A 144,179-nucleotide genomic window follows, 5' to 3' on the forward strand; every position below is an offset into this window, starting at 1 on the left:
CTGTGGGGGTCTGGCTCCCTGCTGTGGGGTCTGGCTCCCTGCTGTGGGGGTCTGGCTCCCTGCTGTGGGGGTCTGGCTCCCTGCTGTGGGGGCCTGGGCTCCCTGCTGTGGGTCCTGGGCTCCCTGCTGTGGGGCCTGGGCTCCCTGCTGTGGGGGTCTGGCTCCCTGCTGTGGGGGTCTGGCTCCCTGCTGTGGGGCCTGGGCTCCCTGCTGTGGGTCCTGGGCTCCCTGCTGTGGGGGTCTGGCTCCCTGCTGTGGGGGTCTGGCTCCCTGCTGTGGGTCCTGGGCTCCCTGCTGTGGGGCCTGGGCTCCCTGCTGTGGGGGTCTGGCTCCCTGCTCTGGGTCCTGGGCTCCCTGCTGTGGGGCCTGGGCTCCCTGCTGTGGGGGTCTGGCTCCCTGCTGTGGGGTCTGGCTCCCTGCTGTGGGGGTCTGGCTCCCTGCTGTGGGGGTCTGGCTCCCTGCTGTGGGTCCTGGGCTCCCTGCTGTGGGTCCTGGGCTCCCTGCTGTGGGGCCTGGGCTCCCTGCTGTGGGGTCTGGCTCCCTGCTGTGGGGGTCTGGCTCCCTGCTGTGGGGGTCTGGCTCCCTGCTGTGGGGCCTGGGCTCCCTGCTGTGGGTCCTGGGCTCCCTGCTGTGGGGGTCTGGCTCCCTGCTGTGGGGGTCTGGCTCCCTGCTGTGGGTCCTGGGCTCCCTGCTGTGGGGCCTGGGCTCCCTGCTGTGGGGGTCTGGCTCCCTGCTGTGGGGCCTGGGCTCCCTGCTGTGGGGGTCTGGCTCCCTGCTGTGGGGCCTGGGCTCCCTGCTGTGGGGGTCTGGCTCCCTGCTGTGGGGGTCTGGCTCCCTGCTGTGGGTCCTGGGCTCCCTGCTGTGGGGCCTGGGCTCCCTGCTGTGGGGGTCTGGCTCCCTGCTGTGGGGCCTGGGCTCCCTGCTGTGGGGTCTGGCTCCCTGCTGTGGGGGTCTGGCTCCCTGCTGTGGGGGTCTGGCTCCCTGCTGTGGGGCCTGGGCTCCCTGCTGTGGGTCCTGGGCTCCCTGCTGTGGGGGTCTGGCTCCCTGCTGTGGGGGTCTGGCTCCCTGCTGTGGGTCCTGGGCTCCCTGCTGTGGGGCCTGGGCTCCCTGCTGTGGGGGTCTGGCTCCCTGCTCTGGGTCCTGGGCTCCCTGCTGTGGGGCCTGGGCTCCCTGCTGTGGGGGTCTGGCTCCCTGCTGTGGGGTCTGGCTCCCTGCTGTGGGGGTCTGGCTCCCTGCTGTGGGGGTCTGGCTCCCTGCTGTGGGGGCCTGGGCTCCCTGCTGTGGGTCCTGGGCTCCCTGCTGTGGGGCCTGGGCTCCCTGCTGTGGGGGTCTGGCTCCCTGCTGTGGGGGTCTGGCTCCCTGCTGTGGGGCCTGGGCTCCCTGCTGTGGGTCCTGGGCTCCCTGCTGTGGGGGTCTGGCTCCCTGCTGTGGGGGTCTGGCTCCCTGCTGTGGGTCCTGGGCTCCCTGCTGTGGGGCCTGGGCTCCCTGCTGTGGGGGTCTGGCTCCCTGCTCTGGGTCCTGGGCTCCCTGCTGTGGGGCCTGGGCTCCCTGCTGTGGGTCCTGGGCTCCCTGCTGTGGGGGTCTGGCTCCCTGCTGTGGGGGTCTGGCTCCCTGCTGTGGGGCCTGGGCTCCCTGCTGTGGGGGTCTGGCTCCCTGCTGTGGGGTCTGGCTCCCTGCTGTGGGGGTCTGGCTCCCTGCTGTGGGGCCTGGGCTCCCTGCTGTGGGGGTCTGGCTCCCTGCTGTGGGGGCCTGGGCTCCCTGCTGTGGGTCGTGTTAAGCTTTGTAAGGTCTTTGTGTAACGCCCGGCCTGAACTATGAGCGCGGGGAGACGAGGCTGTTCGTTGACAACTGCGCATGCGCTGGGGACAGACACTGCAAAGAGGCCATGGATTAACTGCGCATGCGCTGGAGATAGACACTGCTTTCTATAGCGTGGATTAAAGAGGCCTTGGATTAACTGCGCGTGCGCCGAGGACAGACGCCGCTGTTGGGGCAATCCAACTCCAGAAGTCGTTGCAAGAGAGATTCACAGCACGGAGCGCAGCACAGGCCCCGACAGCACGGAGCGCAGGGAAGGGCCACACCTCTGAGCCAGCACCGGTGGGACGGGGTCCTCGCAGGGACACAAAGAAGCCCAACAATGACGGTGTCCGCGCGGGGATACAACGAGTGAGAAGCAACAGCTGCCCCCCGCCGCGGAGCACGAGGCGCCTCGCGCCACAGCACAGGGTGAGAGGTATGTCAGGGCAGAGCTTCTCTTTGGAGCGGGTGTGTCTTTGCTCTGCGCATGCGCACTGAGGCTGGGCGTCCCCTATCTAGGACAGGTCATAGGCTGCACTCCGTGCAAGGCATAGCTGCCAAGGTTTCAGATTGCTATGTGTGACATTTTAATATTTTAAGAGTAATTATGAGTGACATTTCAATGACTATGAGTGACACTGTCTCGTGAGCCAAGTTAAGCAATGAAGAGGAGGAGGGAAACAATAATTCAGAAATTGCACACATTTGAGGAACGAGAAACTAAGTTAACTGCTGCAAAAAGTAAGAAATATAAACGACTTCCATTGATCAGACTAGCTAAAATTGCAGAAATTAGATAAAGCAGCTTGGAAGTGGTTCAAAATGTAATTATAATCAGCTTAATGACTTGCAGGCTTCACTCAACAGCCACCAGTAACCTGAGCTGTAATGCAACTGAAAACCAAAGCAGAGACATACTGTGTGAGTGACAGGGGCACAGGCAAACTCAGAATAAGTCTAAAATGGAGTGGTAGGCACCTGATTGAGATGATCCACACTTTACACACAGAACTGGGTAAGCTGTCAGGTATGTTTGCACTGTCTGTGTTCATGAGTTTAAATGGTTAAAGTTCTCTGCAGTTTAAGATGCCCCAATAAATCGAAAGTAATCAGTGGCATTTACTTGGACGTCGTGAATAAGCACGGCACAGTGTATTCTACTTCATAAGAAGCTCTAATAAATATTGGTTCGGTAAAGGAGTGGGGTATGCTTTGCTGTGCTAGCTGCCCTGACCCGGGCAGACTGAGTTTCTGAATATGTGAAAGATCCGCTGTGGCCTTCATGTGCTGCCTCTTATCTCTTTTCCTCTACTAGTGAGGAAGAGAGTGACGCTTTGAACAAACGAGGAGGCCCAATGAGGGGGTCGGTGGGGGGGCTCCTTTACCAAGCAGTAAAAAAAAACCTTTCCAGTCGCTTTAGAGCCCTGCGGCCTCTCCCAAAGCTTCACCAAGGAGAGATAACCGAGATACGGCGGAAGAGCTGCACGTGTGGGTGGGGGCTCAAGTCAGTATCTTAACTTAGCGCACACAGGCTCTCTCTCCCACTGTCCACGAGTCGACCATTCGAACATGAGGTGATAGCAAAGTTTCACTGACCTGACAGAGGAAGGGCCCTCCACCTCCAGTCTGTCCAGGCGGCCCCAGTGTCACCGACTTCTTTCAGTCGGCTGCAGTAAAATATTGCATGATTCAATGGGGGGCGGAAATAACAATTTGCACATTGTGCTCGAGCCGATGCAAGCTGGCGGACGGTACCGCAATTATAATTAGTGCTCCCTTTAACCATAAACATCATTCCGTTCAGCCCACAAACTATCAAGCCGCATCGAGCGCCCAAAATAAACTGTGCGCGCTTCCACAGTGAGTCAGTGACGTCCCCGCACGATGACATCAGCCAGTAACACCCGAGGAGCGGCAGTGATTCAACCAAGATACAGCCTGCTGGAGCAGCGCGCATAAGCCACGGGATGCGCGCTGCCACAGCCTCTCAGTTTAAATCAGGCTTGACAGTCCCTCAGGCTAGTGACATCCTCAAATACTGGTAATTCACTCAGCTTTTAAATACGCTGATTTGCGTGACAATCCTTTCACATGCGGTAATGCGGTAATGAAACTTAAAATGCGTTAGTGTCACACCGGATGTGTGACACTTGGCAGGGCTGGCAAGGTCCTCACTCGGTGATGGGAAGTAGGGTCTTCGCCCCGCACGTGCGCAGCTGTAACGCGCGGTTCTGCGCGTGCGCAGCCGTGAGACGCCATGTTTTGTTCTCGCGCGCGATGGTGGCTCGTGCAGCGGCGTGAGCGCGCGCGTCACTCTTGGGGGAATAACACACCGGACCCCACTCCTCACAGGCGGCCGGTGCCCCCGGGGAGCCCCCGCAGCTCCCACTGACCGGAGCACGAGCAGAGGGGAGGGAGGCCTCTGACCCCGCAGGTCCACACGTTTAATGAAGAGCAGGAGGGACTGGGATCTGAGGGGTTCTGTTTTATGAGACAGAATATCTGGTATTTAGCTTACAAAGCTGCTCGATTTTGCTTTTATATTTATTTATTTATTTATACCTAATAGTCAACCTTGTTAAGAAACTCTCAGGGTTTTTTATCTCGATCGCTAAGAAACAATGACTGTTAGAAAGTACAAAGAGACCTGGTTCTAGAATGATCCAGGGGTCTGGAAAGAGAGATGGACACTTGGACACTTTATGTTTAATGATCTCTCTTCTGCATTTTCTATTTTAAGAGCAAAGCTCTGCCTTTCCTGTTCACATAGATCACTATATGTGACAAGACATATTTGCCACAAAAAGCACCTGAGCCTAGCGCGAGTGATCCTAATGTTGAAGGCCTTGGTGAAAGTGGAAGCTACACACACAAAGGATAGACAAGAAGATAACTATGGAGATAAACACACAATACTTCACTTTCTTAATATTTGTATCTAAGAGTCCATACACATTACTATCGGTCCACAGGTGATGACCTTTTATCAATATATTCTCCGAAATATATATTGACCGAAAAGCATGGTGTACTCAATATTGATATCTAGGAGCCTATACTCATTACCTGTGTCCGCTTAAAAATCAGTCCCTTATCGGAGATGCTTCTTCCTGTATACGCTTGACAGTCAGTCCACAGGTGATGACCTTTTATTCCTATATTCTCTGTCTGCGGTACACTGCACATTACAAAGGTAAATCAAGGGGTAACTATGTGGTTGACCGAAAAGCATGGTTTACTCAATATTGATATGTCTGAGCCTATACTCATTACCTGTGTCCGCTTAAAAATCAGTCCCTTATCAGAGATGCTTCTACAGTCGATGGATGGCTGTTGTCCCTTGTTCTGATATCATGGACCACTACAATATAAACAAAATGCGAGACCACTCTTTACGTATCCTCAGCATCCAACTGATTGATACAAAGTGACGCACTGATCTATGACTACCCAAAGATATCACACTGTAGTCGATGTTAATAAACTATGTTTTTGGGTTTCTTAGTTTGGCCTGAGTATATCATACAGTCATTACCAATACCGAGAAAACAATCGAAGTGTCCCTATCAACGCTGAACTAGAGGGAAAAAGGAACTGAGAGCCTCTATATCTATATGTTATTTTGCGGCTGAATTAAATTCAACCCTCGGTCAAATATCGCTTAGTAGACATACTAGAAATTAGTATAGGCAATTGTTAATGCCCGAAATGCTACGGTTTGGCCCAAGTGGCCAAGGGACCAATGTGGGTGAGAAAAGACTGAATACAGTCTTTACCAAACACAAAGGTTACCGGCTGCCACTCTAAACACATTTATATTGTCGCTTGGATATAGTATCTTCAAACCTTAACTCTCATTACAGTAAAATCATACCATTGAAATAAATAAAACAGGTCTCCCTATCGTGATGCTGAGTTTTAAACTTACCCGCGCAAGCGACGTCTACACGTGTCTCCAACCTGATATGCCGCACGTTATGGATTGGCCCGAGTGGGCAAGGGACCAATGTGGGTCAGAAAAGACCGTATACAGTCTTTGTAAAAAACACAAAAGCTGCCGGCTGCCAACCTAGATATAGGTATCTACGGATGTTAAGGGCAAGGGTATGACAACACCCTCCCTACCCACAGAGTAGAAGGGGGCCCTTGGGTCCCAGCCCTGAAAGTGCCACTGTAGCAAATGTATACATGTGGGATGGTGTCTGCTGTGTCGAATGTATGCATGCGGGATGGTGTCTGCTGGGTCGTATGTATGCATGTGGGATGGTGTCTGCTGTGTCAAATGTCAGTGTGCAGTAATGTCACAGAGAGGGACATTGCAAGGTTATTATACCTCTCTTTAATGGTAATGAACCGCCATTCACGTAATATAAGCACACACATGAGCAGCGTATACCCTCATGTACATGAATAAAGAAGTCTTAAATGTATTTTGGTACAACAATGTGGGAGAGTTTTAATGAAACGTGGGGGAACATGTTAACATTGACTTTTATTGGGCAGAGCAAGTTTCCAGTGGAAGAAAGCTAAAATATTGTAATGCATGACATAGAATGAATATAGTCCTCTCTGAATCTGACTTGCATATCTATGTACTTTTTTTACTGCATTGCACAGATATTCTATGCAGTAGTCTATTATTATTTTCCTTTTGCATGATAGCTGTGCATTACAGTTAGCTTATAGATGCCACTTCTTCAGCTATTCACTAATGGTGAGCATTTTTATTTTGGTGCCCGTAAATATTCTCTATCTCAGTGCGACCCTGATAGTTGGCAGCCCACTAGCGATTCATTTGATGTTTACTAAAAACCAGGCAGTTGGGGTATACCTGCTACTTGCTACCAAATGGGTGTTAGGACACAAAACAAACTGGAACAAGCATTTGCAATGAAATTGGTCTCACATTTACGCAAGTTTGAGCTATTGGCATTGTAAATGACAATGCCTTTTATTTATGTTTTGGGTTTCAAAACATAAATAAAATGCTTTGTCATTTACAATCCCAATAGCTTAAACTTGTGTAAATGCGCTACCTGTTACATTGCAAATGCTTGTTATCTTCAGTCCCATGGTCTTTTTAGTAACATTAGAAAACTTAAATTTGAAGCTTTTGTGTGGGCCCTTATGGCCTACGGCGCTGTACACACAACCATACATTTCTAATTCGTTGTCAACAAAGTTTGAATATGAATGATTCTGCCCAGGATTAACCAAAAGCTGTCAGTTACTGAAACATTTTGCATAGTGTATTTTCCTGTCAACAAATAAACAGGTGTGTGCATAAATGCCTCAGTGGCCGCTTACTTCCTTGAAGTATTATTGTCCTTATTGTAACGTCTCCAATTCAATTATATTCAAATGGCATTAGATTTATGGAATTCCCCCTACCCACCCCACAACAGAAGCAATCCTATTGATGACCTAGATACCTGTGTGTGTGGTTTGATTGCCACAGTTGTCGTTGAGGACTCTGGTTCTGGTGTGCATTACTGGGTCAATAGTGAAGATGGACATATACTGTTTGTCCCATGATCCACTGGCATCCCACGGATTTTTCATGGAAGATTAAATCTACCCCTGTAAGTGTATCCCGCCCCTGGGAAGCCCGTGGGATCTATTCAAAGCCAATGGCCTGTTACATTAAACCACGCGAGCTACCGGGGCAGTACCCACAGATGGCCGCCGCGGTGCGTGCATCTGCAGCGCGGCGGCCGTGCTCTCAGGGCTTCTACGCGCTTGGTTTCTTGGCCGCCAGGTGTAATATTACTGTAGCACAAAGGCCGCAGGCCACGGCTCTCATTCAGTCCATTTTTTTCGTAAATGTATTGTTTGGGTGAGGGGTTAAGTTTCTCTTAATTTCCAACAGGAAGAGGACTTTTCTGCATATGCGCCACTGAAAAATCTGTTAACGTTATTCATTGCATAGGAAATTAAGGTGGTGGACATGGTGGTGGTGGATGTGGTGGTGGTGGTGGACGTGGTGGTGGATGTGGTGGTGGTAGACTTGGTTGTGGTGGACGTGGTGGTGGTGGATATGCTGGTGGTGGTGAACATTGTGGTGGACATGGTGGATGTAGACTTGTTGGTGGTGGACGTGGTGGTGATTGACGAGGTGGTGATGGACGCGGTGGTGTTGGACACAGTGGTGGTGGACGCGGTGGTGGACGTGGTGGTGGTGGACATGGTGGTGGTAGATGTGGGTGTGGACGTGATGGTGGATGTGTTGGTGGACATGGTGGTGGTGGTGGTGGGCGTGGTGGTGGTGGACGTGGTGGTGGTAGACTTGGTGGTGGCCTCGTGGTGAACGTGGTGGTGGTGGTGGATGTGGTGGTGGTGGATGTTGTGGTGGTGGACATGATGGTGGTGGACGTGGTGGTGAACGTGGTGTTGTGTGTTAGTGGTTGGGGTGGACGTGGTGGTGGTGGACATGGTGGTGGACATTGTGGTGGTGGATGTGGTGGACATGGTGATGGTGGACATGGTGGTGGCAGATGTGGTGGTGGTGGACGCGGTGGTGGTGGACGCGGTGGTGGTGGACGCGGTGGTGGTGGACGTGGTGGTGGTGGACGTGGTGGTGGTGGACGTGGTGGTGGTGGACGTGGTGGTGGTGGACGTGATGGTAATGGACGTGGTGGTGGTGGACGTGGTGGTGGTGGACGTGGTAGTAGTGGACGTGGTGGTGGATGTGGTAGTGGTGTACGTGGTGGTGGTAGTGGATGTGGTGGTACTGGATGAGATGGTGGTGGATGTGGCGGTGGTAGTAGTGGTGGTGGATGTGGTGGTGTTGGGTTTGGTGCTGGTGGACGGGGTGTTGGTGCAGGTGAGTGTCGTGGTGGTGATGGTGGACATGGTGGTGGTGAACGTGATGGATATGGTGGTGGTGCACGAGGTAGTGGTGGTGGTGGTGGACATGGTGGTGGATGTGGTGGTGGTGATGGACATGTTGGTGGATGCGGTGGTGGTGGTGGACATGGTGGTGGTGGTGGACGGGGTGGTGGATGTGGTGTTGGTGGATGTGGTGGACATGTTGGTGGATGTGGTGATGGTGGTGGACGTGGTGGTGGTGGACGTGGTGATGGTGGTGGACATGGTGGTGGTGGACGTGGTGGACATGGTGGTGGTAGACGTGGTGGTGGTGGTGGTAGATGTGGTGGACATGGTGGTAGTGGTGGAGGTGGACGTGGTGTTGGTGGTGCACGTGGTGGTGGTGGAAGTAGTGGTGGTGGTGGTCGATGTGGTGATGGACGTGGTGGTGGGTGTTGTGGTGGACGTGGACATGGTGGTTTTGGACATGGTGGTGATGGACGTGGTGGAGATGGATGTGGTGGTGGTGGATGTGGTGGTGGATGTGGTGGTGGTAGGTGTGGTGATGGTGGATGTGGTGATGGTGATGGACGTAGTGGTGGTGGACATGATGGTAGTGGACGTGGTGGTGGTGGACGTGGTGGAGGTGGTGGTGGATGTGGTGGTGTTGGTGGTGGACATGGTAGTGGTGGATGTGGTGGTGGAGGACATGGATGGGGTGGTGGTGGTGGTAGATGTGGTCTACGTGGTAGACATGGTGGTGGTGGACGTGGTTGTGGACGTGGTGGTGGTGGGGGTGGTGGATGTGGACATGGTGGTTTTGGACATGGTGGTGATGGACATGTTGGTGATGGATGTGGTGGTGGTGGACATGGTGGTGGCGGATGTGGTGATGGTGGTAGTGGTGCTGGACGTGGTGGTGGTGGGTGTGGTGATGGTGGACGTGGTGGTGATGGTGGTGGGTGTGGTGGCGTACGTGGTGGTGGTGGACATGGTGGTGGACGTAGTGGTGGTGGACATGATGGTGGTGGACGTAGTGGTGGTGGACGTGTTGGTGGTGGTGGATGTGGTGGACATGGTGGTGGATGTGGTGGTGGACTTGGTGGTGGTGATGGACATGGTGGTGGTGGATGTGGATGTGGTGGTGGTAGACGTGGTGGTGGCCTCGTGGTGGATGTGGTGGTGGCCGTGGGGGTGGTGATGGACATGGTGGTGGTGGTGGACATTGTGGTGGTGGACGTGGTGGTGGTGGTGGACGTGGATGTGGTGGTGGTCTCGTGGTGGATGTGGTGGTGGCTGTGTTGGTGGTGGTGGACGTGGTGGTGGACGTGGTGGACCTGGTAGTGGTGGACATAGTGGTGGTGGACATGGTGGTGGTGGAGGAGGTGGTGGAGGTGGTGGTTGTGGACGTGGTGGTGGTGGTGGAGGTGTTGGTGGATGTGGCAGTGGTGGATGTGGCGTGGTGGACGTGGTGGTGTTGGACGCGGTGGTGGTGGATGTGGGGGTGGTGGATGTGGGGGTAGACGTGGTGGAGGAGGAGGACATGGATGTGGTGGTGGTGGATGTGGTGGTGGATGTGGTGGTGGTAGGTGTGGTGATGGTGGATGTGGTGATGGTGATGGACGTAGTGGTGGTGGACATGATGGTAGTGGACGTGGTGGTAGTGGACGTGGTGGTGATGGAAGTTGGTGTGGTGGTGGACGTGGCGGTGGTGGTGGACATGGATGTGGCGGTGGTGGTGGACATGGTAGTGGTGGACGTGGTGGACATGGTGTTGGTGGTAGTGGTGGTGGTGGTGGGTGTGGTGGTGGTGGTGGAGGTGGTGGTGGTGGTGGACATGGGGGTGGACGTGGTGATGGATGTGGTGGTGATGGACATGGTGGTGGTTGTGGACGTGGTGGTTGTGGTGGATGTGGTGGTGGTGGATGTGGTGGTGATGGACGCGGTGGTGGTGGACGCGGTGGTGGATGTGGGGGTGGTGGTGGTGGATGTTGTGGTGGTAGACGTGGTGGTGGCTTCGTGGTGGACGTGGTGGTGGTGATGGACATGGTGGTGGTGGACGTGGTGGTGGTAGACGTGGTGGTGGCCTCGTGGTGGATGTGGGGGTGGTGATGGACATGGTGGTGGTGGACATGGTGGTGGTGGTGGATGTAGTGATGGTGGATGTGGTGGTGGACGTGGTGTTGGTGGTGGACGTGGATGTGGTGGTGGTCTCGTGGTGGATGTGGTGGTGGTGGATGTGGTGGACCTGGTGGTGGTGGATGTAGTGGTGGTGGACATGGTGGTGGTGGGGGAGGTGGTGGTTGTGGACGTGGTGGTGGTGGTGGAGGTGTTGGTGGATGTGGCAGTGGTGGATGTGGCGTGGTGGACATGGTGGTGTTGGACGCGCTGGTGGTGGATGTGGGGGTGGTGGATGTGGGGTGTGGACGTGGATGTGGTGGGGGTGGACTCATGGTGGCTGTGGTGGTGGTGGTGGTGTGATGGACATGGTGATGGTGGACACAGTGGTGGATGTTGTGGACATGGTGGTGGTGGACGTAGTGGTGGTGGTGGAGGTGGTTGTGGACGTGGTGGAGGTGGTGGATGTGGTGGTGGTGAAGGAGGTGGTGGTGGTGGATGTAGTGGTGGATGTGGTGGACGTGGTGGTGGAGGTGATGTTGTTAGTGGATGTGGTTGTGGTGGACGTGGTGGTGGTCACGTTGTGGTGGTGATGAACGTGGTGGTGGTGGACATGGTGGTTGTGTACGTGGTGGTTGTGTACATGGTGGTGATGGACGTGGTGGTGATGGACGTGGTGGTGGTAGACCTGATGGTGGTGGACATGGTGGTGGTGGACGTGGTGGTGGTGTATGTGGTGGACATGGTGGTAGTAGATGTGGTGGTGGTGGTGGTGGAGGAGGTGGAGGTGGGTTTGGTGGTGGATGTGGTGGTGGTGGACGATGTGGTGGTGGTGGACATGGTGGTGGTAAACGTAGTGGTGGTGGACATGGTTGTGGTGGACGTAGTGGTGGTGGATGTGGTGTTGATGGGCGTAGTGGTGGTGGTGGACGTGGTGGTGGTAGACATGGTGGTGGTGGATGTGGTGGTGGTAGTGGATGTGGTGGTGGTAGTGGATGTGGTGGTGTTGGCCATGGTAGTGGTTGATGTGGACCTGGTGGTGGACGTGGTGATGGTGGTGGACATGGTGGTGGTGGACATGGTGGTGGTGGGCGTGGTTGTGGTAGATGTGGTGGTGGACGTGGTGGGGGTGGACGTGGTGGACATGGTGGTGGTGGACATGTGGCACAGAATTCCCAGGAGCTATAAATACACGCTGAAGTCAAAATCCTTGCTTTATATCGATTTTACCCGTGGACGATCACGTCCCACGCGTTGCAAACTCCGTGCGCAGCCAGTATTTTGTTTGGGACAGGCCGTTCAGTGTTACTTGCATCTCGGAGTGTGCCAGATGTTTACTACCAGATTTAAGTTTTATGGACATCACGAATATTGGCCTTTTCATAGATCAGGTTTTTCCCAAATGTACAACTTGAACACAGCAATCCGCCACAAATAAACAATATTTCCTCGAAAAAGAGCTACTTTCTCGCAAGTTCCCTTTAAAAATGCTTTCCTTCCCATTATCAAAGCCGGTGCGGGTTAATGATCTTTTCATATCGGAACAAATTAAAAGGTGCAGCATTTAAAATGTTAACATAATAACCCACAAGCAGATATCTTCGCGAGCTAGGGTCCTTAACCGCATCGATGCTAGGAGATTTACAGCCGTGTGCTGGGCGTTTACAAAAACCCATTATTCATGACGAGCTGGGCTCGTCATGAGCGTGTGAGCAGGCTACTGCATGACCAGCCCAGCTCGTCATGAGCGTCGAAGGGGTTAAGCGCAGTATTGGCGAAAATTACAGAAAATCTGTGAGGGAACACAGACATTGACATTTTACTCTAGGTCAATCCCCACACACGCACGTAAGCACGCACACATGCACCATTCTCTGTTCTTGATCACAGAGCTGTCTTTGGGACATGTCAAATTAAAGTGGTATTCATCATGTGCGGCCTGCTGTGTTTTTCTGAGTGATTACACCCCTGTGCGTGTGGATTACCCATACCTTAGAATACTCATGAGCGGCAGGAGTAAACAGCTGCGGAATAACTGCCCCCTGCTTACTCATGGCATGCAATCCTACTCGGACCCTCGTATACCACACATGTAATAATACAGAACAGAACACCCTTTCGAGTGGATGACAGTGTAGGCCACATAACTTTCAAGCCAGTAACCCCCCCATGCATGCACTCATCCTGCACACACTTTCCTTAAAGCGACTTCCCAGCTGGTGACCCACATGCATGCACTCACCCTGCAAACACTTTCCTTAAAGCGACTTCCTAGCTGGTGACCCCCATGCATGCCTTCACCCTGCACACACTTTTGTCGCAATAACTTCCTAACCAGTGACCCCCCCTGCACGTACTTACCTTGCACACACTTTCCTTGCTGTGACTTCCTAGCTGGTATTCACCATGCATTCACTCACCCTGCACGCACTCTCCCTGCAGTGGCTAGTGGCTACCTAGCTGGTGACCCCCTTTGCACACACTTTTCTTGCATTGACTTCCTAATCGGCTGTGGTGACTTCCTAGCTGGTGACCCCCATACACGCACTCCCCCTGCACACACTTTGTTGTAGTGACTTTCTGCAAGAAGCCTCTCTATGCACAATCTCACTGACACACTCCCTCTGATATAACGTCTGCACAATGGTTCCCGGTGCACACATTTCTCTGAAGACACGCACCTTACACGCACTTTCCATGAGGGGTGTCACAGCGATATATGTACCGCCAGTGCGTTTTCAGGGCATCGGTGACGTATCACGCACTGCTGGCAGACAGTTGTTCTCAGACACTACCTGCACTCACAGTCCCCTCACAATCACGCTGCACACACCTTCAACGAGCAGCCCTTTATCGCTGCACACAGCCCTCCAGCAGACAGTCATTACACACTGGTTCACCCTCTCCTTGCTTCCTCACCACCTGCACGGATACAAACCTTCACACGGTGATTCCATACACTCACTATCACCCGTGCACACTTCCACTCTCCCCACAGTGACTTCTTGCAGTGTGCGCCCTATTCACACCTCAACCACACGCGTGCACACACAGTCCCGGTAGACAGGGACTCCCCACCCCCCCATACAAACTCACTCCTTTCAAGCTCTCACTGTGACGGCTCACTACCAGACGCGCACCTCTGATCACCCCCGAGTTACACCTTCAACCAGTGATGCGCTGCCCGGCCTCCCTCCGTGGGGCATCCAATCTCACACCAGAGGAGCGCCTGTTTACACACTTATCACACTATCTGCTCCATCCTTTTGTTGTTGTTAGCCACTGCCATGGCACTCCTTACTGTGGTAGTGCCCCCAGCCTCCCCTCTTCAATGCCCTCCATGAAGTCTGCAGCGACCCCCTCTCGTGCACAGCTCCCAGGTACACGTCAGTGCCCTTCTCCCACCAGCAATGTCCCCTCTCCCCCCTTGCAGGGCATCCCTTGCATTCTGCAGCCCCCGTCCCCGAACCCTGTGTTACCCTTCGATCCCCCGAATTACTGCTTGTCTACTACAGTGCCCTTTCGCTCCCTCTTCAGCACATCTGTTACCCCCACCAGGCCCTCTCTCGCTCAAGCAGTGCAGCTTTCACACCACCTGGAGTTCTTTCTCACTTCTAGCAGAGCCCCTCTCACCCTTAGTAGCGACACTCTCATCCCCAGTGGGCTGGGTATGCTCAGACGTGAGTCCCAGGCTCTCCACACCACTGGAGTCAAGCTATCCAGGCTGAATGAAGGCTGATAGCCAGAAACCGGTCCTTGGATGCTTGATTCCGTTCTGGGAAAGACATGGCTTGGTAGTTCGGACTGGACTTTTCCCATGAGGCAAGGGGTCAGAGCTGATTTGCATATAGCCAGTGTCTAACCCAGGGTGTTGTGGAGTGCAAAAAAACGATGGATTTAGGCCCAGATCCTTGTACTGGGGTGAATGTATGACATTGTTCTACATTCTGTCCATCAACTGTGTTTTTTGTAATTTTCACCCCGAGTGGGCTGGGTATGCTCAGACGTGAGTCCCAGGCTCTTCACACCACTGGAGTCAAGCTATCCAGGCTGAATGAAGGCTGATAGCCAGAAACCGGTCCTTGGATGCTTGATTCCGTTCTGGGAAAGACATGGCTTGGTAGTTCGGACTGGACTTTTCCCATGTGGCAAAGGGTCAGAGCTGATTTGCATATAGCCAGTGTCTAACCCAGGGTGTTGTGGAGTGCAAAAAAACGATGGATTTAGGCCCAGATCCTTGTACTGGGGTGAATGTATGACATTGTTCTACATTCTGTCCATCAACTGTGTTTTTGTAATTTTCACCCCGAGTGGGCTGGGTATGCTCAGACGTGAGTCCCAGGCTCTCCACACCACTGGAGTCAAGCTATCCAGGCTGATGAAGGCTGATAGCCAGAAACCGGTCCTTGGATGCTTGATTCCGTTCTGGGAAAGACATGGCTTGGTAGTTCGGACTGGACTTTTCCCATGAGGCAAAGGGTCAGAGCTGATTTGCATATAGCCAGTGTCTAACCCAGGGTGTTGTGGAGTGCAAAAAAACGATGGATTTAGGCCCAGATCCTTGTACTGGGGTGAATGTATGACATTGTTCTACATTCTGTCCATCAACTGTGTTTTTTGTAACTCTCATCCCCAGCAGCACCCCTCACAGCGTCCTCTCACCACCCCACAGCGCCTCTCACATCCTCACAGCACCCATTACACCCGCAGCGCCCATCACACCCTTGCAGCGCCCATCAAACACTCGCAGCGCCCATCACACCCTTGCAGCGCCCATCACACCCTTGCAGCGCCCATCACACCCTTGCAGCGCCCATCACACCCTTGCAGCGCCCATCACACCCTTGCAGCGCCCATCACACCCTTGCAGCGCCCATCACACCCTTGCAGCGCCCATCACACCCTTGCAGTGCCCATCACACCCTTGCAGCGCCCATCACACCCTCGCAGCTCCCATCACACCCTCGCAGCGCCCATCACACCCTCGCAGCGCCCATCACACCCTCGCAGCACCCATCACACCCTCGCAGCACCCATCACAACCTCGCAGCACCCATCACACCCTCGCAGCACCCATTACACCCTTGCAGCGCTTTGAAGCCATCGCTGTTGCGTATTTATCTTATGCAACTAACAACCATTGACAAAGCCAATAGTCCTGGTTTGTAATAGATGTAATGTTACTTGTTGTATATGGATGGAATGGCGAACCAGCAAAATACCAGAGGGGGGGGCGCACTATGCAGAGCATGGATTTTCAGTTTGGGTTTTTAAGCCACGCCCTTCATTACATTGACCACGTCCCTCTGGGAGCCATCACAAGGTTTTTCATTCCACTTAAAGCCCTTCCTCCGGTATAGTGACTTCCTGCTGAACTGGGAGAACAAGTTCACTCAGACTTGGCAGTCAGCTCCAGAGAGACTAATCCATGCCCGGGCCCCTCATCCATTGGCACCTTGTGATTCTTACAGCGTTACAGTTCATATCTCATTCCCCTTATTGGATTTTGTCATTTTGTTCAATACATTTTACTTTTTTTTCTATTTTTTATTTTTTTATTTTATTGTTTTGCATTTTGACTTTTACTGTTTTTGGTTTCTGCATAAATATTTGACATATTACCTCAAGTTAAGCCTGCCTGTTCCGTGCTTAGATACCAGGGGGTTGATCCTAGGTTAATTGAATGGCTTTGAAAGTTCATTCTGACAACGGTTGTATGGCAATAGAACCTCTAAAAAAATTCAGCTTGGGGATGAACCAAGAATCACGCTTGAATGTCACAACTTTTTAAAACAAGGTAGTCAGGAAAGTGTGAGGAATATATTGCAGCTCTTTGCATTTTGACAGCCCCAATCAAATTTGAGAACAGAGTGGATGTATGTAGCAGAGACAAGTCTGTTCACCCAATGTGAGTGGTGAGATCCGCTTTGCTGGTCTGCCTGAAGTTATGATGCTGCTGACAGTGGCCTGTCTGCTAATAGCGATGGCGTGACTGGTGGATCTATGAAGCCAAATAAGAGAAAGTTATCTTCCGACACCACAGTCTTCGTGACTGAGACCAGTAATACTGAAGACTCTGAGACTCACAGCAGGAATTTCTCTTTTCAGAGCGTTATTGCTGCAGATGGAGTGAAGCCCAGAAGTAAGCACATTACTAAGGTACCAACAAAGTTGAATATTGTTCATTTGTATTATCAGTTTCTCTTTTGCAGCTTTTGGAAATGCATTTTCTAGTTTTGTTGCTTTTTGGTTATTTTTTTATTGTAGGCTGTTATCTTCGGTTTAAAGGGAAAGATATTGTAGTGTGTGACTGTGGCGTGGGATCAAGAAGAGACCTAAGACCAGTTCGGGGCAGGTAAGGTTTTATTTTGGAAAACGTATTTTTTTAAATATTCAAATCTATTTTTATTTCACCCCCGAAACAGGGAGTACCCATAGAAGTGACATATACACAGCGATAAGCCCACAACCCTAGAAGGGCCGGCCGCGTCAGAGAAAATGCACTACTATAATATTGAGAGTGTACTTAAGTCATAGCATTATACACAGCGTTCTGCCTACAACCCAATAGGGCCGGCCTCGTCTGAAAAAACCCAGGGTATACCGGGAAGTGACTGCCAATAATAGCCTAGCCCCTAGGGCCGAATGGAATCCAGGAACTAGAACTGATGGAACTACCGGACCAGAGTGGTCCGAACTGTAACAGGGTGCCTAAAAGAGAGGCATCAGAACAGAAAGGGCAGCAGAAGAGAGTAAGGAGAAAGAATTAGAAAAGAGGAGAGAAAGGGCCTAGAGTACAGTGGAGGAGACAGGGGGAAGATTGCCGCTCCAAACCTTGGAGAGAACGGGAGCGCTCGCCAAGCTCTATACCTCGGGCACAAGGACTGTTATAGCAAAGGCCTGTTCGATGTAGGGGGAAGCACAGCATCATCCACTAAACGCAGCGCCCTAAGCTTAGGGGGCATGTTTCGCACATGGTCTACTTTGCACAAATATTTCACCAGGGGTTGCCACACCGCCTTAAAGCGCATGTTGCGAGACTGCAATCTAGCTGAAAGTAGCTCCATGGTGATGACATGCCAGAGTCTCACAAACCGCACAGCAATGGGAGGCGCCTCCTTCTTCTTCCAGTACAGGGCGATGAGTTGTCTGGCAGCACCCAGCATTTGTAGCGCTAGTATCCAATCACTCCGGGTCAGCGCCAGCAGATTCGCAGGTTTGACACCCAGCAACACTGTACTAGCGGCATCAGGCAGAGGAAACCCCAGGACCCCCCTAATATGACTCAGGACCTCCTTCCAGAAGACGGTTATCAAGGGGCAGGTCCACCAGACATGCAGAGAGTCCCCAGGCGCAGATCGACACCTCCAGCATTCAGGAGAAGAGGTTGGAAACATTTTGTGCAATCGCTGCGGTGTGTAGTACCACTGGGTCATCATTTTATATGCGTTTTCTTGTTGCGGTATGCTACGATACACTCTAGGTATATCCCGCCACAGACGGAGCCACTGCGCTGATATGACGTCAGCACCCAAAATAGAGTGCCATCGTTGTTGATAGGCTTGGGAAGGCGGCACTTGAGGGTGTTGCAGAATCTGATATATTTTGGAGATCAAGCCCTTCGTTTCCGTACAAGAACGCGCTAGCCGCCTGAACGGGGTAAAAGCACGGGTAGCCGCCTGGTACGTCGCATCCGCCAGCACCCAGTGCCGCAGCTGGATATATTGCATCTCAGCCTCAGGCGGGAGTCGAAATTCCTCCCTGCAGTGGGTGAAAGTCTTAAGGGCGCCCCCGTCAAAAAGGTCTGTAAGCACCCTACAATCACCCTGAGACCACCTATGGAAGGCTCTAGTCCGGTGAGCCGGCGGAAACCACGGGTTCCCCTCAATTGGGGTGTGCGGAGAAGGAAAAGTCGTGAGGCCCCTACGTACCGCTATCCTGTCCCATATCTCCAACACCGTTTTCATGGGCACCGCCAAGTAGGCGCTCGGAGAACGCCCTGCCTTATGTTTCCACGCCAAGTCCCAGATGGTATGTCCAGTCACAGCTCTATCCATATGGAGCCACCCCTTTTCACTCTCTGTGGTGCCCCACTCAATCATGAAGCGGAGATGGGCAGCCCAATAGTAGTCCACCAAATTAGGACATGCCAGCCCTCCATGATCCCGCGGCGCCATAAGTAGTGCCTGGGAGAATCGTGGCCTCTTCCCCCCCAGATAAAGTTGGTTAAGTCTCTCTGCAAACCCCTTATATTATGAAGCGGGATTGGGGTAGGTAGGCACTGGAATAAGTAAAGAAGTTTGGGTAGGATGGACATCTTTATCGCGTTGAGTCTACCCAGCCACAACGGTACCAGCAGTTTCCATCTCCGCAAATCCTCAAGGACCGATCTGCGGCATTCCCTCCAGTTAACATGCGTCCAGCCGTCCAACGAGGGGTTTAGCTGCAAGCCGGGATAGCGGATATGGTGTTCCGTCCAGTGGTAAGGGCATATCTGCTCTAGGGGGGGGGGGATTTCCGTTTTGGGGACCGTAAGGTTGAGCGCCCAGGACTTGCTGTGATTAATTTTCAGGCCTGATACACGCTCAAAGAGGCAGAGCGTAGAATGCACCGCTGGTAAGGACTCCCGGGGCTTACTGAGGGTAAGGATGAGATCATCTGCGAAGAGCGCCACTTTATGGTCCTGGCCACCTAAGGGGATGCCATGAATGTCCGGAGCTCGACGAATCATGTCCGCCAATGGCTCAATCGCCAGGGCGAATAGTAAAGGCGAGAGCGGGCAGCCCTGCCTGGTTCCTCTCCCTATACTAAACGGCTCCGTGAGCTGTCCGTTCACGCGAATCCTGGCCCGCGGTGCAACGTAAGGCGCCATTATTCTAGTGACCATCTTCGGGCCAATCCCAATCTTGTGGAGGACCGTCCGGAGGAAAGACCAGTCCACCCGGTCAAGCGCCTTTTCAGCGTCTAGCGAGAGGAGGCAGGCCGGGGTCTGCCAGTGATGGGCCTTCCCCACCAGATGTGCCACCCTACGTACGTTGTCAGCCCCTTGTCGGCCGCGTATGAAACCTACCTGATCAGGGTCTATCAGGCCAGGCATATGGGGGTCCAGCCGCCTCGCCAGCAACTTGGTGTATATTTTAAAGTCGGTGTTCAATAGAGCTATCGGGCGGTATTACGAGCACAGTGTGGGGTCTTTCCCAGGCTTCAAGACTAAAGCAATTTCAGCCAATCCCATATCTGGGAAAGGTCCCTGTTAATCAGTGAAAGAGTTATAGAGCCGGAGAAGGTAGGGCCCCAGTTGAGCCTGGAACATGCGATAGAAGGAGAGCGGGAGCCCGTTGGGCCCTGGTGTTTTCCCCAGGTGGAGCTCTCGGAGAGCCGAGGTTACCTCCTCTTGTGTAATCGACTCCTCCAGGAGCTCCGCAAAATAGGGGTGTAATGTTGCCCCACCATACTGCCCTAACACTTCCTCCACCAGCTCAGGAGGCGGTTTCTCCGCAGAGTAAAGTGAGGTATAGTAATCCCGGAAAGCCTGGCATTTATCCTTAGCCACCGTGACCCTGGACCCATTCGGTAGTTGAACGTTCGCTATGTGAGTCTTAGCAGCTCTGGCCCTCAGTCTCCTCGCTAAAAGTCTCCCCACCTTGTCCCCTCCTTCAAAATGTTTCTGCGTTAATGCCAAAAGGGATCTTTCTGCCCTATTCGTGCGCAACATCCGAAGCTGGCCTCGAAGATTTGCCAGGTGGCGCCTCGACCGCTGAGTAGAGCCGCCCTGGTCTTGCGCCTCCGCTTTCTTTAGGTCATCCGCTAGTCTATCCTCTACCGCTCGCGCCTCACGCGTCCTCGCGATCGCAAGGGATGTAATATGCCCCCGTATCGTGGCCTTAAAAGCATCCCAGACCACTGAAAAAGGAGTCTCAGGCAAGTCATTGCTCTCAAAGTAGGAGGTAATGGCCTCACGTATGTCCTCAACATCCGCTGCATCCCGGAGGATACTTGGCGGCAAGCACCATTTCCACTCCCGGGGAGGACAAGCGTCCGGATCTTGAAAACGTATTTTTATGGCGGGTTGTCAAGGTGTCTCTCTGAAAAGCTCTGGGGTCCGTGATGGCATCTGGTTATGGTCTTGTTTCCAGATGGTTAAGAAGCAGACTTCAGGGGATGTTCCGTTCTTCCTAACTCCTCGTTGGACTCCGCCAGGGAAAAGAAACCGGTACAGATCATCAGGATATGTACTCTATCTGGACTCCCCAACAGGGAACCGGGCAAGTGCAGGGGACACCCGTGCTAAGGTGCTAAACACTTTATTAAACGTGCGAGGGTGCAGAGGCGTGATTACTGGTGAGGAGGGGTATATTTACACAGTGACGACAAAGAAAGGTTGGGCAGATATTCTGGCACACACTCGGCTACGGTTTAGAAGAACCCCGTCTTCCTACCCAGCCCGCCAAATGCTGCCGTACCTGTTGAAGCCGCACTCCTCCCTCGGGAGTGTGGCACGGCGATTCACGGATCCGGTGGCCTCCTGCCTTACTCCTGTCATCCTCGGGTTCGCCTCCAAAAGCTCCGTTCTCTGCTCCTCCCGGCTGCTCTCCCACTCTCGATCCTTGGTCGGTGATGTCACAAGCCAGGACATCTTCTTCCGAGTTTTTACCCACTAGGAATCCTGCGTCGTCATCAGGGGGTGGAGCTGCGTACTCGTGTGTCTTCCAGTTAAATGGGCCGTCATCCAATTCGTCGGCTAGTTCCCAGGAACAGGATTCTCCCCTGTTCCAGTCATGCTGATAATGAGGCAGAGAGGGGGAGGACGTCAGTTCACTACGCCACCACTCAACATTATCCGGTTCTTTTCCTCCCGTCCCCTGCCCAGTGTTACATTCCTCCCCCCCTTTTTGTTGCCGATTGGGAAGACGAATTGTCTGGATAGGAAATCAGCGTTTCCATTCTCAGTGCCCTTTCGATGTTGTATTGAAAAAGAAAAAGGTTGTAGAAAAAGGAACCACCTGAGTACTCTAGGGTTATGGGCTTTGGTCCTATTCATCCATTGTAGCGGGGCGTGATCTGTATAAAGTACAAAAGGCTTGCCTTCTAGGTAGTACTTTAATTTCTCCACCGCCCACCTTATCGCCAGGCATTCTCTTTCGATCGTGGGATATTTGCACCCCCAAGGATGTAGTTTCCGGCTAATGTAGAGGATCGGATGTTCTAATCCGTCCTCTCCTATTTGGGACAATACAGCTCCTAAGCCCATGTCCGAAGCATCCATGGCTAAAGAGAAAGGTTTACTGAAGTTGGGAGGTATCAAAATTGGGCTTGTAGTGATGGCCACTTTAAGGGTCTTAAAGGCTTGTTTAGCCTCCTCCGAAGGATTTAGGATGGAGGAGGGTTTAATATCCTTTCTTAAAAGGTCTGTGAGCGGAGCTGCTGTCACTGCGAAGTTGTCTATAAATCTCCTGTAATATCCTATAGGGCCTAGAAAGGCTCGTATCTCTCTCTTTGTTTGGGGGAAGGGAGTATTCATGATGGCTTTTACTTTTTCCTCTTGAGGGGCTATAACACCTTCCCCCAACATATACCCCAGGTATTTAACCTTGGAGTATGCCGCTCTAGATTTTTTTGAGTTAATGTGTAACCCTGCCTTGTGTAGGGCTTCCAGAATAGCTGTTAAGTGTGTTAAGTGGCCTGACCAGGTATTGCTGAAAATTACAATGTCGTCAAGATAGACGGAACAGAAGGAGGAAAAGGGGTGTAGGATGGTATTCATCAACCTCTGGAAGGCCACAGGCGCCCCATGCAGCCCAACGGGCAAGACGTTGAACTCATATTATTATTATTATTATTAAGTGAAATTTGTAAATAGCGCGACTAAACCCGTAGGCATCAAGGCGCTGAAGATGGAAAAGAAGAGGCTCAGAAATCACCCAAGGAGGAGTTATGGATAGGCATCTTGAAAATATAGGCCTATAGGCCCTCCTCTGTTGCAAAGGCAGTCTTTCGTTTATTTTCTTCCCTAAGGGGTACCTGCCAGTACCCCTTAGTGAGGCTAGCGTGGGTGGTAATAAACTTGGCTTCACCTATCCTTTCTATTAAATCATCCACCCGGGGAATGGGATAGGCATCAAAGGAGGAGATGTTATTTACAGCTCTAAAGTCCATACAGAACCGGGTCATCCCGTCCGGTTTAGGAATCATTACAATAGGGGACGACCAGTTACTTCTAGATGGACGGATAACCCCCAACTTGAACATGTCCTGTACTTCCCTTTTTATATCCTGTCGTCGTGCTGCCGGCACCCTGTAGGGTTTTTCTTTAACACATTTCCCTGGTTCGGTATCTATTTTGTGCTCTATCGTATGTGGTCGTCCTGGCAGGTCCGAAAACATTGGAGAGAAGGGATGTAAGGTGTTTTGGAGCTCAGCTTTCTGGGCGTATGTAAGTTCTTCATTAACAGGCAGTTGTTCTAAGGTGCTCTGCTCTGACCCAGTAGGGATTCCGAATTGAGCTACCTTGGCTATCAGACCTATCCATTTTTTTAATAGATTGATGTGAAAGGCATGCCTCCTCGAAGGGGAGATCTGGATCCTGTAAGTGGTTCTCCCTATGGTGTCTACTATGGGATAGGGACCCAGCCATTCACTCCTGAATTTATTAGTGGAGGAGGGTAACAACACTAAAACCCAGTCTCCCTTTTCTAGGGTTCTCCATTTCTTGCCTTTGTCATAATATTTCTTTTGCCTGTTCTGGCTATTTTCTAAGGAAGAGTATGCCAAATCTCTTAGTTTTCTGAGCTTGGACTTCAGCTGTTGAGTATACTCTACTAGGGTTTTCTGTTCGTGGTGTTTCTCTTGTTCCCAAGTGTCCTTCGTTATTTCCAAGAGGGACCGAGGTTGTCGGACCGTACAGCAGTTCAAAGGCAGAGCAACCTAAACTACTTTGTACCTGGGCCCTCAGTACATATAGTGCTAACAGTAGGACTTGGTCCCAGTCTTTGTGTTCAATAGAGAGCATTTTTTAGGGTTGTTTTCAAGGTCCTGTTGTACCTTTCTACCAACCCATCCGTTTGGGGGTGGTAGGCTGAGGTTTTTATGTGAGACAAATCTAGAAATTTACAGACTTCCTTCATCAGTTTGGAGACGAACGGGGTCCCCATGTCTGTTAAGATTTCCTTTGGAAATCCCACCCTCGAGAATAATTCTATCAATTTCTCGGCTATGTTCTTAGCATTGGGGATTCTTAAGGGAAAGGCCTCCGGAAACCTAGTTGTGTAGTCCACTAGGACCAAGGCATAGGAATGTCCTTTTGCAGTGCGAGGAACGGGCCCGATAATGTTCATGCCTACCCTTTCGAATGGAGTCCCCAATATAGGGAGAGGTTGTAAGGGAACAGCAGGGGGTTTATACATATTTCTTTTCCTGCAAATGTCACACTGTTTACAATACTCCTCTGCCTCTTTATAAATCCCTGACCAATAAAAAAGTTTCAGTAGGTGTTGTGTCTTTTTTTCGGCACCTGAATGACCATCTGTTAGGTGAGTGTGGGCATAAAACAGGACTTGTTTTCTGAATTCTTTTGATACTAACAATTGAAGGGAATCCATGGGTTTACCTAACCTATATAACAGGTCATCTTTTATCAAGAATTTAGGGAAGCTTTGACTAGGTTGGGCTTGATCCACATGGGCCTTTTCCCAAGCGGTGGCATTGTTAATTTGGGCGAAGTGGAAACTACGATCCAGTACCCAAGGTTCAGTAGACAAGAGGGCCGGGCATGCATTTGGATTTTCAGATTTAGGTTCTTTAAGTTCCCTCTGAAACAGGTCCAAAAAATCTAGGTTGTCTACCACTATTATGAGGTCTTCAGAAAGGGAATCTTCCACTCCTACTCTCACTGACCCAGGACTTCTCCCTAAGGGGGTAATCGTAATGTGCGCCAATGGATAGGGTTTAAGTCCCCATGTACACATCTACTATGGACTAGGGACTTGGGAATGAGCTGTTGGGGTAGCACTAGTTTCTTTTGGATCACGGACTGCCTGCATCCTGAATCCAACAGTGCCCTTATTTGTAGTTGATTGACCGTTACCCTTACATAGAACGATGGTCCCATCTCAGCGGTGTAAATCCCGGCCTTAGGTATGTACCCCACCTCCATTGGTTCTTCAGGGGCCGCACTCGAAGCACTGGGGGCCTTTGAAATCTGGTTCCATACTTATGGGTTTCACTTTTGGCTGCTCTGGGCTGACTTTGAACTTCCTCTCGGGTTTTGGTACTGCGGACATCTTTGTAGTTTTTTCTTGGTCCCAAGGGAGAGACCTAGGCTGCGCTCGGGAATATTTGGTGGCCGTCTCTACTGCTTGTGGGCAGTAAGGCCAGAATGTTGCCTAAGCCAACGTTGGGTTCCGTATGGTAACGCTTCCAGAAACTGTTCCAAGTATATACTAGTCATTATCTCTTCTTTGGGCCTGCTCTCGGGTTTCAGCCACTTATCGGCTGCCATTTTTAACCGGAGATATAGAGTCTTGGGGTTTTCACCAGGAATTCCTTTTTCTTTCCTGAACCTTACACGATAGGCCTCTGAATCTAATCCTAAGTGGTCCAGTATTATTTCTTTGATCTCTTGATATGGCGTATTCCCTGTGGCATTGGCCACCTGGTATGCAGCCTGAGCTTTCCCGGTTAACAATGGGGCCAGAAAGAAGGGCCATTTTTCTTCTGCCCAACCACAGGCCCGGGCTGCTCTTTCAAAGTTAGTCAGAAAGGCATCTGGATCTTCCCCTGTGTTGTATTTTTGTAATGATACTCCCGAGGGATGCGTCGGGGTGGCTCTTCGTTCCCCAACGGGTAAAGCACTGGGTTCTTGGACCGCCTTTTTAAGCCTTCGATTTGGACCGTAATGGTGTGCTTGAAAACTTCCCTCTCTGCTTGAGCCGACGTCATTTGTCTTTCTACCGCCCATTCTAACTTTTCTTGTCCCTTTATAAGGTGTTGTATGATTTGGTCCACCTTCTGTTGCAGGATGGAAGGGGGATATCCCACTTCTGACACCAGTTGTGGTGTGGGATCAAGAAGAGACCTAAGACCAGTTCGGGGTAGGTAAGGTTTTATTTTGGAAAACGTCTTTTTATGGCGGGTTGTTGGACCCGGCCTCATGGCGTGGTCCTACCCCTCCCGCATGGCGGGCCCAGAACGACATCGGCCCTCCGCCGAGCCTCAGGCGGCCCCTTTTGCCCGACCCTGCACGCCCCAATACTGCCGGTCCGGTTACCACCCCGGACCACCACTACCGGCCTGACTCCATCTTGGGCCCATCACATCACGAACCACGTCCTGAGCACGTGGCCTCGGCCCCGACCAAGGCCCCAGCGAAGCCCCAACATCGAGGCACCAAGATCCACCCAGGTGGTCGAGTGGCCACTCAACAGATCCAAGAAGAGGGAAGTTTTGATGGATCTCCAGCCGTCCCCGGACGCCTGGTATCGATCGCCCTCCAGCCTCCCTGGGCGCTGGCTCCACCCCCCTGCTGGGTGTCTGGACACCATCAACCCGGCCCCTCTGACCCCTAAGGCGCGAGGGTACGGACATCAAAGGACTCCATTCCTATATCTGGGCCAGCCCCGGAGTAGGACGCCAGTTGTATCCTGGACTGGAGAGCCCTGCTGACGCTGTCGCGGCCGACACCAGAAGAACTCATTACCCTGTAACCTGAAGCTACCCTGGGAACCTGCCGGCGCTGCCGCGGCCCATCTTCGCTGAACCATCTTGAGAGCCTGCTGGCGCTGCCGCGGCCCATCTTCGCTGAACCATCTTGAGAGCCTGCTGGCGCTGCCGCGGCCCATCTTCGCTGAACCATCTTGAGAGCCTGCTGGCGCTGCCGCGGCCCATCTTTGCCGAACCCACCTTGAGGCCTGCTGGCGCTGCCGCGGCCCCCTCTCCGTTAAAGACCATCTGTCGAGTCCTGCTGGCGCTGCCGCAGCTCGACCTCTCAGAACCCCCCGGCTCGAGGATTGAGAGCTGTGCGCAGGGTATCCCTTCCTGCAAGCGTACCGAGACTGTCCCGCTACCCTGTCCCTCATTTACGAGACTTTACAGATCCATCGATCTGCCTGTACATATCGCTAAGAACCAGCAACCCTTATTTATTTATTTATTATTTATTTATTTAAAACACTTGTAAAGCGCAGCTGTCACCTAACAGGTATCCTGGCGCTGATGAGCTTACTCCTAAGGTAGATAGAGACGGGAGGCTAAAAAGGAATTAGAAGTGAGCGGACTTGGGGAAGAGCCAAGTTTTAATTCGTTTTCTGAATGGCAGGAGTTGTGGAGTTTGGCGAATGTCGACCGGCAGACTGTTCCATAGTTTGGCGGCGGCCACTCTGAAGGATCTTCCCCCGGTCCTACCCTTGTTAAATCTGGGTACCAACACAAGGCATGCTGAGGTGGATCGGAGAGTTCTAGTGGGGGTGTACCAAGAGAACATTTTTTGTAGGGATCTGGGACCCATTCCGTGTAGTGCCTTGAATACAAGGCAGAGTGCTTTAAAAGCTATTCGCTGCTTCAAAGGTAGCCAGTGTAGTTCGGCTAGGGCTGCTGTGGCCGAAGATGATCTGGTCCAACCAAGGGCCAGTTTGGCAGCGGCCGACTGGACTCTTTGGAGTTTGTCCAGAAGAATGGCTGGGGACTCGAGTAAAAGAGCATTACAGTAGTCAAGGCGACTGAGGATAGTACACCTGACTATTAGTGCTCGGGCCTGGGTGGGGAGTAGTGGCATGATTTTACGTAGAGAACGCAATAGGGCCGAGCAGGTAGAGACTGTTTTGGTTACCTGCATTTGCATGCTAAGGTTGTTGTTTAGCATGACCCCCAGATTGCGGACATTAGTGACCGGCAGTGGTTTTTCTAGATTTTCGGGGGGCCAGAATTCAGTAGGAAACAGACGAGGAATCCGGCTCCCAGAGCAGAATAGAACCTCGGTTTTGGAGGAATTGAATTGCAGAGAATTCGAGTGCAGCCAGCCGGCTGTGTCTCTTAAACAGTCATGGAACGATTCAATAGGGATTGAGTCTTCCCCCTCCCAGGATAGGATGAGCTGGGTGTCATCCGCGTAGTTTACAGTTTTCAATTTGTGGGATTTGATTAAGGTGACCAGTGGTTTTAGGTAAACGTTGAAAAGGATTGGGCTGATGGACGAGCCCTGGGGTACACCGTGAAGCACTGGAGAGAAGGCGGATTGAAAAGGGGGGAGGGACACAGCCTGTTTCCTATCCCTCAGGTATGAATGGAACCAAAGCAAGGCGGTGCCGTCGACCCCTGCCTCTCTGAGCCTTTTCAGCAGAATCCCATGGTTAACCGTATCGAATGCGGCAGACAGGTCCAGTAAGATCAATGCCACTGCGTGGCCCCTGTCTGCACGCATCCGAAGTTCTTCCATGGCTGTAAGCACAGCCGTTTCGGTACCATGGGCTGGGCGAAAACCAAATTGGAAGTCATCCAGGATCTGATTCTGCTCAAGATGTGTCGAGAGACAGGAGCTAACCCAGCATTCCACCACTTTCACTGGAAAGGGTAGAAGCGATATAGGTCGAAAGTTGGAAAGGCACTCGGGGTTCAAGGAGGGTTTTTTCAGCAGCGGGGTGATAAGTGCTTGCTTCCAGGGGGTGGGGACAAATCCACAGCACAGAGATTGGTTACAGATCCTACGGAGGGTGTGGAATAGTTCAATTCCGCACGCTTTCCAGGTTTTAGGGGGCAGTGGGTCAAGGGGGGACCCAGAAGTGATTCCATGTGCCAGTCTCACGAAGTCTACTTCGGGGATAGGGGGGATAGCATGTAAGCATCCCCTTGGTAGGTGTCCTGGGCTTAGTGGATCCAGGTTATTAGTGGCGGCTCCGGGGGAATTGGAATTATCCTTTAATGGAGGGGTTGAAAGGTTCTGAATGATTGTCTCAATTTTGTTCGTGAAGAACTGTGCGAGATTGTTGCAAAGGGTCTGTGAGGGGGGGATGATTTTCTTGGTACAGTCAGGGTGGATAAGGTTGTCAAGGATCTGGAAGATGCTTTTGGAACTGTTTGCGGCGTTGACTATGGTGGAGCAGTAATAGGTGGATTTGCTCTCCGTGATGGCAGATTTGTATTCTAGGAGCTTGTTTTTCCAGATAATTTTGTTAGAGTCATGGTAACCTTGTCTCCACTTCCTCTCGGCCTGTTTACAGACTAATTTGAGAGTTTTCAGGGAGTCGTTGTACCATGGGGCTGGTGCTCTACCTTTAGGCTTACATCTTTTTAGTGGAGCAATAGAGTCCGTAGAGGATACTATCCTCTTACAGAAGGCTCTATAGTTGTCTTCAACCGGGTTGAATGGGGAGAAGCTATCTTCTACGTTGAAGACGGAAGTAGTGGAGCTCAGTTTTTACAGAGCTTTCCAGTCTCTATAGTAAAATTCTGATGGGGCGCTATTGTTCGGCTTTGAAGTTTTTTTGCTGGTAATGTGGAATTTGATAAGAGCGTGATCTGTCCAGCTCATGGGCAGGATGTCGTCCACATGTATTAAACCGTGACTGGAGAAGATGAGGTCAAGTCGGTGGCCTCCTGAGTGGGTAGGTTGCTTAACCAGCTGGCAGAGTCCCACGCTTTCGCAGGAGAGCAGGAGGTTTTCTAGACCAGTGTCTAAACTCCCGTTAGGCCAGAGGTTGAAATCCCCTAAAATGATTAATTTGTTGTGGGAGGTTGCCATATTCGTAAAGGTGGTGAGTAGCGCTTGCTGCTGTGAGGGGGAGAAGGACCCTGGAGGTCGGTAGCAGATAATTGCAGTGAAGATACCTCCGGAGTGGCAGTTTATGGAAAGGCCGAGGAGCTCAGTCCCCGCAACCGTGTCCATGTCTATGGCGTTGATGTGCCAGGAGGCTCTGTATATAATGCCTACTCCGCCACCACGGCCTTTAGGTCTGGGAAGGTGCAGTATTTTGAAGTCTTGAGGGCACGCCCATGCTAATTCAATGTCGCAGTTTGTGTGAGTCCATGTTTCCGTTAGGAAGAGGACGTCCAGGTGGTGGGATTCTATAAGGAGATGAATTTCGTTAGCATGCTTAGGCAGTGATCTGACGTTCAGAAGGCCTCCCAGGAGCAGATCTTTTTGTGTGAAGTCAAGCAGTGGAGAAGCCGTGTCATCAAAGGTGAGCTTACCTTCATGAGCGTATTCTCGCAAGTTGATCAGGGTTTCTCGAGTATAGCGAGGGGGCAACGAGCAAATTTGAGCAGAGATGTCGGCGCTGGTCGCGTCCTCGTCGCGGACGAGCGCAGACGAGCTTGCCTTAAGCGCGCCTCCGGCGCGCAAACGGCGCTCTCGCTGCGCTCGTCCGCTGCGCTTCCTGGGAACGCACATGATTTAAAGCTGGAGAGGGGAGGGCCAGGGGAAGTGGGCGTGGCCTAAAAAGGGGCGTGGCCTGCGGGCGAGGCAAAGCGCTCGTGGAAGCGTCCTGCGCCTTAGGCTATCAGCGATAAATCCGCTGTAGAGTGCAAGCTGGTACTGGTGAGTAAAGTATTTTTAAGAACACAGAGTAACACAGAATAACACAATTTTAAAAATGTCTCCCGGCTATTTTGCCTCAGGAGTGCTGCATCGTAAATTCTTGATAAAGCCTACGAACTTAACTTCCTGTGTGGTGTCCGTTTGTAGTGTTGTGGTTACTCTGCTGTACGACCCTAGGAGAGGACTCTCACCCAGGAGGCCTCTCGATAGCGCTCGGCTGCTTCTCCACGGAGGGGTGGACCTAGGGGAGGTCAGTCAGACATCTTCTGCCTCCCCCGGGATCGCCTTTCCAACATTGGTGGCAAGCGACGGGATCCGAGCCGACGCAGATCGTGCAGAGAGTGATTCAACCACTACCGAGAAAAACACACTACCACCATGACTACGCAAGAAACCAGACCGACTACGGAATTCCAGAAAGAAAAAATGGAAGATTACAGTCATAAGGAATTAAAACAATTCTGCAAAGACCTGAGCATCGCTACCACTGGCCTAAGCACCAAGGAGGACTTTAAATCGGCCCTACAAGCCTGGGTGGAAGCCGGTGACACGCCACCCCAGAACGAAGATTACCCGGGCCCGAACGGATGCCCGGAGACCGACGCGCCCCCAGCGGGAGACAGACCCACAAACCCAGACATGGGCCTCTCCCACGAAGATGCTCGGGAACGAGAGAGAATCCGGCTCCATGAATTGGAGCTCGCTCGACTCCGGCTAGACGGAGAACTACAGCTAGCGGAAAGAAAGATAGCCCTTGAGCATCTATGGCTAGAAGGAGACCTGGAGGAGAAACGAAGACAAAGAGACCTCGAGGAAAAGAGACTCATGCTCGAGCATGAGCGTGGCTTAAAGGAACTAGAAATCAAGGCCAAAGCGAACGATGCCAACGCATCCGGGGGCAAGACCGCGGCCCCTCCTGTGGACACGAAGGTGCACATACCCAAGGATGTCGTCAAAGAATACTACAAGAATGACGACATCCAACAGTGGTTCAAAGCCTACGAAGTAGCCATGACCGCCCATAGGGTACCCCTCAAGGACTCGGGCGCCGGCCTGTGGGGGAAGTTCGTCAACGAGGGGAGAGACGCCCTGCTAGAGCTCCCCGATACCGAGATGACCTCGTATGAGCACATGAAAACCGCTCTCCTCACTCGCTACGGACTCACCCCCGAAATGTACCGGCAGTGATTCCGAGACTGTAAAAAAATCCCCGGTACCACATGGGTGGAGTACGTGAACTTCTTCAGCAGAGCCTTCGAGGGGTGGATCAAAGGCAGCCAGGTCACCACCTACCAGCAGTTGGTCGACCTCATTATATGGGTACACCTTTCCAACAACTGCTTCATCGAACTCCGGCAACATCTCCTCGACAGCAAATTGACAGAGCCGCGAAAATTCGCTGTCGAGGCTGATAGATGGGTGAGCACCCGAGTCCCCCGGAGCCCGATCGGAGACTACGGCCGGGGACCCCCCGGAAACCACCGACCACGAGGCGGAGGAGGAGGCCAGAGCCGGGGCCGAGATCCCCCCACTGGGTTGTCCCCTACCTCCACTTCTCCATCCCTGGGCCGAAGGGGGGCCCCTCCCGCACGACCGCGGCCCCGCCCGAACGTTACTTGCCACAGATGCCAGCGACAGGGTCATTATGCGAATGACCCCCTCTGCCCGATGAACCAGCGACCCGGCACCACTGGTCCTCCGAACAGCCAGATCGCGGCTGCCGCCCTGGGTACCGAAGGAGGCGAGGAAGAGGACAACGACCCCGAGCAGGCCGAGTGGGAGCCCGACGCTATGATCTTGGCGTGCCTGGGTGAACGAGACATGATCCCCGAGACCCGATCCCAGCCAACACACAGAAATACCGCCAATGGGTCACCATCAATGGACGCCGGGCCGAAGCCCTCCGTGACACTGGAGCCAGAGTGACGGCGGTCCGCTGCCACTTGGTGACCCCAGAACAAATTCTACCCAATGTCCTGTGCCCGGTGCGGTCGGCGGACAACTCCGAGAGCTTGTGCCAGATGGCACGCATTCCCTTCGAGTGGGGAGGGGTGTCGGGCCTGCTGAAAGTGACTGTCCGGGACGATGCCCCTGTGGACTGCCTCCTCGAGAACGACCTGAAAAGTTCCCCCTGGGCCCATGTCGAGCGGAGAGAGCATCTGGGGATGCTCGGCCTTCCCGAGTGGGTCTGTGCAACCACTCGTTCCATGACCGCCCGGACCTCCGCCCCGAACGAAGACACCCCGCCTGAAGAACCGGAGTGGCCCGCACCTCCACCGCCCGTCGTCCCCGAGGACGCCGACCCCGAACCCGGCCCCCAGGGGCCCAGCCATGAAGACCTCACCGAGCTCGGCCACCTTCCAGAACTAGCTCAATGGCGCCAAGAAGGTGGCCCCACCCGCGAACAATTCCGGCAGGAACAGAAAACCTGTCCCTCCCTTGAGGGAATCCGACAACAAGCCGCCACTCAAGCCGCTGGAGACCCCTCGGGGTCCCACTGGATCTATTGGGACCACGACCTTCTCTACAGCGAGCAGAAGATTGCGGAACTAGGGGCCAGCCGGGTGCTGGTCGTTCCCCTCCGATTCAGAGACTTCCTTTTGAACTTGGCACATGACGTGCCCCTCGCCGGGCACCTGGGGCAGGACAAAACTTACAGCCGCCTGGTGACCCATTTCTACTGGCCGAAAATGCGCAACGATGTGAGTAATCACTGCCGATCCTGTCCGACCTGTCAAGCCAGCGGGAAGAGCGGGGGAAGAGTCAAAGCTCCACTCCAGCCTTTCCCCGTGGTCACCTCCCCCTTCGAGCGAGTAGGGATCGACATAGTGGACCCCTTGGACCCCCGCACCTCTCAGGGGCACCGCTTCATCCTCGTTCTGGTGGACCACGCCACCCGCTATCCTGAAGCCATCCCCCCCGAACCATCACGGCCCCAGTAGTAGGCCGAGCCCTAATGGGGATCTTCTCCAGAGTCGGCTTCCCCCGAGAAGTCGTGAGTGATCGGGGCACAAACTTTATATCTAAATATGTGCGGTCCCTGTGGCAACCGTGCGGGGTCACATATAAGTTCACCACCCCGTATCACCCCCAAGGAAATGGACTTGTAGAGCGGTTTAACCGAACACTGAAGGGGATGATCAAGGGCCTAGAAGAGCCGCTACGACGCAAATGGGATGTCCTGCTGCCCTGCCTCCTGTTTGCCTATCGCGAGGTACCCCAGAAGTCCCTGGGGTTCAGCCCCTTCGAACTATTGTATGGGCACCCGGTCCGAGGCCCCCTCAGCCTGGTCAAAGAAGGCTGGGAAATGGCTGTCCGAGGTGCTCCACCAGATGTCTTCCAGTACCTCCTGACCCTCCGCAACCAGACTTGGAAGTTCCGGGAACTTGCCGAGGCCAACCTGGAGGCCCGTCAGGAGGAGATGAAACGCTGGTATGACCAGAACGCCTCGTCCATCGAATTCGAGCCGGGCCAGCAGGTCTGGGTCATGTCCCCGGTTGAACCTTGTGCCCTCCAGGACAAATGGACGGGGCCCTTCAAAGTGGTGGAGCGCAAGGGCCCCGTCACCTATCTGGTAGACATGGAGTCCCCCAGAAACCCCCTCCGGGTTCTACACGCTAACCGGCTCAAGCCGCACTTTGCACGCACTGAACTAAGTCTGCTGCTAGCGACCGATGACGGAGCTGAAGATGACTCCGAACCTCTACCCGATCTCCTGAGCACCACCGAGAAAGACGGCTCCGTCGAAGGGGTCACGCTCTCCTCTACCCTGACGCCTGAACAGCACCAAGACTGCCGGAAGCTGCTGGGGCAATTTGCAGATCTATTTTCCCTCACTCCTGAGGTCACCCGGTGGTGTGTCCACGATGTAGACACCGGAGACAGCCCGCCGGTAAGACACTGAGCTTTCCGAGTGCCCGACCGAGTTCGGGCCTGCATTCAATCCGAAGTGGCCAAGATGCTAGCTCTGGGGGTAGTCGAACCCTCCGACAGTCCCTGGGCCAGTCCTGTTGTCCTGGTCCCTAAGGCCACCGCCCTCGGAGCTCCGGTTCTGTGTTGACTACCGGGGGCTGAATACAGTCACCAGGACCGACGCCCATCCCATCCCCCGGGCGGATGAACTGATCGATCGCCTGGGGGCCGCCAAGTATCTCAGCACCTTCGACCTCACGGCCGGATACTGGCGGATCGGCCTCACCCCTGGAGCACAATAGCGATCGGCCTTCTCGAACCCTGATGGCCACTACCATTTCAAAGTGATGCCCTTCGGCATGAAAAACGCCCCGGCCACCTTCCAGAGACTCGTGAACAGGGTGCTGGCCGGGCTGGAAGAGTTCAGTGCCGCCTACCTGGACGACATTGCAGTGTACAGCCTCCACTGGGATGAGCACCTGACCCACCTCTGGGAGGTCCTGACGGCCCTCCGACGGGCCGGACTGACAATAAAAGCCAGCAAGTGCCAGATAGGCCAAGGGTCCGTGACCTATCTGGGACACCAAGTAGGGAGCGGCCAGGTGGCTCCCCTCCAGCCAAAGATTGACGCCATCCGGGCCTGGGAGCCCCCGGTCACCCAAACAGCAGTCCGAGCCTTCCTGGGGCTCAGCGGATATTATCGGCGCTTCATAAAAGACTATGGAAGCATTGTGGGGCCCCTCACAGAACTGACCTCCAAGAGACTACCACAGGATAGGCTGCCATTATACTGCTCGACCTCAGCGCCGCATTCGACACGGTCAACCATGCCATATTATTACACCGTCTGAATGGCTTGGGCATGTCGGGTGCGGTCCTGGAATGGCTTGCCTCCTTCCTGGACGGCAGGTTCTTTCAGGTGTGCGAGGGTGAGATAGTCTCCCCTAAACACCCACTTAGCTGTGGGGTGCCTCAGGGTTCTTCCCCGAGTCCCACCCTTTTTAATGCCAACATGGAACCCCTAGAAGGGATAGCCCATCCCTTTGGTTTGCGTATTGTGACCTACGCAGACGACACCCAACTGGTGGTCTCCCTCGACCACCCCGAAGGGTCGTCTTCCACCTTAGGCCCCTGCTTAGAGGCTATTGCCAGGTGGATGCAATCTTCCTGTCTTAAATTAAACGGGAAGAAAACAGACATTATGCTGCTGGGCAATTCTTCTCCATCTGCCCTTGCATCCACCTGGCCTCCATGTCTAGGCCTGCCCCCCCCCCCTCCCAAATCCCAGATTAAGAGCCTGGGGATTTGGCTAGATAAGGCGCTGGATTTCTCAGTCCAAGCTACAAAAACTGCTTCTACTTGCATTGGACTGTTGAAAATGCTCCGCAAAGTGCTCCCCTTACTCCCATTCCAGGCCAGGAGAATCATGGTCCAGGCCCTGATTCTCTCCCGCTTGGACTATGGGAACGCACTTTATTTAGGAGCCCCGGCAGCAGTCACCCGTAGGCTCCAGGTTATTCAAAACTGTGCCGCACAACTCTTATATAACATCCCCCGCCGGCAGTCAGCAAAGAAAGCTCTTAAAGAGCTTCACTGGCTCCCGGTAGCGGCTAGAGTACAGTTTAAGGCCATGTGCATAGTCCACAAATCATTTCATCGCACTGGCCCGGCAATTCTGCATCCTGTGGTTACACCCTATGCTCCACCTAGAGCTTTACGAATACCAGCATTCTCCTTAGAAGGCGTGCATGGCTTAGGATCTCCGCTCCGGAGATCAATTCCAGCATTCTCCTCCGAAGGCGTGCATGGCTTAGGATCTCAGCTAGGAAGATCAATTCCAGCATTCTCCTTAGAAGGCGTGCATGGCTTAGGGTCTCAGCTAGGGAGATCAATACCAGCATTCTCCTTAGAAGGCGTGCATGGCTTAGGGTCTCAGCTTGGGAGATCAATACCAGCATTCTCCTCCGAAGGCGTGCATGGCTTAGGATCTCAGCTCGGGAGATCAATACCAGCATTCTCCTTAGGAGGCGTGCATGGCTTAGGATCTCCGCTCAGGAGATCAATACCAGCATTCTCCTCAGAAGGCGTGCATGGCTTAGGATCTCAGCCAGGGAGATCAATACCCGCATTCTCCTTAGAAGGCATGCATGGCTTAGGGTCTCAGGGTTTAAGCCTGAGGTTCAACAGTCCATTTTGAACACTCCCTTTGACAAAGAACACCTGTTTGGTCTTGTAGTTGACCAAGCCTTACAAAAGAAGAAAAAGGACACTGAAGTAGCAAAATCCATTGGAGCACTCCAGTCCCCATCTAATAGGGGCTCCTTTCACCGCTCGTTTTACATAGCTGGGTCCAAAACAACATCCTCAGGCTCAAAGGCTTCCTCCTACAAAGGTAACATCCAATCCTTTTCCTCTAGATGTTTCTACAGAGGAGGATATAGAGGAAACAATTCCAAAGGCAGACCCCTGCTCAAGAATCCCTCCGCGCCCCCACCGACCTCAAGAACTACCGACCCAACTCCCATCTCCTCTTAGTGACCAAAGTCACAGAGAAGATCGTCCATGCCCAGCTAACAAAATTCATCGAAGAAAACTCCATCTCGACCCCTCCCAATCCAGATTCCGCAGCAACCAGAGCACCGAGACCGCTCTCCTCGCTGCCATAGAGAACATCCACACCCTGCTCGACCAAGGGCACACTGCAGCTCGCTGCCATAGACAACATCCACACCCTGCTCGACCAAGGGCACACTGCAGCTCTGATCCTACTCGATCTCTCTGCGGCATTCAACACCGTCTCCCAATGCACACTCAACGGCAGACTCCACGACGCCGGCATACAGGGAACCACCCTTGACTGGATCCACTGCTTCCTCACCGGCAGAACCCAAAGAATCAGACTGCCACCCTTCCTCTCCAAACCCACAGAAATCAACTGCGGAGTACCACAAGGATCGTCGCTCTGCCACAAGCTCTTCAACATCTACATGGCCCTCCTCATCACTATCGTCAAACAGCACGGACTCAGTATAGTATCCTACGCCCACGACACCCAGATCATCCTCTCTCTCACCAAGGACACTACACAATCAGACAATAGTACATCTACTTCACCAGTTGGTTTTTACAATAATTGCACAAAAATCTCACCTGTGTCCGGCACAAGTGCAATCTTATCTGGGAGCTTCCATCAACACTCTCAATGCTCTAGCCACTCCCAATACAGCCAGGATTCACAATATCCAGGCCACACTATTACAATTTCAACTCAACCAATCATTACCAGCCAAAGTCTTCATGCATCTGCTGGGAATGATGGCATTCTGCGTTGCAATCGTACCTCATGCAAGGCTTCACATGTGTCCTCTGAAACAATGTCTAGCGAGTCAGTGGAATCAATCACAGGGGGCCAGATGTACGATGGGATTTTGCATGCGCAAACGGGTTTGCAAACCCGTTTGCACATGCAAAATCACTGAAGCCCTCCGTGACACTGGAGCCAGAGTGACGGCGGTCCGCTGCCACTTGGTGACCCCAGAACAAATTCTACCCAATGTCCTGTGCCCGGTGCGGTCGGCGGACAACTCCGAGAGCTTGTGCCAGATGGCACGCATTCCCTTCGAGTGGGGAGGGGTGTCAGGCCTGCTGAAAGTGACTGTCCGGGACGATGCCCCTGTGGACTGCCTCCTCGAGAACGACCTGGAAAGTTCCCCCTGGGCCCATGTCGAGCGGAGAGAGCATCTGGGGATGCTCGGCCTTCCCGAGTGGGTCTGTGCAACCACTCGTTCCATGACCGCCCGGGCCTCCGCCCCGAACGAAGACACCCCGCCTGAAGAACCGGAGTGGCCCGCACCTCCACCGCCCGTCATCCCCGAGGACGCCGACCCCGAACCCGGCCCCCAGGGGCCCAGCCATGAAGACCTCACCGAGCTCGGCCACCTTCCAGAACTAGCTCAATGGCGCCAAGAAGGTGGCCCCACCCGCGAACAATTCCGGCAGGAACAGAAAACCTGTCCCTCCCTTGAGGGAATCCGACAACAAGCCGCCACTCAAGCCGCTGGAGACCCCTCGGGGTCCCACTGGATCTATTGGGACCACGACCTTCTCTACAGCGAGCAGAAGATTGCGGAACTAGGGGCCAGCCGGGTGCTGGTCGTTCCCCTCCGATTCAGAGACTTCCTTTTGAACTTGGCACATGACGTGCCCCTCGCCGGGCACCTGGGGCAGGACAAAACTTACAGCCGCCTGGTGACCCATTTCTACTGGCCGAAAATGCGCAACGATGTGAGTAATCACTGCCGATCCTGTCCGACCTGTCAAGCCAGCGGGAAGAGCGGGGGAAGAGTCAAAGCTCCACTCCAGCCTTTCCCCGTGGTCACCTCCCCCTTCGAGCGAGTAGGGATCGACATAGTGGACCCCTTGGACCCCCGCACCTCTCAGGGGCACCGCTTCATCCTCGTTCTGGTGGAACACGCCACCCGCTATCCTGAAGCCATCCCCCCCCGAACCATCACGGCCCCAGTAGTAGGCCGAGCCCTAATGGTGATCTTCTCCAGAGTCAGCTTCCCCCGAGAAGTCGTGAGTGATCGGGGCACAAACTTTATATCTAAATATGTGCGGTCCCTGTGGCAACCGTGCGGGGTCACATATAAGTTCACCACCCCGTATCACCCCCAAGGAAATTGACTTGTAGAGCGGTTTAACCGAACACTGAAGGGGATGATCAAGGGCCTAGAAGAGCCGCTACGACGCAAATGGGATGTCCTGCTGCCCTGCCTCCTGTTTGCCTATCGCGAGGTACCCCAGAAGTCCCTGGGGTTCAGCCCCTTCAAACTATTGTATGGGCACCCGGTCCGAGGCCCCCTCAGCCTGGTCAAAGAAGGCTGGGAGACGGCTGTCCGAGGTGCTCCACCAGATGTCTTCCAGTACCTCCTGACCCTCCGCAACCAGACTTGGAAGTTCCGGGAACTTGCCGAGGCCAACCTGGAGGCCCGTCAGGAGGAGATGAAACGCTGGTATGACCAGAACGCCTCGTCCATCGAATTCGAGCCGGGCCAGCAGGTCTGGGTCATGTCCCCGGTTGAACCTTGTGCCCTCCAGGACAAATGGACGGGGCCCTTCAAAGTGGTGGAGCGCAAGGGCCCCGTCACCTATCTGGTAGACATGGAGTCCCCCAGAAACCCCCTCCGGGTTCTACACGCTAACCGGCTCAAGCCGCACTTTGCACGCACTGAACTAAGTCTGCTGCTAGCGACCGATGACGGAGCTGAAGATGACTCCGAACCTCTACCCGATCTCCTGAGCACCACCGAGAAAGACGGCTCCGTCGAAGGGGTCACGCTCTCCTCTACCCTGACGCCTGAACAGCACCAAGACTGCCGGAAGCTGCTGGGGCAATTTGCAGATCTATTTTCCCTCACTCCTGAGGTCACCCAGTGGTGTGTCCACGATGTAGACACCGGAGACAGCCCGCCGGTAAGACACTGAGCTTTCCGAGTGCCCGACCGAGTTCGGGCCTGCATTCAATCCGAAGTGGCCAAGATGCTAGCTCTGGGGGTAGTCGAACCCTCCGACAGTCCCTGGGCCAGTCCTATTGTCCTGGTCCCTAAGGCCACCGCCCTCGGCACGCCCCCGGAGCTCCGGTTCTGTGTTGACTACCGGGGGCTGAATACAGTCACCAGGACCGACGCCCATCCCATCCCCCGGGCGGATGAACTGATCGATCGCCTGGGGGCCGCCAAGTATCTCAGCACCTTCGACCTCACGGCCGGGTACTGGCAGATCGGCCTCACCCCTGGAGCACAATAGCGATCGGCCTTCTCGAACCCTGATGGCCACTACCATTTCAAAGTGATGCCCTTCGGCATGAAAAACGCCCCGGCCACCTTCCAGAGACTCGTGAACAGGAAGAGTTCAGTGCCGCCTACCTGGACGACATTGCAGTGTACAGCCTCCACTGGGATGAGCACCTGACCCACCTCTGGGAGGTCCTGACGGCCCTCCGACGGGCCGGACTGACAATAAAAGCCAGCAAGTGCCAGATAGGCCAAGGGTCCGTGACCTATCTGGGACACCAAGTAGGGAGCGGCCAGGTGGCTCCCCTCCAGCCAAAGATTGACGCCATCCGGGCCTGGGAGCCCCCGGTCACCCAAACAGCAGTCCTAGCCTTCCTGGGGCTCAGCGGATATTATCGGCGCTTCATAAAAGACTATGGAAGCATTGTGGGGCCCCTCACAGAACTGACCTCCAAGAGACTACCACAGGAAAGGCTGCCATTATACTGCTCGACCTCAGCGCCGCATTCGACACGGTCAACCATGCCATATTATTACACCGTCTGAATGGCTTGGGCATGTCGGGTGCGGTCCTGGAATGGCTTGCCTCCTTCCTGGACGGCAGGTTCTTTCAGGTGTGCGAGGGTGAGATAGTCTCCCCTAAACACCCACTTAGCTGTGGGGTGCCTCAGGGTTCTTCCCCGAGTCCCACCCTTTTTAATGCCTACATGGAACCCCTAGAAGGGATAGCCCATCCCTTTGGTTTGCGTATTGTGACCTACGCAGACGACACCCAACTGGTGGTCTCCCTCGACCACCCCGAAGAGTCGTCTTCCACCTTAGGCCCCTGCTTAGAGGCTATTGCCAGGTGGATGCAATCTTCCTGTCTTAAATTAAACGGGAAGAAAACAGACATTATGCTGCTGGGCAATTCTTCTCCATCTGCCCTTGCATCCACCTGGCCTCCATGTCTAGGCCTGCCCCCCCCCCTCCCAAATCCCAGATTAAGAGCCTGGGGATTTGGCTAGATAAGGCGCTGGATTTCTCAGTCCAAGCTACAAAAACTGCTTCTACTTGCATTGGACTGTTGAAAATGCTCCGCAAAGTGCTCCCCTTACTCCCATTCCAGGCCAGGAGAATCATGGTCCAGGCCCTGATTCTCTCCCGCCTGGACTATGGGAACGCACTTTATTTAGGAGCCCCGGCAGCAGTCACCCGTAGGCTCCAGGTTATTCAAAACTGTGCCGCACGACTCTTATATAACATCCCCCGCCGGCAGCCAGCGAAGAAAGCTCTTAAAGAGCTTCACTGGCTCCCGGTAGCGGCTAGAGTACAGTTTAAGGCCATGTGCATAGTCCACAAATCATTTCATCGCACTGGCCCGGCAATTCTGCATCCTGTGGTTACACCCTATGCTCCACCTAGAGCTTTACGAATACCAGCATTCTCCTTAGAAGGCGTGCATGGCTTAGGATCTCAGCTCCGGAGATCAATTCCAGCATTTTCCTCCGAAGGCGTGCATGGCTTAGGATCTCAGCTAGGAAGATCAATTCCAGCATTCTCCTTAGAAGGCGTGCATGGCTTAGGGTCTCAGCTAGGGAGATCAATACCAGCATTCTCCTTAGAAGGCGTGCATGGCTTAGGGTCTCAGCTTGGGAGATCAATACCAGCATTCTCCTCCGAAGGCGTGCATGGCTTAGGATCTCAGCTCGGGAGATCAATACCAGCATTCTCCTTAGGAGGCGTGCATGGCTTAGGATCTCCGCTCAGGAGATCAATACCAGCATTCTCCTCAGAAGGCGTGCATGGCTTAGGATCTCAGCCAGGGAGATCAATACCCGCATTCTCCTTAGAAGGCATGCATGGCTTAGGGTCTCAGGGTTTAAGCCTGAGGTTCAACAGTCCATTTTGAACACTCCCTTTGACAAAGAACACCTGTTTGGTCTTGTAGTTGACCAAGCCTTAGAAAAGAAGAAAAAGGACACTGAAGTAGCAAAATCCATTGGAGCACTCCAGTCCCCATCTAATAGGGGCTCCTTTCACCGCTCGTTTTACATAGCTGGGTCCAAAACAACATCCTCAGGCTCAAAGGCTTCCTCCTACAAAGGTAACATCCAATCCTTTTCCTCTAGATGTTTCTACAGAGGAGGATATAGAGGAAACAATTCCAAAGGCAGACCCCTGCTCAAGAATCCCTCCGCGCCCCCACCGACCTCAAGAACTACCGACCCAACTCCCATCTCCTCTTAGTGACCAAAGTCACAGAGAAGATCGTCCATGCCCAGCTAACAAAATTCATCGAAGAAAACTCCATCTCGACCCCTCCCAATCCAGATTCCGCAGCAACCAGAGCACCGAGACAGCTCTCCTCGCTGCCATAGAGAACATCCACACCCTGCTCGACCAAGGGCACACTGCAGCTCGCTGCCATAGACAACATCCACACCCTGCTCGACCAAGGGCACACTGCAGCTCTGATCCTACTCGATCTCTCTGCGGCATTCAACACCGTCTCCCAATGCACACTCAACGGCAGACTCCACGACGCCGGCATACAGTGAACCACCCTTGACTGGATCCACTCCTTCCTCACCGGCAGAACCCAAAGAATCAGACTGCCACCCTTCCTCTCCAAACCCACAGAAATCAACTGCGGAGTACCACAAGGATCGTCGCTCTGCCACAAGCTCTTCAACATCTACATGGCCCTCCTTATCACCATCGTCAAACAGCACGGACTCAGTATAGTATCCTACGCCCACGACACCCAGATCATCCTCTCTCTCACCAAGGACACTACACAATCAGACAATAGTACATCTACTTCACCAGTTGGTTTTTACAATAATTGCACAAAAATCTCACCTGTGTCCGGCACAAGTGCAATCTTATCTGGGAGCTTCCATCAACACTCTCAATGCTCTAGCCACTCCCAATATAGCCAGGATTCACAATATCCAGGCCACACTATTACAATTTCAACTCAACCAATCATTACCAGCCAAAGTCTTCATGCATCTGCTGGGAATGATGGCATTCTGCGTTGCAATCGTACCTCATGCAAGGCTTCACATGTGTCCTCTGAAACAATGTCTAGCGAGTCAGTGGAATCAATCACAGGGGGCCAGATGTACGACGGGATTTTGCATGCGCAAACGGGTTTGCAAACCCGTTTGCACATGCAAAATCACTGTTGGCCGTGTACAATTCCAAAATAGCGAGTTGCAGTTTATTTGCGACTCTCTATTTAAGAATTGCAAGTCGCAATTAGGAAGGGGCACTCCCTTCCTAATTGCGTCCGCAATGCTATGTGTGAATGTTTTGAGACCACAATTGCGGTCGCAAAACGCTTGCAAATGACCACCCTCTTCAAGAGGGTGGTAATGCAGTCGCAATTTTGAAGGGGTCCCCAGGGTACCCCTTCCACTTTGTGACTGTGTCTAAAAGGTTCCATGTTTAAATATCGATAACAAAAATATAGTTAACAAAAATATAGATGTAAAAATATCGACTACAAAAATATCGAATCCCTATACTTAAACAGGTAAGTACAACAATATCGACTCAAAAATATAGATGTAAAAAATATAGATGTAAAAAAAATATCGACTTTAAAAAATAATATAACTTAAATTAAATTATTAAATAATATGAATATTAACAAAATAAATTAAATTACATTTATATTTAAACTAATTATAACAAATAAACTTAATTTAATGAATATAAACACAATAAATGTGTACATTTACATATATTTTCTTAATTAATTTTTTTATCTTCATTTAATTTATGAACTTTAATAATTATATAAAAATAAAATAAACACATATATAAATCATTTTGAATAAAAAATAATATTCTATATTTAATTAACACATTAAAGTATTAAAAAATAATAATACATACATTTAATAACAAAATACAAACATTAGTAGTGAAAACATTTGATAGCGAAGGGGTAAAAATTACTATTCCCACTCCAGAGAGTGCAACAGTAGGGAAAAATTGGATTGCGTATGGGTAAAAATTACTATTCCCACTCCAGTGAGTGCAACAGTAGGGAAAGCGTTGGATAGCGTAGGAGTAACTATTACTATTCCCACTCCAGAGAGTGCAACAGTAGGGAAAACGCTGGATAGCGTAGGGGTAAAAATTACTATTCCCACTCCAGAGGGTGCAACAGTAGGGAAAGCGTTGGATAGCGTAGGGGTAAAAATTAATATTCCCCTTCCAAAGGGTGCAACAGTAGGGAAAGTGCTGGATAGCGTAGGGGTAAAAATTACTATTCCCACTCCAGAGGGTGCAACAGTAGGGAAAGCGTTGGATAGCGTAGGGGTAAAAATTACTATTCCCCTTCCAAAGGGTGCAACAGTAGGGAAAGTGCTGGATAGCGTAGGGGTAAAAATTACTATTCCCACTCCAGAGGGCAACAGTAGGGAAAGCGTTGGATAGCGTAGGGGTAAAATTACTATTCCCACTCCAGAGGGTGCAACAGTAGGGAAAGCGTTGGATAGCGTAGGGGTAAAAATTACTATTCCCCTTCCAAAGGGTGCAACAGTAGGGAAAGTGCTGGATAGCGTAGGGGTACAAATTACTATTCCCACTCCAGACAGTGCAACAGTAGGGAAAGCGCTGGATAGCGTAGGGGTAAAAATTACTATTCCCACTCCAAAGGGTGCAACAGTAGGGAAAGCGTTGGATAGCGTAGGGGTAAAAATTACTATTCCCACTCCAGTGAGTGCAACAGTAGGGAAAGCGCTGGATAGCATAGGGGTAAAAATTACTATTCCCACTCCAGAGGGTGCAACAGTAGAGAAAGCGTTTGATAGCGTAGGGGTAAAATTACTATTCCCCCTCCAGTGAGTGCAACAGTAGGGAAAGCGCTGGATAGCGTAGGAGTAAAAATTACTATTCCCACTCCAGAGGGTGCAACAGTAGGTAAAGCATTGGATAGCGTAGGGGTAAAAAATACTATGCCCACTCCACAGGGTGCAACAGTAGGGAAAGCGCTGGATAGCGTAGGGGTAAAAATTACTATTCCCACTCCAGACAGTGCAACAGTGGGAAAAGTGTTAGATAGCGTAGGGGTAAAAATTACTATTCCCACTCCAGAGGGTGCAACAGTAGGGAAAGCGTTGGATAGCGTAGGGGTAAAAATTACTATTCCCACTCCAAAGGGTGCAACAGTAGGGAAAGCACTGGATAGCGTAGGGGTAAAAATGACTATTCCCACTCCAGACAGTGCAACAGTAGGAAAAGCATTGGATAGCATAGGATTAAAAATTACTATTCCCACTCCAGAGAGTGCAACAGTAGGGAAAACGTTGGATAGCGTAGGGGTAAAAATTACTATTCCCACTCCAGAGAGTGCAACAGTAGGGAAAGCGTTGGATAGCGTACGGGTAAAAATTACTATTCCCACTCCAGAGAGTGCAACAGTAGGGAAAGCGTTGGATAGCGTAGGGGTGAAAATTACTATTCCCACTCCAGAGAGTGCAACAGTAGGGAAAGCGTTGGATAGCGTAGGGGTGAAAATTACTATTCCCACTCCAGAGAGTGCAACAGTAGGGAAAGTGTTGGATAGCGTAGGGGTAAAAATGACTATTCCCACTCCAGTGAGTACAATAGTAAGGAAAGCGCTGGAACACAAAACAATAAAAAATAAACTATCCATTTTTTTTTAAATTTAATTTCCAATATAAACATAATTAATATATACATTTAAATATATTATTAGTAACAAAGATAATACAAATTAATTAATTACACATTATTTAAAACTATAATATCCACCACACACACCTAATATTAATTACACAATTACATTTAATATTTACTAATTAATTAATGAAAATTAATGTATTTTTTTAAATAATTAATTAATTACCAGCTTTCACACCATATACACTTAAAAAGACCACAACACACACCAAAAATTAATTACACATTTACAATGAATAATTACTAATTAATTAATGGTAATTAATTTTAAAATTATTAATAAATTAATCAATAATAAATTAATTAATTACCACCCCTCACACCATTTACACGTATGAACTCCCCAACACACACCTAAAATTAATTAAACAATTAACATAATTAATTATTAATTGACAGATTGAAATTAATTAACAACTAATTATTAAACTATTATTAATTAATTAACACATTAATAATCAATTAATTTTATATAATTAAATTACTAACCACCCTATTCCCCTATCAACCCACAACCCGCTATGGAAGTAATGACACAAAATTAAACATAAAAAACATTAATAACTAATACAATTCCAAAACATATAATAAAATAACAAACAATTCTCATTTAAAACACTAAAATACATAACATTATTAATAAATCGATATTTTTGTAAACTATATTTTTGTAAACTATATTTATTACAACTATATTATTGTTATCGATATTACTTATTTGTTAGTCGATATTCTGGTCAAACTATATTTTTGTTGTCGATATTTGTTCCACTCGATATTTCTGCGGAGATTTTCATGTCAGACGATATTTCTACTTCGATATTCCTACTCTGCACCGTCTAAAAATATTTTTTAAGGGCCGGCAGTGGTCCCAGGGACCACTGCCTGTCCTTAAAGAAGGAAACGAAAACGTTTCATTTTTTTTTTTAAATGCATCCCGTTTTCCTTTAAGAAAAACGGACTGCATTTAAAAAAAGAAAGGAAAAAAAAAAGCTGCTTTATTAAAAAGCAGTCCCAGACATGGTGGTCTGCTGAGCGCAGCAGGCCACCATCCCTGGTAGGGCTGGCATTCCCAATGGGCTCGCAAATTGTGCAATGCTCATTAATATTAATGAGCCTCGCAATTTGCGACCCAGACCTAGTGTTGGTAGACAGCGGCAACCATTGCTCGCTGCAGTGGTGGAATCCTCAAAACTTAGCAAAAGGGCGGCCTTTCATAGACCCGATTCCACAGTAACCGGTTGGGGTGCCCATCTTCAACATTACAAAGTCCAGGGGCTGTGGTCAGACAAACACAAACGTCTCCACATCAACTACCTAGAGCTTCTAGCAGTGTTCATAGCACTCAGCATTTCTCACACAACTTGCAGGCAAGACTGTTTTAGTTTGCACGGACAACAAGCAATGTACTACTTACAGAAATAGGGAGGGACTCACTCCCGCCAGCTGTCGCACCTTGCACAAAGCATTTGGGATTGGGCGATTCACCAGAAAAACTATCTCCTACCAGAACACCTCCCAGGAGTAGACCATCAGATTTCAGACCTGCTCAGCAGACACAGGCAGCAAGTACACGAGTGGGAACTTCATCCCCAAGTTCTTCTTCCCTACATTCAAAACTGAGGTTTTCCACAGATAGATCTGTTTGCCACAGTGCACAACGCAAAAAGCCCAAACTCTGCATCCAGGTTCCCACACCCAGCATCCAAAGGCAATGCCCTATGGATGATTTGGTCAGGGACATTTGCTTACGCTTTTCCGCCTCTCCTGCTAATTCCATTACTAGTTCGGAAGCTCAGACAAATGTCCCTCACTGAACTTAATAGCCCCCACATGTTCTCGTCAACCTTGGTACTCTCATCCTTAAAACTCTCAGTGGTTCCACATCAAAAGCTACATCTCACATCTTGTCTCCTCACTCGGAGCCATGGAGAAATCAGACATCCAATTCCCAGAGAACTCAACCTAGCGATTTGGCTCCTGAAGTCATAGAGTTTGGTTATTTACAACTACCACCAGACTGTATGAATATTCTCAAGGAAGCTAGTAAGCCTACTATTAGAGCATGTTATGCAGCAAATGGAAACTTTTTGTTGCTTATTGTAAGAACAACAATATCAATCATCTTGATGCGTTTGTGCAGAATCATTTGTTAACTGTTGCATTTACAGTAATGTGGATTAACTTACACATCCATTTGTTTACACCTGGGAGTCATAGCTGTATACTTGCAAAATAGACAACACCTATCTCTCTTCAGAGTACCAGTGATTAAAGCCTTCATGTAAGGATTAAAAAGGGTTATACCGCCAAGTATTCCCCCTGCTCCAGAGTGGAACTTAAACATAGTTCTTACAAGGCTAATGGGCCCGCCTTTTGAACCAATGCACAAATGTCAGTTACAATTCCTATCATGGAAAGTTGCTTTCCTCATAACGATAAACTCATTAAGGAGAGTTGATGAACTTCAGGCATTAACTATACAAGAGCCTTTCTTTCAACTTCACAAAGATTGAGTGGTTCTACGTACCAATCCTAAATTTCTCCTTAAAGTAGTTTCTGCTTAGGGGTAATTCGTGTACGATATCAAATTAAAATAACATAACATTAGCATTTTCATTATTAATTTAACCATCGTAATTCTTGTATAGAATTTATGTGCTGCAATGATAATAGAGCAAACGACACACAATTGATGGATGGAATGCAGAACAAATCAAAACATTCACCCCCAGTCAAGAGATCTAGGTAAATCCATCATTATTTCGCTCACCATGTCACCCCAGTTCAGACATGGCCATATGCAAATCAGTCTTGACCCTGTGCCTAATTGGAACAGTCCAGCCCGAACTGCAATGATAATAGAAGCAGATAAAAGTAATTAGCAAAATAGGCACATTGAACAGAATAAATAGTTCCACCATCTTTCTAAAACAATGTACATATGCAAGCATATGAAAACTATATATAGCATTTTCCTAGTATCCTATCCTGTGTGTGTGTGTCTGTGTGTGTCTGATGGTCTCTGTGTTTCTGTCTCCCATTCCCTGTAGGGAAAGTATGTAGCTCCCCATTGTAGAAGAGTCGGTCAAGAAGGAGCACACTGCTTTGAATAATTTCTTGTTATGCACTTTTTATTAGTATTACAGGAAATCACAATGACTGATTGTCTCTGTTATATTCTTCTTTCCCACAGGGTCTTCCACTTCAGTCCCTTAGGTGTGCCTCGGCCTCCGTCGTCCCTCGGACAGAAGGAAAAGTCTCAGGTAAGTGTTTTTGCTTTATGGTTTAATCAAGGGAGGATGTGAGGGATAAATAATAGCTATGCATAAATGTGCAGGGAGGGGGTAGAGGTTGGAGCAACCAAAAGAAAAAGAGTAGCCGATGATTTCTGCTCTTGTCTTTGTTTCCGTCTCACTTATTTCCTTTTCCCTGGGTCCCTTTCACCCCTCAGCCTCCCCTCCCGTCCCTCTCTGACTCAGCCCCTTTCCAAAAGCCCCGTAGATGCCCACGCACCTGGAAGAGCCACGTCCCTTCGGGGCCATGACGTGGTGACTCCGCGTCCTTCAGTGAGGTCTGGTCTTCTGCTTTGGCTTTCCCTCCTCCGCCAGGTTCGGGTGTTCTGCTCGCCGACAAGCTGTGACCTCCCCTGGGCTCCGGTACTCTCTCTCTCGTAAGGCTGTTAGTTCTTCTCTGTCTTTCCGGTCTTCCCCTGCTGGTTTTTCCGCCTCGCGTTCCCATGCCGCGTGTAGCTGGACCAACTACTGACCAACCTGACGCGCTCTCCGCCCCCCCCCCCCCCCCCCCCCCTTCTTCAAGTGTGTATCCTCTGATGTCCGTCCTCAGCTCTAGCTTAAAGGGGCCGCCTGCCGATTCCCCACTCTCCACTTCTTGATGACAGCAAAGCGGACAACTGGTAAAAGGTGACTGTGAATATAGGAGGGGAGAAATATATGAAGGGATGGCTGGCACTCCTTATCCTCTATCCCATTGTCTACCACAGGGGCTACCTCACACACCCCACCCCCAGACGCACCCAAAAATAGCTTATCCTAAAACCCAACTCCCAAAAACAAGATACCAAACAAAAGGAAAATCTTAGGAGCTTCAGGTGATCTCCCTAGTGTCTGATTACTGGTGTTTGTTTAGGTGTATAGGAGTCCAGAGGTTACATAGCAAACCTTGTCTATGCATGCCGTGTATTTTTGCCATAAAGCGACCCTAGGGAAATGAGGTAACCTGAAAAAGAAAGGTTCTACTTCAAAAACCTGTTGAAGAGAGTTGTCCCAGAGACTCTTGACTGCCAAAGGGTGGGTACCAGGGTAAGAACTGGGATCCTAAGAAGGCTTGGAGCCATGGCTGTAGGTCACTTGGGCACTGAGCTCGAGACTCTGGCTGTAAAAACAAGAAATATACCTCTGGTCCACCTGCAGTACCTGCAGCTGCCAATCTCCAGATGGGATCTCAGGACAGCAATGGCCATGCCAATGAGCTCTCTTAGCCGACTCAAGTAGGGATGTGGCCTTAGCCACCTTAGCTGCCTGGCCCACTAACATGCACATGGGGTTAGGGTGGAGGCCTTGGGAGACACTGGTGCCAGCACCACCATGGTGACTGAGCAGATAGTTTCCTTGGAACAGCATCTGCCTGGAAGGACCTTTCCAGTCATCAATGCTGAAAGTGTGACAAAAACCCATCCCGCAGGCGAGGTTGTCTTTTGATTTGGGAGGAGTTGCTGGCAACGAAGAGGTAGCAGTGTCTTCATCCATACTAGTTGATTGTTTTCTTGGCAATGATTTGGAACCCTTAGCCTGGGCTGAGGCAGAACTGAGGGTCCATGCAGAAATGCTTGGAACCTCACACTGGGTGTGTGTGTGAAAACCATAGCATAGAGCAGAGCCCGGTGTAAAAGAGGTGCTGAAGTCTGGAATAATGGCCCAGTCCTCCAAGAGAAAATGCATGAAAACTGGAGAACCAGATTGTAGTCAGACACCAGACCGTTCTCCTCAGGAGGAAGAAGGGTCAGCCCCAGAGACAACTGAGCCCCAGGAGCTGAAGTTTTACCAGGATGAGCTTTTGGCCCTGGGGCGACCCTCTAGGGAAGATCTGTGCCAGGGACAGAAAACCTGTCCCACTCTTGAAAACCTGTGACGGCAAGCTGCAGCACAGCAAGGAGGTGATGGCAGTGGTGCCCACAGGACGTATTGGGAGGAGGAAATCCTTTACACAGAGGCCTAAGACCCCAAACCTAGTGCCACTAGCAGAGTGGTAGAGCCTCGGGCGTTTGGGGGAGTTCCTGCGCCTCCATTTGTGCATCATACTCTGCCACATATACGACTTATTCTGTCCAGACTCTTTGAGATAATCAACGAACGGACTGTGCTTCACGGCTTTTCATGATAGAACTTCGGGTCAGAGTTGTATATGACGTATTGTTTGGCGTCTGTGCAGCCACATCTGCTTTAAGATCAGTGAAAGCAGCCACGAAGCATATCTGGATGAGAGTCTTGAAGGTAAGTAACTCTCAGAAGCTCCTTTTAAGCTATCTTCCCTTCAGTGGGGCAAACTTGTTTGTATCTTTCCTAGAGGACCTGATTGTGGCATCCCTGTAGCTGGACACCTTGACCAGACCAGAACTAAAGGCGAGGGATGCACCAGAAGGTGAAGGAGATTTGTAACTCCTGGCCCATCTGTCAAGCCAGTGGCACGACAGGTGGGCCCCCAAAGGCCCCCTTAATCCCGCTTCCAGTTGTTGGCGTTCCCTTTGAAAAGGTAATGATTGACATTGTTGGTCCACTTGAACCCCCTACAGCATCAGGGAACAGTTCTGCTGGTAGTAGATCATGCCTCCAGGTATTCCGAGGCTATTCCCCTCTGGACTACCACTGCCCCTGCAGTGGTTAGGGCCCTCATTAGCGTCTTTACCAGGGTGGGCTTCCCTAAGGAGGTGGTGTCATACAGAGGTACCAACTTCATGTCTGGCTACTTGAAACACATGTTGAAGGAGTGTGGCGTGAATTACCGGTTCACTACCCTCTACCACCCACAATGTGATGGCTTTTTTTTGTTTTGTTTTTTTAGAACAATATTTTAATTGTAACAACATACAACCTGGCAGTCAGAGTATACAGAGACATATCATACCAATATGTTCTACGTAAGTAGGTTAATCAAGAAGCAGTCAATAATTACACATGCACTAATCTGCTTTCCCATTCTCCAGGTGATCAATAAGTGTCCCATTCCCCTAATTGGGAATGTACCTTGTAATTATCATGTGGAGACACCTCCTTGCTCATCCCCAGTGTGTAGTGTTTTGCCTCGTCATTTTCAGAGCCAGAGTCTGTCTCTTGTCACTCGGGAAGCAGGAGCTAGGAGTTATCTGTATGAGCACGGCAAGTGTTTAGTGTATCCTCAAATATGTCATTTATTCTGCTAAGGCGCATATGTTTCTCCTCAGCTAGGGCCCAGTCGAGCGCATCTCTAAGCCAGAGCGCAATCATTGGGGCATGCTGGGACAGCCATGTGATTGCATTTTTACGTCATGCCAGTACCATAGGCGACTGACCAAATTGAAAGGTTATCTTGCGCCCTTCTGGCAACTAATGAGGCTTAATAATCAGCATTTCGGTGTCGGATCAATACTTAGTTGTGTGGCATGTACCATTTCTTCAACAGCTTGTTGCCAGAAGGAGTGTATTGCCTCGCAGGGCCATCGTTAATGTAAGAAATCAGCCCCCACAGTGTTGCAGCGCAGGCATATATCTGGGCAAGACACGGCCATTCGATAAAGGTCTTGTGGTGTTAAGTAGGTTCTTCACAGAAAATTATAATGTATCATTCGAAAATGGGCATTACTAGATACCATGCATGTTAGTTCACAGGACCGCTGCCAGTCTTGATCTTCCTTTGGAATGTCAAAGTCTAAATTCCAGGCCTCTTGGGTCCGTGTGTAGTGTGTAGTGTCTACTGTACAGTTTAAAATGCTGCCCTTTGGGGGTGCGAGGGGTCGTGCCTCCTCCTCTTCCTTTCGGGGATGTTACAACCAATATCAGCAGTACCATCCCTATCCGGGCCAACCGCGTTACTCCTCCTCCCTGCAACAGCAGTCGTTTCGACAGCCGCAGGCTGCCTCTTGCAAGCAGTACAGAGGGAAATCCTCCTGCTGAGGTAGAGATTCCTCAAAAAAGCACTGACAACTGCCAACTGTAAATGTAAATGTAAATGTCAAGGTATTTGTAGAGCGCACTGTCACCAAGCGGTTTCCTGGCGCTATTACTCATACCGCTGTGGAACCTCTCCTAGCTTTCCCTGTGAAGTGTCCACTCCTGGGCACCCCCAGGGTGAAGCCAGGCATTCTAGCACTGTTGGGGCCGGTGTGGAGGTTAAGCAAGCTATTGCCCAGAGTTGCAGCGAGGGACCCATGATTAGAATAGGCACCGAGGCGAGAATTATCAGGTCCGAGGAAATTGAGCCCAAGACCCGCCAAGGCCGAAATTGAACCCTCGTCCCGGGCCAGAACTCTGCATCAGGGTCTGCCACTCCAACCAAAGTTGGAGGGCGGATCTCCCATTTCTTCTCCAATTGGTCCGTAATAACTACAGATCGATGGGTTTTGGACACAGTGTCCAGAGACTGCACTCTGGAATTTGTGAAATTCCCTCAAAAATCTCCCCCCGGAGGTCCTCCTCATGCCCGTCTGAAGGAACTTTTATGCCAAATCCATCTCATGTTAAGGAAACGAGCGATCAAAGTGTACCGAATCTTCAAAGGGATGCAGGCTTCTAGTCAAGATTCTTCCAAATCAAGGAAAAATCAGGGAAGTGGCACCCCATTCTGGACCTTCGTTCCCTCAAAAAGATTCTCAAGAAGCAAACTTTCCGGATGTTGTCTCTCCTAGAAGTGCATCAATTACTGTCTCAGGGGGATTACAAGCCAACACTGGACCTTCAAGATGCCTATTTTCATGTCCCTATCCTACCCAGACACAGAAACTTCCTGCGCTTCAGAGTGGCTGGCAGAGATTTCCAATTCCAAGTCCTTCCATCTGGCCTTCACTCTGCACCCGAATGTTCACTAAGGTCTTGGCACCGGTGGCAGCATATCTTGGTCAAGCTGATGTCCAAATATTCCGCTACCTCGACGACTGCCTTATAAAGGCCTAGTCGTTCGCAGTCGCAAGCAGACACACTCAATCATGCCTGTCTCTGTGTCTTTCCATCACTCTGGAGAAGTCTCAGTTCACACCCTCTCAAGTGAGGACCTTCTTGGGGGCCATCATAGACACACAACAAACAAGAGCTTTTGTCTCCAATGAAAGACAACAGCAGATTTCCAAACTGGCAACTCTCCTGTGCACATAAAAGTATGTTTTTGTTCGACAGTTCAAATCGCTTCTGGGGATGCTGTCTTCCGGTATTCCCCTAATTCCCAACTGTCGCCTCAAAATAGGACCCCGACTGGAGAACTCGACAACCAATTGCAACAAGCTCAGGGTCCTTCGACAATGTCATCAACATCACGTCTCATATATGGAGAGCATTGCTATGGTGGACTCGCATACCAAACATCTCTGCAATTTGTTTGTAGTGGACACTCCAAGTTTCATCCTCACGACAGATGCCTCCCTCGAATGGTGGGAAAGTCATCTTCAAGCCCTCACAGTCAAGGGGAAATGGGACACCCACCTATGAACTTGGCACATAAACCTTTTGGAGTTACTGGCAATATTTCCGGCTCTGAAGTCCTTTCGCACCCTCATTCCAGGAGCTTCAGTGTTGATCCGAATGGACAACACAACAACCTGACCTCAGGCCACCCCCCACGCCGCACGGCTCCTCTGCTGTGACCGCGTCTCTGCCCCCGGCGCCGCAGGTTCGCCCCTGACATCGGTGTCCCCCTGCTGCTACTTTCTCCTTTCTGCTGCTGCCCTCACTTGTGAATTGTGCTTTTTTTCTGGACTTCTGCATTTTTCTGTATTTTTCGTAGTTGCTTTTGTATCCCTGCCCTCTGTGTGTGCCCCCCCCGCTTCCCGCCACAGCTCCCCCGCGGCCTCGCCCCTTTTCTTTTGTACCCCCTGCCCATTGGCCGCCCCGCTCCCGCCTCCCAGCTGCTCCTCCCTCCCACTTTGTCTCATATGGAGGCCGCAAGGCGGCCACGCGCAGAAGGCGCGCCAAAGGCAAGCCCGTCTGCGCCTGGACCACGCCCAGCGCCAGGACCCCTGGACCTCAACGATGCCTGCCCACCCGACGGACTTACGACGACGCCACCATCCACGCACTCAATGCCGGCCGGAACTCCGCCTGCTACCGAGCCATCCCGAAACGCACCCACGGACCCTTCACCTGCCAAGCCTGCAAATTCACCTGCCTCCAAACCTGCACCGCACCCGCCAAGTCAGCTACCAGCAACAATCACCTCAAGTGCATCCTGCTCAACACCCGCTCCGTCCACAGGCACACAGTAGAACTCTGAAACCTCCTGGACACATCACCAGACGTCGCCTTCCTCACAGAAACCTGGATGAACGCCTTCTCAGCCCCCGACATCGCCATAGCCATCCCGGATGGCTACAAGATCACCCGGAGGGACCGCGTCAACCAAACCGGAGGAGGCATCGCCATCATCCACAGAAACACCATCCAAATCACGACCAACTCCGACGACACCCTCACCGCCGCCGAGCACCTTCACTTCCAGATACACACCGACCCCAAGACCACCCTCAGGGGCACTCTCATCTACAGACCCCGGGACCACGCACACAGTTCAGCGAAGCCATCGCAGACTTCGTCAGCCCGCCCGCCCTATCCTCCTCAGACTACATCCTCCTAGGGAACCTCAACTTCCACCTGGAGAACAACAATGACAGCAACATCGCCGCCCTGCTGGACAACCTCGCCAACCTCGGACTCAAGCAACTGATGAACACCCCCACCCACTACGCCGGCCACACGCTTGACCCCATCTTCTCCTCCAGCAAGCACATCTCCTTCATCCACTCCACCGGACTACACTGGACAGATCACAGCTGCGTCCACTTCAACTTCAGGAGAAACACCGACCCACCACCACCCGCAATAGATTCCTCGCAGAAGCTGGCGCAAGATCACCACCGACCAGCTCACCACCTCCCTCAGCCAGAACCCTCCCACCAACACAACGGACCCAAACGAAGCAGCCCGCAACCTCACACAGTGGCTTACCAACTGCGCCGATGAACTCGCACTACAGAAGAACCCTCCCAGCAGACCCGGCAGCAAGAAAGCCTCGTGGTTTACCAACGACCTAAAAAACTCCAAGAAAACCTGCCGCACCTTCGCGAAAGCCTGGCGCCACAACCAGACAACAGAAAACATGACAGCCCTCAAGTACGCCACCTGCAAACACCACCAGCTGATCCGCACCACCAAAAGGACAACATTCAAAGAACGACTGGACAACAACACCCACAACAGCAAGGAACTCTTCAACATCGTTAAAGAGCTCTCCAACCCCAGCACCTGCAACAACGACATTAAACCATCGCAAGACCTCTTCGACTCACTCGCCTCGTTCTTTCACCGCAAGATCGCCGACATACACAACAGCTTCGGCGCACAGACCACGCACCCTACCACCGAACCATCGCCCCCCGCCACCACCACCCTATGCACCTGGACCTCGGTTAGCACCGAAGATACCACCCCAACGATTAACACCATCCACTCCGGCTCCCCAACCGACCCCTGGCCACACCACATCTTCAACAAAGTCGACTCCATCTTCGCACCCCAACTCCGGGACATCATCAACAGCTCCTTCGCATCCGCCACCTTCCCGGAGAGCTGGAAACATGCAGAGCTCAGCACCCTCCTGAAAAAAAACACCACGGACCACACGGACCTCAAGAACTTTCGCCCCATCTCGCTCCTCCCGTTTCCGGCCAAAGTCATCGAGAAGACCGTCAACAAACCACTCTCCGCCTTCCTCGAGACAAACGGATCCCTCGACCTCTCGCAGTCCGGTTTCCGAGCAAACCACAGCACCGAGACCGCCCTCATCGCAGCTACCGACGACATCAGGTCCTTGCTCGACAACGGGGAAACAGCTGCCCTCATCCTCCTGGACCTCTCAGCAGCCTTCGACACTGTGTGCCACCGCACCCTAATACAGCGCCTCAGCAACACCGGAATCCAAGGAAAGGCCTTGGAGTGGATCATCTTGTTCCTCGCCGGAAGAACCCAGAGAGTCCGCCTCCCTCCGTTCCGATCCGCGTCCACCGAAGTCATCTGCGGCGTACCGCAAGGATCCTCGCTCAGCCCCACCCTCTTCAACGTCTACATGAGCCCCCTCGCAGCCATCACACACCAACACAACCTAAACATCATCTACGCTGACGACACCCAGCTGATCCTCTCCCTCACCAACGACCCGCCACCGCCAGAGCCAGCCTCCAGGAAGGAATGAAAGACGTCGCGGAATGGATGAAGCTCAGCCGTCTGAAACTGAACTCAGACAAGACGGAAGTCCTCATCCTGGGACCATCCCCCTCTGCCTGGGACGATTCCTGGTGGCCCCCTGCCCTGGGCACTGCCCCCAAGCCAAAGGACCATGCACGCAACCTGGGCTTCTTCTTGGACTCCTCCCTCAAGATGACCAAGCAAGTCAATGCCGTCTCGTCATCCTGTTGCAACACCCTGCACATGCTTCGAAAAATCTTCCGGTGGATCCCCACCGAAACCAGGAAGACGGTCACCCAGGCCCTCGTCACCAGCCGACTGGACTACGGGAACACCCTCTACGCTGGAACCACAGCCAAACTCCAGAAAAGACTCCAGCGCATACAGAACGCCTCTGCACGACTCATCCTGGACATCCCCCGTCACAGCCACATCTCTCCCCATCTGAAAGACCCGCACTGGCTCCCCGTCAACAAGAGGATCATGTTCAGACTCCTCACCCATGCACACAAGGCTCTCCACGACATGGGCCCCAAATACCTCAACAGCCGCCTCACATTCTACACACCCACCCGCCAGCTCCAATCCGCCAGCCTCGCCCTCGCCACCATCCCATGCATTCGCAAAGCCCCCGCCGGAGGAAGATCCTTCTCCAACCTGACGTCCAAGACATGGAACTCCCTCCCCACCCACCTACGGCTGACCCAGGACCATCTCTCCTTCAGGAAACAACTCAAGACCTGGCTCTTCGAGCAGTAGCGACCCCCTCCTCCCAGCACCTGAGACCCTTACGGGTGAGTAGCGCGCTTTACAAATCTGTTGATTGATTGATTGAACAAGCATGCATTATGTGACCAAACAAAGGGGCACGAGATACACTTTGCTATCCCTACAAGCTCAGCAAATTTGGGATTGGGCGATCAACATCAGATCACAGCAGTCCATGTTCTGGGGGTGTCCAACCTTCTAGCGGACTCCCTGAGCAGGTCGGTCTCGTCAAACCACTAGTAGGAACTTCATCAGCCGACGCTGGACCGCATCTTTCAGCTTTGGGGACACCCCAATCTGGATTTATTCGTGACCAACCTGAACCGCAAATGCCCATTCTATGCAAGTTGGCTTCCCCACTCAGAATCGTGCAGAAATGCGTTTTTGATGAACTGGTCAAAAATATATGCTCATGCTTTTCCACTGATTCCTCTAGTCGCAAGGGTACTTTGGAAAATGCAGAAAGAACCCTGCGGCATTCTTCTCATAGCCCCCAGATGGCCTCGCCAGTTCTGGTTTACGGAGCTCCTCCTTCTGTCGGAGTGCAATCCAATTTGGCTGCGCCCAATTTCGAATCTTCTTACTATGAACCATGGCCTGATCTGCCATCCAAATCCTACTGGTACCTGAGCACTATGAGTTTGCTAAATTGATTATTCCTCCGGACTGCAGGGAGGTTCTCACTAACGCTAGAGCACCCTCCACTATCAAAACCTACAAACTCAAGTGGAAACGTTTCTATCTTTGGTGTGAAGCTTCAAATTCTTCAGTTTAACTCTGAGAAGATAGAGATTCTACACTGTGCAGTAGATAGAATCCCTCCTAAACTTACGCTTGAGTTTTGGCCAACATCCCCTGCTACTCCATTGGCTCCCAGTAGCGTGGTACATAATCTGGGAGTCATGGTTGACAACAAATTGACATTAGAAAACTGTCAACAAAACAGCTGGAATTGGTTTTACTCTGATCAGAGCATTTCGGAAAATCCTTCCGATGTTCTCTTACAGAACAGAGCGCTGATAGTCCAGGGCACCATCCTCAGTAAGCTGGACTATTGTAATGCCCTGTTACTAGAATCCCCGCAATATCTGATTGAGAGATTGCAGAGAGTACAGACCATGTTGGCCAAACTGGTACTAGTGCAACCACGCCGCTCCTCCACCTCCCGGGCACTCTCAGATTTACACTGTCTGCCAGTCTCGCAGAGGATACGATTTAAGGCACTATGTATAGTATTTAAGGCTCCACATGGTCAAGGGCCCAAATCTCTGCAGGAGAAACTGACATGATATGTCCCTCCACGAGCACTGCGCTCCTCATCGGCTAATCTGGTGAGGGTGCCTAGAGTTAGGAAAGTCAAATCAGGAGGTAGGGCCTTCACAGAGGCAGCTTCCCGCCTTTGGAATACTCTTCCATTTGATACAAGACAAATAGACAACATCCTGCAGTTTAGAAAAAGGTTAAAAACCTCTCTACCCTCGAGAAGGCTGCTTGGCATCCTGCTAACTCCTTCCGGGCAGGGGACATTGTCTCTCGGCCCTAAGCTCGTCGACTGTATCACAGCGCCAGGTTACCCGTAGGGTGTCAGTTGCGCTTTACAAATAATGATAAAATAAATAAATAAATAAATGTTCACCCTGTTCACTCTACGCCAGAGCTGCTTCTGCCTTTTTTCATACAATTAGCAAAATCCGGCCTCTCTCACTCTACCCTGAAGGTTTTTATGGCCGCAATTTCCAGATTCTGTCAGGATGGCTTCAATTCTCTTTATTCTTCAAGAATTATTCAACAATTTTTCAAAGGCTTATTTCGGATGTTCCCTCCAATTCGACGCCCCCCTCCTCCTTGGCTTCTGAACATTGTGTTGGCACAACTCATGAAGTCCCCATTTGAGCCCATTCGTAGGGCTGATCTTAAATGAATCTCCTGGAAGACATCACTGCTTTTAGCTCCTACTTCGGCTTGGCGAGTCAGAGAGATACATGCTTTTACTATCAAACCTCCTTTTCTTCAATTCACCAAAGACGCTCTAATCCGGCCTTTATTCCAAAAGTTCCATCTGATTTCCACCTGAATGAGCCGGTCATCTGAAAGACTTTTTTCCCTAATCCACAGTCAGCAGCAAAAAAGACTTTACATTCTCTAGATGTTAAGATATGTTTGAAATTTTATTTGCAAAGAACAACCAGAATCTGTAAAACTGATCAGCTCTTCATAGCCTATGAGAGGATGCATAAAGAACATCCAGTTGCTAAACAGACTATTGCACGTTGGATATCTAGAGAAATTTCTTTTTGCCATCAGCAAGCAGGCAAGACACTTCAAGCAACGATTAAAGCGCTCCATACTAGAGCAGTCTCCTCTTCTACTTCTCTCTTTGCTGGTGTGCCTCTTTATCAGATTCGCATAGCTGCGACCAAGCACTCGTTGGAAGCTGCCAACAATGCTGACACTGCTGTGGGGCAAGCGGTGCTACGTAATCTTTTTAAGTAAGGTGAGCCTCTGTTTCTTACCTCCTCCTGCACACATTGTATATATGTATATATTTCTGCTTTGCAGATGTGCCCATGTTTACTGCTATACTGTAATATACGTATATGTATTTCTCGTACTCTGTTTACGATTTACCATGCACAATTCTCGAATTACTTCTATCTACCCTGATTCAGGCATTTGAATCTATGGAAGATACCCCAATACTGGAGAAGAACATAAGTTACTGACCTGAAAACTGCAGTTCTCCAGTATTGGTATCTTTCATAGATTCACATGCGACCCACCCACCTCCCCTCAGAGGCTCCCTCTCCTTGGCTCTTATGCCACACATGTGCTCGGAAATCTGAGCGCCTGAGCCTCTGAGGAGAAGGTTCCAGAGGGTGCTGTTGCCTGATTGGCTGGAGTCTGGACCATATCTAATGACTTGGACAAGTTATTAAAGTGACAAGTTTTTTCCTATTAACGTCCATGTTACAATACTTCCTATTGCTCTTTTAGCTATGCTTTCGCTATGCTATTGCTATATTGCTATTCTATGTATCGTGGGAAGCCCACTTCGACGACGGGGAATGATTCAAGCATGTGAATCTATCAAAGATACCAATGCTGGAGAACCACAGTCTACAGGTAAGTAACTTATGTTCATCTTCCTGATCTTCCGGAGCGGAAAAAAGCAGGTAGAGACCACCGTCCCAATCTGGGATTTCACAGACAGATCGCAGTCAATTGTGATGCCAAGGCTTTTAGTTGATCTAGATGGTAGGGCTGGGTTTCCCAACTCAGTCGGTCAAAAATTAGAGTTCCAGGACCCACCAATTAGGATCATTTCAGTTTTGTCTGGGTTAAAATTCAGGTGGTTACTGTTCATCCAGCTACCAATATGTCACATGGTAGTTTGAAAGTTACTAACAGAGGCTGCAGACTTGTCGATTTCCAAGATCAGTTGACGATCGTCAGCGTAGTTGAAAGTGCATACCTTTCTTTAGCCTAAGGATTGAATTAGAGGATAAAGATACAGATGTGCTGATTTATCGCCTCCCTCGGGCCATGCCCTCTTTTCCGCTTTTGTTAAGTGAACAAATGGCCAACCTTGTGACAAACCATTCCAGGGTCTTACTTATTGGGGCTCTGAACTACTGGGTTAATGACAATCATGGTGGACCACAGGCAACAGAACTATCTGAATTGCTCTCCAATCGGAACCTGACTCAGCTTCTATCGTCCCCTACCCATATAAAAGGACATACATTGGACCAAATCTGGTCCCACAATCTGACAATATCGACTCCCTTGATATCTCCCTGTATATGGTCAGACCACCATCTGATTGATTTTACTATCCGTTTCAGCGGCAGGCAGAAACCTCCTAAGGCAGGGGGGGGACTAAAAAGGAAGTGGAGAACTCTTGATAAACAGGAGTTTATTCACACCCTCGCTGGCTTTCTTCCCATCCTTAACTTAAACATCGACGCTATAGAAACTACTATGGCGGACTGGCTGAGATCGGCTAGTGACAGACATGCCCCTTTGATTCCATTTTCTCGCACTAGATATCAAGATGCCCACAAATGGTATACCTCAGAATTGAAGATACAAAAATTGAAGCTTCGTCAATTAGAAAGGAAATGGAGGCACTGCTATATTATTCAAGACAGACATCAGTTTTTGCTGGCTCGCATAGAGTACAAAAGGCTATAATGACGGCTAAAGCAGCCCATTTCTAAGCAAGAATACTCAATGCGAACAATAGCACCAAGGACATTTTTAAAATTGTTAGTGAGATCAGCAGTGACGAGAGAATACCACCAACCCATGCTCCCAAGCAAGAGATGTGTGATGTTTTAAACCATTATTTTGTGGAAAAAATTGCCATCATTAAATCTGGCATTCCCCCTCCGATTAATATAGAATGCCAGGATGATATCCTTAGAAACCCTGTCACTATGACTCATTTCTCTGTCTTATGCCCCAAAACCTTGTCTGATTTATTAATCCGGGTTAAGTCTGGCTCCGCTAATGACTGTTGTCCTCCTGATATCATCAAAGACATATTTACAGCACTGCCACACAGCATTCTCCCTTTTTTGAATGCATCTCTCACTAAAGGGGTGGTACCGTCGGCCTTCAAGGTTTCCACAATAGTTCCCCTTCTGAAAAAGCCCGGGGCAGATCCTTTAACCCCCTCTAACTATCGCCCCATTTCCCTTCTCCCTTGCCTGTTTAAGATCTTGGAGGCACATGTGGCCAGATGTCTATCTAATTTTGTTGAACAAACGGAATATTTGGAGCCAAACCAAGCGGGCTTTCGGCCAGCCCATTCAACGGAGGCAGTAGTTCTTGCCATCCTGGATACTCTAAGAGCTAATTCAGATAGGGGAATCCCTCAGGCCTTGGTGCTTTTGGATTTGTCGGCAGCGTTCGACAGGTCGACCATAACATCCTGTTGAACTGTGTCGAACAAGCAGGCATCCAAGGTCCTGCCTACAATTGGCTTAAGTCATTTCTCACTGGCAGAACGCAAGCAGTGCAACTGGGCAATTTGACTGCCCCTACGGTGACCACCTCTTGTGGTGTACCGCAGGGTTCGTTCCTGTCGCCATTATTGTTTAACCTCTATCTGAGGCCTCTGCTCTATTCCTTAAAAAATCGGAAGATCACTATTTTTAATTATGCAGACGACCTCCAAATGATTTCCCCCCTAAACGCCCCTAATGCGGCTGTGGAATTTCAAACCACCATGCTCCACATTCAACATTGGATGGACAGTAACTATTTGAAACTCAACCCAGGCAAGACTTAATTGGTGTTGCCTGGGAAGAGTAAGGACTGCTGGGGTCCACACTTCTGGCCTAGCGAACTGGGTCCCCACCCTACTCCGTCCTCGTCTGTAAAAAGTTTAGGGGTAGTAATTAATGCCGACCTCTCACTTAGAGGACAGGTGGGTGCCGTGATCTCCACTAGTCTCTATCAGCTTCGTAAAATTAGGGAAATCGCTCATTTGCTGACTCATTCAGCTCTAATCCAAGTGGTGTTAGTGCTGGTTCTTTCACGCCTGGATTTTGCAAACTCCCTTTATATTGGTCTGCCTCAGTACCTATTAAAACATCTGCAAATGGTTCAGAACCAGGCGGCCAGATTAATATACAAACAGCCAAAATGGCATTCTGCCAGGTCCCTGTTGATCAAGCTCCACTGGCTTCCTGTGGAGCAATGTGCGGCATTCAAGACTGGGTGCCTAGCATTTAAAGCACTGCATGGCAACAGTCAAAAATTTATCACGGCCATGATCATCAAACATGTCTCTTGGCGCAATTTGCGCTCATCCTATCTGCATCTCCTATCTGTCCCGACTATAAAACTCAAACGCGCTGGAGGTTGTAGATTTTCTTACTTGGCACCTACTCTCTGGAATTCTCTTCCGGTAACAATGAGAAGCTGTGACAACCTACTTGGCTTTAGAAAAGCACAAAAAACTTGACTGTTTGGGCTAGCCTACTAATCGGGTCTATCGTAACAACTTAAGCAGGAGTAGCGCCATAAAACCTTTGGGTGACCATGCGCTTTATAAGTAAATGATAACATAACATTTAAAAGGTGTAGTGACAGGGAGGAGCCATGCGGCACTCCACAAGTTAATTTGACTTTAGAGGTAGAGAAATGTGCAAAGCGTACAGCTTGAGGGCAATCCTCTTGGAAAGACGTAAGCCACTTAAGGGCCAGGCCCTGTATCTCTGCATTACTAACATTACCCACTAAGAGGACGATGAATACTGTAGTGGAAGGTTACTCTCATCCTCTTTCATTTGGGGGGGAGGGTGTCATGAATACACGTGCCTCTTTTGGACATAGTTAGCCCCACTTGTTGCTTGGAAAATATTGTGGTTTCGACTGGAAGTGCAAAGAGTCCCCTGCCAACCAGGCCTCCTGTGCCAGATCTCCTTCCCTAAACAGTACCCGTCAGTTCGACAATTGGCACCCCTTTGGCTCACATATAAGTTCCTAGTAAAAGATACCCCTGGTACCAAGTGCCTTGTGGGTAAAGAGGGTCCCTAGGGGCTGCAGCACAAATTATGCCACCCTAAGGGGCCCCTCACCAAGCACATGCACCCTGCCACAGCGGCCTGAGTGTCCTGTTGCAGACAAAACTGAAGAGCTAACCTGTGTGCCATTCCCATAAACACTGCTAGAGGGGTGTCTTACCCATATCCCAGGCAGTGAGTTAAAGTTAAAGTTCGCAGATTTATATTGTGCGGCTCATCACCCGTGAGGGTATCCAGACGCTGTCTATGGTCACGGGGTGATAAAGTGATTTGCCCAGAATCCCATGATGTTGCGCTGAAGCAGAGACTCGAACCCTGATCTCCAGTTCCCGAGTCAGCAGCTCTCGCTGCTGCACCACATCCCCTCCCCCCTGTGAGGGCATATCTGCATGAAATGCCCCTGATGCCCCTGCAATATCCTGGCCAATTCCTGAATATTGTAAGTGACCAGGGAAGTCATAGTAAGTACATAGGCTGGACACTCGTCATTATGAGTTCGCGAGCTCCATGATGGCTTCACTGAAATATGTGATGTTTGGCACCAAGCATCTCAACATAATAAACCTGCACTGATTTGTGTCGATTTTATTAAAAATTGCACGCAGACGGCCCCTTAGAGGGGTCCCCTGAAACCTACCAATGCTTAGTGTGGTCATTGACTGACCTGAGCCAGCCTGCTACCACCAGAGTGTGTTCTGACCTCAGGGGAGAGCGCCTGTGCACTCTGAGACTGAGAACAATGCCTTTCCTGGGTGGAGTTGTTCCCATCTCCCACTGGACAGGAAGATCCATCCGCGGTGGGGAGCTTCAGAGGTCTTGCCTCCTTTGTAATGCGACCATAGCCTCTCCTGTTCGAAGGAGCTGGCCTCCATCCTGTCCTCACCCCCTTTTTGGCAGCAGGACAGGTGGGAAACCTTTGATAGAAGAGGAGATGAGCCCCTCCTCTGCCAACTCCACCCCTCGGGTGCTGGAGGCTAGGTCACGTACACTTTTCAATGCCCACCATCTTGAAGATGATGGGACTTATCCACTTAGGGCTAGGACTGTGTCCTCTCACAGAAGGTGAAAAAATTATGCAGGGGTTCTGCCCAAATAACCCTCCCAAACCTGGGCTAGGTACATCACAAGGATGAGAAAGTAGAACAAAGGGGGTATAGAGGGATCAATTCGACAAAAAACTTTATACACAAGATATATTTAATTACCTTGTAATGTACAATTATTTGTAAAGCATATGATTTCACAAATTTACAAACACAGATATACGCATCACAGGCAAGGTGGCGGACAACAGCAAAAATAATATATAGATTATATATATATATATACATCATACAAATACATTATATACATTACATATAAACAAACAATGTGTACCCTACAAAAGGAAAGAAAAATAATTAGGATAAACAGTATTCACTATAACCCAGAGGTCTTCAAACTTTTGTAGGTTGAGCCCCCCCAGCTGAATTTTTTTAGATGTTGCCCCCCCCTCCCCCACCACCTGACAGAAATGTCTGGAATCTGGTACACTACATAATCGACTGCCACGTGCATATCACGGGCCATATTTGGAAAATAATGTTTTACATAATTAGAGTGTTTAGTAAACTGCAGGTTTGTGAATGGGTGTGGTGAAATGACAGAGGCTTATTACACAGCTCAAAACCCAATTTTCCAAGATAAAATGTGCGCAAATTCTTTTTACTAGAATGCTTTGTTTAACACACGACCTAGATTAATAACAACACCACCAACATAAATCTGTGGACCCGTTTTGATCTAAAATTGCATGAAACAAAAACATTTCTCTGCAAATAGTAATAGAATCTCTCATATCAATCACATTAAAAAGAAATGAAACAAAACAGTATTTACAAGAATCTGTTTAGGATTTATTCCCCGCCATCAGGGCAAAAACAGAGCTGCCTCTATCAAGGGAACCCCTGAAAGGCTGGATTGCAGTGCATGTAAATATGTGCTTTTGTAATTTAGGACGAAAACCTTGATAGGGCACGACATGCCCATACTTGTGTACAGGGGCGCAACTAGACCCGAACTTCGGTGGGGGCTAACACTCCCATCCAGGGCTGGACCTAGCACTGGTTGCACATAGTGCAACAGTCTGTTTTGCCCCCCCCCCCCCTTTCCTCCTTCTCCATGAATTTCCTCACTACCACTCATCAACAATGCACATTTTTTTATAGCTCTACTCATAGTTTACCCACAGTCTGATCTGCATGGTACACGTTCTTTGTAGCAGGCACATTAAACCTCTGCGATGTGTGGGTGTCAGGAGTACCCATGTGAGTGCACGTTGAGCGATGCAACAGTGTGTGAGTAGGGTAAGAGGAGTGACTGCAGGGTGAGTGAGGTGACCATATGAATTTGGGTTCGGATGTAAGTGCAGAGTCGGACAAATGAATGTATGGTTAGTGGTGGTCTTATTTGAGTGAGTATGCACATTGAGCAATAAGGGGGACATGTGAGTGAAGTGTTTTGTGAGTGCAGGGTGAGTAGTGTGCTTGTGTGACAGCAGGGTGAGGTACAGGGTGAACAGCACAAGTGCATTGTGAGTGCAGAGTGATTACTGAGTGCAGGGTGAGCGAGTGATCGGAATGAGTGCATGGTGATCAGAGTGAGTGCAGGGTGATCAGAGTCAGCGCAGGGTGATCAGAGTCAGCGCAGGGTGATCACTGTGAGTGTATTGTGATGGCTTTGAGTGCAGGGTGAGAGGGTGATCGGTGTGAGTGCATGGTGATCACTGTGAGTGCAGGGTGAGCGGATGAATGGTGTGAGTGCATGGTGATGAGTGTGAGTGCATGGTGATGAGTGTGAGTGCATGTTGATCAGCGTGAGTGCATGGCGATCGGTGTGAGTGCATGGCGATCGGTGTGAGTGCATGGCGATCAGTGTGAGTGCATGGCGATCAGTGTGAGTGCATGGCGATCAGCGTGAGTGCAGGGCGATCAGTGTGAGTGCATGGCAATCAGCGTGAGTGCATGGCAATCAGCGTGAGTGCAGGGTGAATGGTGTGAGTGCATGGTGATCGCTGTGAGTGCAGGGTGAGAGGGTGAATGGTGTGAGAGCATGGTGATCAGTGTGAGTGCATTGTGATCACTGTGAGTGCAGGGTGAGTGTGAAAGTGAAGGGCGAGAATGGGGAGCGAGTTGCCTGAATGCAGGGTGCATTCCCAGACACTTGAACTAACTCAGCAGGTTATTGACGGCAGCATAGGGTTGCAGATATGTTAAACTATTGCTGTTATGGCATTAACAAGAGATCAAGGTGGAGGAAATAAATATGCTGCTCTTGCAACAAACTTCCAGTTTTATGGTTAGGGTTGCCAGCTCATTATTTTGATGGCCCAGTTGGTACAAACATAAACAGTCACCTAAAGCTGTATTGTCAGCACTTGTCTGCACATACTTTGAACAGCAAATATAAATAGTAGCACTTTTAATTGTGTTTTAAGGCTGCCTGAATGGTCCATGACTGATAATAAAATATAAAACGGAACAAAGACAGAAAAGTCACATTACAAATGTATTTATATTTATTTATAAGCATATTTGGTGTCAAGACAAGCAATTTGCAGGCTGGTTAAAAAAACACATGGGGGGCTGGCATTTTCCTTTTGGTAACTCAAGGTGTTGTGGCGCCTGCCTGTGTAAATGTAACAGAAACTTTGGCTCCTTTCTAAGAGCTTCCTCTCAGGACGGGGTTAAACTTGTAGAGCTGAAATGCTTCAGCTGCTTTAGGAGGCCGGATGTCTCCTTTGCTAAAACTAAAAGCAAGGAACAGACGTCATTTCAGCTTCAGTGGGAGGCAAGGAATCTCCTCTGCTATGAAATCGAACACAAAGGAACAGGACTGTCTGTTCATTTGCTTTTGTTTTTTTAGCAGAGGAGACCCTGCCTCCCACTACAGCTGAAGCTTCAGCTCTACCAATTAACCCCCTCCTGGGAAGGTTAACACGTAGCTCTTTGCAAGACAAAAGCGCAAGTGGTGCCTTATATATCCCCCCCTCCCCGCCCCCACCCTCCTCCAGCCCTCAGTTACCGGAGCTCAATAAACAGATTGTCATTGAAAGGAATGAAGACCTGCACGTCTCAGGACAATAAAAGAATCTGACAGGGAAGATCCTAGTGTGGAGTGCGCGCCCCCCCTGAAATGGTGTCCCACATATTGAAGAACTCTGCTATAACCTTTGAGTGATATATAGCTATAAAGGAGAACCTCTCAGCGCGTTGTACATTCTTTATACACAAAAATATAGAGAAGAAGGCGCCAGAAATGAAACACAATAAATCAATATAAGGAGACTCCTTAGAATGGTGTCGACGCAGTCGCGGTCGCGTTTCCCCCAAATATTTCTTTAGGCTTCATCAGGACACGGGTACTGGTGTACACGTCCTAAAAAATCTGAAACAATCTCAGTGAGCAGAGCCACTGCAAATCCAAAGAACAAGCACTCGAACCTGCACCCATCTGCTAAGTCGGATCTCACAGAAGGTGGGCATGTTAGAGTGCGTAGACACCCCAGGCAAAGGGCCCATTGGACACTACCTGTCACTCCCTTGTAACGCCCTTAAATCTAGTTTTTAGGTGGCATCCCCAGTCCATGAACTTTAGTTCCTGACCACCTAGTTCCCCCAAGCCACTGTTACTTACCTGTAAGCAGCCTCTGTCCGATTGCCCCAGTCCCCCTTAATTTGTATTGGGTTTCCAACCTTGAACTTGCACCTGCACCCGGGCGCCCCTGTGCCGCTGGTGGTGCACTGTTGGTTCTGAACTGAACCTTGTCCAATACTGACCTTAATTTCTGAAGAATGGTCTTGTAAGTGGATGTTGCCTATACGTATGTTGAATGTTTTCTTCACCTCATAGGTTAACATTGCAAAGTCTGAAAATTGCACTAATTATCCACTTTTTATATTGGACAGTATTTCTATTGCAAAACATATTTATTCAAGATGAAATTCTGTGGTTCTGCAAAATAAATCTAACCAAGTGTCATTTTATAAATTGACCTCAGATTTATTAATTGAGTGTGTGTCATTTATTACCACTGTGTGTACAACAGATGCTTACCAGTACTCTCGGATACATCTAACTGCTCCCCCACACTACCACAAAAGAGCATTAGTATTATCTACTTTAACCTCTGTAAAATCTCTGGGGATCCACTGGACTCTCTGCACACTATGGTATACTATATTGAGACTCACACTCAGACAAGCTGGATGTGGAAGGACTGGGAAATGTCTTGGAAAACTCAATGTACCAGCTCCCGCTGGATGTGGAGGAGGCAACAACCATTTATAATAATAGGCTTTTGGATACCTGTGATCAGCTTGTTTCTCACAAAAAAATTGACTCCCAAACGGGCCTCTCCTGCAGAGATGAATTGGCGGAAATTTTATGACAAAGCAGAGAAGGAGAATTACAAAACTTGTATTTCCAGTTACAAGCAAGCTCTTTTGGAAGCTAAAAAAGAGTACTTCTCGTTACAAAATACCATGGCCGAATCCAATTTCAAAGAATTGTTTAGAACTATTTTTAATGTTTTAAGTTTTATAAAGCGCATAGCTGCCCCAGTGACGGGGCGTTCCAGCGCTAACTAAGCCATGGCTGAAACACTTCAAAGGAAAAAGAAGAGCCTAAGCTGGAAAGAGCCAGGTCTTTAACGCCTTACGAAAGGCCAGATGGTTCTGGAGTCCTCTGATAGATGTAGGAAGAGAGTTTCAGAGGCGTGCCGCCTGAACTTTAAATGATCGACCGCCCGCTCTAGCTCTGAGAAAACGGGAAGTGCAAGCCAAGCCCGCATTAGCCGAAAGCAAAAGGCGGTCCGGTACATAATGGGCCAGCAGATTCGCCAAAATCTGCGGTCCTTGGTAGGTCAATATTTTATGAGCCACACACAAAGACTTAAACTGGATTCTTTTCGCTATCGGTAGCCAGTGCAATTTAGGCAAAAGGTGCGAGACTGAGCAAGATCTGGGCAAAGCTAGCAGGGCGCAAGCTGCTGGGTTCTGGATTCTCTGCAGGCGGACAATACAGGACCTGTTGACGCCTAAATATTAGGAGTTCCCATAGTCCAGCCTTGACAAAATTGTAGCCTGAAGGATGGTTTGGCGAACTTTTGGTGCAAAATAGCCAAGTAGGGGCCTCAACCCTCTTAGGAGACCAAAGCAGGATCCAGCCAGGGCCTTGGATTGCACATCAAATGAAAGTTCGCTATCGATCCAAAAGCCCAAATTTTATACTTCTTTGGCCGGGGTGCAGATTTAAGTTTGACAGGCCACCATTGTTCTGACCAGAGGGAGCTGACTCTACCCAGCACTAGAATTTCTGACTTGGCAGCATTCAGCTGTAAACAATTAGCTGCCATCCAGTCAGAGATAGCTACCAAGTCCTCTTTCAATGTGATGAGATTGTCTTGACAGTTCCTCGAAAAAGTGATGACTAGCTGGGTGTCATTGGCGTATGAAACCAATGACAACCCTCTGCTTTTTGCCAGCAGGACTAGGGGCCGTACAAAGATGTTAAAAAGTGCAGGGCTCAATATAGAGCCCTGAGGAACCCCGTGTTTAATAGCATGTGTGTGAGAATGAAACGGTGGCGCCACCACTTGAAATGCTCTACAAATTCTGCCAGGACTGAGTTCACATATGCCTCAGTAACCTTAGCCAGAAAAGGAAGCTGGGAAATTGGACGAAAGTTACTCAGGTCCGATGACTCCAAGGAAGGCTTTTTTAAAAGTGGAATGATTTTTCTAAACTAGCTAACCCTGCCACTCCAAAGAAACAGGGGGATGCAGAATTTTGTAATAAAATAGCTGGCTTTTTTAAAACTAAAGTAGAAACAATTTTTACCTCACTCGATGGTCGGATCAATGATACTCAGACTGATTTCAATCTAACAGAATCATGAAGCTTAGGTGCCCCAGCAGAACTACTGGAGCATTTCACCCCGATTGAGAAAGCAGATTTGGTCAAATTGTTGTCTACGATAAAATCGGGTGCCCCTAGTGATCCGTGTCCTGCTGGAATTGCTAAGCAAAGTCCGGAAACTATTGGAACGGCTCTCACACCCCTGCTTAATGCAGTTTTACGGTCCGGAATTTTTCCCAAACATTGGAAAAAGGCTCTCTGCTTCCTCTTCTAAAGAAGCAATCTCTTGACCTCAAGGACCAGAATAATTATCGTCCTATCTCTAGGCTTTCACTACCTGCCAAATTACTGGAAAAAGAAATAAATAGCCAAATCAGCAACTTTATCTCTGCCAATAACTCCTTGGCCCCATCGCAATATGGGTTTAGAGCTTTTCACAGTACGAAACTGGCTTTAATAAAATCAACCGAGGAAATCAGAGAAGCCGTGGATAGGGGAGGTAATACCATCTTAATCCTCCTGGGCCTATCCGCGGCCTTTGATGCGGTCCCCCATAAGGTCCTGTTGAACAGGCTCTCTGATATTGGTGTGAAGGGCTCAGCGTGGAAACTGCTACATTCCTTCCTGTCAGACGGTAGATTTAGATGGCAACAGGGCTCGGCAGGGTGCCACAGGGCTTTTAACATCTACGTGGTACCCCTGGCCAGTGTCATCCAGTCGTTTGGTTTCCTGCTCACCTCCTACGCTGATGGCACACAAATTGTGCTATCGCTGACGGAGGGAGCGGAAAGGGAGGCGGGAGAGAGATTCTATAATTGCATGAGCTCTATTTCCACCTGGATGTCGTCCAACTGTTTAAAACTCAACTCAGCTAAAATTGAGGTGTTAAAATTTGGCAATAATCCCTGGGTCTGGACCCCGGACTGGTGGCCGGAGGATCTGGGATCGTGCCCTACACTCTCTAGGAAAGCTAAGAATTTGGGAGTCATAGTGGATAACAAACTCACCATGGGGGACCAAGTGAATCAGGTAACTTCAGCAAAAAAATCAAGTTCTTCCTATCGGTAGACAACCTAAGGACGGTTGTCACTGCACTCATTATGTCCCATTTGGACTATTGCAACAGCCTCTATCTTAATGTTCAGAAACAACATATGAACAAGTTGCAACTGGTCCAGAACGCGGCAGCGAGAATGCTGTCGGGAACCCGTAGGTTTGCTTCGGTCAAAGGAGAACTTAAGAATCTGCATTGGCTCCCAGTTCCACTTAGATCACGCTTCAAGGCACTTTGTGTCTTCTTTAAGGCGGTTAATGGGGTTGGTCCGGAGTTTCTTAAAACCAGACTTACATGGTATGTTCCTGCGTTCCTCCGGATCCACATTAGTCCAAACCTCCACCTTTAAGAAAACTAACTGGGGAGGCAGAGGTTTTCCCCACTGTGCCTCCAAAGCATTGAATGAACTTCCGTTTCATCTCAAAAATGCGCCAAAGCTTTTTTCTTTTCGCAAGGGTTTGACAACATGATTCTTTTCCCACTAAACAGCTGATGTTCCCCAGGTCACCAGTACTCAGCGCCTGGACACCCTAGGGTAGCAGTGCGCTTTACAAGTACAAATAACATAACATAACATAGACACACAGACACACACGCTCTCTCACTCACACACATTCTCACACATACCCACCCTACCTCACATAAGAAACATATATTTAACTTCTAAATGACAACTTCAACTAGGACCATTAGTAAACCGGTTCATGCAGAATTCAAAAGATCCTACTTGTTAGGATATCTGTGCAGTCATCCCCATGACAGGAAAGAAGAAATGCAAATGAATGAATAAAATGCTTTAGGAGGCTAAGCATTCTTAATTTAAGAAATGAATGAAAGATAGCCAGGAATAGAGATAAACAGAAAAAGAAATAAGAATAGGACAAAAAAAGTAAAGTCTATCTATATAAATAAAAATTTAACTGTTTGTTGTTCAAAATCTCAAATCTCCGAAAGTACTCCACCGATTGCTTTGAAATTTTGACACAACGTTGGATTCGAAAACGCGCGTGTCGAATATGTGCGTGTTTTTAATCGAAGGCCCAAACAGGCAATTAAAAATGTAAAGTGTTTCTTTGTTCAAAATCTTAAATCTCCAAAAGTTCTTCACTGATTGCTTTAAAATTTTGCCACAACGGTGGATTAGAATACCTGCGCGTTGTTATATACACAACATTGGGTTCGGAAACGCGCATGTCGCATACGCACGTATTTTTAATCGAAAGCCCGAACAGACCCTATCGTTTGGTTGATGCGCAACAACTACAAGGGACGCATAGAGACAATAGTCTACATATATTAGGATGGACAGTTGGTGTCAGGATGGCAGACCGTGAAGTGGGTGGAGGAAGGGGGGAGGAGTTGGTTCAGTTTGCAACATAATTTAAAAGAACACAATGCAACCGCGACCTGCGGTTCTATTACATGTTATATATTAAGGATGCGTCCAAAAGCTACCATCTGTACTGATTGTTTCTGTTATATTAACTGATGTGATGTGATTTAAATATGTATCAAATTGATATCAGTAAAAAGAGGATAACAAGCAGCAAAAACAAAAAAAAAATGAGTACTTGCTATGATACATGTACTACAAACTGTGGTTTTCAATACAGTTTGTTTAAAAAAACAAAAAAAAAACTCAGGGCCAATCTTTAGAATTGTGCTGTTTAGATCTGGACAAGGATTGCTTCTCACACAGACAATTATATGTTGCGTGTTCTAGAGTCGGCAAACCAGACAATCTCTACATCTGCACAGACAATGGAACAACAAAAAATATTGTATACCCACAAGCATTGTGAAATTAAACATATTAGAAACGTGCGCTTACTCTTTTCTTTCTTTTCCATTTAACCAGACTGAGCCACAGCAACGCGTGGCTGGGTACAGCTAGTAAAGATAATAAAAACAAGGGAAATAGAAAGTATGAAAGAAAGAAATGAGGCTCCCATATATTATATTCAGTGGTGCTTGTAATACGGTGGCCAGAATATCCGTCACGTTTGTGTCTGAGTAACCCGGCCAGCGAACTGTGAATCAGGCTCTTGACAGCTTGCTATGTTGCTGCTGTTAACTGTGCACCATTACTTCCTCAGAAGTCAGGGGCAAGAGACATCTGGCCGCCTGTAACATACTTTTTATAATTACAAGAGTGTGATAACACTCCATAAACAACAAGTGCAGATTAAACCACAGGGTTCAAATAAACCCACACACACACCGTAAGATTACACTGTACTAAACACACACGCCTCAATAACAGGTAGATAATACAAAGACTGATGGACATAATGAAGCAGACCTAGAGATACATGCATAGCACAGACAAGATAAAGGTCTTGATTTAGAGTTTGGTGAGCAGGGTACTCCTTCACAAGCGTGTTGGAGTATCCTGTCCAACAAACGGATGGTCTGCCTGACCTAATGCAAGTCAGCTGGATTGTCATGAGTCCAGCCTTACTTGAGTGGCATTGATGTAAATACATCGGACGGCCCTTCCTCTCTAGATCAAGCTGTCTGATGTATTTTTCTCTTATTCAGGACCACCAGGGAATACCTGGCAGTCGTGATGAGAATTTGTTTTTAAATGAATCACACTTCCTGGGAGAAAATTAATCTGGGAGAAAGTTCCAAGGGTGTGAGGGTGATTAGTTATTGGTTTTTAAAATCCAACTCCAGCTTTGTAAGCTTGTTTTTGAAAAACACAAAAGTTGGTGAATGGCCTCCTGGAACATCCCCAAGGGATCCAGAGAATTGTAGATCAACTTCCTATAGATGGTTGAGATTGCTTTTTTTGGTCGGGGATTAGTTAGCAGCTGGTCCTCCAGTGGGAATGCATCAGGCAACTTCCCTCCTTCCCATATGTGACCTTGCAGAGCGTGACCCACCTGCAAATGTCAGAACAGTCTTTAGTCACCTAATATACCTTTGCTGTAGGATTGTGAAGGACACAAGCGCCTGGCTCCTCCACACATCGCCCGGCCATTCTAAGCTAATCAGTCCCTATTTTGAAAAGCCCTGCAATCCTCCCACTGCACTTAAAAGATCACCATCATACAGTGGAGTAATTTCAGTCAGCTTATTTTCTCAGCCTAAACACTTGGTAGCCTCTCTCCACACCCTTACCACTGTTTAGGTATGAGTAGGTAGGGCGCACTCATACTTTCTTCGATACAGCACCAGGGTGGGGTAACCTCTCTTGCCCATGGCCAATCTATCTACCCGGTAAGCAGGATCCTCACGGTCTGCAAAAACCCAGTCGTTGACTGCCACCAGCTGTGTGGCCCAGTAATACCTGCGAATGCTCCGGACCGCCAGTCCACCTTAAACTCCCCTCTGCACCTTACTCAGCGCGAAGTGTCACCATCCCACAACAGGAGCCAAAGTTCTCAGTCTACCTTTTGAAAGAAAATTTCTGGTGGGATCTTAAAGGACGTTTTTTGCACGATGTACAGGAGACCCTGGAGGGTTATCACTTTAAATAGGACCACCCAGCCCAGTAAGGAAAGCGGGAGCGTCCACAAGTGTGGGGCATCCCAGCGAAGCCGGTCTAATTTCAGGAGTATGTTCCTGCCTGTGGCTCTCTTGTAATGAACACGCCCAAATATTTAAAGCCATGTAGTGCCACCCGAACTGTGCACCTAGAGTCCAGCCGCGAGAGGCAAGATGGCGACCGTGGTGTGGGTTGCGTAAGCAGCCCAGTCCTCACTCCGGGTTTTTGGGGAGAGAGAACGAGGACGAGAGAGAAATGACCGTGCGGACCCCGGGCTGGAATTAGTAGACTCTCGCTTTCTGACCCTGGAAAAGCGGTTTAAGTGCTTACTCTGGGAACAGCGCAAATAGCAATTTTACGGCGCTAGAAAGCAAGATAGCTGTTTGACTTTTACCTGCTACCCCGACACACCCGTGGCTGATTCACTTTGGATCGTGAACGCCCTGCACAAATGACCGTCAGCTTCCTTCTCTTTCAACGCAGAGCTCCAGTCTGGCGGCTTCCTGCTCTCTTCACCGGAGCTCAGCTCAGTGTTGTCCGCGGTCATGTAGCTGTGGCTGCCCGGGAGAAGGAAATGCCGCCGAAAATCAATACCAGGAGCGGCAGAGCAAAGGAACAGCCCGCTGTGGCGCAGAACAGTTGAGATGCCTGTGGGGAAGCAGATGATGGAGGCAAGATTCGTAAGAAAACTAAGAGCAAACCTGCTATGATTAAGTCAAAAAATACCCTCCCAGAGCTTTTTGAGAGGCAGTTGTCGAAAAATACCACTCTGCAGCCTGGTATTGAAGCTGAGATGGCAGTCGTGATTGAGTCTTCAGCGCAGCAGCCGGGTGTAATAGCGAATTCACCAAATGTGGAAGACAATTTTTCCCGTATGACTGAATCAGAAGTAGAAAACTTTGAGAACATTGTAGTAAATCATTTGGCAGGTGAAGGGGAGCGTGGAACTCCGGTTCAGGTTTCATCTATCACAGAGAAGAGGATTGTGGGAGATGAAGCTCTAGAAGGAGATGGGGCCGCTGCTGGCTTGCTAATGGGTCCCCCGTCTGGTAGTTTGGATAGTTTGGTTACAGAGATAGACACGAGGGCAATAACAGAGGGTGCTTTTACATATGGGTCTCAGGAGGCCGGTGATAACTTTTACTCAATGTCTAACCCCTCCTCAGACGAAAGCACAAACTTAAGTAAGGATTGGGCCGAATATGGTGAGGGGAGCAGCTTCGAGTATGACTCAACATCAATTCCGGTCTCCCCTAATGCCAGTGCGTCCACAGTTAAAAGAGTAAAGAAGAGTGGGACTCAGTGCAATAAATCGAAAAAAGATTAACTAACCCCAGTAAACTCAGATGAAGCGCCAATAGGAGACCCCATATCAAGTGAAACTGCACTGTTGGACGTTGAAATGAATGTTGATGACTCTAATTCACAACAAGAGATTACTTTGGCGACCATTTATACTACAATGATGAACCATAGGGCTGAAATTAAAATGGAAAATTCGCGTACTCAGGCTACTTGTAGTAAAGTTAAGAACGCAGTAAGCCGTGTGATTAAAATTTGCTCTGACACAGCTGTAAGAGTGACAGAAGCAGAAGCCAGAATCTCTGCATTAGAGGATGATGCTGCATAATATAAATCGGAATTGAATGCTGTTAGAGCACACCGGGATGATCTCAGTTACAAACTCTCCGAGTTAGAGAACCAGGCACGGAGGAATAATCTCCGCTTTTTAGGTATCCCGGAGAAGAAAGAGGGAGCAGACCCTCGGAAATTTATCTGTGAGTTGTTAACTGAAGCTTTTCCTGAACTGACTCTCCGGGACTGGTCACAGGAAGTTCAACGCGCACATAGGTTTCCGTTTGTAATTAGGAAACCTAGGCAAGGAGAAGAAGACTATCCGAGAGCTATTCTTGTTTCTTCTAATAATTTTTTAGCAATGGAGGCTATATATTCTCGTGCCAGACCAGATAAAAGGGGTTCTGCTAAAGATTGTAACTTTATTGTCAGACCCCATTTTTGGCAGTCGACAGTCAGCAAACGATGGCATCTCTGTCGGCTAATAACAGGGTTTCAGAGTAAAGGGGCCTCTGCTTTCTTGCAGTATCCTGCAAAACTTAAAGTTACTGTTAAGGGTCAGACAACATTTTTTCTATCGGAGATTGAGGCAAAAGAATTTTTGGGATCCTTGTAATTAAAGTAGAATGTTAATTTAGAATTTTCTCAAACAATGAGTGTCGCCGTTAAAGTTTTGTTTTCTCTTCCCTTCCCTGGAGTGGGGGGACACAGCACTCCATTACAACAGGGACTTATAGCCCCTGGGCCTCATAAGGTGGTTTGAGTGGGTGGGTGGGGTTGAGGGGGGAAGGGTTTTGGTGGTGGGGTTTGGGTGTGGGTGTTGGGGGGGTATAAAATCAGCGGCAGTAAAGATACTATTGGTACAACTGGTATGGTGGTGTTGTGTGCAGAGGCAATTAAGTAATGTGGTATCTTATAAAAAGTGTTATGACCACATTTAGTTTCTTTCATCCTATTTTCCCTTTGACGTAATGATTTCTCGAAAGATGTTTTCCTCTCTTGAAATTGGATAAGAAAGTAAAGGTGTGCACTCTGAACGTATGTGGACTTAATGAACCAAAAAAACGACAAATTTTAGCCAGACTTATACAGATATTACATATTGGCTTGTTATGTTTACAAGAAACTCATATTTCGTGGGTCAATAGGAGATGCTTAAAGACCTTAGGTCTGGAGTTAATTGCCTGTTCTAGACAAACTGAGATTAAAAGAGGTGTTGCTATCCTCATGCGAGGTGGCCTGGGTCTCTGTGTAAAAACGGCAGAAGATAAATGGGGCCGTTGGGCAATAAGTGAGTTGAAGATGGGTTCTTTTAGGTTTACTATTTGTAATATATATGGTCCCAATCTGGATGACTCGGAACTTATGAATTATCTTAATATTGAATTAGCGCAATGGCCTCAACCATTGTTACTATGTGGGGACCTGAATATACACATCGATGCTCAGGTTGATATTAGAAAGAGAGCTCCTTACTCTGGTAGGAAGAAGCAGGTATTCTCATCATTATGTGGTTTGTGTTTAGATCATGGGCTGGTTGATGTCTGGAATCTTTTATATCCAGGTGATCCAGGCTTTACTTTTTTTTCCTCTCCTCATGCAAAATTTGTTTGTTTAGATTATTTTTTTCTCTCCCCTTCACTTTTAGGTAGGATAGATATGCATATTGAGCCAAAAATTATTTCTGACCTCAATCCTTTAATTATTGATTTGATGATAGGTTCCCAGCACAAAACAGGGAATCAAGCCTGGACGTTTGATCGGAGCCTCCTCCTGGACGATGAATACATTCAGTTTATGACCAGGAAAATACAGGAATTTTTGGCTTTTAATAAAGGAACAGCCTCGTTTAAAGTGGTCTGGGACACTTTTAAATCCATTGTAAGGGGAGAAACATTATGGTTTTCGAACACCAAACGAAATAAAACACTGGCTAAACATAAAAGGGACTTTGATGAACTCATATTAGCGGAGCGAAAGCTAGCCAATACTATTATGGAAGGGGTTCCAGCTTAATAGGACAGTTTGTAAAAGAATTTCAATCATTTATTTACACAGACACTGGATCCGTCCACATTGTTTTAATCACAATGGGGAAAAATGATACATATCATATATTTAGACAATCAATGAATATAATGAACAGTGCCCCGGTTAGGGAGGGGGGAGTGAGTGATATCAAGTGAGGAAAAGGTGATGGGGAGTGAATATCGTGAGAGAATAATCAATCAATTGAAAGTAAGCCATTGAACTGTTACATATTCTGTACAAAAAAGACTTATACGTTCAAAATTGCTGTATTTACAAATAACATACTCCACATAGATTCAAATAAATGAAGAGTTAGGACATGGAGTTGTCATAGAGAGCAAACAGGTTGTCGACGTTTCGACCCCTAAATAGTTGCAGGTAATTCTTATTATCCTTGCCGTGGGGTCTTCATCAGGACGGGTGGTGGGGGCAGGTAACCTATTTAATATATACATTTGGTTAGTTGACTGACAAAGGATGTGTGTGATAACATCATCTATTGAGAATAGCGACACAATTAATTGCTTAAGTGGGCAGTAGGGAGCATGGAAATATAGAGACAATGAACCAAATTACAATTGATTCGGGCCAAAACGTGGCAATGAATCAGAAATTAATTAATCAGGTATCGCTGATTCGAATATCAAAGACCCACTGAATTCATAGTGGCCCTGCTACGAATTGCCATGACCAAAAACTTTTTCGTATTCAGGAATAAATTTTACATCCAGACATCGGGAGTGGCGATGGGAGCTCCATTTGCACCTGATGTGGCCATTCTATATATGGCGGCTTTTGAGGCAGACACCATTTTGAATCACGTCAATCCATTCAGAGACCATCTCAGTCTCTGGATGAGATATATCGACGACATCCTCATCGTCTGGCACGGACTTTTGGAAGAACTAAATGCCTTCTTCGTCTGGCTGAATGGGCAATCAGAGTTTCTTAAATTCACCATCGAATCTGATACCCATACGGTCAATTTCTTGGATCTCAGTATATATGAGGAATCGGGTAAACTGTCCACCAAACTTTATCGCAAACCGGCCGAGAGGAATTCGCTCCTACACTATCAGAGCCACCATCCCAGAGCCCTCCGGGACAATCTGCCCTTTGGGCAATTCCTGCGTATCCGCAGGAACTGCTCAAACAAGGACGACTACTTCACGGAATCAGAAGAACTCTCCAATCGCCTGACCCAAAGAGGCTACCCCAGACGCCTAATTAAGCGATCACGAAAAAGAGCTCGGTTTTACCCGCGAGAGGAACTATTGACTCCTAAAAGTAACCAAGATTCATCTGACAACAGGATCGTATGTGTCACTACGTTCAACACAAAAAGTAACAAAATCAGACAAATAATAAATCACCACTGGGACTTAATATCTGATGACATTGAACAACCAGCCAAACCTTTACACGCATTCAAAAAAGCAAAAAGTGTTAAAGATCAGGTGGTACGCTCCTTCCTAACAACCCCGGAGGACCCCACTGTGACGACTCTATGGAATCTACCACACGTAGTTGGACATTTCAGATGTGGCAGCTGCAAGGCATGCGAATCAACTATTCAAACTAAGGAATTCATATTCCACAACAAGCGAGTACGTCTCAAAACACACACAAACTGCAATTCGACCAACGTTGTGTACGCCATAGTCTGTCCTTGTCAACTCATCTACATAGGACAGACCCAACAAAAAATTAAAACACGAATGTTGCAGCATATGAGCAGAATCAGGTGCCAGGTACCAGGGGCGCCCTTAGTTGAGCACTTCACTACAACATCTCACTTGCCAGACAGTTTCAAAGGGGTAGTGATTGAAAGAGTAGTCCTGGGTCCACGTGGAGGGAACATTTCTAACATTCTCAACATCCGCGAGTTAAAATGGATGTTCTTCTTTAACTCCATAGAAATGGGACTTAATGAATATGACAGTTCTTTCTCTCAACTGGCGACTCTGCTTTGAGCGGCCCACTACGGAAATCAGACTGATTTGACCTATAAACTCATGTGAGAGGCACGTCCCACTCAATCAGATGCCAACAGCTCCATCCCTATTCAATGTACATACATTCACGCAGGCTTTATCCTCTCTTATCCGTATGAGGAACCCCTTATTTTAGCCACAACTCCAACACATGTATAAGGTGTGGATCTGATTACTGTCTATCTTCACAGGGGTCCTACGTGAGAGGCTTATACCCTCATGTGAGAGGTACGCCGCACTCACTCCTACTGCCATGCGTTTTAAATCATTGATGTTGGCACTGTGTACTCTTCATCTCGATCATGGTAGTCATGTTGGGAGTCAAAGGCCTATACCCTCATGTGAGAGGTACGCCTCCACCTGAGTCCGCAATTTCTCTAAATGATCGTAATTTCAAATTACTGGATACTAATGTATGTAAGAATGTGAGAGCTATGCCTCTACCCTTATTTCTAATTGATTTTTAATCTTTCTAAGTGCTTGGACACTAATATGTGGAATAATATCTTTGGCAATTTGACACTATATTTTTTCTCAAGGCGTGTATTTCAATGTGTGGAATAATGTCTTTGGCAGATTGGTACTATATATATTTTTACTCATATATAACTCTCCACTGGTAATTGGAATATTAAGCCATCATAAATTCCTCTTCTGAGTCTCATTACCTCCTTACTAATAATCGCGCTAAATTACTGTTAACCTTACACGAATGGTTCTTTCTCGCATGCGTTTCAGTCACCATGATAACGCTGAAACGCTTGGCCATTTAGTCTTTCATCCACTTTGAGTAAAACGCGTGGCCGGGTAGTCTTTCATCTATTTTTAGCCAACCAAGTTCTGACCACGTGACCATATTCCCATGGAAACAAACCTAACCAGGAAGACTGACCCGCCATTGCCATTGCGGAGTTGAACGTCAATGCACCCGATTGATTCGGCATCTGGTGAGTTCGGTGGGCACACCACCCCCGTAGGCTAGCAGATGCGAGGCACACCCCCGCCGCCTACTTCCCTTTTGAACCACGGGCACCACGAGTGCTGGTACTAATGACTCGTAGATACAGATTCAGCTTCTGCGGTCAGCCGGCACTAACGTGCTTTCTTTCTTTTCTTTTCATTCCTAGTACTTGACAAAGACTGCTGTACATCGTCCTACCAACTTATTTACCGCCGAGGTAGGCGTCATGAACGCTTGATCCTGGTGAGTCCCTCTCCCTTATTAATTCTTTCCCGTAGTGTTTTCGCTACATTTACATCATGCTGTTAAATCAACATGCTGATAATACGTGCAGAATGTAGCCACATTTTTGTAATATTTTGACTATTAAATGCTCCTTTCAGAAACCGGCATAAAGAGGTTCCTCATCAAGATACCGTATCCATTCATGATACAGGTAATGGTTTCTTGTTTGTAGTTGTCCTGCCCACCTGTTCCAACATGTTGCCAGTTTCTTCGCGCCGCTCCTAGTTGCCACATTCAACATTTTTAATTTGATGTATATAACCTCATAATAAAACTCTTTGATATTCGAATCAGCGATACCTGATTAATTAATTTCTGATTCATTGCCACGTTTTGGCCCGAATCAATTGTAATTTGGTTCATTGTCTCTATATTTCCATGCTCCCTACTGCCCACTTAAGCAATCAATTGTGTCGCTATTCTCAATAGATGATGTTATCACACACATCCTTTGTCAGTCAACTAACCAAATGTATATATTAAATAGGTTACCTGCCCCCACCACCCGTCCTGATGAAGACCCCACGGCAAGGATAATAAGAATTACCTGCAACTATTTAGGGGTCGAAACGTCGACAACCTGTTTGCTCTCTATGACAACTCCATGTCCTAACTCTTCATTTATTTGAATCTATGTGGAGTATGTTATTTGTAAATACAGCAATTTTGAACGTATAAGTCTTTTTTGTACAGAATATGTAACAGTTCAATGGCTTACTTTCAATTGATTGATTATTCTCTCACGATATTCACTCCCCATCACCTTTTCCTCACTTGATATCACTCACTCCCCCCTCCCTAACCGGGGCACTGTTCATTATATTCATTGATTGTCTAAATATATGATAAGTATCATTTTTCCCCATTGTGATTAAAACAATGTGGACGGATCCAGTGTCTGTGTAAATAAATGATTGAAATTCTTTTACAAACTGTCCTATTAAGCTGGAACCCCTTCCTTTTATCACTTAGTCTACCCAGGTTCCAGTAACTACTGTTGGGTACAACCCGTACATTCATACACAGCCAATACTATTAGGCAGGGTTTGGATTCAAGCATTACTCAGAGAGATCTTACGATAAAAAGAGCGTCAGCCTATGCTAATCTAGCCGACCAAATAGCGCAGAAATATCTACAGCATAGAGAGGATTCTTATGAATTCAGTGAGAGGACGGGCCGGACTTTGGCTATTAGACTTAGGCAGAAGGCCGTTTTTAATGATATTACCAAAATTATTGATCAAAATGGTGTATTACAAGACACAAAGGAGGGGTTCTAGAAGCCTTCCGCAGCTTTTACCAATCTCTGTATAGTGCAACTGAGGTAGCACCCTCGCGGCAGGGAGAAGGGAATTTTCTGAAGGATATACAATCTCAAGAACTCTCGGATGTGCAGAAAGCTCTATTGTCTGCTCCCATAGTAGGGGAAGAAATTTAGTGTGCTTTACTAGGCAAGGCGATGGGGCCCGATAATATTCCATTGGAATTTTACCGAACCTTCAGGAGTATACTGAAGTTTGTCTTTCAACAAGCTTTCATAGGTAATCCTCCTGATTCCTGGCTGGAGGCAATAATTGTATTATTCTTAAAGAAAGGTAAAAAAGACCCGGAAATGGGGTCTTATAGACCTATATCTTTATTAAATACTGACAGTAAGATCTATTCCAAGCTGCTTGCTAACAGGCTTAATGATTTTATGCCGAGCCTGGTCTCAAAAAATCAACACAGGTTTATTAAACAGAGAGACACAACAGATCATGTCAAAAGGATCATCTCCATGCTAGACTGGTCACAGGTCACAAATTCCTCCGTAGCGATAGCCCTGTTAGATGCAGAAAAAGCATTTGACAGGGTTACATGGCGTTTTTTGTGGACGGTACTGGCATGGAAGGGATTCCCACAAGAATTTATCACTTCAGTGCAGGCTTTATAAGCACGGACAAGGGCTGCTATCCGTATTTCTGGTAAATTATCCGGTAACATCACAATAGCTAGGGGAACAAGACAAGGTTGCCCTTGTTCCCCTTTGCTGTTTGGCTTATATATGGATCCATTTTTAAAGTACCTAGAAAATAATCCCGAAATAGACCCTGTCATGATATCTAATAAACCATATAAGGCACTGGCATACGCGGATGATATCGCGATTACTACATCTAATATAAGAACTGCCCTCCCCGGAATAATCTCAGCTGAGGAAAACTTTGGGAAGTATTCAGGATATAAACTAAACATTAATAAAACTCAACTGATTCATTCAGAAGCAGGTTGACCCAGTGATATGTCATTTGAAACAGATGCTGTCTATCTGGGTATCAAAATCTCTCCTAAGGTAGAAGAGATAGTACATCTAAATTTGAATCCAACTATCGCCTCTGCAAATCGGACTTTAGAAAGGATTAACAATATACATCTATCATTATATGGACATACTAATGTTTTAAAGATGCTCATTTTTCCAAAATTTCTATATATTTTCCGTACTATTCCTTTACTTATACCAACTGTTTTTTTCTCGTATTGAAAGAAGGTGCTCTAGGTTCTTATGGAATTATCATAGATCGAGGAGAGCACTTAAATGGTGACGTTACCGAGGCTGAAAGGAGGCTGGAGTGTACCTAACTTTCGTCTGTACCACTGGGTATCTCTTTTGAAATATATGGGACCTTTATTCTTTCAGGAAGATCCAACGGAAGAATTTGCCACACCATCCATATACGAGATGGCGATGGGCAAAGAGGCGAAGCAATGTTTAGTTCGCATAATGGAACCAAGTTATTATAATAAAAATAAGGTTTAAGATAATGATAGCAGCATTCGAAATAAGATAAAGAGGAGAATAGCTTTATGTCATAATTTAAACTTTTATACACATTTTCACAATTGTTTCCTTTTTCCAGTGGTATTTAGGGATAATGTGATGAGGAAATGGGAGCGGTCCGGAATTTGTAGGCTGGGAGATTTTTTTCAGGGGAAGCAGATAGTCACTTTTGATTATTTACAGACTAAATTTAAAGTACCTCGCTCGGATTTTTTTAAATACTTGCAGGTACGCAGTTTCTTGGAGCAGTACCTCATAGATTCGCCTCGAGGTACGCCGCCATTTTACCAGTACAGCTAGCAATGGCGCTCAGTTGGGACACACGGGTGGTATCTGTGATGGAATAATTTCCCGTGCAGCGTTGAAGTGGCGCAGGAGTCCAACGCCTGTGTGTCCGCTAGTTGTGCCCCCGCATTCTCGGTAAGCGCGAAATGGGATACTGGACCACCCCCGGGTTTACATGGTCCGTTACGTTATGACTCTATGGGCGCCGCCATCTTGTCGCGCCATACAGAGTAAACCATTCGTCTTTAAAATTATGCTTCATTGCAGCCGGTCAACACGAACAACTGCGTGGCATCTGCAGCCGGCATAACAGCGGCGTTCTCGGGCACAGCCGTGGACAGCATCCGCAAGGTGACAAGGGCGATGATCAGGCCGTTAGGAGGCGGGCGCCATCTTACCCGGATCCCGCCGTCACGTTCGCGGGTCCTCCGAAGGCCGCTGCTCCTCAGATATCAATAGATTTGCTGCCTGGGAGCCGTCATTAGATTCCCTGCGCTTTCCGCTCTCGGATCATGCTTGCCAATAGAGGATTCGGTTGTGGAATAGTAGAGATATAGCGTGATTAGTCGTCCATCCGGCGGAGCTGCCGTTTCAGCCAGCCATCCCGCAGTGCGCCCTCTAGCGCCCCCCCCAACGCAAGGACCCTAGTCTCAAAATTAAGAAGGGAGATAGGTCTATGAGACCCAAACTCAGTTGCTGGTTCGTCCTTTTTTGGGATGAACACCACCTCTGGCGTTCTTTGGTCCTCTGGGAGACACCCTTATTTTCAGGCAGTCTGAAACCTACTCTGGAGGCACTCTCTGATTTTATCCATCATGCTTTTATATAATTCTAAGGAGAGCTCATTAGGCCCTGTTGCTTGCCCTGTTTGCAAGGTTCTTATTGTCTTATTTATTTAGTCTACTGTCAGGTCTTGGGCTAGTGCATCTTGGTCCTCATTCGTTAGCATTGGCAGGGTCAGGTCTTTCAGGAAGTCTCTCCCAGTATTTCCGTCCCCTTGTTGTCAGTGTCCTCAAGGATCACTGGCTTGAATTCATCCTATAGCATGCAAGCTGATTCAACAGCCCGCCCGTTCTCCTTAAAGTAGAATTCTGCTCCATCTCTCATACGAGCTTTGAATGTCTTGTCTTTTAAATATCACGGATCAACCCTTGGGGAAAGCATGAAGTCCAAAACCGGACCATCGAGTCGCACCTCCACCGGCGAATGGTCTGTGATTCCCACTTATATGTGTGTAGCAGCTCTAAAATCATCTTTATGGAGTGTCTGGGTGAAAAGATAGTGCAGGCATGCCAGACTACCATGTGCTGCAGACAGGTGCGTCCGGTTCTGATCCCCTCTTCCCCTCTAAGGGCATTTAGGAGTATCATGAATATAGTATAGTGTCAGTTCTGTCACTCCAGTCACCCCCATTCCTGTATGCTGTGTCATAAGCATCTTACCCTTTCACAGGATGAGTCAGTCTTGTCTGGGTCTCTTTCCTGTTTCCCGGCACTTAAATGGCATGCCCGAACACTCGAGAGAGCAGTGACCCACCAACAGGCTTTTGTGGATCCCTTTTGCCCTGGATGTAGGGCTGCATTCTGTAGGGCACCCACTCTGCCTTTCGTTTGCAGTTGCCTGAAGATCAGCAGTTCCAAGGTAGCAGTCACACCTGGCCTGTCGGTAAGTGCAGCCCCTCTGGAGGCCCGACCATCAGCAATTGAGCCCATACTGTGGCTGGCTGGACCACAGGCGTAAGCTCAGACAGGGTGTTCGACACTCGAGTAGTTGTAGTCCTTCATGGGCCTCTGACACAGAGTAGTCAGAAATTCAGCAGCTAAAAGCCCAACACAGGCTCTACAGGACGTCAGTAGAATCAGACTCTGTTGTGTTAGGAATTTGGCAAATGCAACCTTGAACGGGACGGTTGGCAGCACACAATCGTCCTACTGGGCCTCAACAATCATGTTGTAGAGTTTTATTTTCTGCCTTCAACTGTTGGGAGAGTCTTGGCGGGACGGGGTCCCTCAGACTAGCTGGTCCTGGTGGATGGCTTTCCGGCCCGCCCTACAGATAACGGGGATGTGTTGGACCTTGCTTCTTCCAGGACAGCGTTGTCCTCCTGCTGGATAGTCAAACTCCCTTCCCTGCAGATTATGTCCCCTCAACTTATATAAACTGTCAGGCTGACACCATCCCTGGTGCCACAGCAGGCACCTGAGTACTTTGTAGAGCACATTATTCCTTGGTAACAGAGGACTTTGAACTAGGGTATAAAAGAGGGATATATGGTCCCACTTGTTTACACGACTGGCAGGCAGGTGATGCAGTTTACTCTGTCGCACCCTCACATTGCATTTATGCTATGCACACCAACACCCTAAACATGCACTTGATGTTATTGCAAAGTCTGGGCACAGGTATAGAAATGGAGCATTACATGGGTGTGTCAGTAGAAAGCCACTCCACTGACAATGATGCAAAGATCTCATCAGGCTATTGATCCTTACAACAGGATGCATTGCCATCACCGCTCTAGCTGTTAAACCCATGACAGTCCTCTGCCTTAAATGAGGGCACACTTGCTGTGACCCTCCAGGTCACAGGACCGGTCCAAGATCTCTCATAGTCCCTTGTTAGAAGTTGCATAGTACAGGGGTGGCAGAAAAATCTTATGTAATTGTTTTGTGGTAGATTTAACTCAGTAACGTGCAGTTACAAGTTTGATGCCATGGACTGGGGAGTTGCCACGAGGAACAGATTCTTCTGCCTGTCAAACCACATGTCATTCACTATTTCATAGTGTTTTTCTGCTTTTATTTACCCCTTGTTTTAAGCAGGTGGTAGATATATGCATGTGGTTGGTTGGGGGGCAGATGGATGAAGCAGGGGAGGGAAGAGGAAAGCATTTTCTAACAGAGGGAAGAAGTGTGTGTTTCCCCCAGTTAGTAAAATAAACAGCATACGTTTTGGCTGCTTCTGCTGCACCCAGAGTCTTGTGCGTCTTTTCAGTCTAATTTTTCTGTCTGGAAATAAATTGTGTCCTGTTTTTCTGCACCCGGTAAATCCAGGTGCAGAAAAGCCTAACAACTGATAATCAGGTGGAATAAAATGAGCACATGAAAGTACGCCTTAATTTCATTGCCCTTGATTCATACTCTGGACCATAGTTGAGGGATAGGTCTAGGCATAGTCCTCGCAACACACAATAGATTTGCGTGCGGCAGAGGCCAGAACTCAAAAGTCAGGATACCAGAGACAAGTAGGTGGTAACTCAGGGCAGAGGAAAACGCCTGTTGTCCGTGGAGGGGAAATTCCCGTCCCAGAAATCTACATTAAAAATTAATGAATAGTATTCTTTTTTAAATATCTGTTTGGTGCCAGTCCATAGGGCTTTAATTTCTGCTTTTGGGATTCTATGTTACAAGTTGAAAGGGTACATGTATCCTTTCTGAGCTTAATAAAATGTTGGAAATTTTACAAATCCTCACTCCTACATCCAAGTACTCTCAGGCTACCATTCTACACTCTTCTCTGTCTGAAGTACAGCTCAACATTTTCAAAATTCTGCAATTCTGCATTGATATGGCTTGTAAATAATTTTTGGGGGAAATTTACATGTATTAACTGTATTTAATTTTAATACTATAGGTGATTGAAATTACAGACGAAGAAAGCAAGATTTAGCACCAGCCAACTAAACTGAAGGACATCCAGCATTCTAAGTTTAAACAATTTCCAAAATCTTGGTGTGGCGAGGAAGTGGGAGCTGAGGAAAGTACTCTACCTGTAAGTGAGGTCTCTAATTTTGCATTTCATTAACCCAGAGCAAAGTCATATCTGTGCACACAGCATCAGATATAATGCCAGAAAGACCAATCACAACATCCTCATCTGAAATATTATCAGAAAGACAAAAATGCCTCAGCATGACAGAATAACGTTCATCTAAAGCATCATGTAATTCCAGAGAGGAAGGACACACTGCATAAAAGAAAGATATAACTAAAGGTTTCTTCTGCAAACCATCAAAGAAAAGACACTGAAAGAAGACTCCGAAGCTGACACGCTAACAACCAAAAGATTAGAAAATCACCTTTGTTCAACAACCGTTTTTAACCAGTTACGCAAGTTTGAGACTATATGCCTCGGGATAGAACACCTCGACCCTCTCTGCTCACTCTTGCGAAAACCTAAAAAATTCACCACTTTATTGTGTTCATGACCATCTCAGATTGTTTCCTTTTTAATGTGTACTGTAATTCTATGTAAATCGCCACATTATCTGCTGTGCATGAGTGATATGTAAAAACTGATTAAATGAGCACCGTTGCGCTATAGCTAATGTAAATAAAATCCTTGTCTTCAGAACTACAATCCTTAACCTTACACCAAACATACAAAGGGTAAAAGGAACTGATGTTCTGCGACTGGTGACCCACAACAGTACTGTGCATGTTCTAGTATTCTCAGTTACTGCCATTACGCCAGTGCAAAAAGGTACTTCTCAGTTTAATCATTAAATATCAGACTAACACCTTATCACTGCATTGCTAAGAACCTATACAAATAGATTTGAGAAAAACTTCAGTCACAAAATAACCCAAAGACTGTTATCTGCTAGGAACATTTCAACAGGTTTTAAAGGGCTGCATCCAGACATATTTTGCTCAATTCATGTGTTAAGAAGATTACACACAATATCTTTTAGAGATAAATGCTGAACGTTATCTAAACAAGCCCGACTCTAAAATCCGGTTCACCCTTACCGTGGCATATAAGCAAGAGAAAACTAAATGTAACTCTAGGAATACACCTTATAAAAACACGCGCTGTGAGAACAAATTCAGTGTTCAAACCCGCCTCAATCAAAGCAAAATAACCCAAGTTGCGGAAACAAGTTACCTGTGCCAAAAAAGATACAGCCATAAATCTCATCTCACTGAATTTGAGAGAATGCACACTGGGAAAAACCTCTCTCAGTGCTCTGAATGCCAAAAAAGTTTCAGCTGTAAATATTATCTCACTGAGCATATGAGAATCCACACTGGGCACAGCCCTTATCAATGCTCTGAATGCCAGAAATGTTTCATAAACAAACTCAGTCTCACTCAGCATATTAGAACCCACACTGGGGAAAAACCTTATCAGTGCTCTGAATGCCACAAATGTTTCAGTGTAAAAGGCAATCTCACTCAGCATATAACAACCCACACTGGGGAAAAACCTTATCAGTGCTCTGAATGCCACAAATGTTTCAGTGTAAAAAGCAATCTCACTAAGCATACAAGAACCCACACTGGGGAAAAACCTTATCAGTGCTCTGAATGCCAGAGATGTTTCAGTGACAAAGGAAGTCTTTCTAAACATACAAGGACCCACACTGAGGAAAAACCTTATCCATGCTCTGAATGCCAGAAATGTTTCAGAAACAAACTCTGTCTTACTCTTCATATAAGAACCCACACTGGGGAAAAACCTTATCAGTGCTCTGAATGCCAGAAATGTTTCAGTGAAAAAAGCAGTCTCACTAAACATACAAGAACCCACACTGGGGAAAAACCTTATCAGTGCTCTGAATGCCAGAGATGTTTCAGTGACAAAGGAAGTCTTTCTCGACATACAATAACCCACACTGTGGGAAAACCTTATCCATGCTCTGAATGTCACAAATGTTTCAGAGACAAAATCAGTCTTACTCATCATATAAGAACCCACACTGGGGGAAAACCTTATCAGTGCTCTGAATGCCAGAAATCTTTCATTCAAAAAATCAATCTCACTCAGCATATAAGAACCCACACTGGGGAAAAACCTTATCAGTGTTCCGAATGCCTAAAATGTTTCAGCCGTAAATCTCATCTCACTGAACATGTGGTAATCCACACTGGTGAATAAAATTATCAGTGCTCTAAAGGTCATAAAAGATTCAGAGGTAGTGATGGTTACAAGCACCATAAGAAAACACACCATCAAAAATAATTCAGTGCTCCAAGTGCCAGAAAAGCATCAATTTTAAACTCAATCTCACTCTACATGAGCAGACGCACACAGGGAAAAAACATTACCAATGCTGTGAATGCCAGAAATTCCTATTTGATAGGCACAGCCTCACTAACCATAAGCGACTCCATACTGATGAAAAACCTTCTGAGTGCTTTGAATGCCAGAAAAGCTGCAGAGAAAAACGCTATCTCACCATGAGAACCTCCACACTGGAGAAAATCCTTATGTCATAAAAGGTTGAATCTGAAAGACCGTGTTATGCTTCATGAGAGATCCCACTCTGGGGAAAAACCTTATGAGTGCTCGAAATGCAAGCAAAGTTTTGGTTACAAACTGCTTCTCACTCTTCATGAGCGAACTCACACGGGAGAAAAAAGCCTTATGTGTGTTCTGAATGTCAGATAAGGTTTAGTCTTGAATACAATGTCACTTCATATGAGAGAATTCACACTGGACTAAAGCCTTATACAGGAGGGGAAAGCCAGAAACGTTGTACTCGGAAAGAAAATCTCACTAAACATGAGAAATGCATCCACATGAGGTGAAAATTAAGGTGTATCTTGAGTTGCAGAAAAGCTTCTAACAACCTGACTTTACATGAGAGCGCACATATTGTAGTTGCAATAGGATTAATCAAGAAACTCTTGCAGGATAACTTAGGCTGCCCGCTTGCAACCACCAAAGAAATTTCAGGCCTTGAACATTTTTTATTGCAACAAAATCCACAATTTGAGTATCTGAAAGTTAAAAAACTCTCAAGGTCTTTACTTGACACAGAGAGGTGTTAGTACTTGCAAACTTCAACTAATTACACAATATTAATGTCTTAAATGTTCTCCACCCAAAAGGTTTCTACTCACCCTTGTTTCTTAACATATGACTGAAATCTAGATGTTCATGATAAGATTAGGCCTAGGTGGTTTTCCTCAATGAAGAACTCCGCAAAGTGTAAAAAAAACTCCGCTGCTCTACACGGACTTCTGCGAGCAGCAGAGTGTGTTAGGGTCATGCCGTTCGTGGTGTAAAATTAATCATGAATGGCACCATGTGCAGCGCAAGAGGGTGCAGCTGCTTCTACTTGAGTGGCAGCTTTGTCAATGCGAAGGAATGTTTCTCAACGCGAGTGGTTGTGTCCTGCCGTGACTACTCGCATTGAGAAATCCGACGACGAATCTCGCCAGGAAGATGCTTTTGCTCACCAACTAGACCTTGGCAATCGCGCGCAAGGAAAAATCTCATCAGGAGGTGGATTTTCCTTACTCCAGTACATGACGTTGAAGAGCGCGAGCGTGGAAAAAAACCTCGCTACGCTTCACGGTACGGTATATTTAGGAACTCCGCAAGCTCCGCGGAGTATGGAAATCTCTGCGAGCGGAGTTCACCACCCGGAATTAGATAAAATACAACAGCAGGAAAACATAACAAACCAGTTACTTGCCGTCGGTAATGCTCTTTCTGGTGGATACTCCTTTACCTGCAGATTCCTCACCTTATGAATATTTCCCACACGCCAGACTGAATCCTCAAACTTTAAAGCAGTTCTGCTGCACGCAGGAGGTATCATGCAGCTCAGTGTTGACGTCATTGTGCTCCAGAAGTGACAAGCGTAGACGCATGGAAGCACTTCCCATGCGCACTGTGAGCAACTACAGAGGTCTATGAGTTCATTATCTCACAGGTCTGTATCACATATGCAGGCCCTGGGCAGATATTAATTCACCATTTTTATCATGATTAGAATTCAGGTTGTCCCTTGGAAGGCTCCTGTATGTTTTGTTTTTCTCTTTTCTTTTCCTGACGTCCTTATGTCTCAGTGGTTTAGTATTTGTTGTTAAAGCTTCCCATCTCTAATGTGATGTAACTTTAATCCTGTATTGCTTGCAAAAAAAGTGTGCAAAAATGACAATAAAAATATATTTTAAAAAAAACATAGAATTCAGATGAGGCCTTTTCATTTCCAAAAATTCTAATTTTATTCTCAGCAGCAAGTGTATATATAAATTGTTGAGTGACGACTGCGCAGTGCTCAAGATGAAAGTGATATGATAATAAAACAGTCCGATCCACATTTTGCACACAGAAACAGGGTTGTAAATACTTTTGTACAATACAAGTTAAGTAAAGGCATTTCTTGGAAGACATAATTTATATGAAATAGTCCCTGTATAGTTAATATTTCGACCGTTCCAGTTAATTGCATGGTCTCAACAGGTCGGTAGATCGCCGCTTCTCCAATATGCTTCTCAACTATATTCAATAAAGCACAGTAAGGATTCTTCTGTATTTCGGGGCAGCGTACCAGGGAGGAAGTCAAATTCAACTAAGCAGTTCCAGCGCCCGTTCGTCAGACTAAACAACTGCTGCCAGTGAATCCTCGGCTCGCTGTCAAACAAGTTCAAGTGTGACTCTTCCTGAAGAGACCACCGTCATTGACTGTCTTGTCTGTGAGAAGCTGCACCAGGCCTCCTGTGATGGTGGGCCAGAAGACCTTCACCGCCAAGTGAAATGCTTGCAACTCCAACAGCTTGATGTGGAGTTGGGTCTCTGCCGGTGACAACGGTTTCCTAGTCTCTGTCTCCCATATGGCCTTCCCATCTCAGAAGTAATACATCCGTTGCCACTGTTAAGTCTGGGTGGAATAGGGAGAGGGGTCTGCGACTGGCATAATCTAATTCACTGGAGAAAATGTTGGATACTGCCTACAATAGGGTGAGTCAGTGTCTGGAATGACACAAAGAGGTTTTGCAGCTGCACCAGTTGTAGAGGCAGGTCACTCAGTGGCAAAATGTCCTGGACATTGCCTTTGTATGCCATGGCTTTGAAAGAACTGGGAGACCTGTTGGGTTTGCAGCAGGGTCTGGCAGTATTAAAAACCCTACAGTAACCAAAAGGGAACGAGATTTGTGATGAAATTGTGTGTCGGAGGCAGGCAGACCCAAGGAATCTGTCTGGGGCCTAGTCCACTTTCTTGCTTAAAAGGTGAGAGCCATCGAATAGCTTGTCCATTAACGGTGCTTGGGTATCTTTAGAGAAGCATATAGACCTAATCTTGGCAATGCACCGTAGTTAAACACTCATGCCAGTCGCCTGACCCAAGCAAAAGGCTATGTCCAAGTCACAACATAGTACAAACACATCTATTCTGAATAACTTGTGTTCGCCGGCAGAGTTTGGGCCTCTGTATCCCACAGGGCATGATTATATTTGGGAGCATTGTCATTTAGACCCTCCAGGATTTAGCGATGTGCAACAAAAAATGTGCAGTTTTGTAACAAGCTTGCATTTTTCGTAAAAATGCCAGTGAATGCTACCTCGTCCTTGCATTGATCCAGCCCTCACCAATGGACCAGTTAAAGGAGGAGTCTCAGCAGCAGGCAAGTGATGTGTTCTTTGTTTATTTATTCCTCACCGGTCTGCCTGCTGTTTTGCTTTCATCTGGAGGGTTTCGGACTCCACCACCAGACAGTAGGACCTTCCTGGCTGCAGCATGGACTCTTCTCCAGCCAGAGGAGAGAACAGACTGTACGTTGGAGAACGGGGCACCAAAAAGAATATCAGGTATGTTATACTGGCATGCTGCAGGAGTGTGCACCTGTCTCCTCCACTCCTACAGCTTGCCCGTTCTTCCTTATCCTCGCCCAGGGCTGTGGGTGCCCGAGGCAAGGAAATGGAAGGGGGCATGGGCAAACCAGCATGATGGCCCCTGAGAGGGGGCAGTATATTAATGCAGGGGTCCAGCTCCCATGGGAGATGTGGTGGGACCAGGGACAAGGCAAGATTTTAATGCAGGGGCACACCCGGGCCCAGTGGGCCAATATTTATCTAAAGGGGCCCACGGAACGCGCCAGGGCCCGTCTACTACTTTAAAAAAACACTGGTTGAGCCCTCTGGCCTTTCTTTGGTGGCTCCCACTCACACCTTCTCATCCAGCTTTATCTCACTAGTGTTTTGGTGCTGGGGGTCCAGTGTTTTCAGGATACAATGGTGAGTGTAGAGGTTAGTGTTTGTGTTAGAAGTAGGATCTCTGGTTGGGGCAAGGGAGTTACACGCCAAAGATAACCCCTGCTCACCTCCTTGATAGCTTGACACGAGCACTCAGGCTTATAACGGAGGCCATGTGTAAAGCATTTGCGCACGCACACAACAGCAACAACATCCCAGGCACACTACAAAAGAAACTCCACACATGGTTATATCAAAAATAGCCTTTGTGGTCTCACAACACATTAGAATAGTGATCACAACATGTACACTGTGCAAACTGGCACTGGGCAATATTTACAAGGGATTATGTACACCTCGCAGGGCCACATGGACCATGGTCAGGACCATCACCAAGCGAACTTGGTAAAAGTAAAATAGATCATGAAACGTACAACCAGTAAACACTTGTAATCCCTGTACTTTGCATCAGTCTGTTACATAAATTACATTATGCACAGTATCACACCAGTCTAAATACATTAGACCCTAACCACCTAAGTATAACTCACATTCGGGGCATAAATCACATAGTGAAGTATAATCTCACTAACACAAACCAACCTCCTAATCATAAACCACAGTTTAGAGGTATCCAACATGGTGCACAAAACATAGTATACACAATACATTTCCTAGCACCAAAAGTATAGTTAGCACATAAATCACATTAGGGCCCGGTGCCCTATAAATGTAACAATCCCCCTGGCCAACTGGCCATCTCAAAAAGGGGGCTCAAATGCCCTATGTCCTCAAAGTCAGGGCTGCTACCTAGGCAGCGAAGGTCAAGGGTGCGCCACTGCGCCAACCTAAACGTTGCAGCTGGCATTAAGTGCTGCGCAGATGTGCAGGCCAAGATGGGGGCGAAGGAGTGCGTCTCACTCCTGCATTCAAAGCATGTCCCCTAGAAATAAAGACCTAAACGGTGCAGCTGCCCACTACTTGCTGGGCAGCTGTGAAGTAGAAATGTGGCATGGGCTCTCACTGGCCCTCAGAACAACTGCGCCACACGTTGGAGCCCTCTAGGCTCTGAAAACACCTATGTGCCATGGAGCACACAGGCTCTTGAACGAATGATGCGCAAACTGGGGTAGCACAGACCCCTGAGGACCTCACTGTATCCTTTAAGTAAATATGCCTCAGGCGGTGGAGCCACGCACAGGCTCTAGGCACGCCTGGGGCCTTAAAACCAATGTCACCCACGTGGGAGCGTACATCCCACTGTTGGAGCCACTCGGGGCTCTGGAAGCAAATGTGCCCCGTTATCGTTGGAGCGGCCCACTTAGCACATGGGCCGCTCTGACTCGGTGCCACACATTGGCACCCCTAAACACCATCCACTCCCACGGGGAGTGGGAGCGGGAATGCCACCATGTCCCCCCCCCCGCCCAGCCCTAACTCACCGGGCTGCTCTTGGCAGCATCTCTTCTCTCCTCCTCGAGTGCGGCGGGGGCAGTCGAGGAGGAGGAGGAATGTGCCTTGTGCCCCCTTCGCCTTCATTGTTCTAGACAGTTGACAATTCATGCCTTTTCAATATTTATTAGTAAGGATGTTGGTTATTTAGTATGCATTACTTTCAAATAAGGATGTACTGTCTTTGACTTAAGGAGATATACCGTACATCCGAAAGGCTCACTTTTTGACTGTTTCAGCCCTGAGCCGAGTGTTTTTTCGAAACATCGTAAGGCTAGTGTATGTGGTCAAATTGTACCCATAAAATTAAATATTTCCTTAAATAAATGTATTTCATATTCAACAGATCGTCGGGTTTAAAACGTTTCCCCAGACAAACGATTTACATACGCTTGGGCTTTCATCTTCGTTGCATAAACAAAAGGAATTTTTCAAATATCTGTTTTTCTCACTTTTTTATTGCTGTTTGAAATTTCTGACTTGACTTTTTGCATCATTGGTGATGCATGTGTTTAACATTGAGCTTGGGAAAATTGAAAAAAAATAGACTTTGGGGGTTGTTTACTAGGGCAAGTGATACATCAAATTAAGACTCATATTAAACTGAACCTCACGCTGAAAAAAAAACAAAATAGCATTTACGATCACTTTTTTATAAGCGACTTTAACAATTGTTTTTTTAGCTATATTAAAAAACAAGGTAACGCCGTAAATTTTAGAAAAGAGATTTTTTCAAAGTAAAACATAGGTGTGACCTGCCTTCACATGCCTTTCTTCATAAACAAAAGAAAAAACATCTCTATGTGTTATATTCACTTTTTAATAACACATTTTCGTTTTAGGCACAAGCAAAAAGCAGCATTGGTGATGCATGTGTTTTTCAATGGGGTTTTTTAAAGTCTACCAAAATACGGTTTACCAATACATTTTCATTATTTTCTCTTTGGTATCTCATTATGCACATGTTAATAAACAGGTTCATGCATTATTAGCTAAATAGCATAAAAACACACTGAATTATTAACAATAATCTTTGAGATTTGGGTGACCAGATGGCTGGAAATCGAAAATCGCCTCGTATGGATTCAACTTCCATTTCATGCACTTTCTATGTGGGCCACATGCATAAGAATTGGTACAATAATGCATACGAATCTTAGCTAGAATCTGCAATTGAAATTAAGTCTTTAACTTATATGCTTCAAGAATTATAGGGCACATTCTGCTATGTATAATATCCTATCCATTTCAATGGGACGACCAGATGGCCGCAAATTGAAAATCGCGTCGTATGGATTCATATTGCGTTGTATGTACCTTACGTGTAAGCCACATGCATTTAAAATGACACAATGTAGTAGGGTATGCTATAGAATGTGTTGCAGTTGGAAATCAAGCTCTATCTAGTATGGATCATGACTGATGACACAATATACGTGACTCATTTTGCAAAAAATGGAGGCAAATTTTATAAAACATGCGTTTAATCACTGAATGATTCTCACCACTTCTAAGCATGGCACAGGCATGACAATGACCACAGGGCAGTGGCATGATGGTAACTGTATGCTGCACTCAGAATTATGGATCCAGATTGTATGGTTTTAGAATTATGGGCCACAACGTAAGGCATATTTTTTCACACATGTGACGTTATTGAAAAACATCATACATTTTGTAGCCAAAAGCATAAAGTGTTCTTCAACACACATGAAAGTGAAAAATAAAAACTTTTCCTGAAGATTACACTTGATTTGTACCTTGTCCCTATAAGCCACAAATATGAGAGTTACCACTATAAAGTGTAGATGTCTTAGCTACATACTGTGATTGAAATTAGGTCGGTACCTCATATGGTTCAAGATTTATAGTGCACCACATACTATGTAATATATCCTATCCATTTCAATGGGTGACCAGATGGCCGCAAATTAAAAATCCCCTCGTATGGATTCAAATTGCTTTGTATGCACCTTGTGTGTTAGGCACATGCATATAAAATGGCACACTGTAGTAGGCTATGTTATAGAATGTGTTGCAGTTGGAAATCAAGCTCTATCTAATATGGATCTTGACTGATGACATAACATACGTGACACATTTTGCAAAAGCTGAAGGAATTTTTTTAAAAATATGTGTTTAATCGCTGAAAGATTCACACCACTTTGAAGCTTTCCACATGCATGAAAATGAACACAGGACAGTGGCATCATGTTAGCTTAATGCTGCACTTCCAATTATGGATCCAGATTGTATGGTTTTAGAAGTATGGGACAAAATGTAAGGCATACTTTTTCGTACATGCGACGGTATTGAAAAACGTCATACATTCAACCTCAAATTTTGACAACTTTACAATACGCCACACACATAATAATTCACATGGGTAAGATGCACATCACTAGGAACAAAGTGCTGTTTAAATTATGTCTCTATAATGTACAGACTATGAATTATAGCCAAAAGTATAAAGTGTTCTACAACACACATGAAAGTGAAAAATAAAAACTTACCTGAAGGTTACACTTGATTTGTACCTTGTCCCTATAAGCCACAACCATGAGAGTTACCACTATGAATTGTAAATGTCTTAGCTACATACTGCAATTGAAATTAAGTCAGTACATCATATGCTTCAAGAAATAGAGTGCACTACATCCTCTGTAGTATATCCTATCCATTTCAAAGGGTGACCAGATGGCCGCAAATTAAAAATTGCCTCGTATGGATTCAAATTGCTTTGTATGACTGTTTTCAGGTCCCTGTAGCCACCAGGACCCCTTAATATATCTCAGATGATATAACAAGAGTGGCTAGGGCTCATTTCCAGCCTCCAGGTACATGTCTGACTCCTATTTGTGACATTTCGAGGTGTTTGGGATCAAACTCATTTTTCCCAATATAGGCCATAGAGCTCAGAGTGACATCACATTGAGCTCAGAGTCACATCAAATTTCTAGTTCTGGACCTAAGGACCCCTTAGTATACCTCAGATGACATACCAGGAGTGTCTAAGACCCATTTCTGGCCTCCAGGAATGACTTTTTGAAGTTTTGGGGTTTAAGGGGGCATAGTCACTTCTTCCATCCAGGCTACGTTGCTCAAAATCGGGTACGATGTCAGGTTCTTCCCTTAATCCCTTGGCTGGAAGCTGAAAAAAAAACTTCAGATAATAGCAAAGGTAGATAGATCAAATGAAAGCATCAGATCTGAGCTTTCTAACAAGTATATTTAGGTCATGGGTACTCACAAAGTGACTGTGATATCCATTCTGAGCTATTTGGAAAATTAGCAAATCTTGTCCAAAAACTTTTTTTGACGATTTTTGCTAATTTTCGGTATCAACCCTCATGACTGTTTTCGGGTCCCTGTAGCCACCAGGACCCCATAATATATCTCAGATGATATAACAAGAGTGGCTAGGGCTCATTTCCAGCCTCCAGGTACATGTCTGACTCCTATTTGTGACATTTCGAGGTGTTTGGGGTCAAACTCATTTTTTCCATTATAGGCCATATAGCTGAGAGTCACATCACATTGAGCTCAGAGTCACATCAAATTTCTAGTTCTGGACCTAAGGACCCCTTAGTATACCTCAGATGACATACCAGGAGTGTCTAAGACCCATTTCTGGCCTCCAGGGATGACTTTTTGAAGTTTTGGGGTTTAAGGGGGCAAAGTCACTTCTTCCATCCAGCCTAAGGTGCTCAAAATCGGGTACAATGTCAGGTTTTTCCCATGGCTGGAAGCTGAAAAAAAAACTTCAGATAATAGCAAAGGTAGATAGATCAAATGAAAGCATCAGATCTGAGCTTTCTAACAAGTATATTTAGGTCCTGGGTACTCACAAAGTGACTGTGATATCCATTCTGAGCTATTTGGAAAATTAGCAAATCTTGTCAAAAAAACTTTTTTTGACGATTTTTGCTAATTTTCGGTATCAACCCTCATGACTGTTTTCAGGTCCCTGTAGCCACCAGGACCCCATAATATATCTCAGATTATATAACAAGAGTGGCTAGGGCTCATTTCCAGCCTCCAGGTACATGTCTGACTCCTATTTGTGACATTTTGAGGTGTTTGGTGTCAAATTCATTTTTTTCCATTATAGCTCCTAGATATCAGAGTCACATCAGATTTCTAGTTCTGGACCCAAGAAGACCATAGTATACCTCAGATGACATACCAAGAGTGTCTAAGACCCATTTCTGGCCTCCAGGGGTGACTTTTTGAAGTTTTTGGGTTTAAGGGGGCAAAGTGACTTTTTCCACCCAGCCCAATGTTCTCAAAATCGGGTACGATATCAGGTGTTTCCCTTGGCTGGTAGCGGAAAAAAAACTTTATATAATATCAAATTTATATATATCACATGAAAGCATCAGAGCTGACCTTTCTAACAAGTGTATTCATATCTTGCGCACTCAAACAGTGTCTCTGATATCCATTCTGAGCTATTTGGAAAATTAGCAAATCTTGTCAAAAAAAATTTTTGGACGATTTTTGCTAATTTTCAGTATCAACCCACCTGACTGTTTTTGGGTCCCTGTGGCCACCAGGACCCTATATTATATCTCAGGTGATATAGCAAGAGTGTCTAGGGCTCATTTCCAGCCTCCAGGTACATGTCTGAGTCCTATTTCAGACATTTTGAGGTGTTTGGTGTCAAATTCATTTTTTCCATTATAGGCCCTAGATATCAGAGTCACATCACATTTCTAGTTCTGGACCCAAGAACACCATAGTATACCTCAGATGACATACCAAGAGTGTCTAATACCCATTTCTGGCCTCCAGGGGTGACTTTTTGAAGTTTTTGGGTTTAAGGGGGCAAAGTCACTTTTTCCACCCGAGGTCGTGGAACTCGGAGCTGTGTAAAAGTTTAGCTTGAGTGCCCTCCCCATGGAGGTCAAAAATATTATTGCATCAAAATCATTTAAAAACGATATAGGTGTAATTGTAGTGCCCTGAATGCTATATGGCTGCATTTGCACCGTTCTAGGTATTTACAAAATGAATTTCTAACACTTTTGAAGTCTCCATGAAGTGAAAAATGACTAAGTCCAAAAACTTCACTGGTGCATCAAAGTGGTCAAAAAAGGTCAACATTGGGTTAAAATTAACAAAACATAATTGAAAATCGCGTCGTATGGATTCATATTGCGTTGTATGTACCTTACGTGTAAGCCACATGCATTTAAAATGACACAATGTAGTAGGGTATGCTATAGAATGTGTTGCAGTTGGAAATCAAGCTCTATCTAGTATGGATCATGACTGATGACACAATATACGTGACTCATTTTGCAAAAAATGGAGGCAAATTTTATAAAACATGCGTTTAATCACTGAATGATTCTCACCACTTCTAAGCATGGCACAGGCATGACAATGACCACAGGGCAGTGGCATGATGGTAACTGTATGCTGCACTCAGAATTATGGATCCAGATTGTATGGTTTTAGAATTATGGGCCACAACGTAAGGCATATTTTTTCACACATGTGACGTTATTGAAAAACATCATACATTCAACTTCACATTTTGTAGCCAAAAGCATAAAGTGTTCTTCAACACACATGAAAGTGAAAAATAAAAACTTTTCCTGAAGATTACACTTGGTTTGTACCTTGTCCCTATAAGCCACAAATATGAGAGTTACCACTATAAAGTGTAGATGTCTTAGCTACATACTGTGATTGAAATTAGGTCAGTACCTCATATGGTTCAAGATTTATAGTGCACCACATACTATGTAATATATCCTATCCATTTCAATGGGTGACCAGATGGCCGCAAATTAAAAATCGCCTCGTATGGATTCAAATTGCTTTGTATGCACCTTGTGTGTGAGCCACATGCATATAAAATGGCACACTGTAGTAGGCTATGTTATAGAATGTGTTGCAGTTGGAAATCAAGCTCTATCTAATATGGATCTTGACTGATGACACAACATACGTGACACATTTTGCAAAAGCTGGAGGAATTTTTTTAAAAATATGTGTTTAATCGCTGAAAGATTCACACCACTTTGAAGCTTTCCACATGCATGAAAATGAACACAGGACAGTGGCATCATGTTAGCTTAATGCTGCACTTCCAATTATGGATCCAGATTGTATGGTTTTAGAAGTATGGGACAAAATGTAAGGCATACTTTTTCGTACATGCGACGGTATTGAAAAACGTCATACATTCAACCTCAAATTTTGACAACTTTACAATACGCCACACACATAATAATTCACATGGGTAAGATGCACATCACTAGGAACAAAGTGCTGTTTAAATTATGTCTCTATAATGTACAGACTATGAATTATAGCCAAAAGTATAAAGTGTTCTACAACACACATGAAAGTGAAAAATAAAAACTTACCTGAAGGTTACACTTGATTTGTACCTTGTCCCTATAAGCCACAACCATGAGAGTTACCACTATGAATTGTAAATGTCTTAGCTACATACTGCAATTGAAATTAAGTCAGTACATCATATGCTTCAAGAAATAGAGTGCACTACATCCTCTGTAGTATATCCTATCCATTTCAAAGGGTGACCAGATGGCCGCAAATTAAAAATTGCCTCGTATGGATTCAAATTGCTTTGTATGACTGTTTTCAGGTCCCTGTAGCCACCAGGACCCCTTAATATATCTCAGATGATATAACAAGAGTGGCTAGGGCTCATTTCCAGCCTCCAGGTACATGTCTGACTCCTATTTGTGACATTTCGAGGTGTTTGGGATCAAACTCATTTTTCCCAATATAGGCCATAGAGCTCAGAGTGACATCACATTGAGCTCAGAGTCACATCAAATTTCTAGTTCTGGACCTAAGGACCCCTTAGTATACCTCAGATGACATACCAGGAGTGTCTAAGACCCATTTCTGGCCTCCAGGGATGACTTTTTGAAGTTTTGGGGTTTAAGGGGGCATAGTCACTTCTTCCATCCAGGCTACGTTGCTCAAAATCGGGTACGATGTCAGGTTCTTCCCTTAATCCCTTGGCTGGAAGCTGAAAAAAAAACTTCAGATAATAGCAAAGGTAGATAGATCAAATGAAAGCATCAGATCTGAGCTTTCTAACAAGTATATTTAGGTCCTGGGTACTCACAAAGTGACTGTGATATCCATTCTGAGCTATTTGGAAAATTAGCAAATCTTGTCAAAAAAACTTTTTTGGACGATTTTTGCTAATTTTCGGTATCAACCCTCATGACTGTTTTCAGGTCCCTGTAGCCACCAGGACCCCATAATATATCTCAGATTATATAACAAGAGTGGCTAGGGCTCATTTCCAGCCTCCAGGTACATGTCTGACTCCTATTTGTGACATTTTGAGGTGTTTGGTGTCAAATTCATTTTTTTCCATTATAGCTCCTAGATATCAGAGTCACATCAGATTTCTAGTTCTGGACCCAAGAAGACCATAGTATACCTCAGATGACATACCAAGAGTGTCTAAGACCCATTTCTGGCCTCCAGGGGTGACTTTTTGAAGTTTTTGGGTTTAAGGGGGCAAAGTGACTTTTTCCACCCAGCCCAATGTTCTCAAAATCGGGTACGATATCAGGTGTTTCCCTTGGCTGGTAGCGGAAAAAAAACTTTATATAATATCAAATTTATATATATCACATGAAAGCATCAGAGCTGACCTTTCTAACAAGTGTATTCATATCTTGCGCACTCAAACAGTGTCTCTGATATCCATTCTGAGCTATTTGGAAAATTAGCAAATCTTGTAAAAAAAAATTTTTGGACGATTTTTGCTAATTTTCAGTATCAACCCACCTGACTGTTTTTGGGTCCCTGTGGCCACCAGGACCCTATATTATATCTCAGGTGATATAGCAAGAGTGTCTAGGGCTCATTTCCAGCCTCCAGGTACATGTCTGAGTCCTATTTCAGACATTTTGAGGTGTTTGGTGTCAAATTCATTTTTTCCATTATAGGCCCTAGATATCAGAGTCACATCACATTTCTAGTTCTGGACCCAAGAACACCATAGTATACCTCAGATGACATACCAAGAGTGTCTAATACCCATTTCTGGCCTCCAGGGGTGACTTTTTGAAGTTTTTGGGTTTAAGGGGGCAAAGTCACTTTTTCCACCCGAGGTCGTGGAACTCGGAGCTGGGTAAAAGTTTAGCTTGAGTGCCCTCCCCATGGAGGTCAAAAATATTATTGCATCAAAATCATTTAAAAACGATATAGGTGTAATTGTAGTGCCCTGAATGCTATATGGCTGCATTTGCACCGTTCTAGGTATTTACAAAATGAATTTCTAACACTTTTGAAGTCTCCATGAAGTGAAAAATGACGAAGTACAAAGACATCATTGGTGCATGAAAGTGTTTAAAAACGATCACAAATGCATAAAAATGAAAAAAACAAAGTGCTACACTGGCCCAATAGCAAGCTAAACACACAATGAATGACCCAGAATGAATATATTTACAAATTACTTGGAAAATGCTATTTTAAATTTCAGGGGGACGAGGTCACAGAAGTCATGGAACTCCGAGCGGGGTAAAAGTTCAAACTTTCCACCCCTCATGGAGGTCAAAATTTTTAATTCATCAAAATCATTTAAAAACTATATAGGTGTGATTGGAGTGTCCTGATTGCTATATAGGTGCATTTGCACTGTCCTGTGTGCCTCCCAAGTGACTTTCTAACACTTTTGAAGTCTCCATGAAGCAAAAAGTGACTAAGTCCAAAGACCATTTGGAGCATCAAAGTGTTCAAAAACGGTCAAAAATGCATAAAAACGAAAAAAACAAGTGCTACAGTGGCCCAATAGCATGCTAAACACACAATGAATGACACAGAATGAATAGTTGTACACATTACTTTGAAAATGCAACTTTAAATTTCAGGGGGACAAGGTCACGAAAGTCATGGAACTCCGAGCGGTGTAAAAGTTCAACCTTTCCCCCCTTATGGAGGTCAAAATTTTAATACATCAAAATCATTTAAAAACTATATAGGTGTGATGGCAGTGTCTTGGATACATCCCACATGAATTTTAAACACATTAGGAGCATCTCTGATCAAAATAACCATAAAAATCCCAAAGCTGCATCAGTGCTTCAAAGTGCTCCAAAACGGTCAAAAATGGACGAAAATGAAAAATATTCTCCATATCTGAGTTTTTATAACATTCCTTAGATAATGTATATCTTGAATTAGTTTTAAATCCTTTTATTAAAAAGTTTCTTTTCTATGCTGCACTGGTGCAACGCCTCAAGTCTGAGAAGCTGCACCAGTGCAGCCGAAGCAGCACTGGTGCAGCCGAAGCAGCACTGGTGCAACAAGAGTCAAGCTGGTAGCCTGACCTTTGACCAATCCGAGAAAAAAAAAGGTGTTTTTTTCCCTGGGCCCCTCCCCCAAACGAAAACACATTGACCTGAAGCCTAAGTGTATTCTGAGTCATAAAAAGTTTATTAGATGAAAAAATATTGTACGGGCACTTTTTTGCACAAAAAGGCACTTTTTGGCACTTTTTTGAGAGAAATAAAATAGTTCGCAGATTTTTTTTAAATCGACCGAATAAAAAAAAAATGCTCTTGTTGGATGGCTTTGGACATAAGGCCGCATAAACAAAAGGAATTTTTCAAATATCTGTTTTTCTCACTTTTTTATTGCTGTTTGAAATTTCTGACTTGACTTTTTGCATCATTGGTGATGCATGTGTTTAACATTGAGCTTTGGAAAAATAAAAAAAAATAGACTTTGGGGATTGTTTACTAGGGCAAGTGATACATCAAATTAAGACTCATATTAAACTGAACCTCAAGCTGAAAAAAAAAACAAAATAGCATTTACGATCACTTTTTATAAGCGACTTTAACAATTGTTTTTTTAGCTATATTAAAAAACAAGGTAACGCCGTAAATTTTAGAAAAGAGATTTTTTCAAAGTAAAACATAGGTGTGACCTGCCTTCACATTAGGCTTCATAAACAAAAGAAAAAACATCTCTATGTGTTATATTCACTTTTTAATAACACATTTTCGTTTTAGGCACAAGCAAAAAGCAGTATTGGTGATGCATGTGTTTTTCAATGGGGTTTTTTAAAGTCTACCAAAATACGGTTTACCAATACATTTTCATTATTTTCTCTTTGGTATCTCATTATGCACATGTTAATAAACAGGTTCATGCATTATTAGCTAAAAAGCATAAAAACACACTGAATTATTAACAATAATCTTTGAGATTTGGGTGACCAGATGGCCGGAAATCGAAAATCGCCTCGTATGGATTCAACTTCCATTTCGTGCACTTTCTATGTGGGCCACATGCATAAGAATTGGTACAATAATGCATAAGAATCTTAGCTAGAATCTGCAATTGAAAGTAAGTCTTTAACTTATATGCTTCAAGAATTATAGGGCACATTCTGCTATGTATAATATCCTATCCATTTCAATGGGACGACCAGATGGCCGCAAATTGAAAATCGCGTCGTATGGATTCATATTGCGTTGTATGTACCTTACGTGTAAGCCACATGCATTTAAAATGACACAATGTAGTAGGGTATGCTATAGAATGTGTTGCAGTTGGAAATCAAGCTCTATCTAGTATGGATCATGACTGATGACACAATATACGTGACTCATTTTGCAAAAAATGGAGGCAAATTTGATAAAACATGCGTTTAATCACTGAATGATTCTCACCACTTCTAAGCATGGCACAGGCATGACAATGACCACAGGGCAGTGGCATGATGGTAACTGTATGCTGCACTCAGAATTATGGATCCAGATTGTATGGTTTTAGAATTATGGGCCACAACGTAAGGCATATTTTTTCACACATGTGACGTTATTGAAAAACATCATACATTCAACTTCACATTTTGTAGCCAAAAGCATAAAGTGTTCTTCAACACACATGAAAGTGAAAAATAAAAACTTTTCCTGAAGATTACACTTGATTTGTACCTTGTCCCTATAAGCCACAAATATGAGAGTTACCACTATAAAGTGTAGATGTCTTAGCTACATACTGTGATTGAAATTAGGTCAGTACCTCATATGGTTCAAGATTTATAGTGCACCACATACTATGTAATATATCCTATCCATTTCAATGGGTGACCAGATGGCTGCAAATTAAAAATCGCCTCGTATGGATTCAAATTGCTTTGTATGCACCTTGTGTGTGAGCCACATGCATATAAAATGGCACACTGTAGTAGGCTATGTTATAGAATGTGTTGCAGTTGGAAATCAAGCTCTATCTAATATGGATCTTGACTGATGACACAACATACGTGACACATTTTGCAAAAGCTGGAGGATTTTTTTTAAAAATATGTGTTTAATCGCTGAAAGATTCACACCACTTTGAAGCGTTCCACATGCATGAAAATGAACACAGGACAGTGGCATCATGTTAGCTTAATGCTGCACTTCCAATTATGGATCCAGATTGTATGGTTTTAGAAGTATGGGACAAAATGTAAGGCATACTTTTTCGTACATGCGACGGTATTGAAAAACGTCATACATTCAACCTCAAATTTTGACAACTTTACAATACGCCACACACATAATAATTCACATGGGTAAGATGCACATCACTAGGAACAAAGTGCTGTTTAAATTATGTCTCTATAATGTACAGACTATGAATTATAGCCAAAAGTATAAAGTGTTCTACAACACACATGAAAGTGAAAAATAAAAACTTACCTGAAGGTTACACTTGATTTGTACCTTGTCCCTATAAGCCACAACCATGAGAGTTACCACTATGAATTGTAAATGTCTTAGCTACATACTGCAATTGAAATTAAGTCAGTACATCATATGCTTCAAGAAATAGAGTGCACTACATCCTCTGTAGTATATCCTATCCATTTCAAAGGGTGACCAGATGGCCGCAAATTAAAAATTGCCTCGTATGGATTCAAATTGCTTTGTATGACTGTTTTCAGGTCCCTGTAGCCACCAGGACCCCATCATATATCTCAGATGATATAACAAGAGTGGCTAGGGCTCATTTCCAGCCTCCAGGTACATGTCTGACTCCTATTTGTGACATTTCGAGGTGTTTGGGATCAAACTCATTTTTCCCAATATAGGCCATAGAGCTCAGAGTCACATCACATTGAGCTCAGAGTCACATCAAATTTCTAGTTCTGGACCTAAGGACCCCTTAGTATACCTCAGATGACATACCAGGAGTGTCTAAGACCCATTTCTGGCCTCCAGGGATGACTTTTTGAAGTTTTGGGGTTTAAGGGGGCATAGTCACTTCTTCCATCCAGGCTACGTTGCTCAAAATCGGGTACGATGTCAGGTTCTTCCCTTGGCTGGAAGCTGAAAAAAAAACTTCAGATAATAGCAAAGGTAGATAGATCAAATGAAAGCATCAGATCTGAGCTTTCTAACAAGTATATTTAGGTCATGGGTACTCACAAAGTGACTGTGATATCCATTCTGAGCTATTTGGAAAATTAGCAAATCTTGTCAAAAAAACTTTTTTTGACGATTTTTGCTAATTTTCGGTATCAACCCTCATGACTGTTTTCGGGTCCCTGTAGCCACCAGGACCCCATAATATATCTCAGATGATATAACAAGAGTGGCTAGGGCTCATTTCCAGCCTCCAGGTACATGTCTGACTCCTATTTGTGACATTTCGAGGTGTTTGGGGTCAAACTCATTTTTTCCATTATAGGCCATATAGCTCAGAGTCACATCACATTGAGCTCAGAGTCACATCAAATTTCTAGTTCTGGACCTAAGGACCCCTTAGTATACCTCAGATGACATACCAGGAGTGTCTAAGACCCATTTCTGGCCTCCAGGGATGACTTTTTGAAGTTTTGGGGTTTAAGGGGGCAAAGTCACTTCTTCCATCCAGCCTAAGGTGCTCAAAATCGGGTACAATGTCACGTTTTTCCCATGGCTGGAAGCTGAAAAAAAAACTTCAGATAATAGCAAAGGTAGATAGATCAAATGAAAGCATCATATCTGAGCTTTCTAACCAGTATATTTAGGTCCTGGGTACTCACAAAGTGACTGTGATATCCATTCTGAGCTATTTGGAAAATTAGCAAATCTTGTCAAAAAAACTTTTTTTGACGATTTTTGCTAATTTTCGGTATCAACCCTCATGACTGTTTTCAGGTCCCTGTAGCCACCAGGACCCCATAATATATCTCAGATTATATAACAAGAGTGGCTAGGGCTCATTTCCAGCCTCCAGGTACATGTCTGACTCCTATTTGTGACATTTTGAGGTGTTTGGTGTCAAATTCATTTTTTTCCATTATAGCTCCTAGATATCAGAGTCACATCAGATTTCTAGTTCTGGACCCAAGAAGACCATAGTATACCTCAGATGACATACCAAGAGTGTCTAAGACCCATTTCTGGCCTCCAGGGGTGACTTTTTGAAGTTTTTGGGTTTAAGGGGGCAAAGTGACTTTTTCCACCCAGCCCAATGTTCTCAAAATCGGGTACGATATCAGGTGTTTCCCTTGGCTGGTAGCGGAAAAAAAACTTTATATAATATCAAAGTTATATATATCACATGAAAGCATCAGAGCTGACCTTTCTAACAAGTGTATTCATATCTTGCGCACTCAAACAGTGTCTCTGATATCCATTCTGAGCTATTTGGAAAATTAGCAAATCTTGTCAAAAAAAATTTTTGGACGATTTTTGCTAATTTTCAGTATCAACCCACCTGACTGTTTTTGGGTCCCTGTGGCCACCAGGACCCTATAGTATATCTCAGGTGATATAGCAAGAGTGTCTAGGGCTCATTTCCAGCCTCCAGGTACATGTCTGAGTCCTATTTCAGACATTTTGAGGTGTTTGGTGTCAAATTCATTTTTTCCATTATAGGCCCTAGATATCAGAGTCACATCACATTTCTAGTTCTGGACCCAAGAACACTATAGTATACCTCAGATGACATACCAAGAGTGTCTAATACCCATTTCTGGCCTCCAGGGGTGACTTTTTGAAGTTTTTGGGTTTAAGGGGGCAAAGTCACTTTTTCCACACGAGGTCGTGGAACTCGGAGCTGGGTAAAAGTTTAGCTTGAGTGCCCTCCCCATGGAGGTCAAAAATATTATTGCATCAAAATCATTTAAAAACTATATAGGTGTAATTGTAGTGCCCTGAATGCTATATGGCTGCATTTGCACCGTTCTAGGTATTTACAAAATGAATTTCTAACACTTTTGAAGTCTCCATGAAGTGAAAAATGACTAAGTCCAAAAACTTCACTGGTGCATCAAAGTGGTCAAAAAAGGTCAACATTGGGTTAAAATTAACAAAACATAGTGCTGCAGTGGTCCAATAGCAGGCTAAAGACATAATGAATGAAACAGAATGAACAGTTTTACTAAACACTTTGAAAATTCGATTTTCAAGTTCAGGGGGACAAGGTCATGGAAGTCATGGAACTCCGAGCTGGGTAAAAGTTCAGCTTAAGGGCCCTCCCCATGGAGGTCAAAAATTTTATTACATCAAAATCTTTTAAAAACTATATAGGTGTAATTGCAGTGTCCTGAATGCTATGTAACTGCATTTGCACTGTTCTGTGTGCCTCCAAAATGAATTTCTAACACTTTTGAAGTCTCCATGAAGAGAAAAATGACGAAGTACAAAGACATCATTGGTGCATGAAAGTGTTTAAAAACGGTCACAAATGCATAAAAATGAAAAAAACTAAGTGCTACACTGGCCCAATAGCAAGCTAAACGCACAATGAATGACCCAGAATGAATATATTTACAAATTACTTAGAAAATGCTATTTTAAATTTCAGGGGGACGAGGTCACAGAAGTCATGGAACTCCGAGCGGGGTAAAAGTTCAAACTTTCCACCCCTCATCGAGGTCAACATTTTTAATTCATCAAAATCATTTAAAAACTATATAGGTGTGATTGGAGTGTCCTGGTTGCTATATAGGTGCATTTGCACTGTCCTGTGTGCCTCCAAAGTGACTTTCTAACACTTTTGAAGTCTCCATGAAGCAAAAAGTGACTAAGTCCAAAGACCATTTGGAGCATCAAAGTGTTCAAAAACGGTCAAAAATGCATAAAAACGAAAAAAACAAGTGCTACAGTGGCCCAATAGCATGCTAAACACACAATGAATGACACAGAATGAATAGTTGTACACATTACTTTGAAAATGCAATTTTAAATTTCAGGGGGACAAGGTCACGAAAGTCATGGAACTCCGAGCGGGGTAAAAGTTCAACCTTTCCCCCCTTATGGAGGTCAAAATTTTAATACATCAAAATCATTTAAAAACTATATAGGTGTGATGGCAGTGTCTTGGATACATCCCACATGAATTTTAAACACATTAGGAGCATCTCTGATCAAAATAACCATAAAAATCCCAAAGCTGCATCAGTGCTTCAAAGTGCTCCAAAACGGTCAAAAATGGACGAAAATGAAAAATATTCTCCATATCTGAGTTTTTATAACATTCCTTAGATAATGTATATCTTGAATTAGTTCTAAATCCTTTTATTAAAAAGTTTCTTTTCTATGCTGCACTGGTGCAATGCCTCAAGTCTGAGAAGCTGCACCAGTGCAGCCGAAGCAGCACTGGTGCAGCCGAAGCAGCACTGGTGCAACAAGAGTCAAGCTGGTAGCCTTAAACGGGGTGTGCCACAGGGCTCTGCTCTGAGCCCGCTGCTTTTTAATGTTTATTTGGATTGGATTGACGTAAGTAATAAAAAAAATAGGCCTACATAGACCTCTCAGGAGCCAGTGGGCCGAATGCTACAAGCCAAGAGAAGAAGTTCCGGGAGGCCATTGGCAACTACCAAGTGGCCGCCGAGCAGAGGCACACGGTGGAGTGCATCGAAGTGGACTGTTACAACAGCCTGGCAGGTTAGCAGCCCTCGCGACTCTTTGTGCTGCCGAAAAGACCGGGATTGGTTCATGGGAGGGGGTGACGGGGGGCACTTTTGCTAAGCTCGTGCATTGGAAAGGCCAGTCCAGCTGGGGCAGAGCCAATGGTCTCGCATGCGGCCGCTGGTGCCATTAGTGCCAGAAAGCGCCTCGAGCATAGTCGCTGCGCTTTATATGCTTCTTAATGGGATTATCTGACTCTGCCCCAGCCCTCCCTCCTTATGCAATTCACTTCACCCTTTTTTTAGAGTGACTCCGCCCTATCCTCTCTTGCCTGTCAGGGGCAGCTGTATGTTAAATATGTTCTCCATTTTCCCACTGGGCATTCTGGCTCTGTTTTTGTTTACGTTCTTTTTTTTTTGTTTACAGTTGTACTTTTGAGTTCTTTAGCTCCACCAGCCGTGGCTGCCAGTTCGATACTGCTGCCCTCAAGTGCTGAATGCATGTCCGCCTGGCATGCACGTGGCGTCCAGCTTGTGTTTAAGCACCTTACGTAACAGTGGGCTATAGAGTATTTAGCTATTTCACTGTAGAAAGATAAACCTGAATTTAAATTGAGGTCACTGCAGCAAATGCAACGCCGCACAGATACTTTGATATTGCAAATGAGTTTAGAGGTAGGTACATGTGGGAATACAGTGGTATTGAAGATTTGTTTCTGGATAATGGTGGAATTCGAATACATGATTTTATTGGCACTACAGCATTAAGTGATGCATACGTAACGGTGCTGGGCGCAGCCCATTCTGAGAAAGTATATTATGTGTGTCCTGCTCCTTCGGTGTGAGATGTAGGAACACAGTCCTAAAATAACCTGTGCCCTGTAGTGAGCGCGCTTTAAGATTAAAAAACAGTTTACGCTCAGCCCTGTTGATTGGCAGTCCTATATATTATTGCATGAGTTACTTCTCTATATTGTATCTCTGACTGGGCTGAGATTGGTGTCAGAGCGCCTCCTTTCTTACTCGGTGCACGCAGCGATGTGACTGTAATTTAAAGCGGTATCCTGTCTGCCACTGCCTTCTGCGGTTTGTGTGGCTCAATTAAAGTGCTGCAACTTTCAGCAATCTACCTTAATTAAAGCGCTTCGGTGATCGAGCTCTTTTGCACTTTGATGGTTTGTGCAAATGTCGCACGTGGATTGCTGGGGTTTGGATAGCGCTCAGAGTGTTGCTTGAAGGCGCTGCTACATTTAGGAGATTCAACTGAAATCCCGCCAGACACGTTGATTTATGTGAACTGCACAGAGTTGTCTTCTAAATGACAGTCGCTCGGGCAGTCGGGGTGTAAGACGCTAGAGTTACCCACCTTTCCTCAAATGCGTCCCCTTTCTTACACTAGTTTACCATATCGTGACAGAGTGCAATGAACTTTCACTCCCCCAAACCTCACATACACCTGCACCCCTGTGCCAAGACGAGTGGCACCGCTGCTCAGTGCGCGAGAAAGAATGCGCTGAGTGGAAAGGTGAACACTGGCTCTGCACTTCTGAATATAAATTAAAAAGTAGCATTCGTTTTTATCATGTAACTTTCTTTAGTGATGGAAACCAATTGGTTAATAGAGTTACAGGCTCTCCAACAATTTACTTGTGCCCTGTATTATTTATTTGGCAACATTTTTGCCCTCTCGTCTTCCTTGTTAAAGAAAGTGGTTGAGTGATGCCTTGAGAAGAATGAATAGCAGTGACACTGTGCCTGGTAAGACAATTGGCGTTGTCGTAACCGTTGACAGGTGCAGAGCTACTGTTATTTAAGTAAACTCCAGTCAGGTCCGGTGAGCATGATGCGAAGTGCCACACATTGGAATGGGGCAGGCGTCTCCGCCTCGAAGGAATGCATCAAAGCCACACTCCACATTTTCCCGCGCGTGGTTAAGACTTTTCTATGTTGGCCAGGAGCAAAGGGAGGAGTTATGAAAGGACGGGTAACACCTCGGCAGTGCTGTAGACTACGATGTTATTTACCACAAGGGGTGGTGATGGACAGAGTCTCTGAATTAAGCAGAGTACTCTCACCCAGTCAAGAGATCAGGGCTAGATCCAACACCGTTTTTTAGCTCATTGCACCATCCCAGTTTCAGAACCTGGCTGTATGCAAATTAGTCTGTCCCTGGCCCAGTGCATCATGGGAACAGGGCAGACCAGACTACAAAAGCCAATTCTTACACTGGGAAGGAAACAAGCTTCCGGGGACCGGTTTCTGCCATTTCAGGCGTCTTCGGCCCGGCTTGCTTGAATCCTGATGGTGCAATGAGCAAGGGACTCACATCTGAGTATACCCTTCCACGCTTAGGGTGGACAAAATTATTTACCACAAGGGGTGGTGATGGACAGAGTCTCTGAATTAAGCAGAGTACTCTCACCCAGTCAAGAGATCAGGGCTAGATCCAACACCGTTTTTTAGCTCATTGCACCATCCCAGTTTCAGAACCTGGCTGTATGCAAATTAGTCTGTCCCTGGCCCAGTGCATCATGGGAACAGGGCAGACCAGACTACAAAAGCCAATTCTTACACTGGGAAGGAAACAAGCTTCCGGGGACTGTATCGATTTTGGCCACTATAGGTGTGGCAGGGTATACTCAGACATGAGTCCCTTTCTCACTGCTCCATCAGGATTCAAGCAAGCCGGGCCGAAGAGGCTGAAATGCCAGAAACCGGTCCCCGGTAGCTTGTCTCCTTTCTGGTGAAGAATTGGCTTGGTAGTTTGGTCTGACCTGTTCCCATGATGCACTGGGCCAGGGACAGACTAATTTGCATATAGCCAGGTTCTGAGCTGGGATGGGGCAGTGAGATAAATAACGGTGATGGATCAAGCCCTGATCTTTGGACTGGGTAAGAGTGGTCTGCTTAATTCAGACACTCTGTTCATCACCACCCCCTTTTCTGTATCGATTTTGGCCACTATAGGTGTGGCAGGGTATACTCAGACATGAGTCCCTTTCTCACTGCTCCATCAGGATTCAAGCAAGCCGGGCCGAAGAGGCTGAAATGCCAGAAACCGGTCCCCGGTAGCTTGTCTCCTTTCTGGTGAAGAATTGGCTTGGTAGTTTGGTCTGACCTGTTCCCATGATGCACTGGGCCAGGGACAGACTAATTTGCATATAGCCAGGTTCTGAGCTGGGATGGGGCAGTGAGATAAATAACGGTGATGGATCAAGCCCTGATCTTTGGACTGGGTAAGAGTGGTCTGCTTAATTCAGACACTCTGTTCATCACCACCCCCTTTTCTGTATCGATTTTGGCCACTATAGGTGTGGCAGGGTATACTCAGACATGAGTCCCTTTCTCACTGCTCCATCAGGATTCAAGCAAGCCGGGCCGAAGAGGCTGAAATGCCAGAAACCGGTCCCCGGTAGCTTGTCTCCTTTCTGGTGAAGAATTGGCTTGGTAGTTTGGTCTGACCTGTTCCCATGATGCACTGGGCCAGGGACAGACTAATTTGCATATAGCCAGGTTCTGAGCTGGGATGGGGCAGTGAGATAAATAACGGTGATGGATCAAGCCCTGATCTTTGGACTGGGTAAGAGTGGTCTGCTTAATTCAGACACTCTGTTCATCACCACCCCCTTTTCTGTATCGATTTTGGCCACTATAGGTGTGGCAGGGTATACTCAGACATGAGTCCCTTTCTCACTGCTCCATCAGGATTCAAGCAAGCCGGGCCGAAGAGGCTGAAATGCCAGAAACCGGTCCCCGGTAGCTTGTCTCCTTTCTGGTGAAGAATTGGCTTGGTAGTTTGGTCTGACCTGTTCCCATGATGCACTGGGCCAGGGACAGACTAATTTGCATATAGCCAGGTTCTGAGCTGGGATGGGGCAGTGAGATAAATAACGGTGATGGATCAAGCCCTGATCTTTGGACTGGGTAAGAGTGGTCTGCTTAATTCAGACACTCTGTTCATCACCACCCCCTTTTCTGTATCGATTTTGGCCACTATAGGTGTGGCAGGGTATACTCAGACATGAGTCCCTTTCTCACTGCTCCATCAGGATTCAAGCAAGCCGGGCCGAAGAGGCTGAAATGCCAGAAACCGGTCCCCGGTAGCTTGTCTCCTTTCTGGTGAAGAATTGGCTTGGTAGTTTGGTCTGACCTGTTCCCATGATGCACTGGGCCAGGGACAGACTAATTTGCATATAGCCAGGTTCTGAGCTGGGATGGGGCAGTGAGATAAATAACGGTGATGGATCAAGCCCTGATCTTTGGACTGGGTAAGAGTGGTCTGCTTAATTCAGACACTCTGTTCATCACCACCCCCTTTTCTGTATCGATTTTGGCCACTATAGGTGTGGCAGGGTATACTCAGACATGAGTCCCTTTCTCACTGCTCCATCAGGATTCAAGCAAGCCGGGCCGAAGAGGCTGAAATGCCAGAAACCGGTCCCCGGTAGCTTGTCTCCTTTCTGGTGAAGAATTGGCTTGGTAGTTTGGTCTGACCTGTTCCCATGATGCACTGGGCCAGGGACAGACTAATTTGCATATAGCCAGGTTCTGAGCTGGGATGGGGCAGTGAGATAAATAACGGTGATGGATCAAGCCCTGATCTTTGGACTGGGTAAGAGTGGTCTGCTTAATTCAGACACTCTGTTCATCACCACCCCCTTTTCTGTATCGATTTTGGCCACTATAGGTGTGGCAGGGTATACTCAGACATGAGTCCCTTTCTCACTGCTCCATCAGGATTCAAGCAAGCCGGGCCGAAGAGGCTGAAATGCCAGAAACCGGTCCCCGGTAGCTTGTCTCCTTTCTGGTGAAGAATTGGCTTGGTAGTTTGGTCTGACCTGTTCCCATGATGCACTGGGCCAGGGACAGACTAATTTGCATATAGCCAGGTTCTGAGCTGGGATGGGGCAGTGAGATAAATAACGGTGATGGATCAAGCCCTGATCTTTGGACTGGGTAAGAGTGGTCTGCTTAATTCAGACACTCTGTTCATCACCACCCCCTTTTCTGTATCGATTTTGGCCACTATAGGTGTGGCAGGGTATACTCAGACATGAGTCCCTTTCTCACTGCTCCATCAGGATTCAAGCAAGCCGGGCCGAAGAGGCTGAAATGCCAGAAACCGGTCCCCGGTAGCTTGTCTCCTTTCTGGTGAAGAATTGGCTTGGTAGTTTGGTCTGACCTGTTCCCATGATGCACTGGGCCAGGGACAGACTAATTTGCATATAGCCAGGTTCTGAGCTGGGATGGGGCAGTGAGATAAATAACGGTGATGGATCAAGCCCTGATCTTTGGACTGGGTAAGAGTGGTCTGCTTAATTCAGACACTCTGTTCATCACCACCCCCTTTTCTGTGTAGACTACGATGTAGCGGAGGAGGATTGGAAAGGCCCCAAAGAAGAAGGACCCCCTCCGTGGGGGTTGCACAGATGAATACATCTCCTCGAGGAGGTCCATCATGGATTCATGGGCTAAGTCGTGAGGGGGTGACACCATGAGCTACCCGCACTGGGTGACACCAACCCTAGTGACGCCACTGACTGTGGTCCACGGTATGAAAAGTGAGCGGAGGTCAATACATTCATACACTAAAACACATCGCATAAAATGTTGAAGATTAAGCCCTTGAAATTCCAATAAGCTAAACAACCTTAATGGATGACTTCATAGGTCTGCCGTTAGCACCTTTTGAATTCTGTATTGTATTATACCTTTTTCAATAAAATATTTAGAAATAAAAAAAAAATTTAAAAGACGGGCTAAAAACCACTACATATCTGTATGCTGTGCTGGGTGGAAAGAATTTGTAAATGGCATGGCAGCAGACCTGCGGATGCAGAGGACTGGCTAAAGGATATAGCCAGTCCCCTTCATCCACAAGAACACACAGAACAGGACAGTGGGTCAGCCCACTTCAGCCATTGGCTAACTTCCCTGAGTGAGGGCATCCTGCTCTTTCATAAAGTACATATCCGTCCACAAAGAAGTTCCCTTCAGAACCAGGAGCTACTGTGACAATAACATACTTTTGGTTTTATCCAATCATTTTTGTCTCATTTATAGGGGGTCCCGTAGCTCCCCCAACAATAACGTTTTACAAAAGCCATGGCAAAAAAAAAAAACATTGTGAAAGATAAAACGCTAACAGCCAAAGTATGACCTATTGGTTTGGCTAAGGCTCGTTTTAAAATGTTCTCTATATTAAACCCATTCATTTAAAAATGTTTTCGTCAATAAACAGGTAAGTCAAAAATATGTACAACTGCTCAAAATGTCTTGGAATCAATGCTTAAAAAATGCAGGTTGTATTTTTCTATTGAATTTAAACACGAGCCTTACAACTCCAAGCCTACTCAAAATGATGCATTTGTAACTACAAAGGTGGCCACTTATGTTATTGAAAGTACTTTTATTAGCTGTCCCCATCAAGCCTATAAAATTCAAATTAACCTGAACGTTTTCACAATATAAAAACAAAAAGGTACACCTTAAAGCGAATCCCTAACGGATTAAAATGTATGAGTCAACATAGACAAATTGAATTCAGAGGCATCGCAGATCAAAACGAGGGCTGCTGTTCCTTGTAAAATATAGTGCAAAAGTAAAAACAGATTAATTAACCCGGTTGGAAGCTTGAGGAGCTAAGATGCCAGCTTCAGAGTTTTTGTATTCAGCAGAAATGCACACACGAATGTACACAAGATCGGAATAGATTACAAATGTTCCCTTCACAGTTATCATATGACCGGATATCACGCGCGACATCATCCGCCGGTCTTGGCTTTTTAACCAAATACCACGTTGCTACATATGGTCCTTGTAGTTTCACTTTTAACATTGGGGATTATGGGCTCCAGAATGCATAGTGCTGAAACAAAACAAAAAACCAGCAAACGCAGCAGAAGAGAAGTAGCTGGTCCCATGAGAGCGGTTACAAGCTCCTGGTCAGGGCAGCATGGCTTTAACTTAAGAGACTGAAATAGCAGTGGGAGCAAGAGAAGGGGCATGGAGGAGGAAGGGAATTACAAGGAACACAATCTCGGTGTTTGAATGCACAACATCCCCGCCTTGTGTTGCTGCACGGCGCTCTTCGCTGCTGGCAAGCACACGGAAAAGCATCAGGGCTTGATATTTCCCTACAATATACAAAGAAAACAAAACCTTATTAAGACAAGGTACATGGCTGACATTCAAAAAGGGGCCGATCCTGAGGGTGCAGAGAGACACAGGAAGAGTGGCGGGAAGGGGGAACACGAAGATAGATAGGCATGGCGTATATCTGACGTTCAACCAGAGGCAAGCATTGAGCGAGGCAGGAAGTGGTACTTTATTTTTATAAATAAAATAAGTGAACAGAGACACAGCAAAATGTAGGGAACAACTTGAGGTGGATGGAGTGCCAACATTTATTTTAGAGAGGGGGCCCTCGCCCTTAGCTTGAGGCAGAAAGAGGTTTAAATATGTCATCCCTATGGCTGGGGAGCTGTGAGTTTTAGGTGAAAGGTTCGCTGGGTCGTGGCTCCCAGGATGTCGGAGCTGAGAGTATGGCAGACCGAGAAGCTGTGGTGCTGGCAAGGCTCTGAGGCAGCAGCGGCTGCCCTGAGTAGAGAGGGGAGCTATGACCCCTATGAACCCATGAGCATAGAAAGAGAAGCTGCGGGGCTATGAGGCAGCGGCAGCTGCCCTAGAGTAGAGCTGTGAGCTCAGGCCTTGGTGAATTTTGAGGAAAAAGGAGGAAGAAGGCGCTGTGGCGTTTTGGGAAAAAGCAGATAAAAATGTTGAAAGGCGGGCGAGTCCCTTATTAGGCGAAGATACAATATTTATTCCGAGTCTCCTGGGACGCTGCGTCTCCGTCCATTGTCCTCCCCGTTCTCTGTGCTGATGCCTAATTTTCAAAACTTCGGGATTGCCAAGTGACCTACAACATCAGCCGAAGAAATATCCTGCAAGTACAATATCTGATCAAGGAAGCAGCTCGTGTGCAGAGGGGAGACTTCGTTTCCTGCAGGTTTTTTTTTCTTCCGAGGAGTGAGCAAAGTCTTAGGAGACGAAACGAGCGAGAGCTCTAAAAAGTGCCATAAGGATCGTTGAAAGAGGGGGCGCCCGAGCAGGAAGACGGAAGACCCCAATTAACTAAAATTAAACTCTAAGAGCAGCAGCACGGAGGTGGCATCGGGACCCCCGTAAAATAATAAAAAGTGCCTTTATTAGTCCGGAAGTGTCCGGCGGGAGCCAGCCTCACCTTGCGGCCGCATCCACGAGAAGAGCTGGGTGGGCGACGGGCTCTGCCCTCGTCGACCAGCTTGCAGTCCATGTACTGCAGCAGCTCGGGGTCCTGGCTGCTGCTGAACAGGGCCCCTTGCTGCTGCAGGGGGTCGTAGCCATAGAAGTTGCCGGGGTCCCCATGGCAGGTGACGGCGCCGGGCTTTGCTGTAGGGGGAGGTGGAGAGCGATGATGTCCCATGGTAGAAGTCCTGGTTCTGGTCGGGGTGCTGTAAGGAGCCCCCGTACACCACCGTGGGCCTACCCCGCAGCTCCTGCGTGAAGCCACAGTCATAGTAGTTGGGGCGCAGGGAGTCCCCTGCCTTGTACTTGGAGAAGAGTGAGTTAACGAAATACGAACTCATGACACCGCTCTATGGGCAGACACAGAGAGAGCTTTAGGTCTCCTCGCCTCCAAGCACGAATGCCCGCTCACCTCGAATCATGTGCAGCACAAGCGCTCACCACGACGTAGACTTTTCTGTTTTTTGTCATCCCTCTTGGAGGGCCTCGGCCTGCTTTCCTTCTGAAGTAAAAGGTTTATTATCTTTATGGGGCCATGTGTTTGGCCCCATAAAGATAAGAAACCTTTTACGTCAGAAGGAAGGTAGGCCAGGCCGTCAAAGTGGGAAGGCAGAAAAAGAGAAAAGTGTACTTCAGAGCATGCTCTTTCCCAATGGCTGGCCACCGTTTAGCATAAACAGTGACGCCGGCCAATGGGAAAGAGGGGCGGGGCTTAAAGCCCATAATGGAAAGATCACCAAAAACATAAAATCTCGCCAGAGAGACTGCGCATACGCAGCCTACGCACGCGAGACCTAAAAAAGGTGACGCCAGCCAATGAAAATGAGGGGCGTGGCTTCAAGTCCCCTTCTCAAATCTACTTTCTTACAATATCTCTGGCCCAGCGAGTAGCGCTTTGTGCTGCAACACCAGGTGAGACATAAAAATGGGGTCTGATTGTGGTGGTGTGCATTTTTTGTCAATGGGCGGGGTTATTATCCTTGCTTTGACTGAGTGTTTAAAAAGTTCACCTCAGTGAAGTGTCATGCCTTTGAGCAATAGTAAATATTGTGCCACTCTTTGTGCAGTAGTCTCAAAGAGGAAGTCCTCCTCTACTGAGACCTTATATAAAGACACCTGCTGAAATGTGGCTGCTCTGGATGTGAGATCCTGATAAGCAGATCTATCATCTGCTGGTGATCGACGGAAGGGGTATAAATCGGGATCAGTGTAAGCATGAGGGTCAATATTATAATCATCCCAGGCATTCCCTGGTTGTGTATCATCTGGGATCTCCTGATCGTCCCCTACTGTTGACTGAGGAGATCCGTGACCTGATTCAGACAACTGTGGTGAGTGAGGAGTTGGAGTAGCTGGTGTTTGTGTTACAGGTAATGTAAGAATGGTAATGTGTAATGGACTAGTTGCAGCATTCTTTCTCCTCTTCTTTAGGGGTTGAAAAGTAATGTCCAAAGCCTCCTCAAAACTCAACTGGTTCTTTGGAGTATGTTGTTTTGGTGGCTGTACCATTACTTTCTTTGTTCCTAGCTAAATTTGGAGCATTTTGTTTGTTTTGGATTGATATTTTTTTTTTAACTGCTCGAGGATTGAGATTTTGGTCCGAAAACAAACAATTTTGGTGGTGGACGCTTTGTCTTCGATGGAGGAACATTCGGTTCCGAAATAAGTCTTTTTTTTGTTGCGGAGACTGAGAACCGAGGTGTTATGCTCTCGGATGGAGTAAAGCCCGTGCTTTAGGCTGAACTTTCGGAGCCAAGACAGAGGGCGAGGCTTCAGAGTCAGGTTTTCAGTTCGCACCATGGATTGTGTGCAGTAGTGGCCCCTGAGCATTATTTTTTGGGGGGAACTGATGATTTGGGCTTTGGAGCAGGTGTAGAAGTGTTCACAGTACTTTGCTTCTTTGCCGGCTAAAGAGTGACAGAAACCTCTTCTAATTGAGACTCTGATTTTGAATCATGGGTGGAAAGTGATTCCGCTTGTGCTGCTGAAGCTTCTTTGTCCTCTCCTTGCCGAGCCCAAGATGTCAGAAAAATTGTCAGTTTGTTTGCGCTGCATTCCTTGTCTTCTAACACATCCGTCCCTAAGAGTCTTTTTGGACTGAAAAGACTTGCAGGCCTCACAGCTCTCTTCTCGAAGTTCGGGTGAGAGGCATAAGTTACAAATGGGATGTTGGTCGGTGTGAGGGCATTTGGAGTGGCACTTCGGACACAAATGGAACAAAGTGCATTCCATGGGCAGGTCATTCTCCGAGAGCATTGGAAATGGAGACATTTTTGCCTGAGCCTAAACCCGATATGTAGAGTCTAAGTATGAGAAGTAATAAGATACCGATCGAGACAATACCACCCCTAGATATAACGGACCGAAGGGAGCCAGAAGGAGACTCCAACTACATTGCGAGATTTTACATGTCAACCCGCAGCGGAAAAAAAACATTCTGAAGATGGCGTCATTGACCATACGCAGTATTACCAAAGGGAGGAGTTAGAAAGCCGGAGAAAACTTCTTGGGACAAAAACAACTTATAATCATCTCAGCCCAACACTAGATAGAGGACTTATCTACAGCACACATGCCTCCAACATTAGTGTTTAAGTCAACTGCTTTATGGTGTAATATTAAATATGAAAGGCTATATATTTAACAGAGACAAATACTTTTAGTGTCATATTTTACTAAGAAAATCATTAAATGAAATGTGCACAGGCATAAAAGAATATCAAATAAGTGAGCAAAATAATCTTGTGGACATTTATTGTGACTTTATACTATATATTTGAGATGTCATTGTTATTTACAATTGTTTTGATATCTTAAATGGTTTTCATGTACTTTTTTGGGTGATAATTGACCTTTGTTAATAAAATGTTTTCTTTGTGTATTTATTATGGTCTTGAAGACACTGTCTTATGTAAAGCAAGGTGAAACATATGATAACTGTTTGTCTGTTTTTGGATTAAAGATCTTGTTTATGATAACCCAATAATCATGTAAACAATATTGTTGTGTTACATAAACGAGGGTGCTGGCCTAGCTCACTAGGCTTTGCCCTTCCCACCCATGGGTGCCTGGACTGAGTTCAGTGCTCTATCGCTTAAACAGAGTTCAAAGTTATTGTACCACCACACAACCCCACTGGGCACACCTGCTGGTGTGGTATCCATGCTTTCTGGGATACCAACAGTAATGTGAAGGGGTCAGGGACGCAGTGGTAATTCAAACCAAATTTCTTTCTTTAGAATAGCACTGTAATGAGAAAAGACACTTAGGCGTCCATTAGGATGGCGGATCGTCACGATCCGCCCTACATCCTTACCCGCCCGCCACCCATTTCCTCCCGCCATATTAGTATGGCGGGGGTACCGCAGCAGACGGAAAGACCGTCCGCCGCTTTTCCGCCCAGTCCACAAGTCGACTGTGCGGAAATGGTTTTCATATGGTGGCGGTGTCTGTTAGACACTGCCATCCATATTACGATACATGCAGGGATGTGCCTTTCCGTGGCGGTGTTGCTGCCACGGAAAGGCATGCAGTTTTTGCTATTGGGGGCCCATTGTGGGCCCCCAGGTAGTTGAGGGTGTGGGGGGTGCACATGGGGGGTACAATGCACAATGCGACAGACACTGCGTAGTGCCTGCCACATTGTGCGTGCAAATGCACAACATGCATTTTTACCATTGCGGCGGGTGCTGCTGAAAGCACCGCCCACCGCAATGTTAAAAATGCGTGATGCGCCCGCCAGTGTGGCGGGCGCATCCTAATCTGCCACACGGGACCCCCGCACATATGGTGGGTGGTCCCAATTTTCCGTCAGGATGGCGGGCAGACAAAGTCCTCCCGCCATCCTAATGATGCCCTAAATATGTTTGAAAGTACTTATTTCACCCACCTAGTTGCTTAGTACATGAGTAATAATAACCACATAGAATATAAGTAGTACAGCACTAATGTATGTTACTAGCAGCAAAAATAATATGAGCATTTGTAGCAAGAATGGAATGTTCGTATGAGCTTAGCAACTGGAAGACTACTTCTATGTGCTACACTACAAGAGTTTGGAGTAGCTAACGTGCCTCTAGAGTATCTTGGGATTTGGCGCACTGCATACCTGTTCACATTGGAGAAGCTGTGACTACGAGACTTAAGTTGGAAAGAAAACAAACAACAGCTGGGCTTAGCTCCGCTCCGCTCTGGATTGGCTCTCAGGATATGAATATAAATGTAAATGTAAATGTATTGCGATTTATATAGCGCACGTATCACCCGAAGGCATCAAGGCGCTTGCCTTGGGAACCCGTCCTGGTATTCCCCTGTGAGATAACCCCAGCAGGGTATCCACAAGGTGAAAGCCAGGCATCCCGCCGCGAGGGGCCGTAGTGGAGATTATGCAAGCTATTGCCCAGAGTCGCAGAGTGTGAACCCGTGACTCGAGTAGGCACCGGAATGAGAATTGTCAAGTCCGTGGAATTTTTTTAGCCCAAGACCCGCCTAGGCGGGGAATTGAACCCTGGTCCAGGACCGATCTCAGCTTCCGGGTCTGCCGCCTCTAACCCCTGTGGTAGGTAATAATGGGGTAAACCCTTACCTCATCGACCTGGGTCAGTGCAATGTTATATAAAAAGGGGTGGTCGATTACAAAACAGTTAAGCATCTCATTACTTAAGAAGAAAGGTACATCAACCAAGTAAATATCATTTAGATTGCATTTAATCCAACTCATTGCAGTGATTTGCTGCAGTTACACATATATTATATTTCAAATTCATACAATACATGGTAAATTACGCTTAATTCTTAAATTAGTGCTCGGTGAAAGTCAGATAGGGAAAGGGATTTAAGGGAGGGTAGGGTGTGTTTGGAAAAGAATGAGGGACAAAGAAAAGGAATTGTGTCCTATAAACAATTCAGTCTTATTCAGCAAAACATTTCCAGTCATGTTACAGATCTCAGTGTGTTCCCACGGTATACACTATACACATGAATTGAATTTGGCTAATTTCCGGTAGGATGTGTATGTGTAGGTCATGATGTCGACGTTTCGACCCCCAAGTTAAGGGCAGGTGAGTCCTCAGTTTGGGGTCTTCCTCAGGACAGTTAAAAACAGTGACAGTGAGCACATGTGCAGGCGAACGAGGGGAAACCCGTCTGAGTTGGGGCTCGCGCCTGTGTCGTAGTTCTTCAGTTCGCCCGTTCTTTGAAGAACCAATGACGTGAATTGGCGATACTGGGACCGGTCAAGCTGTGGGTGAGGCAAACGTCCTACATCCACCGGGCGGTCGAGTTCAGCGTGTAGATGAGTTACACAATCTGCGTGGCCGCTGCCGAATCGTCCAAAGTGACAGCTCGCAGGCGCCTCTAACCCCTGAGCCACACTTCTCCACGAATGGATGCTGCAGCCGTCTGGCAGGAGCTCTTGTGGTAACCTGGGCGAAGAACTCTCTGATTCTGTGGTCAATTCATGAGGTATATATAGTGTTACCAACAGACGTTTACTCTACATTGGCGGGCTTTCCATCAACCCGAGACATAAATGGGATAAACCAGCATGATGAGAATATGTAAAACTAGAGTACCAAAATGTCAAACCAGATCACATATTTATTTTTCTCATTCACTGTCAGACCTTGAAAGGCAGATATCATGGAGCTGGTAGCAGACGTATGTCGCCTTGTGTGGTAGCAAAGTTATTGTTTGGATGAATTGACATTTTTAAAATTGGGAAAATCTGGATTTTCTTGCCAGACTGGAGCCTGCCATCATGCTATTTTAAAGCTGATTAATAACAGAAGACGCATGCACAATTGGTTGGCAATGCAAAATATTGAAAGTGGAAGCCGAAACTGTTTAGCTGCTCTCAGAATGTTCTGTTATAGACAATTTGCACACGGTTTTCGCTACCTTACATTACTTTGACCCTGACTTCTAAGCGGTGGTGGTGCTGCTGGATGCAGCGAAAGCATTTGATTCCTTTCAGTGGGACTGCATGTTCACTGTTTTAACAAGGACGGGCCTTCCACCGTTCTTCCTTCAATGGATTAGGGTGCTGTATACTACGCCCCTGGCCAGAGTGCATGTCAATGGCTGGGTGTCTTCGGCCTTCCCGATCGGTAGAGGCATGCAGCAGGGTTGCCCCCTGCTGCCGATGCTTTTCGCGTTAGCGCCCTTGGCTTGCAAATTGCGCCAGTTGCATGCCTCAGATGCTTTGCGTTTCCGGCAGCGACCCCTTGTTGTCTCGTTATGCTGACAATATGCTACTTTATTAGCCAGCGACTTACATGCCGGAATTAAACCACGAGTACGTTAAATTCGAGGGCTACTCTGGGTTAGGGATTAACTGGGCAAAGTCGACGGTGTTCCAGCTGACAGCTGGCACGTGTGAGGTTGAGCTGAACTTCCCTCTGACTTGGACCCGGTGAAATATTTAGGGATATGGCTGCATAGGGATCCTGACCAGGTAATCTCCATGAACTATGGACGTGTTGTAACACAGATGACAGATAGGGCGGAGCAGTGTGCTCGGCTGCCGCTGTCGCTTGCTGATCGTATTGCAGTTACGAAAATGTCTATATTACCAAAATTGTTATATTTCTTAGTGAATATCCCCATTCGGCTGAATATCTCTTTGTTCAAGACGCTGTAATCGGCACCACTGTCATTTGTTTGGGGCGGGGGGGGGGGAGAAACTACGATTTAGTTGGAATGTTCTGGTGCAGCCATTTGACCGGGGAGGATTTGAGGCATCCGATATGTTCAGTTTGCCCATTATTGGTTCTTTCCGCAGCGGTTCTTGCCTTATACAGCAATTGAGTCTGACGCGGCACTCCCAATGGCGCTAGTGGCGGAAACACTCTCTGGAGAGAACGGCGCCCCGAGGACAGAGATTTATCCGGTACCGTGCACTGCTTGGGCCTGGCTGACGCTTGCCAAGAGGGCACAGCTAGATTAGCTATATGCCCCAAAGCTCCCTATTGCTGCACAGCCGGACATTTCGGCAGCTCAGGAGCAACCTGCTCTACGCGCGTTGGAGACTGTTGGTGTTACGCAAATGGGTGACCTATATGAATGGTGTCCATTCCGCTCACTCCAAGATGTACAGCCGTGTCGGGATTCCAGGTTGATGCTGGGATTACCCTATGTGAGAGTGCGGCAGTCGGTCAGGGCCGTTCACCCTAACTGTCCCACTCAACCACAAACACTGAGAGCACTGCAGGCGATGCTTTCCTGGGAAAGAAAGCAAGGGTCTGATCACTAGGCTATATGATGAGTCACAGCGGGAGAGGGAGCCAGGGGACCACCCTTCATATCTTACGTGGAACAATACGCTGGGGTTTGAGTTACCGCTAGATCACTGTAAATTTGGCTGCGAGTTGACTGGGCGCCTCACGGCGAACTATAATTTACACATCCTTCATTTAAAATGTTTGCACCATTTATATTATACTCTATTGCAATTAAGCAGATTTGGCCTGCGGGATACAGATAATTGTGTAAGGTGCGGGCAGGCCGACGCTGACTTTTTACACCTGGCGTGGCAGTGCAACGGGATAACTGCCTTCTGAGCCAAAGTTGCAAGTGTGCTTTCAGATGTTGTGATGCAGAGCGTGCGGTGTGTACTGGAAGCATGCCTGCTGGGTAGCATGAAGTTTCTTAATCCCTTCAACAGGCTGGTACTCGCTGTCTCGACCCTGTGATAAGCGTGCTGTGGCGCAATGCTGGGGTGCAAAATCCACGGGTACTGTGAAGAAATGGATCCGAGACTTAATATATTGTAGGGAATAACTGGACTCCTATGCGGAAGAGCTGCCTGAGGCCTCACAACCCAAAGACTTTTGGGCTTCACTGACTCTGTACTTTTTGAGCCACCCTGACGTGTAACATGCCTTACGTATTTACATGATCTCTTCCCTCATTTGTCTGGCCATGACTTATTGGACTTGAAACTACCTTTTATGTGCTATCACTCAAGTGTGTTCACATGACTTTTGGATCAGACAATTGTATGATGCAAAACTATTTCAGTGCCGGGAGAGGTGTGTGGGGTGGGGGGGTTCAGTTATTTTTTGCATTTTCAATGTTAAAAACGAAAATTGGCTTGTATAGACACATGTGAGGATGATATTGCTGCACCCCAGCCTTGGGGTGTTGTGTATACTTGTTGCAAGCATTTCAATAAACAAAAATAAAAAAAGGTTGAGAGAACTGCACTGTTAGGCCAGATCTAAAGGAACACTCCCTTGCTTTAAACTGTTTGGTGTTACCAGCTTGGTTGCTGAAGTATTTGAAAGAGTTGATATGTTATGTTATGTTATGTTATGTAGCTTTTATATAGCACACGGCTACTCAAGCCGACAAGAGCCTGCACAGTAATCCTCCTGTGCTCCTCTGACAGCAGAGGCAAAAATTTACGGAGCATTTTCAGGATTCCGTAACAGGTGCCAGCCAGACCAAGAATATGGGTTCTCAGCGACAGCTGGTTGTCTAGTTTGACACCCAAATTTTTGGCCATCAAGGAGGACTGTGCCGGAGGGCTCATGTCGGACGGCCACCATTGCTGCCACTCCGGATCGGTAACGCAACCAAAGAATAGAACCTCGGACTTGCTTGAGTTGGCCCTCAGACTGTTCCGCTGGAACCAGTCGAAGACCAATGCAAGACAGTCCCGAATTCTCTCTCCATCAAACTCTTGGTCTTTCCCGCATGTGAAGAGGAGTTGCGTATCGTCGGCATAAGAGACGATCTGGGCCCCGTATGCCTCCACCAAGGCCGCCAAAGGGGACATAAAGATGAGGAACATGAATGAGGAAAAACTGCCATATTGTATTATTCCATTCAAAATAATTTGGAACGCCGACTGCTTGTTGAGGAGTAAAAACATATACACAGAAAAAAAAAAGAAGAAGAATGTTCTGGTATTGCGCACGTTTAGGAAGCCATGGCACCCCAAGAGGAATGACCCCTTGAACCAGGTTCTATCAAGTCCAGATTGTTTCATGGACCATGTAACCCATCTGGAAAGAGTAGCAGAGGATACAGGACAATGAAGTTTCCTAAAGTAAAGATGGATTTGAGAATCAAGCACTCAGAGAGCCGATGTTCAAGCTTCCTAGTCTTTAAGACATCAAGCTACACTGAGACCTGGTTGCTCCGGAAAGGCAGGATAATCCACTGCTGTTAAAAATGTTTTGTTCAGCTGGAAATTGAGAACAGAATTCCAAGAGAACACTGCCTAGCCAAAACATCTATAGGATTGCTGTCTGAAACGCAAAATCATGGTCAATTAAACTCGATAGACCCATCGGAGAGAGGTCGGGATTCTCAGGCCAGGCATTTAACACAATAAAGACTACGTTACCACATTATAACATTTGATATTTTGGTAAAGGAGGTCTACTTATCTTAATTTATTTTTGAATAGTCAAAGCACTGGATGCTTCACCACAGGTTTCCTATCAATAGAGTGTGGTGTAGACGATGGTCCATCTAAGTGTGTTCACCTTTCTGTAAGACTTAGATGAAGACGCCAGCTAGCTTAAGATATTTGCCACAATAGTGACAGAGCCACAGCATTGAATGAAGTGTGACTGGTCATTGTGATCTGTAACATTTTAATACCAAACCCTTATGGTTTCAACTGAATTTGCTCCTAGCTTCGAAGAGCTATAGAAAGGATTTTATGCTACACTTTATCCCATGCACATGTTTTACATTTGAATACTCATGATGTAATACATCTTGTTACAACGTGATTCATTCACAACATGTTCCAAGATCCAAACATTTTTCATTTTCACCTAGGGAAGTCAACTGAGTACTACAAGCGAGCAACGGTTATAAGCTTCTACTCAGTGGCAATTAAATGATTAAATGTGCTCGGTCACTATATAAGACAACACATTGATTTTGTCAGAAAGTGAAATGTGCTCTGCCGTTGTGAAATGCATACGCTTAAACAATGAGCACTAGTACACTGTGGGTTGTCTTTCTAAAATATGAAGAGTATGAGGGGGACAGTATTTGGAATATTTGCAACATCACAACGTAACTTCAGAGCACACATTTTGAAGAGATCATAGAGTGTAATTTTGCATGTAATATTTTTCTGCATGTACCTTATAAAGACCGACATTAAGCAGCTAATAGGGTGATATCTTCAAGCAGCGCACTGGAACGGACCAATAGCACAGTATTGGATGATACAAGAAGAAGCAGCAGGGGTAACAAACGCCCCCCAGACCCTTCGATGTGGGCGGGCCTGAGCTCCAGGGGTCCCCCTCAGCACAATACCCTGGCATGAGCGCTCCTGGCTGAGTCCAGAGGTAGGCCCTGTGTGTACCTTGCAGGGGGGCCCCCTCAAGTTTTGTACGCCACTGCGAGCAGCAAGTAAAACCGATATACTCAGCCCTGCGTGTTCTCACATTTATTTTATTTTTAACTTTTATTGGCTTATAAAGTGCCTGAATCACCCCCAAAAAAAATCTCGGTTTTAAGGAGCTTTCGAAATAGAAGGTATTCTGGGCATTTCCGGAGAAGAATAGGGAGCTGATTCCAATAATAGAGGGCCAAGTGGAAAAATGCTTCCCCACCTAAGCGGGATTTTTTGAAACGCGGGACAAGGAGCGGGGATTTGGCTCATGAGCATAGAGATCTGAGTGGCTGATACGCTTTTCTGCTAGATAGCCATGACCTTTACCGTTTAGTGCTTTGTGCACAATGCAGCATATCTTAAATCTGACCAGCTTCCTTATTGGAAGTAAGGGCAAACATTGTAATAGACAGAGAGAAGCTGTTCTGGCAAGAGAGAGAAATGGAAATACCCTGTGTAGGAGGCTTAATATATGAAAGCATGAGCCCACGGTGATTGTAACATGCTCTTTCATTGTGCGTTTCTGGTCCAGACGTATGCCTAGGTTCTCGACCACAGTCTTAGGGACCGGCGTTTTGCCGAATTCCGGAGGCCACCATTCTGGATACCAGAGCAGAGGCGCTTCTCCGTATAGCATGATCTCAGTTTTCCCAGCATTTAGCTGTAGGAAATGATTCCTCCTCCAAGTAGCGATGGCAACACATTGGCTGGACCCTAAGTTATGACATTGTTGAAATAAAGAAATTCAAATACTAAGGAACTTTGTACCCTTACATCTTTTTGAAAAGACAATTTAGTGGTGCACCTCTCCACTCTCCTCCATTAGCGATGGCAATCATGCCTTCCGAGAAAGCAGTATTGTGGGAATTTTAGTCAAATGACAGTAAAAGCTGGGTGTCATCAGCATACGAGATTGGTGTGAAGCCCAGCTTTCTAAGGAGTCCAGCTAATGGAGCAACATAAATGTTGACCAGAGTGAGACTATGGCAGGATCCCTCAGGAACTCCTTTGGTCGATTCCATGGTCTTGAAATGGTCAAGATTGATGGTCAGAGTCTGATGAGTGAGAAAGCACAAAATCCACTGAAGGACTTGTCCTTGGATTCCAATTTCTCCAAGTCTGAGTAGGATGTGATGAGAAACAGTGTCGAAAACCGCTGACAAATCCAGCAGCACTAGTAGTACTGCTTGTCCATTGTCAGGGGAGTGTCTTATATTGTCAGTGACGGCAATCAGTTTTGACTCAATACTGTGCATTGGCCTAAACCAGACTGGGAGGAGTCAAGGCATCCAGTAGATTCGACATAGAAAGAGATGTTTATGAATATGCTTTTCCAATAACTTACTCAGAAGGGGTAGAAGAGAAATCGGATGATATTTGGACGGATCCTCCATTGGGACATTAGCTTTCTTTCGGATGGGAATTATTTGTGCAACCTTCCATTCAAGTGGTAATTGTCCCTCTCTTAGTGAAAGATTAATTATTATTATTATTTATTATTTATTATTTAAAACATTTGTAGAGCGCGGCTGACACCTTGCAGGTTTCCTGGCGCTTGGCGAATACTCTTAGCTAAGGGGGACTGACGGCGTGGAGCAAGTGAAATTAGGATTTAAGGGAATAGCCAGGTTTTGATGCGTTTCCGAAAGGGGAGGAGTTGTGAGATTTGACGGATTTCGAGAGGCAGACTGTTCCACAGTTTAGCCGCTGCGACTCGGAACGATCTGCCCCCCGTCCTGACTTTGTTGTATCTGGGAACAATTACCAGACAGGCAGAGGCTGAGCGTAGGGTTCTGGTAGGGGTGTACCAAGTAAACATGGCCTGCAGAGGTTTGGGTCCAGCTCCGTGGAGCGCTTTAAAGACGAGGCAGAGAGTCTTGAAAGCCACTCGTTGTTTGAGTGGGAGCCAGTGTAACTCGGCTAAGGCCGCTGTGGCTGAGGATCTTCTGGTCCAGCCAAGAACTAACTTGGCAGCGGCCGACTGAACTCTTTGGAGTCGATCTAGTAGAGCAACTGGGGACTCGAGTAACAGCGCGTTACAATAGTCCAGGCGACTAAGGATGGTGCACCTGACTATCTGCTCCCGGGCTTGTGCGGGGAGGAGTGGCATAATTTTGCACAGGGAGCGCAGGAGAGCCGAGCAGGTTCCCACAGTTTTTGCAACTTGGGTTTCTGTGCTCAATCTATTATTCAGTGTGGCCCCTAGGTTGCAGACCGACGTGACTGGCAGAGGTTTATCTGGTGTTTCCGGAGGCCAAAAATCGCAGGGGAACTGGCGAGGTATTCGACTTCCCGCGCAATACAGAACCTCCGTTTTAGAGGAATTGAACTGCAGGGAATTTTTGTGCAACCACCCAGCCGTCTCCCTTAGGCAGTCATGAAAGGCTGCAAGGGGGGTAGAGTCTTCTCCCTCCCAAGAGAGGATGAGCTGGGTGTCGTCCGCATAATTAATAGTTTTTAGTCCGTGGGCCTTTATTAACGTGATCAGGGGTTTAAGGTACACGTTAAAGAGGATGGGGCTGATGGAAGAGCCCTGGGGGACCCCGTGGGGGACAGGGAAAAAGGTGGATTGAAAAGGGGGGAGAAACACAGCCTGCCTCCTGTCCCGTAGATAGGAATGGAACCATAGCAGGGCTGTGCCTTCCACCCCAGCTTCACAGAGTCTCTCCAACAGGATCCCATGGTTAACCGTATCAAATGCGGCAGACAGGTCCAGCAGGATCAAGGCTACTGCCTGGCCCCTGTCTGCCCGCATACGAAGGTCCTCCATGGCTGTTAGGACGGCTGTTTCAGTTCCGTGGGCAGGGCGAAAGCCAAATTGAAAATCATCCAGGATCTGATTTTGCTCCAGATGGGCGGATAGACAGGCGCTTACCCAACGTTCGGCAATCTTTGCCGGGAATGGCAAGAGAGAGATAGGCCGATAGTTGGATAAACAATCGGGGTTCAAGGAAGGTTTTTTCAATAGCGGGGTGATTAGAGCCTGCTTCCAAGGAGATGGCACAGATCCGCAATGTAAGGATTGATTGCAGATCCTACGGAGAGTAACAAAGAGGTCGGTACCAAAACTTTTCCAGATTTTTGGGGGCAGCGGGTCAAGAGGGGAGCCTGAGGTGATCCCGAGCGTCAGCCTTTCAAATTCAGTTTCTGGGATGGGGGGGAACTCCCACAGCTTTTCCTTAGGGGGATGACCTGAGTGTACCAAGATCGAGTCACTGGTACAGGCCCTTGCTATGTTGGGATCGCATGATGGAAGGGAGGAGTTCAGGTTGTGGATAATGGTTTCAGTTTTTCTAGCCCCATCAAATTATCATAGAGATTCACGACTAGAACATGTTAGACAAAAGAGAGAGACAGATTCTGCAGGTATCGATCAGACTGAAAAAGCATGGGAGCAATATACAGATTTCAACAGAGGATTCTTTTTCTTCATAGGTCCCATCCAAAACAGTAAACTGATACGCAGGTTAACAAGGACTCTTGAAACAGCTGTAAATATAACTGCATCTGCCCTGGCGAACTTAACCCAGGAACAGTCTGCTATTAGACTTGTCGTTCTTCAAAACCGCCTCGTTCTAGACGTCATCTTGGCGGATAGGGGCGGAGCTTGTAGAGTCATCCGATCTAGTTGTTGCGTTTTCATCCCAGATAATGCACCATCTGTGTACGAAGCAATAACAAGACTCCACAAGATTGCTAATGCCATACATCAAGATCCAGGCACATGGACTTGGTCCAGTTGGTTCTGGGGTGTAATATCTGCATGGGGATGGAAAGTTATGTCCTTCCTAGGAATGGCCCTACTTATGGTATTTGGTTGCTGTCTCTGTCTGCAGTGTGGTCCGGCGATTTGCGGGCTGTGTGCTACTGCCTGTATTCCACATCCACGTAAACAAATGATAAAAGATGAAGAAATGATGCTGTATGATCAACTATACGGTCTCATGAATATAGATGTATCCTAAAGGGTTATGTAGGGAACAAGGAGGGAATGAGGAAAATGATATTTTGCCTGATCAAATATGTCCTCTACATATACCCTATGTTACATGTCATGTGCATGTTATCCATGCATATTTCCCGTAGTGGCCTGAATCACTAGGCCCCTGCAATCATGTCCTGCATTAGAAATGCCAGTCATCAAGTCTCCCAAACATTAAGTTAGCATAAGGCCCATGTATTTGCATTTTGCATTGTGCTCTTTTAAATAAATATCGTACTGGTTGAGCCTGAAACCACTTTCTGAATTAATGTTTTCATGACTCCTGACACACTGAAGCTGCAGTTACGTCCCTCTGACCTCGCATACTTCTAGCTCAGCCGCAAGAAGCCCAGTAAGGGTTGCCAAGACAGTATATTTTGCTTAACAGTTATCTGCCTGCCCGGTGAGGAAAAGTAAACAGAACCCGTCCGAGGGAGATAGGCCTAGCCATTCTGTCTCCATTGAAGTAAATCACAGTGCTTGCACCCATAGAAAGCTCATGCAATGAACGAATAAATATGCCCTCTCTGTCTTTTAGTGACGAACAACCTTTTCTTCAGATAATACATCCCCTGACTCTAGATATCAGTTGTACTAGATGTGCTGGTCGCCTTGACATAAGAGATCTCTCTGCTAGGTTGTAAGTCAGCCTCTTCCCAGTTACACGTCAATTGCACGTCATGTTCAAAGTTGCACAATTAGGGCACAGTTCGAGCTGGTCATGCAAACTCCTCCTCTGTGTACCACCCACCTATGACACCTACCTATCACACACCTATGACTCATCAAGTGTACACCCACATGTTCTTATCTCATTTTCTGTCTTGCGCCTGCTCCTATGTACAAGGAGTAAAAAGTATATATATGATGTTTTGTTATTAAATGTTAGAAGACTCTTCCTGAACCTCTGTGGTGATGGAACATATTCTCCCTTTGACTCGAGTTATTGGAATAAAGCCCATTTTTAACTCAGATACCACGGACTCTGCTTCTCACTTGATGCATGCTAATTGTTAATGCCTAGAAATTCTGCCAGGGTAATATTTTATTTACCACATAATTTGGCGCCCGAATAGGGACTTGCCCCTTTCCCCACTCGCCGGAGTTGTGGGTCTAGTCTTTGCCCCCTTCTACAGCCGTGACGGACTTCAAAGCGCACCAGCAGGTCTTCCTGCCACTCCCTCAGGCCCACGGAGGAGGACGGACGGACCAGGCATCCATGTGAGGCGGTGAGGAAAGCGGATCATCTCAACCAGAGGCCCAGCCCGTGAGAGAGCAAGGTCCGAGGTCTCCAGAGGTCCACCTGTTCCAAGGCGCAAGCGTAGTCAAGTCAAGTTTCCGAGGCCTTCAAGTTTCAAGTTCTGCTTTCCCGGTGAGTACCACTATAGGGATTGCATCTAGTTTCAAGACGGGCCCACGGTAAAAGGTGGGCCCGGTAAAGACGTGCCCACGGTAAAAGGTGGGCCCGGTAAAGACGTGCCCACGGTAAAAGGTGGGCCCGGTAAAGACGTGCCCACGGTAAAAGGTGGGCCCGGTAAAGACGTGCCCACGGTAAAAGGTGGGCCCGGTAAAGACGTGTCTCATTCCTGAGACCGGTATGGTTGGACTGTATTTTCAGTGCACAAACTGTTTTTCAAGTACATGTTTAACTCTCTGTATCAGGTTAGACTGTGTCTGTTTTAGTGTTATAATGTGTCTTGTATGAATGATTGTTGAATGTTTCAGTCTATTCTTGTGTATTGTGTTTCCATTGTATTGGTTTCTGTTTTCAAAATTACGTCAGATAGGGACCAGAAGAGGTTTACTAGAATAGACAGTTAAAATCCGGCCTAGAGACACACCGGGTCATGATATGTGTTAAAAAGTCAAGACCCTCTCAGAAAGATGCCATTGAGTTATGGCGCAAAGAGTGACATAGGAGAACAAAGAATGAATTCAATAAAGCAGAGAGAACTAAACAAGCCAAGAAATGCCGTTGTAACTGGTATTTATCCCGTTCTGTCGGAAAAACTAGCTAAAGTGACCACCTCAGAAAGACCCAGTAGGTAGAGAACGCCACCACCTGTACCCTTTAGAGTATGTAGAATTAAAGCCAACAACATCTGAAGAGTTCATTTCCTTGTATCTAGACAAGTCCCTTCTAGACTGCGAAAGTGCCTTGTGAGTAACTAGTTGGTTTATTTGTGAATTTGTGCTTAAGACTTGTGAATAGTTTGTTACATCCATGTGTGTAACGCTTTGTGAGTGGCTTGTAGTTCCTTGTAAATAGCGACTTGTGATTAAGACTTGTGAGTAGTTTGTTGAATTTTCTTAAGTATAGCTCCTTGTAAATATGCCTTGTAAATAGCGTGTCATTTTTGTGACTTGTTGAGTTTCTTGTAAATATGGCTTGTAAATAGCGCCATGTGGTTATGGCTTGTGCAGAGCATGTTATCATCAGCTCCCTAGCCATTACGTTAGGCAGGAGAGAGCTGGATCTCTTTCAAGTGCTTAGAGAAAATGTTTTGAAGATGTGCGTATGTGTTATGTGATAACGTGGAGAGATGAGTTCATGACTTTCCCATGTACTGCAGTCATTGGGGAATGATTGTGCTTAGGCTGCCAAAGAGTTAATATCTTTTATTGAGAAGGCAGTATTTGTTTTAACAAGGTGTTGAGGGATTCTGGCGTTTTATTTTTTTGTGTTTGCGGGGGGGGGCGTGTTTTTTAGCAGAAATTCGTACCAGTGGAGGGATTTAGTTGCTTTTTGGTGAGGATTTAGGGAATAGCTTGGACTACTGTGATGCCAAATTTGAAAAGGATCTGAGCTGTGGAAGTGGTGAAAAAAGAATGTTTTGTGCGGGGGTGCGATTTGCCATGTTATCCAATGGGCGTATTCAGTTTGCAGATTGAATGGTAAAATGTTGCATGGAGAGTAAAGGAGTGTTTTTGTGAAGGGTTTTGCTTTGGAATACTTGATTTAATGTGTTTGGCTCAGAGGTCGGTAAAGTTGTAAATAGACCAGTCGAATTGAGATAAGGGTTTGCACAAAGAGTGCTTTAATGTTTTCACGGTTGGAAAGAAAATATGAAACAGACCCATCTTAGAATGCGTTTTTATTTAGTGTAATAGAACAGTGTGTTTTTTAAATAGGAATGTTTCTACAGAATATTTTTCCCAATGCAAGCTGCCCTTTAGAATAGCGTGTGAATGTTAGCCCACTCAATTAGGTAAGTGGCTCTTTGTAAATTAATGCATTGCTAAGAGTCCCCTACATTAGTTTAATTTGCATTTAGTTTCAAGACTGACCTATGTACTTTGACAGACTGCTTCAATTAATATGTGCAGAGAACAGTCCCCACTAAAATTAGAAAACATGGCCTTTTGAAAAAGTATGAATCTGGCCCTTTTAATAGGTAAAATAGAAAAGCTTGCACACTTGCTTATGAAAATATTGGTTAAGCCATGCAGAATTAAGAAGTTCGACATGTTATTTAAAAAAAAAAAAAAAGTAAAATATGGTGTGTTTCCATGCCATGATTGTTTTGTTCTGTTTATTTTTTCCCTTGCAGCTAGTAGCAGTACAGAATTATTTTAAAAATGCTAGCATGTCACTCAGTTACAGAAAAATATATGTCATTATTAATTTACTTTTTAACACGTTTTAAAAGTTTGCTTCAGTTAAAGTTAGAAAAGCTCTGGCCTGGGAAGAGATATGTTATGACGTACAAGGAATGTATTTTTTTAACCTTGAGACAGTCCGTCCGAGACCGGGATGGCCTGGTTCCCAGAATATAAATGTTTATGTAAAGGGGGGGCTACTCCCTCTTGGAGCGAGCAGTGCCTGTCTTGCTGGCCATAACCCAATTCTTTCCGCGATCCCTTTGTTTATGTGAATGGGGGGGCCAAGTTGCTCCTCTGAAGCAGTCAACACTAAAAGCTTCATTGACTTCAGATAAAGTCACGCTTGCAAATGGATAGTTATTCCCTCAGTAGTGTAAACAGAATAATTGGCAAGAGTCTTGCTCTTGCGATGAGTTCAGCATCTGGCAGTCATTCAAGTTTAGATCTCAGTGTAGCCCGGCTTGGAATTGATTCAAAGCTCCGAGCGCGAACATAATTCTAGAGGGAGGGGCTGCTTCTCAAAGGAGTGAGTTTTTTTCAAGGCTTTTAGGCCTTCTGTTTCTAACACGAATAATGTGGATTAATTCAGATACATTTAGAGAACATATTGTAGGTAGTATGGTCATACTGTTCCCAAGATATAGAGTAGGATTTATTGTAAAACTGCAGAGGTTTTGGATAGAGGTTCCCCAATATAAAATAGTGCTTTTGAATTGTGGATAAATTATAATTATTTATTTATTTATTTGTTTTTATGTATTTCATTTTTGCTAGATTGGTGACAGTGAGCCCTAGCATTTGCAGTCAGACACTAAAGACAGCTAGACAGTATTGACATGCCTACCAACACAGCGCTAATACAGCGGGATCAGAACCAGACCGTGACATTGCATCTCTGACAGTCTTGCACTTTCTGTGTAAAGCAAGTGGTGTACAACACTTGCTTTCCAAGGAGGGTCACCAGGTAGACAGCTAACACAAGAATCATACAGCTCATTACTAACCTTTCACAGCCCAGGACACCGAAGGAAGTACGTGCCTTTATTGGCCTCACTTCTTACTGTAGGCAATGGATTCCCCAGTATGCATATCTAGCAAACCGCTCATACAGTTAACTACACAGGAGGCAGCCATTTTGACTGTTCTCCCTAGGACACAAGATCACACCTTGGCATTTGAGGCCAGTTTTAAGCGACTCCATGTCACAGTAAACATTTTATGCTTTTTTATTTTTTATTTATTTTTACTTTAGAGCGTAGCGAGACTGACAGGATATGAACTGACATTATTTCAACCACACATAGAGATCAGACGTTGTAACATTCTGAATCCTGCAACGCTTTTGCCCTCAAGTACAGTACATGCATCACCACATGACTATGTGGAAGTAATGAATAAACCAAGACAAGACATGACAGATATTGCACTTCTGGGCCCAGACCAGACACTCTATGTAGATGGATCATGCATGAGAACAAGTACAGGAGACTTAGTAGCAGCGTATGCCGTGACCACTGAAGTCATAGAGACACAGAAAATAGACACACTGTCTGCTCAAGCAGCAGAGCTCATTGCTCTGACACAAGCCTGACAAGTAAACATTTATACGGATTCACAATATGCCTTTGGCGTAGTCTTGACCTCCCATGGTGCCAAGATTCAGCACAGCCAGCTTATTCAGGCCCTGTTAGAGGCCATACATTTACCTACAGCCATGTCTATCCTGAAATATAAAGCTCATACCAAAGTTACAGACACCATTACCCAGGGTAATGACCTGGCAGACCGAACAGCTCAGACAGCACAGACACGACAAGGACAGAGGTACCATTACTGACATAAAGCATGACAGTCAGGGATCCCACTCAAGATGTACTCGACATACAGACACATGCCACCACAGATGAGATAAAGAAATGGACTTTACAAGGAGGGATCCAGACTAACCAAGGTTAGATGACTAAGGGAAAAAGCACATGGTTTCTTTCGGATTCTATGGTACAAATAATCATAAGCCCAACACATAGTCCCGCACACTTAGGAGAGAAGGCAATGCTAGACTGTTTACAGTATATTTGGTTTAACAAGCACCTATGTGCAGCAGTGGAGCAGAAAGTACGAACATGTACGATCTGTTGTCAGTTCAATCCAGGTAAAGGCATTCCGGTGGAACAAGGCGGATTTCATCCTCCTGACCACCCTTTTGAGGTTCTCCAAATGGATTATATCCAAATGGACAGATGTAGAGGTTACAAATATGTCTTAGTAGTTGTATGTGCCCTGTCCAGATGGACAGAAGCATATCCAGTTCCAGATTATACTGCTGTTACAACAGCCAGACAATTAGTGCGCAGTACTTCCCCAGCTATGAATCACCTCATGTGATCACCTCATGTGATCTGTTCAGATAACAATCAGCCATTCTCCTCTGAATTAATGAAACAAGTGTCCCTTCGAGGAAATTCCATTGTGTCAGACACCCAGAAGCAGTAGGCCTTGTAGAAATAAGACATAATCAGACCCTCAAGACAAAACATTGCTAAGATCTGTACAGAAATAGGCGTGGATTGGATGGTTGCCTTGCCGGTTGCCCTCTTTTACATGCGTATGGTAGCTCATTCCAGAACAGGCCTATCTCCTTATGAACTTATGAACTATATGTGGGGTACGCCTATGTCTAAAAATGAAAAAATAACTGATGTTGACAGTAACATGCTGACAGATTACCTGGCTTCCTTGATTTCTGCACTACTCTCTTTTCATTCACAGGTTGCTGCCGCCTTCCCTGACAAACACCCAGGTCGAGGAACATGCCATAGCACCAAGGGAATTTGGACTCCTCAGGATTTTGATCGTTCAAGTCCCCTTGAGCCACGTTGGAAGACGCCGAAGTTGGTGGAAGGACGTAAAGGCCGAACTCACCTTCATCACTATTTGGAACTTTGAACTTTGACAAAAAAAAAACTAAAAAAAACTATAAAAAAAAGGAACACTGACCTTTGCTAGAAAATACCCCTCAGCAAGAGTATAGGTCTAGAACTAGCAAGTCAGACGTAGTTTAATTGTTTAAGCCCACCCGGTGGTGAATCGGTTAGACTCGATTCTGACATGCATAAGATCACATATGAGAATAGCAAGAAGAGAGATAAGAAGGAAAAATACTGCAAGAGATTACGCAGTAGATGTATAGTTACCTTAATCGTCCTTTTTATTCTGTGCATTGTTATAATTGGTGTCAGTTTATTGCTACATGTTTTCTTTCCCATTTCCTCACGTTTACACTCTTCCAGTAACAGCACCGCAGAGCACACATTTAGTGACCTGCCACCTCATGAACTGTCATATCGACTTGCACTACGTAACAAAACCTTTATTCGAATGTTACACCATTCTCACCAGACCAGCAATGCGACTAATTGCTGGGTATGTGGCCAACTGCCCCCTTATCAAGAGACGAAGGGAGTATTGCCCTTCTACCCTTTACCGTTCTCACACAATGGTTCGTGTGGAGCATGGTTTGCTCTAATGACATCAATAGATAGAAGGTACATAGCTTATTCAGGTGGCTGGATATATGGAAACCTGAATAAAGTAATGAATGAAGCATGCTTTCCAGACAAAGACGGATTCCCCCAAAGAAAGGGATCCGATTTAGAGAATGAAGAGTACGAACAGGGAAATGCCTCTGTTAATTTTATAATGTTAAATGTTCAGCCCAAGCAAAACACAGGTCCACCGTTTATATCAGTCCTGCCAGCAAAAGGTGATTTATGTGTTAGTAAGAAAGGCTCAGTACATATGGGACACAGCAAGTGTAACACTGTAGTAGAGTTTGATGATAACGGACTATCTTCTTTCAAAACATCACGCCATACCTATTTCATTTGTGGTCAGACAGCCTATGTACATCTGCCCTTAGACTGGGGTGGGACGTGTTATATAGCATTCTTATTGCCACCCGTTTTTCTAGCCCCATCAAATTATCATAGAGATTCACGACTAGAACATGTTAGACAAAAGAGAGAGACAGATTCTGCAGGTATCGATCAGACTGAAACAGCATGGGAGCAATATACAGATTTCAACAGAGGATTCTTTTTCTTCATAGGTCCCATCCAAAACAGTAAACTGATACGCAGGTTAACAAGGACTCTTGAAACAGTTGTAAATATAACTGCATCTGCCCTGGCGAACTTAACCCAGGAACAGTCTGCTATTAGACTTGTCGTTCTTCAAAACCGCCTCGTTCTAGACGTCATCTTGGCGGATAGGGGCGGAGCTTGTAGAGTCATCCGATCTAGTTGTTGCGTTTTCATCCCAGATAATGCACCATCTGTGTACGAAGCAATAACAAGACTCCACAAGATTGCTAATGCCATACATCAAGATCCAGGCACATGGACTTGGTCCAGTTGGTTCTGGGGTGTAATATCTGCATGGGGATGGAAAGTTATGTCCTTCCTAGGAATGGCCCTACTTATGGTATTTGGTTGCTGTCTCTGTCTGCAGTGTGGTCCGGCGATTTGCGGGCTGTGTGCTACTGCCTGTATTCCACATCCACGTAAACAAATGATAAAAGATGAAGAAATGATGCTGTATGATCAACTATACGGTCTCATGAATATAGATGTATCCTAAAGGGTTATGTAGGGAACAAGGAGGGAATGAGGAAAATGATATTTTGCCTGATCAAATATGTCCTCTACATATACCCTATGTTACATGTCATGTGCATGTTATCCATGCATATTTCCCGTAGTGGCCTGAATCACTAGGCCCCTGCAATCATGTCCTGCATTAGAAATGCCAGTCATCAAGTCTCCCAAACATTAAGTTAGCATAAGGCCCATGTATTTGCATTTTGCATTGTGCTCTTTTAAATAAATATCGTACTGGTTGAGCCTGAAACC

The 144,179-nt window shown here is 46.9% G+C and overlaps 1 protein-coding gene across 3 annotated transcripts; it reads left to right on the top strand.

The window, feature by feature from the left end:
- The first annotated feature begins 1,935 nt into the window (after positions 1 to 1,935).
- On the top strand, positions 1,936 to 93,688 carry LOC144806383 (uncharacterized). Of its 3 annotated transcripts, XM_078672747.1 has the most exons (5): positions 1,936 to 2,236; positions 16,834 to 16,884; positions 16,993 to 17,080; positions 48,857 to 48,926; positions 89,434 to 93,688. In XM_078672747.1, the coding sequence occupies exon 5, from the start codon at positions 90,739 to 90,741 to the stop codon at positions 91,678 to 91,680; it is 942 nt and encodes a 313-aa protein (XP_078528873.1). In that variant the 5' UTR covers positions 1,936 to 2,236; positions 16,834 to 16,884; positions 16,993 to 17,080; positions 48,857 to 48,926; positions 89,434 to 90,738; the 3' UTR covers positions 91,681 to 93,688. The 3 variants fall into 3 exon arrangements, with proteins under 3 accessions (XP_078528873.1, XP_078528872.1, XP_078528874.1); XM_078672746.1 differs by lacking the exon at positions 16,993 to 17,080; XM_078672748.1 differs by lacking the exon at positions 16,993 to 17,080 and having other exon boundaries at positions 16,834 to 16,867.
- Positions 93,689 to 144,179: the final 50,491 nt, after the last annotated feature.

This window comes from Lissotriton helveticus, assembly GCF_964261635.1.
Source record: "Lissotriton helveticus chromosome 1_1 unlocalized genomic scaffold, aLisHel1.1 SUPER_1_unloc_67, whole genome shotgun sequence".
Lineage (NCBI taxonomy): Eukaryota > Metazoa > Chordata > Amphibia > Caudata > Salamandridae > Lissotriton > Lissotriton helveticus.

Excerpts from the sequence above, each read along its gene's own strand:
- LOC144806383 (XM_078672747.1), top strand. The coding sequence starts at position 90,739 with ATGCACACTGGGAAAAACCTCTCTCAGTGCTCTGAATGCCAAAAAAGT.